The following is a 144,179-nucleotide window of genomic DNA, read 5'->3' as shown; positions in this document are numbered from 1 at the left end:
TCCTCTTCTGACATAATGACATCACTCCCTGAAAAACCACAGGCAGCGATGAACATTACCGCAGGTAAATCGCGGCTATACCGGGGGTATACCGCACATCATTTGCTACCTGCGGTATACCCCCGGAATTTCGCGATTACATTACAGTGAATGGAGTGAAATACCGGGGGTATTCCGTAGGTACCTGCGGAAAAGAAGTGACATGCACATTTTCTCAAGAAATTTTCTCAAGAAAATGTTCACAAAGAATTTTCTTGAGAAAAAAACGCAGTGTGCGCACAGCTATTTTTTTCCCATAGGTTTTGTTGGGAAATGTCTGCAGAAAGATTTCAAACATTTCTCAGGAAATTTCCGCAGCAAAACCGCAGGTAAATCCGCGGGTAAAACAGCCTACTGCGCACATAGCTATAAAGTGTGAATATCAAAAAAGCCTTAAACAGTGAACACATACAGTTAAAAACATTTAAAAAAACACATATGGACCACCAGAATATCAATACAAAAGCAACTAAGTCAATACTTAGCTGGGTTATAGAAATATCCATTCAAGTAGATAATACATAAATTTCAATAGTATGACCAAACAATTCTGTTATATTTATTGACAGAAGTTGGAGATTAATCCACAAAAGACTGTTAGAGCTTGTAATAGCAATCTGACGTTACATAGGTAAACGGACTAAGCCCTCAGACCCCATAAAGTTTATCATTCAAATGAGTCAATCCTAGAAAACATTGCTTTGTAGGATACATAAAGGGATATTACTAAAAGTCCGGAGGAACAAAATAGAATATCTCCCCAATGTGAGTGAATACCAAAAGATGTCACTCATAATAGAGGAAACCCCCGTCAATACTTAGTGCTTCTAGTGGTCCAGGCCCCACGCGTATCGTCACGTAGTGACTTCCTCAAGGGTAAAATAAAGAAGTGAGAGGTTCAATGGAAGGCGGCTATTTAAATCTATACTGATGGGAAGACGCTCATCACCTGAGCAGTAATAGTACATCACCTGTATGTTGATAATTGACCGCCGCGTTACTCAGAAGCTGTGGAGCTATGTTGCCATCTTCAAATAGTTGCTCATGCCCATATTAGATTGGCAGTTCAGCTACTGCGCATATTCTAAGCAACATCACTATACTCGCATTGATGCATACCGCGCATGCATGCGCGCTTTGCGTACTTATCCTATTCCCAGAACCAAATTGCATTTGTAGCGTACCACATGTGCTCATCATGTGGTCGCACATCACGTACATGACCTAATCTCGGAATCAAACCAGGTAGGTCTCGTAACGCATGCGCTCATCATAAAACGGTACTTTTAACAAAATGGGGATGTAAGCAAGGTTATTAGCAAACACATAACATGTATATGCATAACGCGCATATATATTGCAATATATAACCAGATTGAGCTCACATGGAACATAAACTCCGTGTGCCTATTAAGGTATAAATACAGTAAAAGAAGGCTAATAGAATAGGTAAAGTAGATGGCATAGATATGTAAGGGGTGGACGGATCCCTTACAAGGAGGCGCAGTTTTCCCCACTGAAGACACCCCACGCTGGGGTTGTTAAAAACTTTTAATTGTGTTTTACTGTGTTTATGGGTTTTCCCCCCCTAGAGCCCTAGAAAAAGTGCAGGAGAGAGGAGGAGCCGGCAGCTTAGGGGGGAGGGTGAGAGGTTAGTGAGGCAGTTGATTCCGGGACAGGGGAGAAGGAGCAACGGGGGCAGAGGGTGGGAGCTATGGTGGCAGCTAGCAAAAGAAAGGAGAAGGAAAGTGTCCTAGTCGGTGAAACAGAGTTGTGTGGGTCAAATCTGCGGTAGCCGGAGCGGGAGCCCAGGTGAAGAAAACTAGAGTAGCCGGGCAAGGTCCCCTGAGAAGAGAAGACAGGAACAGTTTTTCCCCGGCAGGAATTGTGATTGAGTGTTACAAGATTCGTGCATTGAGCCTGTTTTGAAACTATGTGCAATAAAATGCCGTTTGGTTCAACTGATGCCCGCCTGCAGAATCTTCCTGCGTCTGTCAGCGTGCTCCCTTCATCCACACTCTGCCCCACAAAACAATCCCCTGTCCCAATAGTGACGGCGGGGCCGGAGGTTAGTCTGTCACCTAAAGGGGCCACGACTACAACCCCCAAGGCACCCCCGGCACCCCGTTACAGATATAGCATGGATATAGGTGAGGTTATATATATCCCTAAAATGATAATACTACGATAAACAAGTATGACCCCATTATGATTTGACAAATGGTGTGAGACCTAAATATATCAGAAAAATAACACCTAATATACGTAAAAAATGGGAGGTTTGTAAGAATTAATCTACTCAAGATTATGTAAGTAGCACCAAAACTTGGAAGAGATATAAACTTATTAAAAGGATGAAGACCCTTACCTAAGGCAATGAACAAATGCCCAGACCTTAACATCAGAGGTATAATCCACATGTTTTAAATAAACCATAAACTCATACAATGATCCCATCACGGGGATCTAGCTTTTACTGTGAGGCAAAATGGTCATTAATACACATAACAATACAAAGTATGTTTGTGGGTGTCAACAAAGATGGAATTAGGGAGATTCCAAGATGGTCGCCGTGAAGGGAGGCTGCATGTGATAGAGCTCTGCAGTGGCTGCTCCCAATCCTTCACATCAGACCACCATCCTGCCTTATTGAACGCCTGGGAGAGAAGAAAAAGGGAGTACATCACTCCAAAAAACCCTTGAACTGATTATTACCTTGCCCGGAGGCCCGCGAAGACCAGAGGAGTGGTGAGGCCTTGGCGGCCGGGGAGTCGGAGGCCTGTGGTCGCAGGGAGGGCCTTCCCCCACAACTTTGGCCAGGTTGGTGGAGCAGGTCCGGAGACCTCTGTTGGAGGTGAGGGGAGTGTAGAGGAGGAGGGGGTCCCTGAGAACGGCTGCCAGGAGGCACTACCGGCAAGAAGAACTCAGAGGTGGAGGGTAGAAGAGAGCCCTGGTCCCAGCTTATTAAAAGAAGCAGCAAAATCAAAAGGGGTTACCTGTGAGCTGGCCTCCCCAGAAGTAGCAAAATAGCAAACACACACCCCCCTCCCCGGAGTGGTGGTTCACAGGCCTTATTTTGATTTTTACATGACTGACATAACTGAGGCTTTGGATCTGGTCTGGGTGGCCCCTATCCTTGGGGATATATACGGCTGAAGCTTGGCACGCCTTAAGCAGGGACAGATCAAAAAGACCATACTTAACCTGGGTAAATAAGGCTAATCATATTATTCTCCAACTATTCCTGGAGAGACAAAATGTATTCCTCAATACCAGCTGCCCCGAGTCTGCATAGCTGTAATGAGCACAGGCACTTCTACATTAATACAAGTCTGCCATCTAGTGTACCTTTTTGGCATTTCCCGATCAGAGCTGAACTGTATCTGCCTCAGGCAAGGTCATTTCACACATACCAGAATATATTGATGTAACTTTTCTGTTCACCACCTTTCGATATCAATAGCTGCCACTGGGTGATACTGAGTACCCGATTTTATCCATCTAGTTTTTGGAAGTGTTTGGCTTCGACCCATACTGGGACTAGGTGATATAGACATTTCCTCTGATCATGATTGAACCTCAATCTGTCCTTGATGAATACACCTGGAGAATCATCTTCCAAACTGCTTTCCTTACTCACTTAACTATGTAAAATATACTGTCCTTCTCGACCAGACCCCCTCATTAACCTCTTGAAGATCATGTCACAAATCTTATCCACCCTCTTTATCCAAATGGAGAAATTTGTCAATTCAGGTAGTGCCAAAGCCACCAAAACCAGAGACCTGAATGCGAAATCTACTGCTGACACATCAGACTCAATGGTCACACTCTCCAAGGAATCAGTACAAAATATTGCGGACACCATCACCAACCAACTTATGCCTAAAATTGATGCTATATGAAGTGAAAGCTGCACATCAAATTCAGAGAAATATGAACAAGCATAACTGCTTTATGATACATAAGGAATGAAAATACAACTAGCCATATGAAAAATGGAAAAAAAAATTAAATGTGACATTGCATAACTACTGAGGATTATTTGAAAAAAAAAGAGATATTTAGCTAATGTATTGATCAATTCATTACTGCCCCATAACCAACTTCACGGTAATCTCTTATTTATGGGTCACTAACCAAATGTTACGTCTATATGCGGTTAAAACCTGCTTGTGTGCATGGGTATCTAACCAAATGTTACCTCTATGTGCGGTTGAAACCTGCTGTGAATGGAAAGCAAGGGTAATCTTCAAAATGTTAAACTACCAAGACAAAATGACGCTCTTCCGCATGTTCCGGACTCAACAGGAAGTGAAATTCGAAGGACATTCCCTCCTTATCTCCTTATCCTTATAATATTTCTCCTCCATAGTGGCTGCAAAACGCCAGGCCTTTGCTCTGGTATGCAAGATTTTCCATGACAAGAATTAACATTTTGCTTTATTATACCCAGCACGCCTCAGAGTAGAAATCCGTGGGTAGATGCTCTTCTTCACGGATCCGGAGGACGCCCTGACAGCAATACGTGGTACCTCTTGGGCCTCTACTCTGGACACTTGATCCATTACATGATTGAGGTTCTTCATCTATATTATCTGACATTTTATGGTTTGGGAAACCAATAAAGGATTCTCAGGCTGAGATGTGATGCCTTAATAACATCTCCCCTGCTGAATATTCAAACTGTTACATTACTGAGGTTTTATCTCTTTCTACTTTTGTTTTTGTGACACTATTGCACAGTTTTCACAGTTTATTCTATACTGATAGATGTGATATACACTTGACTATTTTCATAGGTGAGCTTTTCCAATGTCTTTCTTACTTGAATGGGGTTGGGTTTTTTCTTTTTTTTTTTCTTTTTTTCCCCATTGCAAACACCAAGATTTCAATGGAGGGTTATCTGGTTGAGATATAATGTTGTAGTGATATATTTTCTATATTTGTTGTTACTGTTGGGACGCTTGGGGGGTGGGTGGGGGGTTTCGTCTTCCCCAGGAACAAATAATTCCTCATATCCTTGGAGTTCTGGGTTTGCTTGCTGGGACAGATCTAGATCTAATCATTTTTTACTCGTAGAAATTTTTGGATGGCCTAGATGTGGTGTAGGATAACATGGCTACGTCTACTACTACAGTTTCCCATATTAATATTGATTGTCTTAACTTGCTTTCCTGGAATGTAGCAGGTCTCAACACTCCAGTAAAGCGCAGAAAAGTAATAGATCATATTACCCGCATTCGTCCACATATTATATTTTTATGGGAAATGCACTGGCTTCGTGGAAAACATCCCACACTCCGTAACAAATATTATCCGGAATGCATTGAAGCCTCTTTCTCGAAGAAGAAATGGGGGGTAGCTGTTTTATTTCACAAAGATCGCAACTATTCAATTCAAGACGTGGTAAGAGATACTGCTGGTCGCTATTTGTTACTTAGGGTCCTTGTTGAGCAGAAAGAATACTGTCTTATTAATTTATAGGCACCCAACTCGCCCAGTCCTTCTTTCTTTTCCAAATTGGTAGAACTCATACATGGTTGGCATCCCTCAAATATTTTAATGGGAGGAGACTTTAATAGCTTACATGATGTAATATTGGATAGATCTACTCCGTCACCCACCTCTCGCTTGGCTACAGGTTTAGTCCCATTCATGCTGGATCAATTAGACTTGATAGACTCCTGGAGATGTTGTCACTCCATGGATAGGGAATACACTTTTTACTCTAGAGTTCATGACACCCATTCACACATTGACTACTGGCTCTTTTCTTCCTCCTTACTACCTGTATTAAAAACAATGGAAATTCTTCCTAGGGCCATTTCAGACCATTCTCCTCTATTACTCACCATAGATTTACCTACGAATAGGAAGGTCTCAATTCGTTGGCGGTTCCCTTCTCTTAAAATCATCTGATTAGTATAAGTAAGAAGTCTGACAGGCTGGTGGGAGACATACATGGAAGACAATCTAGAACACCTTGACAATTCTAACCTATTTTGGGCAACAGCTAAAACTATGCTCAGAGGATATATCATTTCATATGTCTCTTCCAAAAAAAAGAAATTGGCACTTTCCTTGAAACCTCTTCTAGATAAACTAACTCAAACCTACAGAAATCTTCAACTCAACAGTACTCCTTCTGCTAGAGAGGCTTATCTCACTGCAAATCGAACTCTAGATACATTATTACATAAGAAAGCTCATAACCAATTAGCATATCAATGAAACCGTTTTTTTAGACGGGGTAACTAACCGGGACTTCTGTTGGCATCCTTGACGAAACCATTTCGAACCGCTACAAAAATCCCCAACATTAAACACCCTGACGGCTCCATTCTCAGACATCCAGCTCAGATATGCGCAGTTTTCAAAGACTTCTATGCTGATCTCTATTGCCCCTCTACTGATTCCGAAACTGATGGCTATAACTTTATTAGGAAAATTGATCCATCTAAATTATCCTCTATTCAGAGGGAGGTTTTAAACAAACCAATCTCAATGGACTACTCCTTGTACCACACCTCACTCCTCTCTTTAATCATATCATCAATTCCAGCTCTATGCCAGACCGCTTCAATGAGGCATGCTTTTCATTACTTCTCAAACCAGGAAAAGACCCATTACTCCCTGCCTCCTATCGTCCCATCTCCCTTTTAAATGTAGATTTTAAAATACTCACCAAAATTATGGCCAATCGCTTACAATCCATACTCCCATCCATTCTCACCACATCTCAAATGGTCTTTGTGCATAAACGATCACTTATAACATTAGAACGACACTAGCTGCAATTAAACATAGTCGTCAAACTAAAGCCAAACAAAACATATTAGTCAGTTTAGATGCCAACAAGGCATTTGACCGAGTGTCATGGGCCCATCTCATTCGATTTTTAAAGTATAGACTATTTGGATTTTCCTTCTTTAACTTTATTAGAACGCTTTATGCCAACTCCCACTCTTTGATATGGCTCTCTGGAGTCCAGTCAACCCGTTTCTCAATTCCCAGAGGCACGAGGCAGGGTTGCCCCCCTATCACCTTTATTATTCAATATTGCCCTTGACCCACTGCTCAGATATCTGGAGATGATCTCTTCTTTTGAGGGGATTGGGATCGGACACCATACACTTAAAACCCTGGCTTTTGCAGAGTATATCTTCCTCATGATAGCTAACCCCAAAAATTCCATTCCTCTGGATGCATTCCATGAATTTGGGAGGGTCTCAGGGTTCTGTATTAACTTTTCAAAATCGCAGGCTTTAGAGATCTTCTCTAAAGCTCGCCAACGGTGGCCAGTCTCTTTTCCCTTTCAGTGGGGGCAAACCTCCTTGAAATATTTAAGTAGCTTTTTGCCATCCAATCCACACAGTTTATACCAACTTAACATCATACCCCTAATCTCTACAATTAAAGAAATTAATTAATGGAAGTCATTTAAACTATCTTTTGCAGGCAGAGCATACCTGATTAAAATGATCTCCTTCCCCAAAATTTTATTCCTCTTACAAACATTACCCATTTTATTATCCAAAATCTATCAAACCCCACATTTCTTGGTCAGACTCATCTCCGGGGCTGGGTAAATGGACATCACAACTCCCTAACTATACATTATCAGATATACTAAAAGCCACCCTACGCCTAAATTCCATACTACCATATGATAGCTACACTACAATGGCTCTTATGATATTTCACGGAGCCTACATATCACCCGAAGTTAAGTCCAAGATGTCTTCCGGGGGGGAACCCTTCATGCCCCAAATTCTCTTGCTCTCCAGCAGACAAATACCACTGTCTATGGGACTGCCCGAAAATCTGAGAGGTCTGGGAACTTCTTCATGACTACCTCAAAACTACGCTTAATATTCTTTTTACACTATCAAATGAATGGGCAATATTTAATATACTGCCACAAAATCAGCTCAGTGAACCTTCTGCTCGACAACGACGTATTTTAATTATCTGGGCCGCAGCTACCCGAAAAAGTATCCTCCATTTATGGGCACAAAATACGGTCCCCACTTTAACTTTTATATCCAGAAAGATTAATTACTTATTTCAAATGGAGTGGATTGAATCTCTATTACATAAAGACAAAAGAACAGAACTTTCTTTTTCACATGGTCACACTATATCGATACACAACCACTCTCGGTACGCCAATCGATACACGAATGCTTCCAATTTACTGACTGGTATACGAGACAACTCATTGCAGGTACCACACCGGTTAGGCTTAGCTAAGAGGATACTACAAATATGTTTTGTGCCTGGGGAAAGGGAAAAAGGGAGGGGGGGTAGTGTTTGTGGGAGTTCTAGATTTATTAGGTTAGTTAAGAAAACACTGTCTCATAATTTGCATCATCGAAGCTGCATCTGATAGTTCCGAAATTGCATCTAATTTTACACACTGTACATGTATAATGATTTATTTTCAATAAAGGTGGTTTATAAAAAAAAAATAAAAAAAGAAGGAATTAGACTTTACCATCAAAAACTATGTTATCTATACTCACAATGGCCCCATGAAGGGGATTTGTTATTCACAGTAGGACAGAATGATACATATCAAAAAAATGCAAAAGGAAACCAAAAACACAGAAAATTATAAAAGAAAAGGCAAACTACATATATAGCAATCTTGTGTATAACTCTTGACTGTCATCTTGACCTAGAAGCCTAAACAATAAAGAAAGAAGGGGGTTCAAATGTTTTTATAGAAGCCCATGAATAATAATTCCTCATTTATACCATGGGGCTCCAAACTCCGAAGATTATAGATCCATTTTTATTCACAACACAAAAGGGTCTTACCAATATCCTCCCCCCCTTATACTTGGAATGACGGAATCTACCACGATAACCCTTTGGCTGGAAGGTCGCCCCAGGTGGAAACCAAGAAATGGGCCACAACAGAGCTCAAGGATTTACCTTTAACCCAGTCAGCTTTCGCAGTATATATATTTGAAATATGTTGTTTCAATCCCTTTCTGAGCTCTTGTGTGGTCAGCCCAACATAAATTTTTCATCAGCCACACACAAGAACATAAACGAGATTTCATGACCTACAATTGTAATAGGATAAGTTCTTGATTTCATGGGGAAAAACCGAGAAAGACAAAATGTCTGAGGCAACCATAAAAGGGCAGACCGAACATGATCCACAAGGATAACTACCTCGTATTCTATGACCCCTGTTCAGTCTAATAGTTGGACGCTTAAAGTAACTACTCGTTAGTATATCCTTCAAACTGTTTTCTTTTCTTGCAACAATTTTGGGGCGTTCCGAGATGAAATTTCGTAACCTCTGGTCACACTGCAGGATACCCTAATTTTGCCTAAGAATATTATAAAGGTCCTTCCACTGATTATTAAACGTCGTAATGAGGTTAGTGGTATTTAAACTCTGGATCTCGGGACCATAAGTTTCCCTCGGTTGGTCAACTTGGCCTGATTATATGCCCCTGAAATAATTTTTTGAGGATATTCTCTACGTCTAAGAATAGAGATCAAGTCTTGTGCATGATGTTTAAAATCTTGTTCCTTGCTACAATTCCTTTTGATTCTTTAGAATTGGCTCTTTGGTATGCCATTCAAAATATGTCTCGGATGAAAGCTACGGTAATGAAGAATGCTATTGGTAGCCGTAGGTTTTCAAAATAGCGTAGTGGTGACAGAATTATTGTCCAAGTGACTATTCAGATCGAGAAAATCCAGATGGTGATATGAAATCTTCAGTGTCAACTTGATATTCCAGACATTCTGATTCAAGATGGAGATGAAATGCACACAGTCCTCATAGGATCCTGTCCATAAAAATAGAATGTCATCAATGAATCTGACCCATTTCAATACATTCCTCGAGAAGAGTTCCTGCTTGTAGACACATCTCTTCCCACCACCCCAAAAAGACATTTGCATATGAGGGCACGCACCTCACCCCCATAGCGGTACTTGACACCTGTCTGTAGTGGGTGTGATCACAGACAAAGTGACTCTTATCCAAGACCACTCTCAGGAGGCCCAAAAGGAAATAATCGTTTTTCCTATCCCTCTGAGACTGAAGGTTAAGAAAATATGCCTCAGTCCCCAATGCCCAAATCATGTGAGATGCTCGTATATAGGGACTCCACATCAAGTGACACCAAAAAGGTGCCGTCTGGAATGTGTAATGCTTCCAGTACTTGAATCAAATCTGTAGAGTCCGGAATATACAAAGGCAACGACTGTGCAAGGGGCTGTAAGGAAAAATCCAGATAGATACACTTTTTTTTCAAACAAACCCCCAATCCCAGAGACAATGGGCCTACCTGGTGGCTTGGTCAGGTTTTTGTGTACTTTAGGTAGTAGATAGAATGTAGGGGTGGTGAGATTTTTTTGTAGTCATGAAGTCCTTCTCTTTTTTGAAGATAACATGATGTTCAAGCGCAGAGTCCAGTAGATCATCCAACTTAAGCTGGAGTCAAACATAGCGACGCAGCAGCGATCACGACGGGCGACCTGACCTTATCAGGATCGCTGCTGCGTCGTTATATGGTCGCTGGTGAGCTGTGAAAAAGGCAGATCTCACCAGCGACCAGTGACCAGCTCCCAACAAGCAGCGACACGTGGAAGCGATGCTGCGCTTGGTAACTAAGGTAAATATCGGGTAACCAAGGAAAGCACTTCTCTTGGTTACCCGATATTTACCTTAGTTACTAGCGTCCGCCGCTCTCACGCTGCTAGTGCCGGCTCCCTGTTCCCTGCACTCCTAGCCAAAATACACATCGGGTTAATTACCCGATGTGTACTCCAGCTATGTGTGCAGGGAGCAGGGAGCCGGCACTGGCAGCGTGAGAACACACCGCTTAGCGCTTGCTCCCTGCACTCCTAGCCAGAGTACACATCGGGTTAATTACCCGATGTGTAATCCGACTAGGAGTGCAGGGAGCCAGTGCTAAACAGTGTGCTCTCACGCTGCCAGTGCCGGCTCACTGCTCACGTAGCTGGAGTACACATCGGGTAATTAACCCAATGTGTAATCCGGCTACATGTGCAGGAAACAGGGAGCCGGCACTGGCAGCGTGAGAGCGGCGGACGCTGGTAACGAAGGTAAATATCGGGTAACCAAGGAAAGGTCTTCCCTTGGTTACCCGATGTTTACCTTGGTTACAGCTTACCGCAGGCTGCCAGAAGCCGGCTCCTGCTCCCTGCTTGCTTCAGTTCGTCGCTCTCTCGCTGTCACACACAGCGATGTGTGCTTCACAGCGGGAGAGCAACGAGCAAAAAATGAAGCAGGACATTCAGCAACGACCGGCGACCTCACAGCAGGGGCCAGGTCGTTGCTGGATGTCACACACAGTGACAGCGATGGGACGTCGCTGCTACGTCACAGAAAATGGTGACGTAGCAGCGACGTCGTTGTCGTCGTCGCTGTGTGTGGCACCACCTTTAGACTTAAAGAAGGGAGCAGGATTAGATGGTAGAATATGATAACAGGTATTGCTTAATTGTCTTTTTGCCTCTTTCTGGCACATATCCACAGGCCAAATAACAATATTCCCCCCTTTATCTGCTTCTTTGATAATGAACAAATCATTTTTACATACACTGTGTGCAGAATTATTAGGCAAATGAGTATTTTGATCACATGATACTTTTTATACATGTTGTCCTACTCCAAGCTGTATAGGCTTGAGAGCCAACTACCAATTAAGTAAATCAGGTGATGTGTATCTCTCTAATGAGGAGGGCTGTGGTGTAATGACATAAACACCCCTATATAAGATGTGCTTAATTATTAGGCAACTTCCTTTCCTTTGGCAAAATGGGTTAGAACAGAGATTTAACGGGCTCTGAAAAGTCCAAAATTGTGAGATGTCTTGCAGCAGTCTTGAAATTGCCAAATTTTTGAAGCGTGATCACTGAACAATCAAGCGTATCATGGCAAATAGCCAACAGGGTCGCAAGACGTGTGTTGGGCAAAAAAGGCGCAAAATAACTGCCCATGAATTGAGGAAAATCAAGCGTGAAGCTGCCAACATGCCATTTGCACCAGTTTGGCCATATTTCAGAGCTGCAACGTTACTGGAGTATCAAAAAGCACAAGGTGTGCCATACTCAAGGACATGGCCAAGGAAAGGAAGGCTGAAAAACGACCACTTTTGAACAAGAAACATAAGATAAAACGTCAAGACTGGGCCAAGAAATATCTTAAGACTGATTTTTCAACGGTTTTATAAACTGATAAAATGAGAGTGACTCTTGATGGGCCAGATGGATGGGCCAGAGGCTGGATCAGTAAAGGGCAGAGAGCTCCACTTTGATTCAGATGCCAGCAAGGTGGAGGTGGGGTACTGGTATGGGCTGGTATCAAAGATGAACTTGTGGGACCTTTTCAGGTTGAGGATGGAGTGAATCTCAACTCCCAGACCTACTGCCAGTTTCTGGAAGACAACTTCTTCAAGCAGTGGTACAGGAAGACGTCGGTATCATTTAAGAAAAACATGATTTTCATGCAGAACAATGCTCCATCACATGCTCTGATCTGAATCCCATAGAGAACCTGTGGTCCCTCATAAAATGAAAGTGTGATGCCGTGGCAAAACCAGGTAGTCACATATAGGCCCCCGCATAACACCATCCCTCACTTAGGTGATACACAACCGACCTGAAACCCTAGTCACCCCCACTTAGGGAAAGATAGACACACCAGTGGGCGGGACCAGGTGGTTGGACACTCCCACCTAGGGGTCTAGACAGCTCGGGGCGGGAAAACAAACAGTGTAAGCTCAGAGTTCAAGTTGAGAGGAGTGGAGCTGGGGCTAGGTGTAGTCCCAGCAGGAGGAGAAGTTCAAGTTGAACGGTGTCAGGTTTGGAGCCCTGGTGCCTTTGGCTAGGTGGCAGACGGTGGTGCCTGTCAGCAGGAGACGGGAAGACGGCTCGGGAGAACCGAGGTGGACCGGGACTGGGTTGCAGCCCGCTGGTACCGACACGGGGAACTGATCCGGAAACCGTAGCACAGAGGGGGTACTCGGACCCTGAGGCCAGTACCAAAACCAGCGGCCTAGCTAATTAACCGATTGAGGCCAGGATTATAGGTCCTGTCCCACCCAAAGTCCCTAAGAGAAGACAACAGCCCACCGATAGGGATAGGAGGCCACCGCCAGGGCACATAGATCCCACATGCCAGCGTCTGCGGGCATGGCTCCTTAGGCCACATTCTGCCGGGAGCAGACTCTTGAGTTCCAGACCAGGCAGTCCACAATACACAAAACAAGTGCAGAGGAAAAAGGACAGTGACCACCAGCCTGGGTTGGGGACCTGAATGCAACTGGCCACGGCGGCCGGCCACCAGCACCTTGGTTTACCAAAAGACTCGTGTGATTCATTTACTGTGAGTAACCAAACTTTCCCCCGCACGTCCGGGCGCGCCAGCCCTTGCCGTTGCTACACCCTGCACAAAGACATTGGGTCCCGGGGCAACCATCCCTACCTGCGGAGGGGTTAACATCCAGCTGCCAATACATCTTTCCCGGGTGCCCCATAACAGCAGCGGTGGTGTACCACCTCACCACACACCGTGGGTGGCGCCACGAACTTAATACAGCCTAGCCCGTACATCTACGTCTCCAATTTTATTCGGTGTGTCCACGAGACCCCCGGGTCCAGAGACCCTCGAGCCACCCCCCAGAAGGTCTGGATCTGAGCAGCGGCAGCTGCTGGCACGGGGGTGGCACATAAGATCTATAGGGAGGGAAAACAGTACACCTCTCAAAACAGTGTCTGGGAGGCTTTGGTGGCTGCTGCACGCAATGTTGATCGTAAACAAATCAAGCAACTGACAGAATCTATGGATGGTAGGCTGTTGAGTATCATCATAAAGAAAGATGGCTACATTGGTCACTAATTTTTTGGGGTTTTGTTTTTGCATGTCAGAAGAGTTTATTTCTAAATTTTGTGCAGTTATAATGGTTTACCTGGAGGAAATAAACAAGTGAGATGGGAATATATTTGGTTTTTATTAAGTTGCTTAATAATTCAGCACAGTAATAGTTACCTGCCCAAACAGATATCCTCCTAAGATAGCCAAATCTAAAAAAAATCCACTCAAACTTCCAAAAATATTAAGCTTTGATATTTCTGAGTCTTTTGGGTTGATTGAGAACATAGTAGTTGATCAATAATAAAAAAAATCCTCAAAAATGCAACTTGCCTAATCATTTTGCACACAGTGTAGATTCTGAATTACCTTACGCTCTGATGGTGTGAGGTTATCACCAGTTGTTCTCAAGCCCAATGAATAGATATCCTTACAGGTCTTCTCATAGAAAATATCTATAACCGGAAATAAAGCAAATGAGGGTATGGCCTGAGACGGCAATCTACGAGTGACGGCGGGTCTCCCAGATGACAATGCTTGATTTTCTTTCAACAACCCAATCAAATCGCGAAAGGCCCCTTGTTCATCCATAGGCATACTCTCTACCAGAGAGGGTTGACTATAAAGTAATTTGAAAGCAAGTTGTCTACAAAACAGATACAGATCTTTTGTAATTATAAATTTTAGAGATGAGCCACCCCCCTAGTATTTGAGTTTGGTTCGTCGAACGGCAGGTGTGTTCGTGGAACGTTCGATGAACATTCGTCGAACACCTTCGAACCCCATTGAAAACAATGGCAGACAAACACATACAAACACATAAAAAACACCTTCTAAAGGTCCAGTCACACTAAGCAACTTACCAGCGATCCCAACAACGATAGGGATCGCTGGTAAGTTGCTAGGAGGTTGCTGGTGAGATGTCACACTGCGACGCTCCAGCGATCCCACCAGCAACCTGACCTGGCAGGGATCGCTGGAGCGTGGCTACACGAGTTGCTGGTGAGCTCACCAGCAACCAGTGACCAGCCCCCAGTCTCCTAGTTACAGCACACATCAGGTTAATTAACCCGATGTGTGCTGCAGCTAAATGTGCACAGAGCAGGGAGCAGCGCACACTGCTTAGTGCTGGCTCCTTGCTCTCCTAGTTACAGCACACATCGGGTTAATTGCCTGATGTGTGCTGCAGCTACATGTGCACAGAGCAGGAGCCGGCAGCACAGGCAGTGAGAGCGGAGGAGGCTGGTATCAAAGGTAAATATCGGGTAACCAAGGACAGGGCTTCTTGGTTACCCGATGTTTACATTAGTTACCAGCCTCAGCAGAAGCTGGCTCCCTGCTCACTGCACATTAGTTGTTGCTGTCTCGCTGTCACACACAGCGATATGTGCTTCACAGCAGGACAGCAACAACTAAAAAATGGCCCAGGACATTCAGCAACAACCAACGACCTCACAGCAGGGGCCAGGTTGTTGCTGGATGTCACACACAGCAACATCGCTAGCAACGTCACAAAAGTTGTTCGTTACCAGCGATGTTGCTAGCGATGTTGCTTAGTGTGACGGGGCCTTAAGGGTATGTGCGCACGTTGCTTTTTACCTGCTTTTTACCTGCTTTTTTGCTGCTTTTTCTTCTGCGCTGTTTAATGCCAAAATGGATGTGTTCTTCTATTCAAGCAAAGTCTATGGGAATTTGGGTTTCTTGTTCACACTATGTTGTTCAAAATGCTGCCTTTTTGTGGCAGAACTTTGGTCAAAAACTCAGCTTTTCAAAGAAGCAACATGTCAATTGTTTTTGCCATTTGGGTTTTGCACTGCAAAGCTGAGTTTTTGACCAAAGTTCTGCCACAAAAAGGCAGCATTTTGAACAACATAGTGTGAACAAGAAACCCAAATTCCCATAGACTTTGCTTGAATAGAAGAACACATCCATTTTGGCACTAAAAAGCGCAGAAGAAAAAGCAGCAAAAAAGCAGGTAAAAAGCAGGTAAAAAGCAACGTGCGCACATACCCTAAGGAGTCCAAAAGGTGATAAACAACTCACAAGGCACCACAAACACATGGAAAAGTGAGAAGTGCATATACTCATGCTGAAAGAAAAGATCTGGACGAGTAAAAGGAGGAGGAGACACAGATATAGGAGTATCTGCAAGTGAACATCGATGCCATGACTGTGCAACCTGAGCCTTGCTCATTTTGGGCTTCCAATCTGGAAAAATGGCCTGAGCTCGCCACTTACATCTTGGGGATCTTGTCGTGTCCCGCAACCAGCGTTCTCTTGGAACGTGTATTCAGTGCTGCTGGAGGTGTGCTGACAGATAAGCGCACGTGTCTGTCCAGTGACAATGTGGACAGACTAACGTTCATCAAGATGGCTAGAATAAAGGCTTGTAGATTTTTGAATGTGCTTCATGCAAATAACCATTTTAAGTTTGCAACTGTGGGACAATTGATGTCACTTAAGTGGTGTCTGTGGCCCAATTTTTGGAAAAAATGGAGAGTCTTGTTGGAGTCCCCTTGCTGTGTTTTACATGATTCTAGAATGGCATGACATGCCTAAGAGGTTGACTTTCATAATCTAAAAGCTGTTGGCTACAGAAATTCTGCCTTTCCGCCCAGTGGATATAGAGGATTTTCGAGACCTTATGTCCATTGCAGTGCCCCAAGAGTAGATGCCCAGTCACCACTACTTCTCCAAGAAAGGTGTGCCTGCGCTACATCAGCATGTCGCACACAACATCACCGCTTCCTTGAGAAACTCTGTGTGTGACAGGGTGCATTTCACCACAGATACTTGGAACAGTAAGCATAGACAGGGGCGTTACATGTCGCTGACTGGGCACTGGGTAACTATGGTGAGAGATGGAGAAGGGTCTGCTGTACAAGTCTTGCCGTCCCCACGAGTTGTGCGTCAATCCTCTGTATGTAGAAGTTCCTCCACTGCTTCTGCCTCCTCAACCTCGTCTCGGTCCTCCACCTCTGCCCAAATCTTGTCTGGCCACCCGCGTTGTAACTGTGCACAAGGAATCCCGCACACCTCCTTACTATGCTGGCAGCAGAGCTCAACGGCATCAGGAAGTCGACTCTTTACTTTGAAATGTATGCGAAATGTGAGTCACACTGCAGCCAGGGAAGGCCATGTGTGACAATGCTGCAAACCTGGGTGCGGCCCTTTGCCGGGGCAATGTGACACACGTGCCTTGTATGACCCACGTGTTGAACCTGGTTGTCCAGCAATTTTTAAACCACTATCCCGGCCTACATGGGCTTCTGCAGAGGGCACGTTTACTATGTGTTCATTTCCGCCGTTCACGCCCCACAGCTCAATGACTTGCATCGCTCCAGAAGTCTTTCAGCCTGCCGGTTCACCATCTGAAATGCGATGTGCACTGCTGACACGCAGGAATTTGAATCTGCACATGTTGCAGCGACTGTGGCAGCACCACTGAGCCCTGCTGCAATACGTTATGACGTATAGCCTTGGCCAACAAAATCCAGAGGTGGGGCAGATCATGGCCAGATGCTGGTGGAAAGGGGAACAGGCGTGTTGGAAAGGGAAGAAAAAGTTTGTGTTCGTGGGGTTGGTGGTAAAGCAACAGTAACATCTGCTGAAGAAACACCATCTGTTACGGGGAGACTGGCCGTTTATGATGAGGTGGTATATATCTGTCGCGGGCGGAGGAGAGGATGCTGCGCTCTCCCACTGCTCGGGTCCGGCTGCTGCTGCTGCTTGGTGGTGGCTCGAGCGGTGGGCCGGATCCCGGGGACTCGAGCGGCGTTCCTCGCCCGTGAGTGAAAAGGGGATTTGATTGTGGGGATTTGATATTGTCCGTGACGCCAACCACGGTTGTGGTGATTTTGGTGACACCACCGTTGCTCTGGACGGGGATCCCGGGAGCGATGACAGGGAGCAGCTTGGATGTTGGTTCTCCCCTCCATGGGTAGGGGGGTTGGTTGTCCCGGGGCCCGGTGAGGGGGGTAGGTATGGATGGCAGGCGGGCTACGGGGCCTGGCGAGGCGCAGGGTCGCGGGGGCAGCGCTGTGCCGCACGGCACGGTGGTACTCACTCAGCCAATGATGTACACAAAGTCTCCGGTAAAACAAACGGCTGGAAGGACGGGTCCCACAAACGGCTGCGGTGTTTCTCCTCCTGGCAGGTTGATGGTAACTGCTTTTTCCTGCACCTGTGTAGTGTGTACGGTTCCAATGGGTTCCCACCGGTAACCCGCTCCCCAGCTTGGATATGTGCTGAAGGAGCCCCTTTTTCCCGCAGGCTCTGGCCCTGGGAACTTTAGCCTTGGCGGCGACTGTGTTTCCCTCTAACGGTTGGACTGTTGCCTTCTATCGGGACTTGGCTGCTGGGAAAACCAGGAGGTTCCCTTCGCTAACGGATTTGACAAATTGCACGGCGACTCCTAGCCTTGTCGGGGTCCGTAAGCCCCTGCCGGATGGTGCTGGCTTCTCTTTGCGTACCTGTCCGGTACCGCCGGGACACCGCCCGTCCACGGTCCTTACTGCTGGCTCCAATAGGCCTCTCCTGCAGACGGTCACCACCGTTTGCCAACCTTGCTGTTCCGTCCGGGCCACACACCCGGACCAACTTCAGACTCCTTAACTGCCACTTCACTCCTTCCACTTCAAACTCTAAAACTCAACTCCCTCCTTTTCCAGCCTCCAGGACTGTGAACTCCTTGGTGGGCGGGACCAACCGACTGGCCCGCCCCCTGGTGTGGACATCAGCCCCTGGAGGGAGGCAACAAGGATTTTGTTTGACTTAGGTGTGCCTGACCGGGGTGTGGGGTGTGTTGGTGTAGTACCTGTGACGTCCTGGCTTGTCCAGGGCGCCACATATCCCAATCGCCAGTGGGGGTCCACCATGCTCCCAGATGGAAAAGGAGATGCTGGCAACCCGAAGATTAGGTGGAGGATACAGAGCTGGGAGGCTCTGAAACTAATAGTAGCCTGACCCGAGTTAGACGACACTCGGATCAGGAGACTGTGAACCCCATTAGCGTCACAGGGTCCACACACCCAGCCCAGGAACTCCCTGTTAACAACACAGGGGCTATTGGGTACGCAGTCCGTGTGCGTAGGGGGCACACCTGTGGACAGCAGGTGCAGCAGCAGCAGCCGCCCAGTTAATGCCACTGGGCTGCACTAGTAGGACTGGTAGGACAGGTGCTGGCTGTAACCGTGCCGTGTTACCAAGTGCGGTGGCATCCAGCACCGACGCCCTATCCCTGCCTACCTCTGTCCTAAAGCCGCAATGGGTTCAACACATGGTGGTGTGCTCTGTCTAAGCATAATAGAAATATCAAAAAACTGACCCGCACATCCAACTGTGAACAGGTGCTAACTGAAAAAACATAGTAACTATAAATGCATACAGTCACACACTGAAAAAGCCAAAAATGTACAAGGGAAAATATGGCACTGCATTACTGCAAAAGAGAGATATTTAGTTTATGTATTGGCCAATGCATGTAAGCCCAGAAACCAACGGCAAGGTATATCTCTAATCCGGGAACCTAACTTAAATGCCACTATCTAGGTTAAAAACATCCGTATCTGGGCAAAATGCCACAATTTGGACTACAAACCTCCATGTATGGGCAGCTACGCTCCTGCTACATTGGTTATGAACTCAGCCAGGTCTTCTATTAATGAGCATAATAGAAGACTGCGCACCTCCAAGTTGTCTCCAGCCCCTTTTATAACCTGGGTCCGCCCCAACCAAGGGTGGACCACAATGCACCTCAAGGAGCCAATAGCAGAGTGCCACGTCTTCAGTGACATATCTAGCGGTCTATCCAAAACCACCACTTCACTGATGACCTCATGGTAGCCATGCCCCAAACACCTCACCAGTCATCGTCTGACGAACAATGATGAGGTGCCAAGTCATAGGGTCGGGCCTCTGCGAGCCAGTCCAGAGTGGCCACATCATCAGGACACCTGATGCCCTCTGGCCTATCAGGGCCTGCCACCTCACGGACATGGCCAGTGAGGTCCTTACCGGACCTAGCCTCTGATGCACTAAGTGCCTGAGCATGCTCAGTAGCCTGAACAACAATCTCAGAAAACAGACTATCAGCTTGAGCATGCTCAGTAGGCACAACACAGGACTTAGACACGACACAGAGTCCAAGTACCTGTGCAAAGAGGCTTTTCACACTAAGTGTGGGAGCATGCTCAGTAGCCCGAACTGAGGACTAAGCCAAAGGAATGGCACAGTCAGGCTGAGCATGCTCATTAGGCGAAACACTGGACTTAGGCTGTGGCTGGGGTAAATCGGCACACGCATGCGCACTAGCCGCCTCTCCACACTTAGATGTGGAGGAGGAAGCAGCCAGCTGGACGACCCGAGGCACGGCCAAAAATGGCAGCCGACGCTTAGGCGCAACTGGAACCGCAGCAGGCTGCTTGCGGCTACGGCGGCACTGATTCATAACACCATCTTCCAGCCATAAGATGTCCACTTCTTCCCGTGGATAATCTGATATGATCCCTTTATTACGGACACGACCATCGCTACCAAATGTAGATGAGGCACCAAAACAGCAGGTGCTTGAATGGATCTCAAGGGCTCCATCAAGTGGCCTCTCCTCCCCCTCAACTTCAATATCCAAAATACTCCATTCCTCTGTGGTGTGACTCCAATCACACTTGCTTCCTACCAACTCTCACGTCTCCACCCGCCCTGCTGAGTATGGGGTAACAGAGATGGTTGAGTCTGCAGAGCTGTTTCAGTCACAATATAGCCTGGGAATCAAAGTCTGCTCCAAAACTGCAGTGACTCCAGACAAGGAAATGATGTGCACTGATGCCCAGAAGCTTTGCGAGTCGGATCCAGGCCCAGATGAAGAAGGTTCTGAGCATTATGTAGACTCTCAATCCCAAACTGTAACTCCTCTTGGTGGAGACAATTGGGAACATACTGATGAGACTCTGAGGCTCTGAGGAGTCAGGACGAGGGGACTGAGAACACGCAGGGTGATGATGAGGTTGGAGACCCCACTTACTGTCAACCCACAGTCAGCCAGTCGATGAGGTCAGCAGAGGAGGTGGAGGAGGATGCTACTGACGACGAGGTTAGGTTGCGCCTTCCTGGACAGAGACGGAGTACTTGAAGCACGTCAACAAGTGCATCTTCAGCCACAACTCTGCCTCTGAGCATAAGTCGTGGTTGCTCTGCAGGTCGCATGGCTGTAAGCCTTGCCTAGTCTGGGCTTTTTTTGACATCGTAAAGGATCACCCAAGTCATGTCATCTGTAAGATTTGTCACCAATCTTTAAGTAATGGCCAAAAACTCACTAGTTTGAGTACTTCATCCATGAACCATCACATGGATATGAAGTGATAGGGTGAGGGTGTATTGATGACTTTTATCCACTGTGAATGAAGATGCTTATTTGTCCTTCATTGTATGCATTGTTGCTAACCACCCACAAGGGGCCGCTGTTTTGCATCTGCCTTTGACTATTTGGTCACTATAGCAACAGCAAATCGGTCTTCGGCTGTGGACTTGGAGACCGAAGGAGGTGCTGTATGTGAGCTGATTGAAAAGCGAAAGGTGTGTGTAACAGAAAGGAGCCGCCGCAGAAACACTTAGGTGGATTGTGAGGAGACTCAAGTTGGAATTTGGTGAGGAGGACCGTAACACGTGTGAGCAGCATCTTGTGCCGGAGACCGCCATTTTTCAGGTGCTGGCTATACTGATTACCGTGAGAGGATCATCAAGTCTGTATATATGGCAGCTGAACACCACAGTACCCGGGTACGGTAGGCTGGGCCCAGGACTGCATGCACGCAACACTTTGTTTTGGTAACATAACACATATCTGTTCTGCTTAGGCTGACTATATAGACAATAAGACTTAACGGCTCTGCTCTGTCAGTTTGTCAGTTACAGTTAAAATCTTAAAGGGACAGCGACACATGTTTGCATTGACTGTTACTTTACAAGATTTCCCGGACTGTGTTGCTGAGCTGTGTGGTTTGCTTTACCACTTTTATCATCTGCCTTATCTGTGAGGCTTCAGCAAACAAGGGTATTCAGGGGGTTAATGGGTTTTGTCTATGTTTAGGTAGATAAGTTGTAAGCCCTTGTGCTGCGCCACTGGTAGGTTGTGTACACACACACACACACACACACAAAATTACTCCTTCTACCCAGAGGGATTACCAGGTATTAGGCGACTGTTTAGACAGTCCCTTGGTTAGGCAAAGGTTGGTGAGAAGGCGGTATAAATCGCCATTACGAGTGGCGCAGAATAGAGGTGTAGGCTTTTGGACTTGTCAATAGATTGTTCTATTCTTTCTGTTTTATGCATGGTTGTTATTGTTTGTCTTGGTAAAGTTAAACAATCATTTATCAACCCAACTGCCTAGAGTCCTTTTCCTGGTGCATGGTTTTGCTGTATACTGGGGAGCCCACCCTGTACACGACTTTAAATGAAGCATAAGTCGCAGTGGGAAGGTCACTGTGCTACAATGCAGCCTAGCAGGGCGGGGCAACCACCGTCTGCCCCATCAAGTGCATCTGCACGCTCTTCATCCTCTGTGACTGTGAGGACAGCAGTCACACATGCTTTTGGATGCAGACCTTCCACCTCTTTACCCGCAACAGGCAGTGTGATTGGCGGGTCATCAGTTGTTTTGGAAGTGGAAACAGCTGCTGGTGTTGAGCTCTCTCAGACATCGAGAACACCACCTTTGGATGAAGGCAACACTATATCTATGCCTGCACCTTCCTCACAGATTGGCTGGACTACCTGCAGTTAAAAATTGGCTAGTAGAAATGGAGAGGTGGTGTAGCTTATCTGACAGCAGTGGTAGGTCACTGACTATCACAGACACTGATACTATGCCCCAAAGAATTGCCTGGACTACCTGCAGTTAAAAATTGTCTAGCAGAAATGGAGAGGTGGTGTAGCTTTCTTGACAGCAGTGGTAGGTCACTGACTATCACAGACACTGATACTATGCCCCAAAGAATTGCCTGAGCTGATTTAGACAGACGCTGTGAAAAACCCTTGCACAGCGCGGGCACAGACATGCCTAGCAAAAATGGCTATGAACTGCTCTAATCTAGCCCTGAAAAGGGCTGAAATTACTAGTAGTCCCTAATCCCTAAACAGATGTGTAGATTGCACTGTATAAGTGTATAGCGCCCACAGCAGCAGCAGCAGTGGGAGCGGTGACTGACACACACCCGCAGCACTGAGATAATGGCGGCGATGGGGAAAATGGCCGGGTCTTATAGGGCAAGGACATGTGACATGCACAGGCAATGAAACATGCCCTTGCTTGTCTGGCAAAAATCCACTTTGCTGTGTGTGTGTCTGTGATTGGCTGACAGCCTGGCCCACCCCACTGTACGCGCGGTTAGGAAAAAAAATGGCGATCGCCATTCTTTCAGCACTCAGCAGCACTGATCTAAACCCCGTGACCCCCCGCACACTATGCACTGAATTTTGATAATATCATTATTAACAGTGACTGACAGTATTACAGTGAAAAGCCAGCTAGTAACTAGCTACGCTTTTGGTGATCGAAACGTTATCAAATGGTAACTCGAACGGTTGAATGTGAAGCAAATTGTTTGAGTTCGTCGAACAACTCGAACATCACCCAAAACAACTCAAATTTGAAATTGGCGAACGGTTTGATTCGAACATCACTCATCTCTAATAAATTTATCAAGGGGGTTTGCCAGAGAGAATGAGAGGCCCCTAGCCAATACTGAGGTTTCCGTATCTGAAAGTACATAGGTTGAAAAGTTAATGACTGCCAAATAACCTGTTGAATTGATGTTACTTATCATTTCCGGTTCTGCCTGGTTGTCCTCCTGTATGATGGAGACCAATTCCAGTTCCTTCTGCCCCTCCTCTTGGCATTGGCGTTGGTGGTATTTACGTCGCCCCCTCCTGATGGTCTTTCTGGATCGCTTGACCCCGACGATAAAAAATCCCTTGAAGAATCATTAGTAACTGTCAATGTCTCCAGGGGGTCACGTGATATACCCCTCCAATTGCCATGATGAGACCATCTGAAGACCCTATTTGTCTCAAATTCTTTTTTGCCTCTGAGTAATTTATGTTTCCTTTTAATGATTATGTCCTTTTCAAAGGTGTCTATGACCCCCTTGAGTTTCAGCTGGAATTGTGTTACCATAGTAGTTTGATTAAGAGATCTCATTTTATGTGCAAAAGTTTTAATTTTACCCTTGGTTTTGGTCAAAAGGGACCAATCGTGTTCCAGAAGCATGTTTATCAACACACCTGAACATTCCAATAAACCCTTCTCCCACCTAGATTTAAATTCATGTTTTGCCTCCCACGCTGGAAAAATTTGTATCCTTAATCCACCTGGGACAAGGTTCAATTTCTTATATTCATCCATACTTCTTATGTTACAATATGTCTTTGTAAGACATTTATGTAAGTTGGTCAAATCAGATGTAATCCTATTAAACTCAGTATCTTGAGCTATCGTAGTAGTTTCAGTATTTTAAAAAGCCACAAAGCATCATCCAGGGGGGTGAGGCTGACACTTGTGAACCTCCTTAGATGCAAGCTTTTCATCAAATGCTTGGGCATACTACTTCATCCACTGAGGTGGCTGCCCCTTCAAGCATTTCTTCAGTAATGGAAGAAGAGGCTGCAAGTATGCTAACTAGTGCAGTTGTGGCGCCCTGGACTAGGTACAGGTACAACAACACAACACCCCCCACCCCGAGATAGGCACATCAGTCAGACACAAATCCTTGTTGCCTCCCTCCAGGGGCTGATGTCCACACCAGGTGGGGTGGAGCCAGGCGGTTGGCCCCACCCACTGAGGAGTTCACAGTCCTGGAGGCGGGAAAGAAAGTTAGTTGAGTTAGGGAAGTGGAAGTGAGAGGAGTGAAGTGGTAGTAGAGGAGCAAACTGACCGTGTCCGGGTACGTGGCCCGGGCACCGAGAGCAAGGTTGGCAGACGGTGGTGGCCGTCTGCAGGAGAGGCAGATCAACGCGGAACTGTAGGACCGGGGATGGGCGGTGGCCCACCGGTACCGAACCGGGGAGCGAAGTGAAGCCAGCACAAACCGGCAGGGCCTGCGGACCCCGACCAGGCTTGGAGTCACCGTTAAACAGGTCAAATCCGTTAGTGACCGGAACCCCAGGGGTTTCCAAACAGCCAAGACCCGATTGAAGGCAACCGTCCAAACAGCGGAAGGGAAATACAGCTACCGCCACAGCTAGAGTTCCCAGGGCCAGAGCTTGCGGGCAAAAGAGCTTCTCCGGCCCATATACACGCTGGGGAGCGGGTTACCGGTGGGAAGCCATCGGGACCGAAGATACACAACAGGTGCAGGGAAAGGCAGTCACCACCAAGCGTCCGGGAGAAACCACAGCAGCCGGCTGCGGGACCCGTCCATCCAGCCGTTTGTTTTACCAGAGACTTGCATCCATTTGTGGCTGAGTGAGTACTACCGTGCCGTCCGGCACCGCGCTGCGCAGTCCAAGTGCCCCCCCTGCACCTTGCCAACCCTGCTTTCCAGTCACCTCACCGGGCCCCGGGACCACCAACCCCCTACCCACGGAGGGGGGAAACAACATCCCAGCAGCTCCCTGCCATCGCTCCCGGGATCCCCGTCAACAGCAGCGGTGGTGTCCAACCTCACCACAACCCGTGGGTGGCGTCACGGACCAAATCCCCAAACCAAATCGCCCCTTTCACTCACGGGTGAGGAGCGCCGCTCGAGTCCCCGGATCCGGCCCACCGCTCGAGCCACCAAGCAGCAGCGCCGGACCCGAGCGCCAGCGAGAGCGCAGCAGCGTCGGCTCCCTCCCCGCCCGTGACACAGTAACAAAAGAGTCTGCGGAAACCCAGTTCAGTACCATGACAACCAAAGAGTCCATCTCACAAAATGCTCCCTACCACTGTTTGTATAGAGATTGAAGAAGAACAAATGCCTTTATGTTCAAGTTTCATTTCAGAACATGTGTATGAAGAACCATCTTGCAGCCAGAGTGCAGAGTCTCATTCTCCAGCGGAGACATTACAAAATAAATCAATTGGAAAGACCCAGCAAGGTGGCCAGATGTCCTTATGAAATGAATGAAGAATTGAAGCAGATGGCACAATCTCTGCCTAAAGATGTTGATGACCATTCCTTTTCGGAGTTTCTTCTATATGCCTAGTCATCTAATGGCCGTGAAAAATGTATAAGGGACTGGCTAAGATGGAGCCGAAGTAGGCAGGTAATGTATTGTGTAACGTGCATGGTGTTTTCTGCTGAACGGAGAATCAAAACTGGCAGCATCCTTTGTTGGCAAGATGGTTTTAATCCTTTGGTTTACAAATGGCATCATCTGTACATCAAGTTACCAGAGCATAAACATAGTGCACAGCACAGGAAGCACTACTGGAGTTTGTGAACACTCCAAAAGGCTCTAGGTGGCCATGGCGTTGACTTCGACATGCAAAGAGGTTTAGCAAAGGAAGCAGAGAAGCTTGTGGCTCTTCTAGAAATACTTTTGGATGTGACACTGCATTTAGATTTAAGCAACATGGCTATCAAGGGAACATTGCAGAGAATTGGAGATTACATAATGGCAATTTTCTGGGAACCTTGGAACGCTTGTCACAATATGACAGTGTACTAAAAGAGCATCGAGAGAAGGTCAAGGCAAGTCAAGAAAAGGGAAAAAATCCAGCTCATTATCTATCTTGGGGAACACAAAATGAATTTAGAAATATTTGTGGAAAACATGTCCTGCATGTCATATTTTCAGAACGGAAAGAAGCTATTAATTTTTCTGTTATTTGTGATGCTACTCCAGATGACTTGCACACTGAACAGAAGTTATAGTTTTAAGGTATGTCTCCAGTGATCCCCGAACAGGAATTTGGCAAGTGCAAGAAAGGTTTTTGGAATGTTTTGATTTTTTTTTAGAAGACTGCAGAACAAATTGCAGATATGATTATATCAAGACTGAATGAGCATGCCATTGACCTCAAAGACTGTAGAGGCCAGGGATATGATAATGGAGCAAACACGTCAGGTAGGATTAAAGGTTAAGGGCCAAAATTCTGGAGAAATTTCCAAGAGCTCTCTTTTTGTCGTTGTGCTGCCCATTCTTTAAACCTGTATATACCTGTATAGCTGTTCATGCTGCTGCGAGCTGTCCTGAAATGAAGACCTTTTTTTGGAAGTGTAAACTGGCTATACATTCTGTTTAGCAATAGCCCTGAGAGATGGATCACCTTACTTGATGTAGTTGGAAGGTCTTTGCATGGTCTAAGTGACACCCGGTGGAGCTCAAGAATAAAGGCTGTACGTCCAGTTGCTGAAAAACTGCCAAGCATTTTGAAGGCTCTTGATAAAGTTCTTTCTTCTGGAAAACTTCCAAATGATGGACATTCAGAAGCTGAAGGTCTCTCTAACTATTTTTCGTCTTTTAGCGCAGTGGTTTTAGCAACATTTTGGGTAAAAGTTCTCACCAGTTTTGATGAGAGAAACCAAATACTACAATCTACATCTGTCTCCTTGGAAGTTGGGACTGCCATCATTAAAGGTCTCTCTGAAAAGATGAAATGACACCGGGAAAAGTGGCCCACTCTGCTTTCTGAAGCTAGTTTGGTAGCAGATGGCATGGGAATTCCAAAGGACCTATTGAACGCTCAACAATTGCGCCAAAGAAAGTGAAAGCATCATGAATCTGCAAATCCTGAAGAGCACATCAAAGCTAATGTCTTTTTTGTGGCAATTGGACACTATCATTTCTGATCTTCACCAGCGCTTCAGATCAATGGAAGACATCTGCAAGTTGCTTACTCCACTTCTTAAGATGAGGAAAGTTAGTGAAGAAAACCTGGTGGCATCCGCTGAAGAATTGATCTCTGCATACCCTGAAGATCTCACATCATCGTTACTCTCAGCTGCAATATCTTCGGAAGGTTTATGATGCTACATTTCCAGAAAACATGGGTCCACTGCATTTGCTAAAACGCCATCTACAAATTCGAGCTTCAAGGAATATTTGGAGAGGTGTGTATTGCGCTCAGAATTTTTATCACCCTACCACTGTCAGTAGCAGAAGGAGAGAGGGCATTTAGCAAACTCTCACTGATCAAGAACTATCTGCATTCTACAATGACGGAACGATTGAACAGCCTATTCCAGTGATGGCGAACCTATGGCACGCGTGCCAGACTGGGCACGCAGAGCCCTTTCTGCTGGCACGTGCGCTGTCACCTGATCCTGCCGCTTTGATCTGCTGGCGCAGTCGCGCTTTCTGTTCAAAGTTGTGTTGGAGCTCAGACACTCCTCCTCTCCTAGGCCGCAGGCCTGTTGCCTAGGAGACGTTGGAGCATCAGTAAGCGGCGCCGGCGTGACGTCTTGTGGCCGCGTGGGAGCTGAGGACCCAGCGGTGCGCAGCGGAGGAGCGGGTGCTGGAAGGTGAGTTGTGTTTTTTTTTTTTAACTTGTGTGCGGCTGTGTCAAGGTGAGGGGAGACAGTGCCAGCACGGGGGAGACAGTGCCAGCACGGGGGAAACATGGCCAGCATGGGGGAAACATGGCCAGCACGGGGAAAACATGGCCAGCACGGGGGAAACATGGCCCGCACGGGGGAAACATGGCAAGGATGGGGAGAAACATGGCAAGGATGGGGGGAAACATGGCAAGGATGGGGGGAAACATGCCAGTATGGGGAAAACATGCATGCTAGGATGGGGGAAACATGCATGGCAGGATGGGGAAAAAAATGCATGGCAGGATGGGGAAAAAAATGCATGGCAGGATGGGGAAAAAAAATGCATGGCAGGATGGGGAAAACATACATGCTAGGATGAGGGAAACATGCATAGCAGGATGGGGAAAACATGCATGCCAGGATGGGGAAAACATACATGTCAGGATGGGAGAAACATGCATAGCAGGATGGGGAAAACATGCCAGGATAAGGTTAATTTACCAGGAAGGGGAACATTTACCAGAAAGGGGAACATGCAAGTAAGGGGGACATTTACCAGGATTGGGGAACATTTACCAGGATGGGGGAACATTTACCAGGAATGGGTAAATTTACCAGGATGAGATACAGGCTGGAATGGGGGAACATTTACCAGGATGAGGAATATTTACCAGGATGGAGAATATGCTGGGATGGTGTACATTTACCAGGATGGGGCCATGATGGGAACAAATATTTCAGAATGTGAGAAATATATATCAGGAGGATGGGGGACATGTTTATCAAGAAGTGGCCCAGGAAGGGGGACATAACTACACAATGAAAGGGGAGGGGAGACACTCGTATGTCTTTATGGGATTTCGAGATGTTCATACTTTGAAATGTAGATGTGGATTACAAGGTGACATCTGATTGCATTCCATGCTAAAATCTCTGTCTAATATGCTGCAATTCTTTTCCAGAAAGATCAATCCAACTGCTGTATCTGGAAAGGGCAGTGGGAGAGGCTCAGCTTTAATGTGTGGTAAGCACGAATGAGCAGGATGCCCCCTGCTGAAGAGAAGAGAAGACTGCAAAGGTAAGGTTAAAATCAATTATTTACATACTAGGATTGGTTGGCACTTCGGGGAAAAAATTGGGTTTAGGTCTACAGTTTGGGCACTCGGCCTGTAAAAGGTTCACCATGACTGACCTAGTCCTTCTATCACTTGAACATGAGCTTGCCAGACGCCTAAATTTTAAAGTCCTGATAAAGGATTTCGCTAACCAGACGGTAAGACGACAGCCTATTCCACAAATGTAAATTTACACTTCAAATTTTCTACAATGTAGCAAGTTTTTTACATTAGTGTATCATAGCTCTGTGCCCTAATAACATTGGAGATCTTTAAAAGATCAGTTAGTAAATGTTTCAGTTGTGGGACCTGCACCTGACTGATCTCAGTGATGTACAATCAGTACCTCACATGGGAATACTCATTTACTATTCGGGCTCAGTTCTTAAAACGGTGTGCGCTATTGTTTGTTGTTGTTAGATTTATGAGAATACTCCTTTTAATATTAGAGGTCAGTTCTTAACAGTGTGCCCTTTGTTCTTAGTTAAGAAAATACGTTTCTATTATGGTTCAGCTACTTAGATTGTGTGAAATACTGTTTGTTTGTTTTTTCCTACCTCACAAAATGATCTTATAATAATTTGTATTAATTGACTAGCTGTTCCCAGCCATCTAATGCTCGACACACCCATTCCTATGTAATTAACACTACTGGTGATTAATTAAACTAAAGTTAATAATGATAATATTCGGTAGCATTGAAGTAGTTGAATTACATGTAAAGGAAGTTGATAATTCTCAACTGGCAATGAAAACGTGACGTGAAAAATGCTGGGAGTTGCACACTCACACACCTGAAGCTGAGCTGATTCAGCCAATGACAAAGGCCGCCTAATGCTAAATTTAAACTCCCAGCATTTTTCACGTCACGTTTCGTTGTCAGTTGACAATTATCAACTTCCTTTACAAGTAATTTAACCACTTCAATGCTACTGAATGTTCTCATTAATAATTTTAGTTTAATTAATCACCAGCAGCGTTAATTACATAGGAATGGGCGTGCTGAGCGTTAACTGGCTGGGAACAGCTGGTATACATATATATATATATATATACACAGTATGTGTGCTTACTGATCACACCTTAGCATTATGCGGCCTTTGTCTGTCATTGGCTGAATCAGCTCAGTTTGAGATGTGTGGTGTGCAATGTACACAACAGGATTTGTGTCTAAGCTTACAGGACCTGTGATGATGTCACGTGGAGGGGAGGAGTCAGGGGTCACATGATCAGCTCCTCAATGTATGCAGGACTCTGCTGTGCTGGTTACAGGATTTGTGTCTGTGCTTACAGGACCTGTGATGATGCCACATGGAGGGGAGGAGTCAGGGGTCACATGATCAGCTCCTCAATGTATGCAGGACTCTGCTGTGCTGGTTACAGGATTTGTCTCTGTGCTTACAGGACCTGTGATGATGTCACATGGAGGGGAGGGATTGGCAAATAACCACGAGTAATCACATCGGCTTTTATATATATAGATTATACGTGTTCTCTGTTTATTTTTTTGTTAGTTTGTTCTGTTTATTTTGTTACTGGCACTATAATTTTCACTTTACAGAATTGACCAAAAGATTTAACTAAATAACTCATGAAACATGCATGTACCATATTTTTTGGATTATAATACGCACTTTTCATCCCAAAAATTTGGGAGGAAAATGAGGGGTACGTCTTAAAATCCAAATATAGCTTACCGGGAGGTGAATTGGCGGAGGGGCTGTCTGTGCGGCTTTGTGTGCGGGTGGCTGGTGGGTGCGTGAGGGCAGCTTTGCCTCTCTGTCCCAGCGGCCGGCTGCCTCTCTGTGTGGGTGGGCGGGCGGCCTGATGGCTGCCACTCTGTGCGGCCGGGTGGCTCTGCGGACTGCAGTGGCTGTGCGACGGGTGTCCTAGTCTGTCCGCGGTTCCGGATTCAAATGATGGCGCTGGGAGTCAGCGCGTGCACAGATACAATTCTTGGGTGTGAGCACCATCTTCGCACATGCCACTCCGGGCGCCATTTCTTTGAAGCCCAGACCGCAGAGAGACTGGGACACTCACCACACCAGCCTGCTCAACCACACAACCACCACAGCTTCCGCTGCCACCATTGACCCGCCGCTGCCACCACTGACCCGCCACCACCGCTGCCACCACTGACCTGCTGCTGCCACCACTGATCCACCGCTGCCACCACTGACTTGCCGCTGCTGCCAGCACAGCCTCTGCCTCCTGTGATCCCGCTCCACCACCGCTGCCGCCCCCTTCCGATGAGACAATACCAGAGTATAAGACAGACCCCATTTTTTTTTTTACCTTTTTTATCTCTAAATTTGGGGTGCGTCTTATAATCCAGTGCGTCGTATAAAACGAAAAATACGGTAGTTAGTGAAATGTTTATTGGGAATGTGTTGTGTAGCTTTTAAAATGGCCAATCCTTTTGTTTGTTTTAATGTTTTGTTTATTGAACCAATATTAACAAAATGTAAGCACATAACAAAGAGCATAGACATCACTAGCATCACAGTTAAACTAAATTGCCTTAAATCGCATTAAACCGCCTTCCAGGCGCAATGTCGTCTGTGGGATAGAATCTCAGATCGATTAGAAGTCCTTATATCAGGCGAATATTGGAAGGCGAGCCAGATCATGCCCTGCTCTCATAACATTATAAAAAGGAGGAACAGTTTTATCCTTTTTCTTATTGAAAGGAGAGAAAGTAAAGGAGAAAACACAGAGAAACAAGAAAATAGAAAAGGGGGGGGAATCCCTGAGGATTCTGAAAAAAGCCTTTCAGCTCCTACAGCTCAGTTTTAGGAAGGGAGATAGAGGGTCTAAGAGATTTGAGAAAGGGAGAATAGATAGGGGGGAATGGGGAAGGAAGAGGGTGTTGGTCTAGGGTCCATTCATCATATGTCTATAGTAATCAGGACTAGGTTATCAGCTCACTCGGTCCCCTAATGGGGGGGAGGAGACAACCTGGGTTTCTTTATGGCGTCTCCTGCGCAACCGCCATCAAAAAAGAAGGTTTGGATTTGTAGTCCTTCCAGGCCTTCCAAACTTGCCCAAAGAAGAACAATTGTTGTCGTAAGAGGGCAGAGAGCTCCTCCGCATAGTATAATTGGTCAATTTTCTGTAACAGCTGCGAGATGGTGGGTATCATAGTCGTGCGCCACAATTGAGCAATCAGCAGTTTGCAGGCTGAGCTCACAAAAGACACCAGTTTCGAGTTAGCCTTATCATTAGGCCACAATGGGAAATTTAGTAGCAGATGCATGGGTTCTGGGCCCCCCTGCTTGTTTGTAAGGTCAGAAATCAGCTGGATTGCCATCTTCCAGAATATCTGGAGGCGAGGGCACGTCCACCAAATGTGCAGATACGTTCCTCTATCCCCCTCACATCTCCAGCAGAGATCCGAAGAGGCAGACTGCCAAGTTGCGGCCGTGTCCGGGACTATGTACCATCTCGCAACTACTTTGAAGGAACTCTCTTGAACCCTCACACAACATGACGGTCCATGCGAGGCACCGTAAATTTGGCTCGTTTGAGCGTCAGTAAATGTGGTGTTCAGATCTTTTTCCCACTTCAATATGTAAGCTCTTTTTACTACCAATTCCTTTGTAAGTAGAGTGTTATATAAGCGAGATAAGACTTTTTTAGGAGACCTTGTTTGCGAGCAATATGATTCAAATGTGGTTAAGGGTCTAGTGAGGTTGGACTGTGACAGTAATGGTTGAATTGTGCGTTTTATTGTCATATAATGAAGAAATGTGAGTTTAGAAAGAAGGGGGATCTCACCCATCTCCTGCCTCGAGACCAAAGAACCGTCTTTTAGGAGATCTATAGCTGGGATCTTTGCATTACTTAGATATGGAGGTTTCGCGGTGTTGGCGAGATTCAGGCTGGAGTCTAGTATATCGGAGATTAGGGTGAGTGGTGAAAGAGGAGGGGCCAGGAGCTCTATGTTACGATTCCAATTGTCCAGAAGTGTTCTAGTCAGTTCGTTGGTACAGAATCTTTTATTTCCCTGACAGGGGGGGCGAGTAAAAGAGCTCGTAGGGAGGAGGGGGCCAGGTGTTCCTCTATTGTCGTCCACAACTTATTCGGAGGGCATCTGACCCAGTCTACTGCTCTAGAGAGGACAGCAGCTTTATAATATATGGATATGTTGGGGAGTCCCATTCCCCCTTTGTCCTTTGGGAGACTTAGGGGCACTTTGCACACTGCGACATCGCAGGTGCGATGTCGGTGGGGTCAAATTGAAAATGACGCACTTCCGGCATCGCATGCGACATCGCAGTGTGTAAAGGCTGGATGATACGATTAACGAGCGCAAAAGCGTCGTAATCGTATCATCGGTATAGCGTCGGCGTAATTCATAATTACGCCGACGCAATGGTCCGATGTTGTTCCTCGCTCCTGCGGCAGCACACATCGCTGTGTGTGAAGTCGCAGGAGCGAGGAACGTCTCCTACCGGCCTCACTGCGGCTTCCGTAGGATATGCGGAAGGAAGGAGGTGGGCAGGATGTTTACATCCTGCTCATCTCCGCCCCTCCGCTCCGATTGGCCGCCTGCCGTGTGACGTCACAATGACGCCGCACGACCCGCCCCCTTAACAAGGAGGCGGGTCGCCGGCCACAGGGACGTCGCACGGCAGGTGAGTGTGTGTGTGAAGCTGGCGTAGCGATAATTTTCGCTACGCCAGCTATCACCACATATCGCTGCTGCGACGGGGGCGGGGACTATCACACTCGGCATCGCAGCATCGGCCTGCGATGTCGTAGTGTGCAAACCCCGCCTTAGAGTGTGAAAATTGATTCTTGGTTTGTGCTTGTTCCAGATGTAATTGGAAATTAAAGAATTACATTGAGAAAGGAAAGATTTGGGGACTGGTATAGGTAACATTTGAAAGAGGTATATGAATTTTGGGAGTACGATGCTTTTGATTAGATTTTTCCGGCCAATCCAAGAGATGAAAGGCGCTTTCCATGAGGCTATTTGCGTGGTGAGTTTGGGAAGGAGAGATTTATAAATTTAGGTCAAAGAGTGATTTGGGGGCCTTCCCTATTTTGATGCCGAGATAGGTAATATGGCTTTTTGGCCATCTGAATGGGAACGACTTCTGGAGACATTTGATGACATTGCTCGGGATGTTTAGACTCAGTGCTTCAGATTTGGAGAGATTGATTTTAAAGTTGGACCATTGGCTGTATTCTTCTAGTGTGTTCATGAAGGCAGGGAGGCCTCTTTCGGGTCTGGACATTACTACCAACAAGTCATCAGCAAAGGCGGCGGACTTGTGGTGAATCCCCTGTAGGTTAATCCCCTCAATTCCCTGGTTTTGTTGGATGGAGCATATCAATGGCTCCATTACCATGGCAAAGAGTAGGGGGGACAAGGGGCAACCCTGCCTGGTTCCATTCTTGATGTCAAAGGGGTCAGTCAGCGTGTTATTTATTTTGATTCTGGCTGTGGGGGATGTGTACATCTGTAGTATTGCATGTATGACAATCTGAGGAAAATGAAAAGCCTCCAACGTGCCCCGCAAGAAGGTCCAGTCCACCCTATCGAATGCCTTCTCGGCATCCGTTCCCAAAAGCACAAGGGGCAAGCTCCGAGTCCTAGCATATTGCATTAGATGAAGTAAGCGTAGCGCGTTATCCTTCCCTTCTCTTCCCCGTATAAATCCGGATTGCTCCGGAGATATAAGGTCAGGAAGGATTTCCGCAACCCGGTTAGCGATTAAGCTTGCGTAGATTTTTAGGTCCACATTCAAAAGCGAGATGGGCCTATAACTTCCACAGCTTTCCGGATCCTTCCCTTCCTTATGTATTAATGATATGTGGGCTTCCAGAGCTTGTTTGGGAATAGGATCACCCAGGAGTAGAGCATTGCATGTTGCCAGGAGGTGGTCCCCCAAGATATCAAAGAACTTTTTATAATATATGGTTGGTAGGCCATCTGGGCCTGGTGCTCTTCCCATGGGGCATCTGGACAAGGTGGACTGAACCTCAGCACGAGAAAATGGTTTTGTCAGGGATTCTTGTTGTGCTTTGGAGAGTGTCGGGAGGTTTAGATTGGCTAGGTAGTTATGTATGCCGCGTTTTCTCTTATCGGTTTCTGTTGTTGACTCTTCTGGCCGGGATTGATATAAACTCTTATAGAATTGTAAAAATTCATTTGAGATTTGTGAATAATCCTGAATGCGGTGTCCCTGTGGTGTTTTGAGTGTATGTATAAACGTGCGAGCCTGTCTTGTTTTTATTAGTGACATCATAAGTTTGGAGGCTTTGTCCCCATGTACAAATATGCGGTTTTTCCAGCTCAGGTGTAACTTGGCCGATTGTTTGTTGAGTATGTCTCTCAGTGCCACCCGTTTGGCTGTCAATAATTCTAAAGTCTGTTGGGACAGAGATTTTTTGTGTTGGGTTTCCAATATAGTTATATCTTCATACAGATTTTGTAGGATTAGTTTCCTCTGTTTATTAAAGTGTGAGGAAATGGAAATCAGTTCTCCCCTTATGACCGCTTTATGTGCTTCCCACAAAAGTGGTGCTTTGATGTCTTGTGTCTTATTCTCCGCAAAATAGTTGCGGAGACGATCAGAAATACGTTTCCTGTTGTCTTCTGAGGAGAGAACTGACTCATTTAACCTCCATGTGCGGTGAATCAGATATGCCCTCTGTAGTGTGAAACTTGCCGTGACATAACCATGATCAGAGTGTGGCGTAGATTGGATTGTTGTGTCAGTGACGTTAGGTAGTAGAAACCTGGGTAAAAAAATGTAATCTATCCTGTGATATGATTTATGGGGGTGAGAAAAGAAGGTAAAATCTTTGGTTGTTGGATGTTGTAGTCGCCAGACATCAGTCAAGGATAGAGAGAGGAGAGCAGTTTTGACTCGAGAAAGGTCCCTGAGTGATATGTGGCTCTTTTTTGAGGTTGAGTCTAATTTTGGTTCCAGAGCTACATTAAAGTCTCCACAGAGTATTGGAATGCCTTCCGAAAAGGTCTTGAATTTTTTGAGTGTGGAAAGCAACCATCTCACCTGTTTGACATTTGGAGCATAAATATTTCCCATAGTTACCATTGAACCCGCTAATAGGCCTTTAACAAAAATGAACCGGCCCTCCGGATCAATTACTTCGTGTTGGGGTAAAAAGGGTATGTCTTTGGCGAATGCTATCGACACCCCTTTAGTCCGTTTATTTGGAGAGGGAGCATGAAACCACGTATTATAGTATGCTTTTTCAAAGCTTGGAATTTTGCCTTTGCAGAAGTGTGTTTCTTGTAGAAAGATTATGTCAATATGTTTCTTGTGGAAATTAGATAAAGTTTGTGCCCTTGGTATGGGGGAATTCAACCCATGAGCGTTAAAACTTGTCACATTAAATACCTTATGTTGTGTCTGCATAGTGACGATTGCAGGTGGATGACTCTTTTTCCGGTGGGATAAATGGACCAGACCCACAACCGTGCTGGGAAAGAAGGGAGCAGAAGAGATGGGGGATGGAGAAAAGATCAGATAAAGAACAAAATGTTAAAGTCAACAATAACAACATTTTCAACATCTAGATAAGAATAGATACGTATCAAGAGGGAGCAGAAAGTATAGAACCCCTAAATTGACTTCATGCTTTTAACATGCATAAACAATGATTGGCAATAATAGGCTTGAGCCTAGGTCTTCTCATGGGGCTTGCTTTCTGAGTTCGTCTGAAGCTTCTGTGCCGCATTGCGTCTAAGCCTTTGGGCCTTCGGGATGACGCTGTGCCAGGGTGACGGCTCTGGAAGTTGCTGTAGCGCAGTTGCTGAACTATGGATTTCTAATTCAGGATACTTCTCCAAAGTAATCCCCAGATCTTCGCAGATTTGCCTAATTTCGCCTGATGTTTTGCCTTGATAGTGTTTCCCTTTTGCTGTTATTGCAATGCCAAATGGATATAGCCAGCGGTATGGGAATTGACGTTGGCGTAGCTCTTCTGTGAAGGGTTTCAGTATTCGCCTCTTGGTCAGGGTGGTGGCAGCTAGGTCTTGGAAAATCCTGATTTCGGAGTCTTCATATTTTACGGTGCCAGCTTCCCTTGCTTTTTTGAGGATGAGCTCCTTAATACGGTAGTCCATGAAACGGCAGATGACATCTCTTGATGGTTCCCCCTGTCTGGGACGGGGTCTCAAAGATCTATGGGCTCTGACCAGTTCTATCGGTGGTACAGGGTCAGTGTCTATCAGGTCGGAGAAGATGCTTAGAAGAGCTGGGGTCAGGGCTTCGTTTACTACCGTTTCTGGGAGACCTTTTATTCTGAGATTGTTCCGCCTCTCCCTATTTTCATGATCCTCCAGAATAGTATGGATTTGGTTGACACTATCTTCTTGTTGGTGAAGACAAGAGATGATGGCGTTGGATGTTGTGGTGATCGTGGCCTGGGAAGCTTCCAGTGTTTCCACTCTGTGGCCTATCTGGCCAATATCCTGTTTGATGTGAGAGAGCTCCTTCACTACCGGTTCCAAGGCTTTGTTGAGAATCTGTTTGATAAAGGACCTGGAGATTGGGAGGCTTTTGCTAGAATCCATGTCCTCTGCGTCACTGGCGTCATCCTCCATTTCTTGTGTGGTATTAGCAGATGAGTTTTGAAGACATTCAGCCCCCGCCTCTGCTGGCAGGAGATGCTTTTTGAGGAACTTATCAACATCTGCTTGGGTCGTGGTCACCCCTGGTTTAGGCAGGGCACTGGCCATTTTATTACCGAATTTGACCATGTCGAAGTCAGCTCTTATGGTATTATGTTATATCGAGTATAATGGGGGTCCAGTCTCTCCGCTCCCTCTGAACAGCGTGGGGTGCACCGCTTTACACCCTGTGGGGGGGGGGGGGTCAGATGGACTGTGTTTTGTTTTTTTTTAATGTAGGACCACTTGAATGTCCTCTGTACCCTCTTTTCTGTGTTTTCCCGTCAGCAGCCCCTGGGTCCAGGAAAATATATGGCTCCGGGTCTGGGAATATTGCTCCAGAGCCCTTCTTGTGACCCTTAATGCAAAAGTCTCGTCCCTGGCAGACCCTCAGGTAGTAGAGAAAGGAGTGGGGTGTCTCTTGATATGTTGTGGATGCAGCCCTTATGCTGTGAAGGGGGGGGGGGGATCTCGGCCCAGGACTCCCCCGGGTTCCCCTATCCAGTTCCTGAGTGCGGCTTCACCACGGGCCCAGGCCTGGCAGCCTTCTGACTCCCAGGCAGGCGTGCGACGTTCTGCTGTGGGAGCGGGGGGGGGGGGGAGAAGGAGGACGCCGTCCCGGTGAACGAGGGTCGTGGTGGGGTATATCCCGGACTCTCCTGGGTCTCCCTGGGTGGGCGCGTGGGCGCGAGAGGACGTCCGGAGGTGTGGAGATATTCACTTACCGCCCGAACTCCTCTCTGGTCCCCGCAGGGTTTCTCAGAGCGTCACCTTCAGCCGTCGCGAGAAGTCCGGTCGGGGCTTCAGATCTCCCAGCGGCCTCCGGAAGGCCCGACGCGTCTCACCGCCCTCCCCGCTCCGGCTCTTTCTGTCTGATGGCCGGGCAGACGGCTGTCTCCTCTCCACTTCCTGTTGGCCACCTGGTCCGTGGCCTGCGGCTGTGCGTTTGTCGCGCCTGCCTCTGGTCCGCGGGATCAGGAAGGGGAGTTCTGGACTCCAAGATGGCGACGGTCCCCCTCCTTCTTTCTCTGACTGCCGGACTTGCTGGCTTGTGAGGTCGATTCTGGGGGGTGGGGGTAACGGCTGAGTTCGGTCCCAGTTAGTTCTGCCTGGGCCCCCTGCCGCCGTCTGGGTCGCCTCTGCGCAAGCACACCTCGTCACCGGGAGTGTTATTGCTTAGGCCCTGCGGCCTGCTGCGTGGTTCCCGACCTCAGCCTCGAGGGGCCTCCACAGGGTCCCAGTGCTGATGTAGCTATCTAATTTAGGATCACCTTCTGTCCACCCAGTCTCCGTGGCATAGGTGGAGGGTCTTGGACTGACTATTGACGGCTGGAGGGCTGGATGCTATCAGATGGTCAGGAGCTCCCTCATGCACGTCTGCTGCTGACCGCGGCCATTTTGGACTCTTCAAAATGGCCAATCCTTTTAATCATAGTTTAAAGTTTTGGAAGAATTTACTTTAAAGTTTGTCATCTCTTATATCAGACGTCCCCGACCTTTCTGACCTTGAGAGACACATTCTGCTCTGACAGAGGGTCATAAGCCACATCCAGTTCCCCCTCACAATAGTAACACCAAAGCCCCCCATTACCAGTATGTCAGCCAAACCTTTTCAGCATAAATCACACCACGGCACTGTATGAAGAACCAGTGGTTCCCCCAATACGCCCATTCAGATCTGCTGTTCTGTGTGGGAGCTTTGCAAAACTTCCCATCTGGAGCCCTGCTCTTCATATGTTTGCTAGACCTGGTGCAAATGCAACAAGCTGACAGACTGCTGCAAGCCACACATCATGGGCCACATTCCTGTCTTTTATCATAAAGTAATAAACAGAAACTGCTTTTAAAATTGACTGACATGTCCAGAAGAGATTGCCACTCGGCAGTCACCTCATTATCATAACACGTAAGATTACAATGAAAGATAATGGAATCCATAATTCACAGTAGGTGGTGTCACAGCTCACCTCTTCCCCCTTCCTGCACAATGACCTCTCTATGTTAATAAATATGACAACATGTATAGAAAACTCTTCTATGGAAATACTCCCCTATAATTTCTTGTAATATATATGCATGCAGACGTCCAATGTTCATATCTTCAAACAGGCAAGAGCAGCTTCTATAAATGTACAGAAAACACAATACAATAATGTGCAATCAGAAATACAGATTATAAAAAAATTATCACAATCTGGTTTCAATTAGTTTAAAAAAAAAAATGCATGTGACACATTCCCTTAAAGAAAAAAAAATATATACCAAAAAAAAATAAAAAATATACCAAAAAAGTTAGCTTTAAAAAAAAAAAAAAAAAGTTATGGTAGTGTAGGGGCCTGCCAAAAGAGTCTACCTTGTTGTGGTTAAAAATGAAGTAAACCAATTCTGTAGTGGCCGCGCTCCCCGTAGTAATGATTTTAAAAAACGTTTGTCCTCGAATGGAATTTATTACTCAAACATCATTTTGAAAATGATATGGTGGACGTAAAAATAAAAAAGTTTAGACGGGATACAGTTAAAATGAAACCACTAGAAAAAGAACTATTTGAAAAACCATTAGAGAAACCAAGTGGGGAAAATGAGAAAGCAAAAAATAAGAATAAGGAGCAGATAATTTTAAAAAAACCTGAAAAATTAAACATCACTTCAAAACCCCGCAAAAACATAGAATTTACAGATAGATCTACTATAAAATATGGAAGTAATAAAGAAGGAGCTATATCAAAAACTAAAAATAAAATATTACCAAATACTTCCACCCCACAAGACCAGACAACAGGTAAGAAAACACAGAAAAAGGAGACTAAGGTATTGATAGAAAATTGTCCCCCTCTGGAACCAAATATTATTATAAAAAAAAACATCCCGTTACAACCATCACAAGATTCAGTTTTTTCCCCATTGGAGATATCAGAACTTGTAGACGAACAAAATCAAACTGAAATAGATTTAAAGATACTTGAATTAACAATACATGAAGAGACAGAACCATCATTAATATTCACCACAGTATTACAAGCACCTTCGCCATCACCTTCATCAATAACATCAAATATTTATTTTTTAGAAATAGGTCCAACAAGACCAAGTACATCGGAGATAGTGATTCTACCCCCTGTAATCAGCTGCTCCCAGTTAGCTCAGAACCTGAGCCCAGTACAAAGGAATCATATAACAAATTATTTTGTACCATTAGTAGACCAAAGAGCAAAAAAAAGAAAAATAGGGCAAGGGGATCGAGAGGAAAAGGGTACACAATAAAAAAGAAAGAAAGGAAAAATCAAAGAAAGAAAAATACAAATCAGGAAATTGAACTTGGAGAATACCAACAATAAAAATATTTAATTTATCCTCATATATTTTATCTGAATCAGAAACAGAAATTTTAAGTAAAGGTTTAAATTTCTGTCCGACACAGGACGCAAATGCGTTTGATCTTTTTTTCGATCCAAACGCCTTTACACGAAAATTAACCCTCAAACGTCATTTTTTATTGGAAGAAAAAAAGATACCGAATATGAATAATATAAAAACAGTGAATGATATGGAATCTTCTAAAATTATTTTTAATAATTATATACATAAAGAGGTACAGCCAAAATCAGGGTTTTACCCCACACAAAATAGAGGACATAATATAGAGACGTTTTTTGCATTGGTTCAGGAGTAATTCAGACTTATGGAAGGAAACAAGGAAAATAAAGGTGATAAATTAATGAAGGATATAAGAAATAGTAATTGTAAGAAAATAAATAAAAATACACGTGTTTTTAATAAAGGAAGAAATTTGAACAATATTTCTAAGCAAGAGAAAGAGGCTCTGGAGGTTTTAAAAAATAACACAAATATTGTGATACGCCAAGCAGATAAAGAAGGCGGGGTGGTGGTCCAAAATAGAAAAGACTATATAGAAGAAGCGCATAGGATCCTCTCAGATGCTAAATATTACTTAAGACTAGATAATGATCCAGCACAAATATATATAAAAGAATATAAATCACTTCACAATCAATGAAGCTTTTATGGAAAATATTCTAAATAGAAAAGAAAAACATTTTTTGATGATTCCTACACCAACAATGGCATTGTTTTACCATCTGCCAAAAGTACATAAAGATCCCGTTAACCCTCCAGGAAGACCAATAATATCTGGAATTGGCTCCTTAACTACAAATTTATCTCACTATATAGACCTTTTTCTACAGGACATTGTTAAATCCTTACCATCATATCTAAAAGATTCCACACAATTAATCAATGATCTCAGAACTATTGAATGGCAAGAACATTTTTATTTTATTACCATGGATGTTAATGCATTATATTCCAATATAGATCATGATCGAGGGATTAATGCGGTAGATTATTATCTCACAAAGATGGGGCTTGCAATTAAACAAAAGAATTTTTTGTTGAATGGTTTAGGGTTTATTTTAAGACATAATGTATTTGGTTTTGAAGGGTCACTATACCTACAACGGCATGGGACCGCGATGGAGACTCGGGTCGCACCAAGTTTCGCAAATCTTTTTATGGGGCGATTTGAGTCCTCATCAATTTTAAGTAAGCTGGAAAATATAAAGAAAATAGTTTTTTATAGGCGTTTTATAGATGATCTGATAATTATCTGGAATGGTACAAAAGCAGAAGCAATAGAAATGATAAATACATTGAATAAAAACGATTGGGGTATTTAATTTACCTCAGAAATAAATAATGAAAAAATAGTGTTTTTAGATTTGGAAATTAGCCATAAGGGGACTGGTATCATCACAAAAACGCATTTTAAGAAAGTTGATTCCAACGGATTTTTGGATTTCAGAAGTGCCCATTATAAAAAATGGAAAGAAAACATTCCATACAGTCAGTTTTTTCGCATCAGGAAAAACTGTACTGAAGATAAAGACTATGAAACCCAGGCTGACATTTTAAAGAAAAGATTTAAGGAAAATAAATATCCCAAAAGATTGGTTCATGCCGCATATGAAAAAAACAGAGGAAAAAAACAGGAGGATTTTTTGAGTAAGAAAGAAGGGGAAAAAAATGAGGTGATGTGTAAAAAAACAAATGACAGAGAAGGAGGCAGGTGGAAATTTAATTTTATTACGACCTATAATAGAGGGAATAAGATGATACGTATGATTCTGAAAAAATATTGGTATATTCTAAAACGAAATCTGATTTTGGGAAAATATTTGCCTGAGGAACCAAATATAACATTTAGGAGTGGGAAAACGATAAAACACTTAATAGCCCCAAGTAGATTAAGAGAAAATAAAAAAAAAATCAGCAAGGATAGAAAAAAATGAAGATCAGTTGATTGGAGTTTTTAGATGTAGTTCTAGGAAATGTCATACGTGTGGAATTATAAACCATGGAGCAAAACAGATTACAAGTAAAAGTACAGGCGAATTAATTAAAATAAAACAAAATCTGAGTTGCAATAGCGATTATATTATTTATGTTATCGACTGTAGCTGTGGGCTACAGTATGTGGGACGCACGACACAGACGTTACGTGCTCGTATGAACGGGCACAGAAATAGAGCAAAAAATGGGTTTTTAAAACATAGTTTATCAAGACATATACTACTTAAGCATGATAAGAATTTTAATATAAGGGTGACACCTCTAGAACAGATACCTACGGAAACGATCAATAGAAATTCTTTGCTCAATCGCAAAGAAACATATTGGATTTACCGCCTTCAAACATTGCATCCTAATGGCCTTAATGATATTGTGGAAAGGATATAGTATACATCCCTGTCTAAATATAATGAAAAAGAGGGAAAAAAAAGGGAAAAAAAAAAAAAACATTTTAAATTTGTTTTTTTAAAGAATTTTTATCTAATAATTTTTTTTTTTTGTACTACCTTTTATTTGATAAATCTTATTGATAGTAATTTTATTGATAAATGCTTACAGTGTTTTTAGTTTTATGATTTATTAAGTGATTTGTTGTTTGTGGATTTGTTTTTAATGAACCACTAGAGTTGAAGTGAACTAAGAAACTGATTATACAGCTGTGGTTATATCCACACCCTTATTTGAATACCAGGTAAATTGTATTTATTTTTTTATCTATAAAGTAGAGTGAGATGCATTTTTATTTAGATACCTGAGGAAGGCGGTTGTTCCCGCCGAAACGCGTTGTATCCGTTTTTTATTTCCGTATGTTTGAGTAATAAATTCCATTTGAGGACAAGAGTTTTTTAAAATCATTACTACGGGGAGTGTAGTACTACAGAATTGGTTTACTTCATTTTTAACTTTTTCACCTGTGGGAATCCGAGGCAGGACCAAACACAGGATCAATTCAAGGCAAGCAGCAGACCCGGATAAGGAGACTTTGGAAAAATCATATATGCCTGAAGTTTTGTGGCAAAAGGTGAGTGCATAAAACTTCAGTAAAAAAAGGGCACCAGAGAGCCGCTTTGATAACGCGCTGAGATTGGCGCAGTTAAGTAAAGCATATAAATAGCCTGCAATAAACCAAGCTGACCACAAGATGGCCCTTTAATAATGTACACTAAAATACAATCTTGGTAAATGGTTTCTAATTGTTTTAGTAAACAAATCTGTGCTCACAGATCTTGATTATTGAATTATATACTTCTGCCCTCAAGTGGTAATATAGGGGAGTAAAAATGCATGGAAGGCAGTGTATTACTGTAGAGTACATCATGTTCTGTGTTACATAAATATCTTTATAGAAGTCCTTTCAATTATAACAAAATCATACAACTGACATGAAATTATGAGACTTTTTTTCAAATTCATCAATAGCAATTCAAATCATTTATTTATACTGACTTGTGAACAGCCTGTGGAGCTGTTCACATGTCAGATTTAGTCTCGGACCGAGTGGTCCATGCAAAATTGCGAAGACATATCAGATATTAATCTAAATGCCGGATGCCATCCATGTGCTTTCTGTTTTTCATTGACCGATAAGAGAAGGTGAGGAAACTTTTTTTTTTCTTATCAATGATCAATAGAAATGGCAGGTGTCAGACTCCCATAATTCATACACTGAACCAATCTTAAGTATAGGTAATTAATATGTTAGGTTGATTTTGTTTGTTAAATTTATTACCTATTTTAAAAACATGTTTATATATATTATACTGCTTAGCTATTTTACAGATAGGTCATCATCACTATAAAAGTTGTGGACAACCTTTTGATCATCTCTGATCATTCACAGACGATGCAGAATTGACACATTTCTACAACTGATTCATTTATCTGACAAACAGTTACAGAAATCCATTCACATGTATATTAACAGACATTTCACCCAACCCCAGAGTGGAGAGGTGAAGGCTGAAGGTTGATGGAATAATCATAATGTCTATGGGGAGTTAAGACCTCTGCCTTTTTTCACAAAAAAAATCTTCAAAGTTATGATAATTAGGAGGGCAGAGAAGAGAGATCCCCAAGCATGGAGAGAGAGTCTTAAAGGACCTTGCAAGGCAGCTGACAGCACAATTAGGCTGGAGCCACACGGGGCACTAGTGTGATGCTCGCATGACACTCGGCTTGCGCTGGAAGCACAGCAGGAGCCGAGTGTAATGCTAGTATCCCTGCGACTGCCGTCCGACTGTGCGAGCGAACCACAGCTACAAGGGGCGGGCCAGCACTGCGGTGGGGCGGGCTGGCTCTGAGGAGGGGTGGGCTGGCTCTGAGGAGGGGTGGGAGGGATTTATCTCCCTCTCTTCTCCGTTGCTGGCTATTGCGATTCCCGCTCTGCACGCGTGGTACACCGGTGTACCGCGAGTACAGTGTGATTTTTCTCTCGCCCCATTGACTTGAATGGATGTGACAGAAAAGAGTCTCGCATTACAATCGCAGCATGCTGCGATTGTTTTCTCGGTCCGATTAGGGCTGAGGAAATAATCGCTCATGTGTGCTGACACACAGGCTAAAATTGGTCCGAGTGGAATGCGATGTTTTATTGCACTCCACTCGCAGCGATTTTCTCACCGTGTGGCTTAGGCCTTAGTTCCCCACTGAAACACCTATCCAGTGGAACAAACTATTACTAGCGCATGTAGATGCAACCAGGGAAGGGCCAGAAGAACCGGGTTCATGGATTTGGATAACACACAGAAGGAAATCTTCTCAGAATACAAAGCTTCAATTTGCAGCGTGACCGACAGTGTGATATATCGGATGTGCTCAAACAAGAGTTATCCGTCAATGGAGGCAAAATTCAGGGGGAGATCAATCTGCTGCATAGGGAGCTGGAGTTGATGAATCAGGTCATGATGGATAAGTTGCCAGAGGATTTGGAGTCTAAATGAGCTGCTGCAGAAAGTGACCTCTCACCCCACACCTGGGTGACTTCAATCGACATCTTTGGAGAGCAATCTTTTTCCCCTAGAGTAATCTCTTCGACTAAAGGCCGCTTTACATGCTACGACATCGCTAAAGCAATGTCGTTGGGGTCACGGACTTTGTGACGCACATCCGGCCGCATTAGCCATGTCGTTGGGTATGACACCTATGAGCGATTTTGAATCGTTGCAAAAACGTTCAAAATCGCTAATCGGTGACATGCCCCCCTATTCCCAATTATCGTTGCTGCTGCACGTACGATGTTGTTCGTTGTTCCTGCGGCAGCACACATCGCTATGTGTGACACCGCAGGAATGAGGAACCTAACCTAACCTGCGGCCACCGGCAATGAGGAAGGAAGGAGGTAGGCGGGATGTTACGTCCCGCTCATCTCCGCCCCTCCGCTTCTATTGGGTAGCCGCTTAGTGACGTCGCTGTGACGTCGCACGAACCACCCCCTTAGAAAGGAGGCGGTTCGCTGGTCACAGCGACGTCACTAGGCAGGTAAGTAGTGTGACGGGTCCGCACGATTTTGTGCGCCACGGGCAGCGATTTGCCCATGACGCACAAACAATGGGGTCGGGTACGCACGCTAGCGAGATCGCAGCGTGTAAACCGGCCTTAACCCTAAGTGCTGGAGTTTCGCAGCCTCAATGGGCACGGAGCAACAGAATGTCCTTTGCCTCCACAATACATAGACGTGTTCTTTCTTAACTTATGCTGACGCTCTTGCACAGAGAATTTGGAGCGCTCAACCACTCAGTAACGGGAAATATGGTCTCTGGCAGCAGGTAGTATTGGAAGGTTGGTGCAAGCCTGGGTAATCCTCCACCACGAGGAGATACTTGTGCCTGTTCCAGAGCTCACTCATAAAAATGGAGATCTATCCTCATAGCCAAGTGTATAAGGGCATCCATGGAGGAAGAGAGGTCTCGACCTGCCAGCTCATCCTTAGTACGACTACAGAGCCCCTGTCAGAAAGTCACCACCAGGGCTTCTTCAATCCATGCCAACTCTGCGGCCAGGGTACGAAAACATAATGTACACTGAGCCACAGTATCTGTGCTCTGTTTCAAATTCAGAAGTTACGAGGCGGCTGAGGAGGTGCAACTAGGATCCTCGAACCTTCATGCTCTCAAATGGGATTCATCCAGGTGAGGGCTTGTCCGGATAGCCGAGAGGCCATGAACGACACCTTTACTTGGCTCGAAAAAAAGATGATAGTGGAAGGTGCAGTGAATCTGGCATTGAATGATAAAACTTGGGATCTCCACTGTAATGAGACGGGAGGGGAAGATGGAGCTTGGCAGCACCTACAGAAGCTGAGGCTCCAATGCAGAAGTTGTCAGTCCTGGGGAAGGATGCTCTGTCACAGTTGAGGTGCAGGACAGGGTAGATAATGAGGTGGACAAGCTCTGCAGGTAAGTTGACACCACACCGATTGCATGGATAAGCTGGCCTTGGCGTTCGCATTGGGCACATACTTTCCCATACAGGATTTGTACATAGCACTTAGGGTCACTGGGTCCCATCTTATCAGCGGAGTGCATGGTCTGAGCTTACTGTGACGGCTGGTAGAAGTAGACCCACTACACCACTGGCCGAGCTTACATTGGAGGGGCGTCATTAAGCTACTACCTCGTATTCACTAGTGCCTCAGATGGTGGTGACAGCCTGGGCAGCAGGTAGTCACCAGGTGCCAGTCATAGAGCAGTCCCTGGACATGCAACAGCAGACTGGTGAGTCAAGACAGGAATGCAAGATACAGACGCCACATGCAGAGGCGTAGTTGAACAGTCCGAGGTTTGGGCAGGCAGCACACAGTGAGGATACAGAGCCGAGGTCAGTAGCGGACAGTTCAAATAAAAACGAGAGAACAAGCCAGGTCAGGAAACTGGTAAGACAATACAAGTAAAGACTTAAGGCCCCGTCACACACAGAAATAAATCTTTGGCAGATCTGTGGTTGCAGTGAAATCATGGACATATTGTTCCATTTGTACACAGCCACAAACCTGCAACTGATTGTCAACAATTTCACTGCAACCACAGATCTGCCGCAGATTTACCTCTGTGTGTGACAGGGCCTTTAGATGGAACACTAGAGACTAAATGTAACTCAGAACCAAGCTCAGAGACCATATGGAGGGAAATGCTGCCTGATATACCCCTTGCTGGAAGGGGATAGGACAGGGAATCTAAACCCTAGAGAACACAGCAGGGTTACATTACTGCAGATTTCGGCTGTGTCTCCTTATAGCGAGGTGGAGACAGCAGGAGGGTGCAGCAGGACTAGGGGTGCTGCACACAGGGTTTTCTGTGTGCAGGCTTGATTCTGAAAATAACAGTGCAGTGAGTAGGCCGGTGCTACGAACGTGTGTAGATTACCGGCATGACACTGATTTCTTCCTCAAAACAACCACATGTATAAAAAACCAATGGTAACAAGCACTTAAATACAAGACTAAAATAAAGGCTCCAATATAACAGAGAGATGGAGTGCAAGTCACATGGGAGGTAAAAGGCTAACAGTTTTCTTCTACAATAAAGTTTGTTGTACAAAAAAAGTTTTTCTGCTTTTGATTTTATTTAACAAAGAATGTTTTGCTATCCATGTTCAATAAAGACACTATTATGCATAAATGAAGGACCAAAAAAGAAAAGTGTCCTTAATGATCATGGATCCTATAAATATTCTTTGTTACAAAAAATACAAAAAATAAAAGAGGAAAACTATTCTGTACAACAACCTTACCATAGAAGAGCACTTCTAAACTTTTACATCCCATGTGATTTACTCTCCCTCCTTATTTTCTGTTGGTGCCTTTGTAGCGCCCCAGAAGTCATCAGGAGCTACAAGGTGCTGCATCCTGTCAAAGATGCAGGGCCTACTCCCAGGGACCCAGAAGACCAGTGCCGGTAACAGCAAAACACATTGTAATCCCTGTTTTTCCCTTCCCAAAGACTGGTGACAGACTAGGGTTGGACCCAATCCAGAAAAATGGTTAGGAACATAGAAATCTCATGCCCACTGTGCATTATTTTATTCAAAGTAAACTGACCTGCAGTGCGTGTTTCACATCTGAAACATGTCAATTTCTCTTGCAGATACGTTGAGTTTTATGTGCAGATTTTCCATATAAAATTGCATGCAATGTGAAAAGTCCAAAGGGGAAAACACATGCATTTTTAGTGTGTTTCTGCTGTGGATTGCACTAAAAACACATGTAATTCACACATGACTATCAAACTTTTGTCAAAGCCAAAAATTAGGAAAAATTAAAAACAAAAGCATCTTTATTTACAAGACACCTAAAAGACACAAAAAACGCAGCGTCAAAAATGTGAAAAAAATGCATGTTAAAAAAAGCCATGAAAAAACATAAGTAACTTAACTTAGCTAATAGATGCAGAAATTCTGCAAACTCAAAGACTCTCCAAATACTCATCATGGGAACTTAGCCTAAGGCTATGTGTCCACGGTAGAATGTTGCTGCGGATTTTTCTGCATGAAAATCCGCGACTTTCGCGGCAAATCCGCACCTTTTTTTGCCGCGGATTTGCCGCGGATTTACTGCGGAATTGCCGCGGATTTTGATGCGGATTTTTTTTTTTTCACAATTTTGAAGCCAAAATCCGGATCAAAATCCGCAACAATAATTGACATGCTGCATATTTTTCCGGATCAAAATCCACGGAAAAATCCGCAGCATGGACACAGCATTTCCAAAATGCCATTGAAATGGCTTGGAAGTGCCGCTGCTGCAGATTTTCGGAAAATACGTGGCTTTTCCGCGAGAAATCCGCGGCAAAATCCGCGCATTTTCCGCAGCGTGGACACATAGCCTTACAGTCTATGGACCTGATCACATACTATATCTGTGTACGCTTGCAGACCGAATAGTCAGCACAAAATCCACTGAATCACAGATTTGTCAGACTTTGATCCGAGCCTTGAAACAATATACTATAGGTCGGTGCAAAAAGACAGCATCCATATACCACCCTTCTGTTTTCCCATTTTATGGACCGTGTAACCTCTGCACACATTGACCAAACCAAATTTTAATTTCTCACCAGTGTCACGTTATGTGGTAATAACTATGGAATTTCTCAATATATTCCAGTGATTCTGAGATTGTTTTTCTTGTGACATGTTGTAGTTCATGAAAGTGTTACATTTTGGTAGATATGATTTGAGTTTATTTATGAAAATATCAAAAATTTCGCAATTTCAAACTTTGAATTTTTATGCCTTTACCCCTTAACAACAGCTGATAGGCCTTTTAATAGTAGTTGTTCAGGGGCTTTATTCCTCAGCGCTAAGAATTAAGTAAACGGAGCGACGTGTGAAATTTTCATGGGTGTCAGCTATACATAACAGCTGACACACGTGGGCATCAGCCCTAACCGGTTTTGGAACCGAATGGATTTGATTATCCCCTTAAACACCGCTGTCAATCGTGACAGCGGTATTTGAGAGATTAAATGGGGGCTAAAAGACCTCCTATGGCAGGATCGCCCTCCACCACGATGATAATCGCAGGTGCCGATCATTACCATGGTACCCTGGGGTCGTCTAATGACTCAGTCACTGACATACAGTGCCTACAAGTAGTATTCAACCCCCTGCAGATTTAGCAGGTTTGATAAGATGCAAATAAGTTAGAGCCTGCAAACTTCAAACAAGAGCAGGATTTATTAACAGATGGATAAATCTTACAAACCAACAAGTTATGTTGCTCAGTTAAATTTTAATAAATTTTCAACATAAGTGTGGGTCAATTATTATTCAACCCCTAGGTTTAATATTTTGTGGAATAACCCTTGTTTGCAATTACAGCTAATAATCGTCTTTTATAAGACCTGATCAGGCCGGCACAGGTCTCTGGAGTTATCTTGGCCCACTCCTCCATGCAGATCTTCTCCAAGTTATCTAGGTTCTTTGGGTGTCTCATGTGGACTTTAATCTTGAGCTCCTTCCACAAGTTTTCAATTGGGTTAAGGTCAGGAGACTGACTAGGCCACTGCAACACCTTGATTTTTTCCCTCTTGAACCAGGCCTTGGTTTTCTTGGCTGTGTGCTTTGGGTCGTTGTCTTGTTGGAAGATGAAATGACGACCCATCTTAAGATCCTTGATGGAGGAGCGGAGGTTCTTGGCCAAAATCTCCAGGTAGGCCGTGCTATCCATCTTCCCATGGATGCGGACCAGATGGCCAGGCCCCTTTGCTGAGAAACAGCTCCACAGCATGATGCTGCCACCACCATGCTTGACTGTAGGGATGGTATTCTTGGGGGTCGTATGCAGTGCCATCCAGTTTCCAAACGTCACGTGTGTGGTTGGCACCAAAGATCTCGATCTTGGTCTCATCAGACCAGAGAACCTTGAACCAGTCTGTCTCAGAGTCCTCCAAGTGATCATGAGCAAACTGTAGATGAGCCTTGACATGACGCTTTGAAAGTAAAGGTACCTTACGGGCTCATCTGGAACGGAGACCATTGTGGTGGAGTACGTTACTTATGGTATTGACTGAAACCAATGTCCCCACTGCCATGAGATCTTCCCGGAGCTCCTTCCTTGTTGTCCTTGAGTTAGCCTTGACTCTTCGGACAAGCCTGGCCTCGGCACGGGAGGAAACTTTCAAAGGCTGTCCAGGCCGTGGAAGGCTAACAGTAGTTCCATAAGCCTTCCACTTCCGGATGATGCTCCCAACAGTGGAGACAGGTAGGCCCAACTCCTTGGAAAGGGTTTTGTACCCCTTGCCAGCCTTGTGACCCTCCATGATCTTGTCTCTGATGGCCTTGGAATGCTCCTTTTGTCTTTCCCATGTTGACCAAGTATGAGTGCTGTTCACAAATTTGGGGAGGGTCTTAATTAGTCAGAAAAGGCTGGAAAAAGAGATAATTAATCCAAACATGTGAAGCTCATTGTTCTTTGTGCCTGAAATACTTCTTAATACTTTAGGGGAACCAAACAGAATTCTGGTGGTTTGAGGGGTTGAATAATAAATGACCCTCTGAATAAACTTTTCACAATTTAAAAAAAAAAATAAAAAAAGAAATAACATTCTTTTTTGCTGCAGTGCATTTCACACTTCCAGGGTGATCTACAGTCCAAATGTCACAATGCCAAGTTAATTCCGAATGTGTAAACCTGCTAAATCTGCAGGGGGTTGAATACTACTTGTAGGCACTCTATCTCATGTACAGTAGCACATAAAGGTCCAGTCACACTAAGCAACTTACCAGCGATCCCAACAACGATAGGGATCGCTGGTAAGTTGCTAGGAGGTTGCTGGTGAGATGTCACACTGTGACGCTCCAGCGATCCCACCAGCAACCAGTGACCAGCCCCTAGCGCCGCGTGGAAGATGCTGCGCTTGGTAACTAAGGTAAATATCGGGTAACCAACCCGATATTTACCTTGGTTACCAGCGCACGGAGCTACACGTGCAGAGAGCAGGGAGCAGCGCACACTGAGCGCTGGCTCCCTGCTCTCCTAGTTACAGCACACATCGGGTTAATTACCCGATGTGTGCTGCAGCTACATGTGCACAGAGCAGGGAGCAGCGCACACTGCTTAGCGCTGGCTCCCTGCTCTCCTAGCTACAGCACACATCGGGTTAATTACCCGATGTGTACTGCAGCTAAATGTGCACAGAGCAGGGAGCAGCGCACACTGCTTAGCGCTGGCTCCCTGCTCTCCTAGCTACAGCACACATCGGGTTAATTAACCCGATGTGTCCTGCAGCTACATGTGCACAGAGCAGGAGCCGGCACTGACAGTGAGAGCGGCGGAGGCTGGTAACAAAGGTAAATATCGGGTAACCAAGGACAGGGCTTCTTGGTTACCCGATGTTTACTGTGGTTACCAGCCTCCGCAGATGCCGGCTCCTGCTGCCTGCACATTTAGTTATTGCTGTCTCGCTGTCACACACAGCGATCTGTGCTTCACAGCGGGACAGCAACAACTAAAAAATGGTCCAGGACATTCAGCAACAACCAACGACCTCACAGCAGGGGCCAGGTTGTTGCTGGATCTCACACACAGCAACATCACTAGCAACATCGCTGCTACGTCACAAAAGTTGTTCGTTAGCAGCGATGTTGCTAGCGATGTTGCTTAGTGTGACGGGGCCTTAAGGGGCACTTTGCACACTGCGACATCACAGGTGCGATGTCGGTGGGGTCAAATTGAAAGTGACGCACATCCGGCATCGCATGCGACATTGCAGTGTGTAAAGCCTGGATGATACGATTAACGAGCGCAAAAGCGTCGTAATCGTATCATCGGTACAGCGTCGGCGTAATTCATAATTACGCCGACGCGATGGTCCGATGTTGTTCCTCGCTCCTGCGGCAGCACACATCGCTGTGTGTGAAGCCGCAGGAGCGAGGAACATCTCCTACCGGCGTCACTGCGGCTTCCGTAGGATATGCGGAAGGAAGGAGGTGGGCAGGATGTTTACTGCTCATCTCCGCCCCTCCGCTCCGATTGGCCGCCTGCCGTGTGACGTCGCAGTGACGCCGCACGACCCGCCCCCTTAACAAGGAGGCGGGTCGCCGGCCACAGGGACGTCGCACGGCAGGTGAGTGTGTGTGTGAAGCTGGGGTAGCGATAACTTTCGCTACGCCAGCTATCACCACATATCGCTGCTGCGACGGGGGCGGGGACTATCGCACTCGGCATCGCAGCATCGGCCTGCGATGTCGTAGTGTGCAAAGCCCGCCTAAGATCAGTGATTAGAGTTAAAAAAAAAAAATCATGTCCCACAGTGAGATAAAGGGGGCTTTACATGCAGCGATATCCTTAGCAATGTCGCTGGTGAAAGCACCCGCCCCCGTCGGTTGTGCATCACGGGCAAATCGCTGCCGTGGCGCACAACATCGCTCGGACCCGTCACACGGATTTACCTGCCTAGCAACGTCGCTGTGGCCGGCGAACCGCCTCCTTTCTAAGGGTGCGGTTCGTGTGGCGTCACAGCGACGTCACACGGCAGGCGTCCAATAAAAGCGGAGAGGCATAGAAGCAGCCGAAAGAAAGTGACGCCCACCTCGTTGCCGGAGGACACAGGTAAGATGTTGTTCCTCGTTCCTGGGGTGTTACACGTAGCGATGTGTGCTGCCTCAAGAACGACGAACAACCTGCGTCCTGCAACAGCAACGATATTTGGGATTAGAATGACGTGTCAACGATCAACGGATTAGGTTTCACATGCAACAACGTCGCTAACGAGGCCAGATGTGTGTCACGAATTCCATGACCCCAACGACATCTCGTTAGCGATGTCATTGCCTGTAAAGCCCCCTTAAGTGAAAAATGAGAAAAAGTTAAATAAAGGGTGTAAAAAAAAAGTAAACAAAAAAAGCACACAAATCACGAAAAGCTGTTTCACCACTAAAACACGGCTTTGTGTTCGAACAAAAATAAAGAAACGTACAAATAATTGTCATCGCTGGGTGCAAAACTACCCAATCTATAAAAATGTGACATTACTTATTCTGTATGGAAAATACATTAAAAAAAAAATTACACTAACACACAAAAAAAGTGAATAAAAAGCAATCACAAAGTCTTATGTAAAATAAAAATGGTAGAAATGAAAACACCAAATCATCCCACAAAAATGGCTCATTTGGATAAAAAAAAAAAAAAAAAAGTTACAGCTTTCAGAATATGGCGATGCAAAAGTAAATTTGTAAAATATATTTTTTAGTATGTAACAGTAGCAAAGCATAAAAAAGATATAAATATAGTGTCACTGTAACTGTACTGACTCGATGATTTCCAGAAGCAGAAGCTGGGTGTAATATATGGGGGGGCTACAATGTATGAGCACTAAACTGGCATATTTGTAATTTTCCAGAGTGTGGCATGGATACTACAAAATAATCACCCAGCCATGTATAAATTAGTCGAGAGGTGCAATTTCTACAATGGGGTACTTTTGAAGGGGTTTTCTGCTGTTCTGGCATTTTAAGGGCTCTGCAAATGCTGACCGCAATCTATATTAGCAAATCTGTGTTCTAAAAGCCATATAACGCTCTTTCCTGCTCAGCCCTACCGTGTGGCCAAACAGTCGTTTCTGATGACATATAGGGCATCACCGGGTTCAGGAGAAATTGTGCAATAAATTGTGTGGTCCATTTCCACCTTTTAATCCTTGCGTAACTGATGAATTTTTCAGACAATAAAAAAATTTACATTTTTACCACTAAAAAGTTATATTTCCACATCCCAATGTTATAAAATTCTGTGAGGCACCTGTGGATTCAAAACACTCACTATACTCTTAGATGAATTCCTGAAGCAGTGACATTTCCAATATGGGGTCACTTGTGGGGTTTCTGCTGATCTGGCACATCAGAGGCTCGGTTAGTGAAGGCCACAATCTATTCAAACGGAATCTGCGTTTTATATAACAAGTTGCACTTCTTCACATCCGATCCCCATAATTTACTCAAATAATAGTACACAACATATGGGGTACCAACACATTAGATAAAAATTGCATAACAAATGGTCCTGTCCATTTTCTCCGGTTACCATTTGTGTGAATTAAAATTTTGAGGCTAAAGTAAAATTTTAGCAGAAAAACCTTACGTTTTTCGTTTTCACGGCTACCTAATATGATTCTGTGTAAGTTGTGGGTTAAAAATACTCACCACATAAATTAGTTTGCCAAATGGGGTCACATGGGTGTTTCTACATTTGTGGCACCTCAGGGGCTTTGCAAATGCAACATGTTGTCCAAATTTGCGTTCCAAAAATCAAATAGCGCAGTTTATTTTCTGAGCCCTGCCATGTGCCCAAACATTAGTTTATGACCATGTATGGAGTATCACTGTGTTCAGGAGAAATTGCATCACAAATACAAATTTTAGGCTAAAATAATATAGCGGAAAATAAAAGTAACCATTATTTTCAAATCAACATTTTAAAAAGTGACATTTAATTTCCAAAATGGGGTCACTTCTGGGGGTTCCTGATGTTTTGGTACCTTTGGGGCTCTGCAAATGCGACATGGTGCATGCAATCTATTTCAGTTAAATTTGCTTTCCAAAGTTCAAATATTGCTCCTTCCGTTCCCAACCCTCCAGTTTGTCCAAAGAGAACTTTTTCACTACAATGTAGGGTATCACCGCGCTAGGAAAATGGATAACAAACTGTGGGGCTCCACTTTTTGGTGTTACCTCTTGTAAAAGTGAAAATTTCGGTGCTAAAGCAACATTTTTGGGAAAAACAAAATGAACATTTTCAATAAGACAAACCTAATGTTATCAAATTCTGTGAAGTACCTGTGGGTTCAAATGCTCACTATACCCCTGGATAAAATCCTCGAGGGATCTACTTTCAAAAATAAGGTCATCTGCGAGGGGTTTCTGCTGTTTAGGTAATTTAAAAGGCCCTGCAAATGTGACATGGTGCTTGCAATCTATTTCAGCCAAATTTGTATTCCAAATGGTTCTCCTACCTTTCTGAGCCTGGCCATTTGTCCAAACAGAGGTTTCTGACCACATGGGGGTATCAGTGCGCTCAGAAGGAACTGGGTAACAAATTTTGGGGTCCATTTTGTTATTTCTTGTAAAAGTGAATAAAATTGGGGCTAAAATAACATTTCTAGGTAAAATGTTCTTTTTTTTCAATTCCAGCTTGGATGTGGTTTTGTATACTTTGAGAGGTGCAGTTTTTAGAATAGTGTCACGTTTGGGTATTTTCTGTCACATAGGTCTTTCAAATTCATTTCAAAAGTAATAAGGTCCCTAAATAATGGTTTCGTAACTTTTGTTGGAAAAATGAGAAATTGCTGATAAACTTTGAACCCTTCTAATTTCCTAACAGAAAAAAATATCTTTCAAAGATGGTTCTGATGTAATTATACTTGTAGGAAATGTTATTTATTAACTTTTGTGTGGGATAAACCCACACAAGGCCATAAAAACTCAAGGTTTGAAAAGCCAATCTCAGAATCACTGAGATGCGTTGAAGCGTTCCAGAGCAATTACAGTCATAAATGGTGATGAGCGAATAGTAACTATTCGTGTTCAAATTATTTGTAACTAATCCCAAAGTACAATTCTGGTATTTGTAAATGAGGGTTGGGGGGGTGGCTTTTTTAAAGTAAAATATTTTCAAAGGAGTTTTTTCTCTTTACATCTACTGGATTAGTAATAGGTGTGTCTGATAGATGCCTCTCCATTATTAACCTCTGATGTTGATGTCAGTTGTTAATTCACAGCTGACACCAACCTCACTAGTATTAACCCGATTGCCACCACACCAGGGCAATCAGGAAGAGCTGGGCAAAGAGCCATAATTGGCACATCTAAGGGATGTGTCACTTATACGGCAGCTGCAGGCTGCTATTTTTAGGCTGGGAAAGGCCTAATAACTTGGCCCTTCTCACCCTGATAATACCAGCTGTCTGCTATATTTTGGCTGGTTATGAAAATTGGGGGGACTCCATGTGTTTTTAAATGATTTATATAATTATTTATTTTGCTAAGTACAAGATATGTAGCGATCTAGTGAAAAAAACCCAAAACATTAATTTCAATATAATCCGTTTTATCCCAGTACGTGTCACACGGATACCACCCGTGTGTTATCCGTATTTCATCCGTGCTGCCGAAAAAAAACGAACACGGCTCCATTTGGATGACACAAACATGCATGTGGTTCACAGGAACACACGTGAAAACCCCGGTGTGAAGATACCCATTGAATTTAATTAGTATGTGTGTAAACATGTCTCTGGTACGTCTGAAAACAGACATACTGGAGACATGGACATGTGAAGGAGGCCTTAACAATGACTACAGATTTGTCAGTTTAGACCAAGAAACCCCTGTAAGGATCGGGCTTCTTTCAGCACCAGTCCAAGCAATTGACAGGTCTCTCTCATGTTTGTAGATAAAGATCTATCAATCACTAGATGGAGGCAGGAAGAAGCCAGGAAAGGGTAGTACTGACCTAGTCTTGGCTCCCCATTTTCCAGCCAGGGTATGGATTCATGCTGCTGGGATTTCGAGCGGCATGAATCGAATAACCGGTTCCTTTAATGTCATGCTCCGACTACCTGGAAAGAACTGGTAAATACTGCACGTTCCGCCAGTTATTTAGGCAATGAACACTACAAATAGCAATTTTGCATACTTAATAGATAAACATAAAAACAAAACCTCACTTTATTAGGAAAACACACCGTTAATTATTATTATTATTATTTATTTATAGAGCACCATTAATTCCATGGTGCTGTACATGAGAAGGGGGTTACATACAAAATACGTATACAAGTTACAGTAGACAGACTAGTACAGAGGGAAGAGGGCCCTGCCCTTGCGGGCTTACATTCTATAGGATTAATGTGCAATCTTTTCATTAATTGTAAATTTCTATAGTACTAACCACAAGAAGACAAAAATGGGCCCCTGTACGAGAATATTTAGGCCCTTTACAGTCCTATAGTCCATAAAATTTTTAAATCGATGGCCGGACCATATAACAAGCTTTTCTCTCCCATTCACCTTTTGTGTCTCCCCTATTTCCTCATAGACTGTAAGCTTACGAGCAGGGCCCTCACTCCTCCTGGTATCTTAATTTTTGTTTTGTTTTTTTTTTTGTATTGTCTCAAATTGTCTGTACATGTCCCCTCTGAATTGTAAAGCGCTGCAGAATATGTTGGCGCTATAGAAATAAAACTTTATTATTATTAATAGTACATAATTCAAGCCATTTTAGTGGCAGTGGCACAAATGGCCCCCCCTTGCCTCTTGGGCCCCTGGTGCAGCACTTTACAATGAAGATTTTCTTTGTGGGTTATCCGCCCAGCAGTGACTGGCACACACTTATCAGCAGCCATATACTATAGTGCCTATACTGTGTAGTAGGAGCAGAGTGATTTTCTCGCAGCTGTGCCTTAGTAGTTCCTCCCATATATTCCCCATGTGCAGAAGCTTCCATTTTCACACTCCCAGCCCTGGGATGGCGGCTCTTGCAGCGTCGTGCACATATGCACGTATATTATGGCCGCCAAGTTCCTCAATCCACAGTGAGGCAATTAATAAGCAGCATGTATACACATTCATAGCTTCCATCCCCCACCCGCGCGAACAGCAGCGTCCTCCCCTCCCGCCCTCTACAATCTCGCGTTATCACTGCACCCAAAATGGCCACAATGTGACACAGCTGTGAGAAGAATCGTCTGCCGGATCATAACACCCTGCGAGGCGACACCAGCACGAGCAATGGTGAGTGGAAGTGAAGAGTCACCTCACAGCAGGGCTTCCCGCGCTTTTTTCTAGTGAGGTCGCTGAGGCAAGGCAGTGCCTGCACATATCTATACACCCGTGTAATTATGGCATGGCGACATGCTCTGAGGTGGATAGCGCGCTCCTATTCAGCCTGGCAGAGAAAGGGTTAAGTGGATCATCCACGCTTCTCATTGGCTGGGGACACGGGTTGGCTTTAGAAAAACGAAACCCCTCCGTCCTCAGTGTTTTTACCTCACACACAAGACATTGTATAAATGGCGGCGGTGTAAGTTAGATTTCTCTAAAACCTACCTAAGTATACCCCATAAAGGAGGCTAAATGGAGCCCATAGACCACCCACATCTCAGTATTTCACAACCAGATTACAATGGCGGCTTGTGCTGGGTAGTCACTACATACAGTACATAAGACAAAAAAATAGCACACTTAACCCCTTCACCCCTCATGCAAGTGTTCGTTCTTCCACGAGTTGTACATTTGAAGCACATCTTTCTTTCTACCCCATGTTGTACTGGAAAACAAGAAAAAAAAATTGCAATTCCAAAATGTTTTTTGTTTTATTTACCATAGTCACTATATGGTAAAGTGACCTGACCGTATGATTCCCCACATCAGTACGGGTTCATAGATATCTCAGATGTATCAGTTTACTTTTATCTAGTGGGAAAAAAAAAATCAGAAATTTGCCCTCAGCCCCACCCCGAAAATAAGAAAAAAATAAGAATTTACCCTTAGGGTATGTGCGCACTAGGCGTTTTTTTCACGCTGCGTTTTTATGTGCGTTTTTGTCTCAAAAAACGCACCCGCGGCTAAAAAAAACACGGCAAAAACGCATGCGTTTTTGCCGCGATTTGGTGCGTTTTTTGCTGCGTTTTTGCTCACTGCGTTTTTAATCAGTGCACAATGCCATTAAAGATTGTTGATGAAAAAAAAAAAAAAAAAGGTCTGATGTCATTTCCTTCTTCAAAATGTTCATTGTATGCAGGAGAGCAGACAGCTGCAGAACTAGTGTATGCAGGAGAGCAGACAGCAGCTGGAGAACTACAAGGCTCAGCATCCTCCATTCACTAGTGTATGCAGTTTTTTGCCAAAAAAGAAAAAAAAATGACATGGGCTTCGCCATATTTTTGTATGCTAGCCGGGTACAGCAGGCAGGTACGGGCTGCCCCCAACCCCCAGCTGCCTATTTGTACCCGGCTGGGAACTAAAAATATAGAGAAGCCCTTTTTTTTTAATTATTTCATGAATTTCATGAAATAATTAAAAAAAAAAAATGACGTGGGCTTCGCCTAATTTTTGAGTCCAGCCGGGTACAACTAGGCAGCTGGGGATTGGAATCCACAGTGCAGGGTGCCCAAGATCTCTGGGCACCCCCACTGCGAATTGCAGTCCGCAGCCACCCCAGAAAATGGCGCTTTCATAGAAGCGCCATCTTCTGGCGCTGTATCCAACTCTTCCAGCTGCCCTGATGCCGGGTGGCTAGCTAGGTAATAATGGAGTTAGGGCTAGCTGTATATTATCAGCTAGCCCTAAGCCCGAAATTCATGGTGTCACGCCAATATTAGACATGGCCACCATGAATTTCTAGTAATGATAAAAAAAAAAAAAAAACAACACACAGAAAAATTTTTTTATTAGAAATAAAACACAACACAATTAGTGACTCCATCTTTATTGAAATAAAGAACCCCCCTCCGCAGTAATCCTGGGTCAGGGTCCCGCGCCGTCCAATCCGGATCCAATATCATCTGATCGGTTTGCTGAAAGGCAGAGCGATCAGATGATGTGTCAGGATCAAGTGCCTGAATCACATCACACATCAGCTGATTGTATAAAAGCCGGTTATACAATCAGCTGATGCATCAGTAGAAAAAAAAAAAAATAATACTCACTTATGTGCTGTGCTGATTACCGGCAGCTCCTAGAGCGATCGATTGGACAGGAGTCTGATCCCGTCCGATCGCTGCAGGAGCTGCCGGTAATCAGCTGATGAAGTCCCCTGACGGCAGGATCAGCTGATAGCCGGCCGGGCGCGAAAAAGCCGGCGAGACTACGATCAGCTGATGCGTCAGGTGACTGCATCAGGTGATCCACCGCCAGGTCCTGCAAGCAAGGTCCTGCCACGGGGAGACTGCACACAGCCAGAGCGGCGGGACCGGGACAGGAGCGGACATGGCACCGGGACCCTGCAGACAGGTGAGTATATATGACATTTTTTTTTTCTACTGTTCACTTTGGTTTTCGCCGCTGCCTCCACCTCCCGTCCAGACATGGCGCCGCACGGAGCTGACATGCACAGGACGGGAGGTGGACGCAGCGGTGACGGTACCGGGAGGATTCATGCTTCTGTGTTTACCAACAGAAGGAATCCTCTTCCTGTACACGTCACTGTAGTACCCACCCCTTGCGTTTATAGCTGCGTTTTTAGTCATAGAAACGCAGCTATATTTGCAATGTGCCTTTTTCATTGCGTTTTTGAACATCTCATTGAACTCAATGGGTGAAAAACGCAGAAATAATTGACATGCTGCGTTTTTGTGGTCACCACAAAAACGCAGCTAAAAAAAAACGCTGTGTGCGGACAGCACTTATGAAAACCCATTGACATTGCTGGGGAAGCAATGTCACTGCGTTTTCAGCACAAAAACGCGGTAAAAAACGCCGCTAAAAACGCGGCAAAAACGCCTAGTGCGCACAAGGCCTTAGTCGCCATTTTCCGAGACATGTAAAGTTTTGATTTGTCGGGATCTGGGGCTGTGTGAGGGCTTACTTGACGGCTTCCATTTTGGGGTAGATGACTTGATGCCTGTTATTGGAATGTTCCAGCGACCGAAAATAATTCTTTGGTTCTGATTTTCTTTCTTGCTACGCCATTTATTGATCAGATTAATTTTTTATATTCTCATAGATTGGACACTTGAACGCAGTGATACCAAATATGTGTATTTTTTTATTTTTTAATTCACTTTTGTTTCGTTTGTTTTTTTGGTATTTATATTTTTTAAGCTTTTTTCCAGCTTTTACAATATTTCATAGTCCTTTTTAAGGCATTTTAAGCTGTTATCACCTGATCGCTTGTGGTGTACAGGGCAGTGCATCAGCACCGATCAGTATAGAAAAATCACAATCTCTTATGAATGCAGGCTCACAGCCGATGTTCATCGGGTCATCGCGATGACAGTCACTGGGGTCATCATCTGACCCCCAGCTGTTATGACAACCCATTGGCACCCCGCAGTCACATGACTGAGGCATCAATGTTCAGGATTAGTGACCTGTCAGCGACATTTAACCCGCGGCTGTTAGAGGTACTTGATGGCTGATTAAATCAGCCATTAAGAGAACCTGTCACAAGATTTCACTAGTAATCTCTTTTATATACAGCATTCTAGAATACTGTATATAAGTGCCCAGGCCACTGTGTAGAACATAAACAAGACTTATTATACTCACCCAGAGGGCAATCCGGTCTGAAGGGTGTCGCTGCTCTCTGGTCGATTCCCCCCCCCTTTCTGCGGCGATCTCAGTCCTCCTTCTTCTGAGGCCCGTGTGCATGATGTGTCCTACGCCATCCACACTAGCTGGCACTGAGGTCCTTCGCAGGGCATATCAAAGTATTGTAGAACTCATACACGGGCAGTCTTTAACCTTTCCTCGCGCCTGCGCATCACAGTACATTGATCTGCACTCAGCAGGGCAGATCAAAGTGCACCTGCGCAAGACTGCAATACCGGTCTGTGTGGATAACATATGACACGACATCCACAGTCTGTTGGGTAGGAGGAGGAGGACGACGACCGCCGCATAGTGGAGGCGCCGGACTGAAGAGCAGCGACACCCATGAGACCAAACCACCCCCTAGGTGAGTATAATAAAAGTTTTTTTATGTTCTACAGAGCGGCCTGGGTTCTTATATACAGTATTTTGAAGTGCTGTATACAAAAGCCTACTGGTGGTAGCCACAGCTTATAGTCACCAAATCTGGTGACAGGTTCCCATTAAGTGCCGTGAAAAATGTGGGCTCACATGCTGAGCCCACATCAAAGACATGGACACAGCCGATGACTAACTTCTTCATGACCGATGATGTCTAAGTGCACCTGTCATCTGATACACTGCCCAATCTATGGGCAGCATGTAAGGATAGTCCTGGGAGTGGATCTACTGGACCGTGCACCGGACTCCCCTGCGACGCTGCCTCGAACGAACCCCTATACAGGGACTGTCGGGCGTAACCGCAGAGGGCCTAGATGCACGGAAGCCGGAATCAGCAAGAGTCACCGGATAGATACATGATCCAATCTGAACCAGGTACAGGTTAACGGGATCAGGCAGAAGTCCAGAACCGAAGGCTGGTACAGGTCCCAGGGATTAGGCTGGAGTCCCGAATCGGAGACTGGTGCAGGTCACAGAGATTAGGCTGAAGTCCAGGAGCGGAGACTGGTTCAGGTTAATGGGATCAGGCTGAGGTCCAGAGGTGGAGGTTGGAGCAGGTTAACGGGATCGGGCTGGAGTGTGTGCTCAGAACTGTACTCAGGATCTGCAAGCAGAGACAGAGTTACACCAAGCACAGGCATAGCGGGACTTGAACAACTAGTACAAGAGACAAGCTACAGGGACGTGTTGAACAAGCACTGGCCATGGCGAATAGGAAGTCTTAAATACCCAAGGTTACTTATTAGTGATATTCCGGACAGCTGTGCTGGCCCTTTAAGTCTAAGTGAGCACACACGCGCGCCCCGTAGTGTGCATGTGTGAGGGCCGAGACCACAAGAGGAGAGGCAGGGGGCTGCAGTGAGTGAGTGGCGCGGAGCCGGGACCGACAGGGAAAAGGTATGGATGGGGTAGCAGGAGAGCGGGCTCGGCAGGGAGTGGGGATCCCAGGGGTTAGAGCGTCGGGTGGTGGGCGGCGTGGTCGGACCGGGAGCGTGACAGGCAGCAAGTATCAGTCGCTGTTGTATTATCACAATCAGGTATGTTTGACTCTAAAATGCTATGGTGTTTCAGAGAAAAATCTACAGTGGGGAGAAGAAGTATTTAGTCAGTCACCAATTCTGCAAGTTCTCCCACTTAAAAAGATGAGAGAGGCCTGTCATTGACATCGTAGGGGACCACAACTATGAGAGACACAATGACAAAATAAATCCAGAAAATTTGGCAAGATTTTTTTTTGCAAATTATGATGGAAAATAAGTATTTGGTCAATAACAAAAGTTTATTTCAATATTTTGTTATATATCCTTTGTTGGCTGTGACAAGGTCAAACGTTTTCTGTAAGTCTTCATAAGGTTGTCACACACTGTTGGTGGTATGCTGGCCCATTCCTGCATGCAGATCTCCTCTACAGTCATGGACAAAAGTTTTGAGAATGACACCAAAATTATAGTTTCACATGATCTGTTGCCCTCTGGTTTTTAATTGTTTGTCTGATGTTTACATCACATACAGAAATATAATTGCAATCATATTATGAATACCAAAAGGTTATATTGACAGTTAAGGGGGCTTTACACGTTAGCGATATCGCTAGCAATTTCTAGCAATAGCGAGCGTGTAAGTACCCGCCCCCGTCGCACATGCGATTGTTTGTGATCGCTGCCGTAGCGAACATTATCGCTACACAGCGTCACACATACTTACCTGGTCGGCGGCGTCGCTGTGACTGCCGAACAATCCCTCCTTCAAGGGGGAGGGACGTTCGGCATCACAGCGACGTCACCGCAACGTCACTAAGCGGCCAGCCAATGAAAGCGGAGGGGCGGAGCTGAGCGTGATGTAAACATCCCGCCCACCTCTTCCTTCTGCATTGCGGCCGGCGGCAGGTAAGGAGACGGTCCTCACTCATGCGGTGTCACACATAGCGATGTATGCTGCCGCATGAGCGATGAACCACAACGCTAAACAACCATTACCGATTTTTGAGTTTGGGACAACCTCTCCATGGTGAACGATTTTCACTATTTTTGAGGTCGTCTAAGGTTGCTGGTAAGTATTACACGCTGCGATATCGTTAATGACGCCGGATGTGCGTCACTAACAACTTGACCCCGACGACAAAACATTAACGATATCGTAGCGTGTAAAGCCCCCTTTAGAATGAGTTAATGCAGTAAGTCAATATTTGCAGTGTTTACCCTTCTTCTTCAGGACCTCTGCAATTCTCCCTGGCATGCTCTCAATCAACTTCTGGAGCAAATCCTGACTGATAGCTGTCCATTCTTGCATAAGCAATGGTTGCATTTTGCCAGAATTTGTTGGTTTTTGTTTGTCCACCCGTCTCTTGATGATTGCCCACAAGTTCTCAATGGGATTAAGATCCGGGGAGTTTCCAGGCCATGGACGCAAAATCTCTGTTTTGTTCCATGAGCCATTTAGTGATCACCTTTGCTTTATGGCAAGGTGCTCCATCATGCTGGAAAAGGCATTGTTGGGCACCAAACTGCTCTTGGACAGTTGGGAGAAGTTGCTCTTTGAGGACATTCTGGTACCATTCTTTCTTCATGGCTGTGTTTTTAGGCAAAACTGTGAGTGAGCCGATTCCCTTGGCTGAGAAGCAACCCCACACATGAATCGTTTCAGGATGCTTAACAGTTGGCATGAGACAAGACTGGTGGTAGCGCTCACCTCTTCTTCTATTAATAAGCTGTTTTCCAGATGTCCCAAACAATCGAAAAGGGGATTCATCTGAAAAAAAAACTTTACCCCAGTCCTCAGCAGTCCACTCCCAGTACCTTTTGCAGAATATCAGTCGGTCCCTGATGTATTTATCTGGAGAGAAGTGGCTTCTTTGCTGCCCTCCTTGAAACCAGGCCTTGCTCAAAGAGTCTCCGCCTCACAGTGCGTGCAGAAGCACTCACACCAGCCTACTGCCATTGCTGAGCTAGCTCGGCACTGCTGGTAGTCCGATCCCGCAGCTGAAACAGTTTTAAGATACGGTCCTGGCATTTGCTGGTCCTTCTTGGGTGCCCAGGAGCCTTTTTGGCAACAATGGTAGCTCTCTCCTTGAAGTTCTTGATGATGCGATAGATTGTTGACTGAGGTGCAATCTTTGTAGCTGCGATACTCTTCCCTGTTAGGCCATTTTCGTGCAGAGCAATGATGGCTGCACGTGTTTCTTTAGAGATAACCATGGTTAACTGAAGAGAAACAATGATACCAAGCACCAGCCTCCTTTTAAAGTGTCCAGTGGTGTCATTCTTTCTTAATCATGACTGATTGATCGCCAGCCCTGTCCTCATCAACACCCACACCTGTGGTAATGGAACAATCACTAAAACAATGTTAGCTGCTCCTTTTAAGGCAGGAATGCAATGATGTTGAAATGTGTTTTGGGGGTTAAAGTTCATTTTCTTAGCCAATATTGACTTTGCAAGTAATTGCTGTTAAGCTGATCACTCTTTATGACATTCTGGAGTATATGCAAATTGCCATTAGAAAAAACTTAAGCAGTAGACTTTTTTAAAAATTAATATTTGTAGCATTCTCAAAACTTTTGGCCATGACTGTAGATTAGTGATGTTTTGGGCCTGTCGCTGGGCAACATGGATTTTCAACTGCCTCCAAAGGTTTTCAATGAGGTTGATATCTGGAGACTGGCTAGGCCGCTCCAGGACCTTCATATGCTTCTTACGAAGCCACCACTTTGTTGCCCTGGCAGTGTGCTTGGGATCATTATCATGCTGAAAGACGCAGCCACGTTTCATCTTCAATGCCCTTACTGATGGAAGGAGGTTTGCACGCAAAATCTCACTATACATGGCTCCATTCATTCTTTCATGTACACAGATTAGTCGTCCTGGTCCCTTTGCAGAGTAACAGCCCCAAAGCATGATGTTGCCACCCCCATGCTTCACAGTAGGTATGGTGTTCTTTGGATGCAACTCAGCATTCTGTCTCTTCCAAACGCGACGAGTTTTGTTTCTACCAAACAGTTCTACTTTGGTTTCATTAAACCATATGGACCTTCTCCCAATACGCTTCTGAATAATCCAAATGCTCTCTAGCAAACTTCAGACGGGCCCAGACATGTACTGGCTTAAGCAGGGGAACACATCTGGCACTGCAGGATCTGAGTCCCTGGCGGCGTAGTGTGTTACTGGTTGTGTGTATTACGGTGGTCCCAGTTCTATGCAGGTTATTCACTAGGTCCCTCTGTGTTCTAGGATTTTTGCTCACCGTTCTTGTGATTGCTTTGACCCCACAGGGTGAGATCTTGCATGGAGCCCCAGATCAAGGGAGATTATCAGTGATCTTGTATGTCTTCCATTTTCTTATTATTGCTCCCACAGTTGATTTCATGACACCAAGCTGCTTGCCTATTGCAGATTATGTCTTCCCAGCCTGGTGCATTGCTACAATTTTGTTTCTGGTGTCCTCCGACAGCTCTTTGGTCTTCACCATAGTGGATTTTGGAGTGTGAATGTTTGAGGTTGTGGATGGGTGTCTTTTATACTGATAAGAAGTTCAAACAGGTAGGAGCCTCATAAAGAAGAAGTTACAGGTCTGTGAGAGCCAGAAATCTTGCATGTTTGAGATGACTAAATACTTATTTTCTGTCATAATTTGCAAAAGAAAATCTTGCCAAATCAGAGAAGGTGATTTTCTGGATTTTGTTTTTTTCTCATTTTGTCTCTCATAGTTGTGGTCACCTATGATGTCAATTACAGGCCTCTTACATCTTTTTAAGTGGGAGAACTTGCACAATTGGTGGCTGACTAAATACTTTTTTCCCTCACTGTACTTCAAAAGCCTCCAGGGACCGAGACACTGTAGACAAGTTGGTCCCTGGCGGCTTCTCCCTGCGTGCTGCCCTGGGCCATGTGGTCTTGTGTCAACTGGATGGGTGCTGCCGACTTTGTGGATACATTGTAAGTGTGTAAGAGTATATTTTTTTACAAGTTTTAGAATACGATCTCCATCTTAGACTATGTGCTCACGCTGTGTTTTTGCTGCATTTTTTCATGTGTTTTTTTCTTTGAGATTTTAATCCATACAGCAAGGAAAAACGCATCATAGCAAAGTCTATGAGAATCCTGACTTGCTGTGCACATGTTGCAGATTTTGGTGCAGAAAAAATCTACAGCATGTCAATTCTTTCTGCATTTTTTCCTGCGGATATAATTCACTGCAGTGTTCGAGCTCGATCACGCCAATGGATTAAATCTGTCAGTGCTGTACCCGCAGCACTGACCCTTCGCATCACGCACCATGCATCTGGCATGGTGTGAGGCTCTCCGTAGCTCAGTACCCAGAGTCGTCATGGTGATGACCCAGGGTTGCCATAGCAGCAATTGGGTCCCTGTGATTTGAATTACAGGGACCCGACTGTCAGGGACAGGTAAGCGATCCCTCTCCCTGCCTTCTGAATGCTGCAATCACATTGATCGCAGAATTCAGGGGGTTAAACTACTGGGAGCAGTGCGGGCATTGGCCCGGGCAGTGAGAGCCCGGATGTAACATCAGCCGGAGAACTGGCGGTGATCGTGGGAGTACAGCGCCCGAACCCCCGCATTCACCATTACTTGAAAAATCAGGAGTAAAGGCAAACCCTCCCCCCAAAAAAATTGCTAAAAAAATGTGTTTTGGTTTTTTTGTTGTGTTTTTCCTGCCAAAATATGCACTTTTGTGTGCATAAAATCTATCCAAATCTTCTACGTTGGCACATACCATTAAGCAGTTTTTACAGCATATCATTTTTTTTTACTTGACCTTTGAAAAATGCATCACAAAATTTCCATAAAACCTTGAGATAAAAAGAAGTCCTTTGTGACGTTCCAAGACAATCCCTGAGGAGAGCTGCTATGTACGGAGCTCACAGTGCAATTAGACTAACGGCATGCCTGGCAGACAGTCTGTCTATGGGGAAAATCCGTCTCTTTCTTCACAGTGGTTGTTGGGGGACATAAGAATCTGGCATGTGCAATTTCAAAATGTCGATCCTTTTGTTCTTTAAGGGGAACCTGTAAGGTCCTCTATGCTCTCCAACCCACAGCATTGATACCTGTATACCCAAATTCCCTCACTAACCAGCCCTGTATAATGCTATTCACTAATATGAAGTCTCGATTTTCCTATGCTAATTAGGCCTGCAACTAGTCGCAGGGGTGTTAGTTCCCAAGACTACTTGGCCCTTCTTTCCATGTTATCACGTCCCTGTGGGTGCAATAACATGATATTTATTTGCCGGCATCTCCACCAGCAACTGGAAATCTTGCACATGGGTGCAGCTTATTTCGGCCTTGTCAGTTCACCTTTGAAGCTGGGTACATTAGGTGCTCTGTGCATGACCAGAAGTTTAGAAGACATGTATATGAGCAGTTTTCTGAACTTCCGTAGTGCACCTAATGAAGCCGGAAAGCATCCACCCTGTTTCTGAAGCGACTGACACGACCAAATGAGCCGTACGCATGTGTGATGCCCTGGACTAGCCAGGTAGTCACAGACATAACAACACAGACACCCCCTCCCCTGGACAGTTCACACCAGTCAAACAAAAACCCTTGTTGCCTCCCTCCAGGGTCTGATGTCCACACCAGGTGGGGCAGAGCCAGGCGGTTGGCCCCACCCACCGAGGAGTTCACAGGCCTGGAGGCGGGAAAAGTGACAGTTTTCAGTTGGAGTTGAAAGTGAGAGGACAGAAACTGCTAGTGTCTGGGTCGGAGCCCAGGCACTGTCAGCAAGGTTGGCAGACGGTGGTGGCCGTCTGCAGGAGTTAGTGGATCTCTGCGGAACTGTAGGACCGGGGTCGGGCGGTGGCCCGCCGGTACAGAGCCGGGGAGCGGAGTGAAGCTAAGCACACAGGCAGGGCCATCGGACCCCGACTAGGCTTGGAGCCGCCGACAACGGTCAAATCAGAGTGTGACCAGAACCCCAGGGGTTTCCTAACAACCAAGACCCGACAGAAGGCAACAGTCTACACCGTGAGGATACACAGCCACCGCCATAGGCTGTCGTTGTCATTGCCGGAATCGTTGGGAGGAATGCTGTGCGACGGTGTCCACACGACCGCCTTGATCAAACAATATATCGCTGAACGATATAGCGTAGTTTGTGAGATGGGTACGTGTGACCGCTACAAAACGACCTATGAGCGACCTCGGCAAATCGTAGCAACGATCTGGGCGTGTCACATCGCTAACGAGATTGCTAGCGATATCGTGTGTAATGCGGCCTTTAGGCTCCCAGTTTTGGACTCCACATTTTAAAGTGAATATTCAAAAGTTAGTCAGTTCAAAGGCAGGCAACTAGATTATTGCAAGGAATGGAAGGCCTCCCATATGATGAGAGGTTGATAAAGTTGAATTTGTTTAGCTTAGACATAAGACATCTCAAAGAAGATCTCATTTATATGTATAAATAAATGTGTGGTTTTTAGAGGACTGGCACATCACTTATTCCTTCTAAAGACAAAAAACAATACCAAGGACCAGGGGGCACACACTGCAAGTAGATAGGCAATTCCAGAAGCTAAATAGGAAAGGGTTCTTTACAGTTAGAGTAGTCAGATTGTGAAATACCTTACCACAAGATGTATTAATGGCTGACACTATAACAACTTTAAGGGTACGCTCACACGAGCGTATAACTCGCATGAGTATCGGACCGCATCACCCGGCGCGGCTAGCTTCTCTGCTGACAGGAGCGGCTCAGCTGCATGTATTTCTATGCGGCTGACATGCTCCTGTCCGGAGAGTGTGCGGCCGCACCGAGTGATGCGGTCCGATACTCATGCGAGTTATACGCTCGTGTGAGCGTACCCTTAAAAGAAGCTCTGGATGATTTCCTCAGGACACACAACATTGTCAGTTATAAATGATTTAGTAACAAAATGTAGAATTGGTGGACGAAGGGTGAACTAGATAAACCTAGGTCTTTTTTAAACCTATGTAACAGTGTACTATGTATGATGTTGGAGATAGCAGACATACAGTCCCTGGTATTTTCAATTAACATGGGGTGGTATCAGGAGAAGAGTTGTATAAGGCTATGTTCACAAATTGCATCTTTTACTGCATTTTTGAGGTCAAATTTTATGAGATTTCTATTTTACTGTCTACACAGTGCATCTTTTGTTGGCTGCATCTCGACTGCGTTTTTGAAGATGCAGCATGTCAATTCTTTTTGCTTTTTTGGCAGAGTTTTGGGGCCTTTCCAGTCAATAGATTTGAATAAAAAAAAATGCTTTGGGCAAATATGGCAAAAACGCATACTTTTTTTATGCGTTTTTGCTGCGGGTGTGTTTTTTTGGGGGGCAAAAATTGCATGTTTGTGGTTAAGAAAAGATGCCGTGTGCGAACATAGCCTAATTGTGTGTCAATAAACCGAAGGGGTCATCAGCAAACATGTTAGCAACCCTTGCACACACTGCTATTTCAAGAGATAGTTCTTGACAGAGAAGGAAAGAAGGTTGTGGTCAGAGAGCGTCAGAGGCAAGTTAGTGATGCAGTGAGCAGAGTCGGGAGAAGACCAGGTCCAGAGTATTTCTGTCTTGTGTAGGAGAGTTAGTAAACTGTGAAAGGCTGAAAGAGGAGATTAGAGATGGGGAGTTGGGATCATCACTTGAGATGTTAAAATCCCCATGGTAAGAGTAGGAATGTCACAGGATCGAAAGTGTGGAAGCCAGGTGACAAAGTGAACCAACGTAAGGTGCCTGGAGGGCGATACACAACCGCCACTTGCGGAAGAAGGTTTTGAAGAATCTAATGCTGTGGACTTCAAAGGATGGAAAAATAAGTAAGCATACTAGGTGGATAATCTGAAAAGCACATACTGATGAAAGGAGCAGACCAACATCTCCACCTCTCCACCTAGTCTATTCTCGGGTCGGGCGGTATGTGAAAATTGCAGGCCACCAAACAAGAGAGCACAAGAGATGGTGGTGTCAGACTGCTAGATCCAGGTTTCAGTGTGAGCCAGAAGGTAAAAGAAATTAGAAAGGAAGAAGTCTTGAATATAGGGGAGATTGTTACACGCTGACCATGCGTTTCAGAGGGCACAGTTAAGAGACAGGAGAAGGCACCAATTGAATGTTAATCAGATTGCTAGAGTTTCTATGTGTAGCAGGAAGAGAGTAATAGTGGAAGAAGGCCCATGGTTGGTGGAGATGTCGCCAGCAACTAGGAGAAAAAAGAGCTAGAGCAAGTGGTTCAGTGATTTGTGTGAGCATTTGTATGCTGTATGGTAGGGGATGGTTTGGAGTGTTTTAGAAATGTCATTAGAGCCTCAGCGTTGTACATGGAGAAGACAGGCTGATGTGGGGAGAGTATACAGAATGTGAAAAAAAGCAGCAGCTAAAACATATATAAAGCAAATTGATATGATCAACTGACAAGACCCATGTTTGTTTAAATATCTGACTTAACTTACCTGTCTCCAACTGTCATGTTTAACTGCCGTGACACTGAAAATATTGCACTTAGAAATATATTGCCCCCATGAATGAAACTATTATTGTAATTCCTAAACAGGATAAAGATCCCAGCTTGCCGGAATCATATTGCCCAATATCCCTGCTACCTGTGAATTTCAAAATTCTTGCAAAGGCCTTGGCTAAGCAACTTGCTCGGATAATCACATCTCTTGCATACCCTGACCAAACGGGCTTTATGCCAAATAAATCTACCACCATTAACATTCGATGGCTCTATTTAAATCTTAACTTGCCTACAAAAGGGGACCAGTTTAAAGTAGTGGTCTGTTAGATGCCGCTAAGGCGTTTAATAGCGTAGAATGGAAATACTTATGGATGGTACTGGCCGATATGGGCTTCAGTGAGAAATTTATTACATGGGTGAAATTATTACCGTATATGCGGCGCCCAGGGCCTGGGTAAAAGTCAATGGTTTGCTATCAGAGGGATTGTCACTGGCTAGAGGGACTAGGCAGAGATGTCCGCTGTCCCCGATGCTGTTTGCCATTGCTATTGAACTCCAGCCCTGAGAGCATCAAGAGGAGTAAAAGGCTGCTCACATGGTAATTTGACAGAAAAGGTCACACTCTATGCAGACGATATGTTTCTGTTCCAAAATGATTGGCCGAATTCCATCAAAGAAGTAATATCCGTCATTGATTGTTTTAGCACCCTGTCGGGATTAACAATTAATTGGGATATGTCCTCTCTAATGACATTAGGACCCGCCCCTCCTGCTCCTTAGGGTCTAGTAGGACAGTTGAAGCTATCTTCCTCATTTACGTATTTAGATATCTGGATTAGTGACAGACTATGAGAAACTCAACATCACTCCTCTTTTGCATAGGTTTCAGCAGAAAACTAAAGTCTAGTGTTAACATCTGCTTTCGGTGATCGGCAGAGCTAATTTAGCAAAAATGATTCTTATGCTAAAGGCACTATACTTATTACATAACGCACCAGTGTGGCTGCCTCAACGTATCTTTCATAACATTAATAGTACCTTCAGAGGTATAATTTGAAAAAGGGAATAGCGCAGATAAAATTACAGACTTTGCGGAAGCCTAAAATGAGAGGAGGATTAGCGGTTCCGGATCTGTTTCTTTACTACCTGGCAGTGCAGTTGCAGCACTTTAAGAACTGGGAGGGTGAAAGGGTGGGAACATCGCCGTGAATAGTGGCAATGGTATGTCATGCACTAGGAAAAAGAGATCTGCCTGCGGAATTAGATTCGGGAGGATTCCTAAGAATATCCACTGTCACATATACCTTAAGGGAGATGGGGAAAACGTGGGAGATGGTAAAGGGCATAATGAATCAGTCACTAAATAATAATAATGGTCAGTCACTAAATATTCCCTTATTTGGGGGAACCTGAACCTCCCGTTGCTTAATAAGTTGCATGGGTCTGAGTTATGACAGCGGAAGGGGATCAAGAAGGTTCAGTAACTTTTCGATGAGGGGGCGTCAAGATGTTTGAGCGGCTCAGGAGTGAATTTGATATCCAGAATAACAGGTTTTTCCAATACCTACAACTTAGGCATACTTGTGAAGCACAGTCTGAATCTGTGAGGTTGTCAATGGTGGACCAGATGCCTCTACTAAATATTTCAATGGTGGCTGGGGACGCCAAAGGGGCAATCTCCTGGTACCAATATTTTATATATATGCCTGGGCTGTGGTAGCCCGCTCCCTGGCGTTTAGCTGCCGGAAGAGCCCTCGATTGCCCGCAGGCGCTGGCCCGTCGGATGTTTGGCCCTTGGCGGTGGCTCTCACACGGTATCGGTGGGCTTTTGCCTTCTTTCGGAACTTTGGGTGAGGATGAACCCGTGAGGTCCAGACTGCAATCAGTGAATTTGCCTAAACTCAGTGGCTTCTAAGCTAGGACGGGGTCTGAGTACCCGGTTACTGGTGCTCCGGCTAACAGTTGACTCCCCGGTTCAGGTCCGGCAGGCTCCAACCCTGGCCCGGTCCCTACGGTTCCGCCGGTCGTTATACCGGTACTCCTGCAGGCGGCCACCACAGTCTGCCTGCCTGACGTTTTGGGGGTCCCAGGCTCCAACCCGGGTCCCTGACAGCTTTACTCCTTCCTCACTCAACACTCTCTCCAAAACAACTCCTCTTGTCTTTCCTGCCTCAGGACAGTAGTCTCCTCAGTGGGCGTGCCTTTCCACCTGACTCCGCCCACCTGGTGTGCCCTACTGGCCCTGAGGGAGGCATCAGGTCTCCCTTTCGGGTGACGGGTGTGTCCTCAAAAGGGATGGGGGTGTGTGTTGTTACCTGTGACCATATATAGTATCTATCTATCTGTCTGTATGTCTGTCTGTGTGTGTATGTATAATATATATATATACAGATAGATAATATATATGGTCACAGGTAACAACACACACCCCCATCCCTTGTGAGGACACACCCGTCACCCGAAAGGGAGACCTGATGCCTCCCTCAGGGCCAGTAGGGCACACCAGGTGGGCGGAGTCAGGTGGAAAGGCACGCCCACCGAGGAGACTACTGTCCTGAGGCAGGAAAGACAAGAGGAGTTGTTTTGGAGAGAGTGTTGAGTGAGGAAGGAGTAAAGCTGTCAGGGACCCGGGTTGGAGCCTGGGACCCCCAAAACGTCAGGCAGGCAGACTGTGGTGGCCGCCTGCAGGAGTACCGGTATAACGACCGGCGGAACCGTAGGGACCGGGCCAGGGTTGGAGCCCGCCGGACCTGAACCGGGGAGTCAACTGTTAGCCGGAGCACCAGTAACCGGGTACTCAGACCCCGTCCTAGCTTAGAAGCCACTGAGTTTAGGCAAATTCACTGATTGCAGTCTGGACCTCACGGGTTCATCCTCACCCAAAGTTCCGAAAGAAGGCAAAAGCCCACCGATACCGTGTGAGAGCCACCGCCAAGGGCCAAACATCCGACGGGCCAGCTCCTGCGGGCAACCGAGGGCTCTTCCGGCAGCTAAACGCCAGGGAGCGGGCTACCACAGCCCAGGCAGGGGAGCCAAAAGCTGAGAAACAGAAGGTGCAAGGGAAAGGGACCACCATCAGCCTCACAAGGGACACAAGCAGCCGGCTGCGGGACCCGACCATCCCCGAACTTTGGTTTACCAGTGACTCTGAGTGTGATTTCATAGTGAGTACACCAGTGCCATCCAGGCACCGCACCTTGCACCACGACTCCATCGCCCGTCCCACCGGGCCCTGGGACACACTGCCCCTACCCACGGAAGGGATAACATCTAGGCTGCGCCCCCAACACCGATCCCGAGAGTCCACCCCCCCACCCCCCTTCACTCTCGCCGCAGCGGTGGTGCATCCCGTCACCACGACCCGTGGGTGGCGTCACGACTCATCCAACGACGATGCGGCCTCCGGCTGCGAACCTCGTCCTACACCACCACCCCCACTGCCTCCCCTTAACAGAGAGACGTGGCCCCTGGTCCGGAGGCGCTCGAGCCACCGACAACCCGAGCCCGGACCTCGAGCGTCTTGGCCCGGCAGGGAGCAGCCGAGCCCTCCCAGGGTGGTACATATGTATGTATTTCCAAGATGCCAAAGGCAAGGCGGAGACCTGTGGCCTTTGGGAAAAATGGCAGAGGGATGAAGGGAATATTTTTATGGAGGTATGGGAAGAGGTAGTGCAAAATACTCCACTATTATCAGTGAGTCACAGAGGCTCTCGCAACTATTTCTAATTCACAAGGTATATAGGGCCTCAATGTTTCTATTTAATATAAGGGCTAGTCCTGACTCATGTTGCTGGAAGTGTGGAACCACGGACGCAGATATATCCACCTTATGTGGAATTGTCCGCGCCTGAGAATATATTGGATGGATGTGCTTGATCAAGTGGACTCGGTATATGACTGTCAGATTGACCGAGGGCCTTTGACATGTGTTCTTGGATACACTGCAGAACTCCCTATTCAGGAAAGTCATAAGACAGCTATCGCGCGCATACTATACCAAGCACGGAAGGTCATAGCAGTATTTTGGAAGAACAGTAAGGCCCCAGACAATAGTGAGTTGATTGACAAAGTAAATAACACACTAAAGGGCGCTTTTCACGCAGCGACAGCTCGTGAAAGCACCCGCCCCCATCGTTTGTGCGCCACAGGCAAATCGCTGCCCATGGCGCACTAGATCGCTTGTACCCGTCACACATACTTACCTTCTTAGCGACGTCGCTGTGGCCGGCGAACAGCCTCTTTTCTAAGGGGGCGGTTTGTGCGGCGTCACAGCGACGTCACATGGCAGGCGTCCAATAGAAGCAGAGGGGCGGAGAGCAGCTGCATGAAAGACATGCCCACCTCGTTGCCGGAGGACGCAGCTACGGTGCTGTTCATTGTTCCTGGGGTGTCACACGTAGCGATGTGTGCTGCCTCAGGAACGACTGACAACCTGCGTCCAAAAGCAGCAACGATATTTTGGAAATGGATGACGTGTCAACAATCAACGATTTGGTAAGTATTTTGCAAAGTTAACGGTCGCTCGTACGTGTCACACGCAACGAGGCCTCTAATGAGGCTGGATGTGCGTCACGAATTCCGTGACCTCAACGACATCTCGTTAGCGATGTCATTGCGTGTAACGGGGCCTTTAGACTCAAGAAATAGGTACACCAGAAGAGGAGGACGTATAGGAAATTTGAAGACTTGTGGACCCCATGGCTGGATACCCCTAATCGTGCTCCGACGCTGACATGGACTAGAGCCTTGCTAGCGGGCTTGTTTTAGCTTGTATTTATGGAATGGGATAGGTAAGACTATGTGGACGGACCTTATACGCGCCAGACAGATAAGCTAAATGTTGCTGTTGGTTGCTGATCTACTCCTCAATATATACGAATATTTATGAACAAGTTAATATATTTGAATGCTGAGCCGGATTTGGGGATTTACTAGGAGTAGGGGTGGGGGGGTGTTAAGGGGATTGTTTTACATACTTTTATATATGAGTATTTGTTTTCTGTACCAAACATGTTTAATAAAAAAGTATCTGATTAAAGAAAAGAAATATATTGCACATGTGCCCCCCTTCCCCCAAGCCAGATATGTGAGTACGTTCTGTTAGGTCTCGCACATGAGCCTAGCACTCAGAGAGTGCTATACAATGTTTTATGGGATAGCACTCTGTCCAATGTTAAGCGGGCTTTACACGCTACGACATTGCTAATGCGAAGTCGTTGGGGTCACGGAATTTGTGACGCGCATCTGGCCGCATTAGTGATGCCGTTGCGTGTGACACCTATGAGCGATTTTGCATCGTCGCAAAAACGTGCAAAATCACTCATCGGTGACATGGGGGTCCATTCTCGAATATCGCTGGAGCTGCAGGTACGAAGTAGTTCGTCGCTCCTGCGGCAGCACACATCGCTCCGTGTGACGCCGCAGGAACGAGGAACCTCTCCTTACCTGCCGCCGGCCCCAATGCGGAAGGAAGGAGGTGGGCGGCATGTTACGTCCCGCTCATCTCCGCGCCTCCGTTTCTATTGGGCGGCCGCTCAGTGATGTCGCTGTGACGCTGCATGGACCGCCCCCTTAGAAAGGAGGCGGTTTGCCGATCACAGCGACGTCGCAGGGAAGTTAAGTATGTGTGACGGGTCCGGCCGATGCTGTGCGACACAGACAGCGATTTGCCCGTGTCGCACAACCGATGGGTGTAAAGTAGCCTTTAGTCTGTATTGCATTCCTAATCAGCGTATTTGTTCTCATTCTAATTGGCAGTGTAAATCGGATGGCACGCACCCATTCCAGTCTGAGTTCATAGAAATCATTGGACTGCACTTGGATGACATCAATTTCCACGGACTTGCAGAATGGAGAAGATAAATTTTGTGCTCGATCTTCTCCTGCAGTGTGCTACAATTCTCTCATGCAAGAAAATCAAATCACATTTAACTGATACTCGGATCAAACTCTGATCAGATTGGAGTGTCTTGTCATTTTATTCTATCATTTCTCTTGCATGAGAGAATATATTTGGCAGTGTGAGCGCAGACCTTACAGAAAGAATTTGCTGTAGATAACAGTGGACAAAATCTGCACTGAGTATACATCAATTGTGTGACCTTCACTCTAGGATCTGTTAGAAAATGTGAAGTCTGTACAGGAGAATGACACAAATACTATTTGGGGCAGTTCCTTTGTGTCTTGTCAGTGATGCATAATGCTGTTTAGAGTCTAATTTGTCCTACTTTTTACTGTTTTGCAGTAAATTATATGCTTTCTTTAAACTTTTACTAAAATGATACCCACATTTTCAGGAGAGTCAAGAGCCCTCTGCTGAGAAACAAACTGCAGATACAGTTCCTTCTACTCCACAGTCTGTAAGAGGGGTCAAACTTGAAACCAAGCGACCAAGAGAAGCAGGCAGAAAGCGGAGCCTCTTGCCCTCAAGTAAGTATATTGAACTTCAGCAAATTGTTTCATCAACAATCTAATTTATTTTATTATGCATTGCTCATAAAGCACCTTCATATTCCTTAGCGCTTTACAGAAATCATCATCACTGTCCACATTGGGACCCCCAATCTAAATTCCCTATCAGTATGTCTTTGGAGTGTGGGAGGAAACCAGAGGAAACCCACCCAAACACGGGGAGGACATATAAACTCCTTGCAGGTCCTTGGACCCCAGTGCTTCACAGCAACAGTGCGAATTACTGAGCTACCAAACGCTATGATAATGAAAGGAGTTTTACTACAAAACATATTTATTCGTAGAATAAGGGCGGCGTCACACGCTACGATATATCGGGTGATATGTCGTCGGGGTCACGGATTCCGTGACGCACATCCGGCATCGTTAGACATATCATAGTGTGTGACAGCTACGAATGACTGTGAAGGAGCAAAAATACTCACCTTATCATTCTTAATTGACACATCGTTCATTTTCAAAATGTCGGTCTTCCTTCTGTGCTCCGGTTGTTCATCGTTCCCGAGGCAGCACACATCCCTCCGTGTGACACCCCGGGAACGATGAACACAGCTTACCTGCATCCCGCCGGCAATGCGGAAGGAAAGAGTTGTGGGCGGGATGTTACGTCCCGCTCATCTCTGCCCCTCCGCTTCTATTGGCCTGCCGCTGTGTGACGTCGCTGTGATGCCGAACGTCCCTCCCCCTTCAGGACGTGGATGTTCACTGCCCACAGCGACGTCGCCCGGGAGGTAAGTACGTGTGACGGGGGTTAACGACTTTGTGCGCCACGGGCAACTAATTGCCCGTGATGCACAAACGACGGGGGCAGGTACGATCGCTCGTGCGATCGCACGATAGATCGTCCCGTGTAACGCTGGCCTAAGTGCTAAATGTCTGCTAGGGCTCCACTACTGGGAGCCCACTTATCACAAGGACAATAATTCTGATCCCCCATTTTTTTCCCACACTGTAGGCAGGGCTGAATGGAGCTACATCCTTCCATGCTTTTTTCATATGAGGGACTGACTAATAGTCGGTGGGGGCTGTAACAGCAATAGTAAGCATTTCTGTGCCAGCTCCAGCCTATATCAGCAGCTTGCCTTGTCAGCTCCAAGACCTGGCGTTTCCAAGGGTTTATCTTGCACTACACAAGAAGTCTGAGATGAGTTCTGTACTCCAGTCACAATCAAACCCACATCAGTGTGTTAGCCGATAATATTTCCCATGTGTGTGAATCAGATACTGTATCCTGATATAGTTGGCAATCACAGAAATATGTCAAATAATATGCCAAATAAATGTGTCAGTCATAGTTACTACTATCACGGTGTATCATTAAGCATATCATTAGCATTAAGCATAACAGCTATAATACAAAGCTTTGCGTAATTGTTTGTCTTCTGCAGGTCCGTCCCCCATATATATCACTTTGTCAGCCATAGATAACCATTATAATAGTCTGTCACTGTTATATTCTGGCATTGTGCAAGCTGTAGGTGTCTCCATACTGACCTTTATGCCTTATGTTTGGAAACATGATAGCAAATTATTTGTTACATAAGATGTATCTTATTATGTTGTGCGTCTTTTAGGCCTAAGCCAGACGGCATGAAAATCGGAACGAGTGGAATGCGATAAAACATCACATTCCACTCGGACCAATATTAACCTATGTGCCAGCACCCATGAACAATTATTTTCTTAGCCCTAATCGGACTGAGAAACAGTCGCAGCATGCTGCGGGTGCAATGTGATCCTTGTTTCTCTCGCACCCATTCAAGTCTATGGGGCGAGAGAAAAATCGCACTGCACTCGCAGTACACCGGTGTACTGCAAGTGCAGGGCTAGAATGGCAATAGCCGGCAACGGAGGAGAGATGGAGATAAATCCCTCCCTTCACTTCCGCAGCGCCTGCCCGCCCCTCCGCAGAGCCGTCCTGTCCCTCCTCAGAGCCGGCCCGCCCCCCGTATCTGTGGTCCGATCGCATGATCAGACCTCAGTCGCAGTGACACTCACATGATACTCGGCACCTGCTGTGCTGCCAGCGTGAGCCGAGTGTCATGCGAGGATCGCAGTAGTTTCTGTTTGGCTCCGGCCTAAAGGGCACTTTACACGCTGAGATATCGATATCGCTAGCGAGTGTACCTGCCCCCGTCAGTTGTGCGACACGGGCAAATCGCTTCCTGTGGCGCACAACATTGCTTACACCCGTCACACGGACTTACCTTCCCTGAGACGTCGCCGTGGCCGGCGAACCGCCTCCTTTCTAAGCGACGTCATACGGCAGCCGTCCAATAGAAGCAGAGGGGCGGAGATGAGCGGGCGGATTATCCCGCCCACCTCCTTCCTTCCTCATTGCCGGTGGACGCAGGTAAGGAGATGTTCGTCGATCCTGCGGTGTCACACATAGCGATGTGTGATGCCGTAGGAACGACGAACAACCAGCGGCATGCACCACCAACGATATTATGAAAAGGAGCGACGTGTCAACGATCAACGATTTTTGACGTTTTTGCGATCGTTGATCATCGCTCTTAGCTGTGACACTCTGCAATGTCGCTAACGACGCCGGATGTGCGGCACAAACACCGTGACCCCAACTATATATCGTTAGCGATGTCGCAGCGTGTAAAGCACCCTTAAGTCTGGAAAATGCAGTAACTGCTAAGCCTCCTTCCTCCCAGATTTACAAGAGGACCTTTCCTTCCTTAAAGGGAACCTGTCATCAGAAATTTCGCCCAAAAGCTAAAAGATTCCCCCTCTGCAGCTCCTGGGCTGCATTCTAGGAAGGTCCCTGTTATTATTGTGCCCCATGTGAGACCAAAATAAAGCCTTTATAAAGTTCTACCTTTTTGTATGCAGCTTCTGTAAATCTGACACGGGGGCGGGCTCTCTGCCGTCCGTTATTCTGCCCCCTGGTCCTGTATGCCGCCCCCATCGCTCCTTTCCATATCTGATGCACCGCCCACTGCTCCAGCCATCCCCGCGCATGCCCAGTGCCAGTCTCACGGGACTGAGCAGTGTGACCGCTGGTGACGTGTGCGCAGGCAAGTGATGATGGGCGGGACTGTGACTGTTATCAGCAAGTACCCGCCCATAATCTCGTGAGCGCGCAAACCTCACCAGCGATCACACTGAGCTCAGAGTAGATGCTAGACTGTATGGGCTGCTTCCAGGGATGACGTCCCTTTGTCATGTGATAGGGGCGTGTTCAAAATACTATCACATGACAAAGGGACGTCATCCCTGGAAGCAGCCCATACAGTCTAGCATCTACACTGAGCTCAGTGTGACCGCTGGAGAGGTTTGCGCGCTCACGAGATTATGGGCGGGTACTTGCTGATAACAGTCACAGTCCCGCCCATAATCACTTGCCTGCGCACACGTCACCAGCGGTCACACTGCTCAGTCCCGTGAGACTGGCACTGGGCATGCGCGGGGATGGCTGGAGCAGTGGGCGGTGCATCAGATATGGAAAGGAGCGATGGGGGCGGCATACAGGACCAGGGGGCAGAATAACGGACGGCAGAGAGCCCGCCCCCGTGACAGATTTACAGAAGCTGCATACAAAAAGGTAGAACTTTATAAAGTCTTTATTTTGGTCTCACATGGGGCACAATAATAACAGGGACCTTCCTAGAATGCAGCCCAGGAGCTGCAGAGGGGGAATCTTTTAGCTTTTGGGCGAAATTTCTGATGACAGGTTCCCTTTAATTGGTCGTCACAATAGGGCTCCTTCCAGGTATGTTATTTGAACTTGCCCCCTATCACATGATAGGGGCGTGTTCTAAATGCAGCCTGACATTTCCAGACGGAATAAGCATTATTTTTCTAAGTACTCGTGGGCATGGAGTTCTTTATAACTGAAGCGGGGGTCTAGAGGGGAGACCCCAGATGGAGGAGGTGCGGGGGGGACAACGCCCCCCTTCCCCATCCTTGCATGATTATAGTGGACCGAGCCGGTCACGCCCACTAACCTGGAAGGAGCCCATACATTCTAGGCTCAATCGTTTTTCCTTTGCCCTGTTGGTCACTTCAGAGTCAGTGATTGTCCAGCTCCTTGCATTTGTTGGTGGAAGAATGCACAATGCAGGAGGCAAAACCTTGCTACCGGGTTTGTCCAGTGAAAATATGTTATCGCCTATCTAAAAGAAAGCAGATAACTTAGATTGATGACGGTCTGATCCCACACCGATCGGCAGATTGGGGAACATTTTTTCCAGTTAGAATGGAGAGGCAGTCTACATGTCTAAGACCCACTTCATTAATTTTCAGCGGGACTGCTGGAAAAATCTGAAGCAGCACTGAACATCCTCATAAGGAATTAATGGTACTGAGGTCGGTATGTGCACTGCCGCTTGTTTGTAAATGTGGATAGGAGTGTCAGGTTTTGCCAATCTTCGCAGGTCCCAGCAATCAGACTCCATCAGTCTATAAGTTATCAACTGTATTGTGATTATCTTAACTGGACACTACATTTAAGTATGATTTTTTTACTTTCTACCGTGATGTGGTATTTTCTGGCAGTGAGTTCTTGTGCTAAACACCCCATTTTAAATATTGTATTGTCTGTAGTGTGAAATAATTATTTTTTTATCTTATGCAGAAAAGGGTCACAAATGTTCTACATATGGCTGTAACCGTACATTCCTCCACATGCAGGATCTGATTCATCATGTGTCCATTCACTATAAACCTACTCAGTCTATGCAAGGTAAGACATAGGACTTTTGTCCACACCATGTAAATGCATATTTTTAACTGCTTCTACAGACCTACGTCTATGACAAATGTTCAACTTGCCTTTTGGCTATCAAGTTAAGGTTATTACATGGACACAATGCAACATTTTCTACTTTTAAAAGGGTAGGCCACTACCTCAACAACCCTTCTTAAGTGGCAAAATGTCAATTATAAAATAAAAAATATATACTCATCTCTAAGACCACCACAGTTTATAAACTGAACTGCTTTGGTACAGTAGGGGATAATGTTTTTTTTTATTTTACTATGAACAATTTAGCATATAAGTAGGAGTTGTCCGGTAGTGGACTTGTGAGTAAAATCAGCCTTAAAAACTCCATGACCACCTTGGCTATCAGAGTTGTTGTAACTAATGAGCAGGATAGGTAAAGGACTAGCCTATCTCTACACACTCTTGACTCTCTGCCCAGAAAAGTGGCTTATGAAGTTGTGCAATGAGAGAACAGCCATGATTTTATTCACATTTGCCCGACTACTAGTGATCAAGAGGTATTTCAGGAAATAATAGCTTCAATCTAAACCAGCAGCCTAGACTTGCGTGATCTGCAGCAGATGTGCTACATTCTGACCTAGAAACCACATGTGCTAAGGAATCTAGGCTATGTGCGCACTAGGCATTTTTTACTGCGTTTGTGCGTGTTTTTCGGTGTGTTTTTGTTCAGAAAACTGCATGACTTTGCTTCACCAGCAAAGTCTGAGTTTTCATTTTTGCTGTCTGCACACAGCTTTTTTTTTAAGCTGTGTTTTTGTGGTGCCCACAAAAATGCAGTATGTCAATGCTTCCTGCGTTTTTCACCCATTTAGTTCAATGAGATGTTCAAAAACGCAATGAAAAACGCAAATTGCAAATATAGCTGCGTTTCTATGACTAAAAACGCAGCTATAAACGCAAGGGGTGGGTAGTACACTCAACGTGTAGAGGAAGAGGCTTGTACTCACCCAGCATTTCTTGGGTTGGTACCAGTACCGCCACCCCTGGTTCCACCTCCCGTCTGGCGCCACATCCACTCCCAGCTCCTCACCCCTGCTCCAGCTGTCTGCAGACTCCCGGGACACGTCCGATCGCTCCAGGACCTGCCGGTGATCAGCTGATGCGGTCACCTTACGGCATCAGCTGATGCTGTCAGGTGACTGCGTCAGCTGATTACCGGCCGGTCCTGGAGCGATCGGACGGTAGTCTGCACAGAAGTGTGTAGTTTTTTTTTTCTTCTGATGCATCAGCTGATTGTTTAAAAGCCATTTATACAATCAGCTGATGTGTCATGTGATTCAGGTGACACATCATCTGATCGCTTTGCCTTCCAGCAAACCGATCAGATGATATTAGATCCGGATGGGACATTGCGGGACCCTCGACCCAGGACTATGACGGAGGGGGGTTCTTTAGTTCAATAAAGATAGTCATTAATTGTGTTGTGTTTTATTTCTAATAAAAAAAAATTCTGTGTGTTGTGTTTTTTTTATCTTTACTAGAAATTCATGGTGGCCATGTGTAATATTGGCGTGACACCATGAATTTCGGGCTTAGGGCCAATTGATAATACACAGCTAGCCCTAACCCCATTATTACCTAGCGAGCCACCTGGCACCAGGGCCACTGGTAGAGTTGGATACAGCGCCAGAAGATGGCGCTTCTATGAAAGCGCCATTTTCTGGACGGCTGCAGACTGCAATTCGCAGCGGGGGTGCCCAGAAAGCTTGGGCACCCTGCGCTGCGGATTCCAATCACCAGCTGCCTAGTTGTACCTGGCTGGACACAAAAATTGGACGATAACTAAAAATATAGGGAAGCCTTTTTTTAATTATCAGCCGCGTACAAATAGCCACCTGGGGGTTGGGGGCAACCGTACCTGTCTGCTGTACCTGGCTAACACACAAAAATATGGCGAAGCCCACTTCATTTTTTTATTTATTTTTTTTACATTTTTGGATGGAGGATACTGAGCCTTGTAGTTCTGCAGCTGCTGTCTGCTCTCCTGCATACACTAGTGGATGAAGTATACTGAGCCTTCTAGTTCTGCTTCCCCTGCCTCTCCCTCCAGCATACAGTCCTGGATGGAGCATGCTGAGCCTTGTAGTTCTGCAGCTGTCTGCTCTCCTGCATACACTAGTGAAGGAGAACAGATTGAAGAAGGAAATTACATTAGGTCTTTTTTTTTTTTTTTTTCTCTCCACCAATTTTTAATGGCATTGTTCATTGATAAAAAAGCATAAATGCGCAGTGAACAAAAATGCCGCAAAACACGGTAAAAACGCATGCATTTTTGGATGCGTTTTTTTGCCGTGGATGCGTTTTTTTCAGCCAGAAACGCAGCGTTTTTGATGCCACAAAAAATGGTTAGGTGTGCACATACAACTGAACCATTTAGCTGCTTTAGGGTATCAGACACCATCTTCACAGAATCTAATTGATTATGTATGTGGCATCTTTATGCCAGCTTGGCCTGTGTTTAAAGGGATTGTCCAGTCTTTTGATAAGTCTGCAGTCACTCCTTTCAGAGTGCGCACCACACACTGTCAGGATTTTCCAATGAGAATGAGCGGTCACATGACAGCAATTGTGTGATTTACAATCATGTGGTCACATGCTGCCTATATGTGCACGGCTTCACTAAATACAATTGATATGTGCGAGGCCAAGCAAGTCTACTTAGAATGGGGCTGGAAATGTGCAGCGACCGCTCTAGGCATCAATACCGGAAAAAGCCCGAGAACAAGCGGTGTGCGCAGTACGGATTCAGACGTCAAAAGACTGGGCAACCCCTTTTAGAGTTTCCATTTCTATCCCTGAGTCATTGTTTTATTCCAGACGAGAGAGAGAAATTCATACAGCATAACTTCTTGTTTATGAAGCTGTCACAAAGGTGATATTTAATAATTATGTTTATTTCTATAGCGCCAATGTATTCTGCAGTATGTATGTGTGTTTATGTACATATATATACACAGTATATATGTGACTTTACTTACCTTCCTAAACACAGATGATTATTTGTCTACTATAAACCCACTGGGTCCATAATTCTCACGGTTATATATTTCTAAAGCTAGTTCACTTGCTATCAAATATTACGGAATGAGAACTGCTTCAAGCCAATCTTCTTTTTCCTTTATGTCAGAAAGACATATAAGTGTTCAGTGGTATTGAGAGAGGTGCGTTGTTGTTTTCCTCAGTAAATATATCATGGAGACCATAATATTAGAAAAATCTTTTCACAATTATGTTTTTCTTCATACAGATAAAAAGTTCCTTTGCTCTATGAGTGGATGCGGAGAAAAACTAGATAGCATGCAAGACCTTATGAGCCATCTGAAAGTACATTACAAGCCTAACCGCTACTTTAAGTAAGTTAATGGATTCAAGGTCGTTTTTTTCTTGGGATATTTGCTATAGCAAAACCTTGTATATGTGGTTATTAAACTTTAATATAAGGGTTTGCATTGTCTGATACTTTCATGAATTCTCATGTTACTAGCATTGCACTTCGTTCAAAAAAGTTGGATATTGGAAAGTTCCACATTGGTATAATATTGTACGATCTTATTCTATCAAAATGAACTTCATTGTACATAGCAAATAATGAAATATAGAGCTCCGTGACCTGCAAGCTGTCTCTCACAGCCCCAATTATGTAAAGGTGACTTGTGCTTGTATATTTGCATCCTATGTTGTAATTCTGTATGGATAGAAGTAGATTGCATAACCTATAATGTAATACAGTTTGTTTTTTTTCTGAAAAATTGTCCATTGCAAAACATTTTTTTTCCTCAAAAATTAGCTCTTGTATGAACATAAATGAATAATGTATTATAAAACTGTTACATTTCATTTTGAGGAAGATGCTGACTGCTTTTTATAGCCACACTAGCTTTAGTACCCGGTCGCTGCCCGGGATAGTAACTGTGTCTCTGTGTCTGTGTGTGTGTCTGTCTCTGTGTGTGTGTGTCTCTGTGTGTGTGTGTCTCTGTGTGTGTGTGTCTCTGTGTGTGTGTGTGTCTCTGTGTGTCTCTGTGTCTGTCTGTGTGTGTGTGTGTGTGTGTGTGTGTGTGTGTGTGTGTGTGTGTGTGTGTGTCGGTCTCTATCCATGTCTGTCTGTGTCTATATCTCTGTCTATCTCTGTTTGTCTCTCTCTCTGTGTCTGTCTGTCTCTCTCTCTCTCTCTCTCTCTCTCTCTGTGTCTGTCTCTCTGTCTGTCTCTGTCTGTCTGTCTGTCTGTCTCTCTTTCTGTCTGTCTCTGTCTGTCTCCCTGTCTCTCTCTCTCTCTCTGTATCTCTTTCCCCCTCTGTCTCTTCATGTTTTTATCTCTTTCCCTGTCCGTCTATGTCTCTCTGCCTCTCTCTTTGACTGTTTGTCTCTCTCTCTCTTTCTCTCGCTCTGTCTCTTTCTCTGTCTGCCTCTTTCCCTGTCTCTCTTTCTGTCTCTCTCTATCCGTCTCTCCATCAACATCTTATTACCTCACACATAAGCTTCTTATAATAACAATTTATTTTGTTCCTATAGCAACCACTCACAACTGTTATTAATAACCTATAGCTCGCAGCTCCATTGACTTTAATGGAGGCAGGTTTTTGGAGAGTAACTGTAAAGCGTGGGATTAAATTTTCCCATCAAAACATAGTCTATGATATTCCCTGAGTCACATGGGGTATTTGTGCAAAATTTCATGATTGTAAAAGTGACAGTGCGGATTCCTTTAGCAGCCATACATACATACATACATACATACATACATACATACATACATACATACATACATACATACATACACGCACACATACATACACTCATCTTTATATATTAGATGTCCAGGTGTAATTTGCTTGATGGTATTGATTTGGCTGTAGTGGTGCTGATTACCACTTTATTTATGTGGGTGCATTTAGGTTCTGTGTTTAATTCTCAGCTGTTTTTTTATCTTTAACAGATGTGAAAACTGTATGCAGCATTTCCGTACTCACCGATCCCTATTTAAACACCTCCATGTGTGTTCTGACAACGCTGCACGTTCCGTGTCACAAAGTACCAAATCCTTTCCCACTTCTTCTGATTCTGATTCAGCAACCCCAGCAGGACCAGCAATTCGTCAAACAAGTGTCATCCAGTGTATTAAAAAGGACACTACTCTCCCAATGGCTGATGATATTCCTACAACATCTATGGCGACAGCAGCTTCAACTTCTACTCTTCCTGGTGGACATCTTCCCCCAATGAGCAATTTGGCATCTAAAGCTTCTAACTCCTTTTCTACTTTCAACTCAAACCTATTTGGTGGAAGGGTGTCGGGCACATCCCAAACCGGGGCTGCCAGTTCATATCTTCCCTACATGAATCCATCACCCTACAACTCTCCGCAGATCTCCATGTCTCAAAAACTTAAACCGTTCCTGGGGAACCAAAGCTTGCCTGCTTCTAATGCCATGTGGAAAAAGACCCAAGGTCAGGCAGAAAATTTCTGATAGTTTTAATGTAATAGTGAAATGTGAATTATTTTTTTTTGCTTTACGTAGTATGAAAGTTGATTATGGCAGCTATAAAAGGTATCCAGGTTACATTCATGGACTCGTACATTTTCTTATGTGTTGATTTTTTTTACACATGGGCATTAGTTAATTATGCCCAGCGAGGCATAATGTCTTATGTTAATATTAACTAAAACATGGAATATTTTTTTTTTTTTTAATGTGTAAACTACATTATATTTTACTGTTGTCTCCATTTCACACTGTTGGTTCCTTTTACTGTATTTTAGAGTTGTAGGGCTATTTAATTGTTGTATTAATGCTAGTTCTGAATGCAATTGATGGCAGGTTGGTAAGGAATCGGAAGCAGAACAAAATCTTTAGAATTAATTGAAGGCTCAATATAAATATTCCCTGCTGATTCTCTGATTTCTAGATGACTTCTTATTGTTTTGAGGCATGTATTTTGCAATATGCCTGTTGTCATTAAAGGGGTATTCCCATCTCGAGATCTTATCTCCCTCCTCAATCCCTCTCCATTTGTCAGTGTTCTTCAATCATAACAGTCTTTAAGGGGTATTCGCATTTTCAAGATCTTATCCCAATATGTAATAGGTGTAATAAGAATATTAGCAAATACCTCCAATTAGTAATGTAGTATAGTTCTGCTGATTAGCTATGTCTCTTGCCTCATGTGCAGGGCATTGCAGCTTATGTATCCATGGTTAGACCTACTCATATACAGTGACAGATAGTTCCTACTAAGCTACACAATGCACTGCACATGAGGTAAGCAGGAGAACTAGACTACCTCTAATTGGAGGTTTTTGATAATATTATTATTACGCCTACTACATATTGTAATAACTTGAATATATTTTGTGCATGTTTTGTTATCAAATTTAGTGATCTGTAACTCCTATGGTATAATTTAGTTGAGGTGTTTTTATGCTTACCTCATTATTTTACAGGCAGCTCTCATGTCTGAACCAACTGGGAACACATAACCAAATCATCAAAATTATCTATATACACAGAAGTGAAAAAATTGTTGTGCCACACCACCCTAGCGGTGGCCATATACCTTAGCCGTTTTCCAAACCTATGTATAGTTGACAGCTATTCCTCCTCAAACGCATACAATATGGAGAAAGGGGATTAAGCGTATGTGCCAACAGCGGTGGGTCCTGACCTGCGAGTCTGCTCCGCAGGAGACCACAGCTGACTGCTCACGATGAGGGTCCCATGCTTGCGGCTCAAAAAGCTGCACCACAGGTCAGTTTTTGCTGTAGGCCATACACGCAGTGGTCATGGGAATTTTAGAAATCTTATCCACTGTGCTTGTACTGTACAATGCAGCACTTTGGACGCAGTAAAAACACACTGCATCCAAAACGCTGCAAACCCTGATCGTGGGCACACAGCCTAACTGTTCTCCCATGTGAACAAATTATTTAAAACTCCAACATACCCAATCTTTCCCAATATCTGTGGTTTCAGCCACTATATTTCAGAGTGCCTCAATAATTTTGGTTGCTGAATGTCTTAATGCAATTTTGATAAAAACCGTTTGCAAGGGGGGCTCTGCACTGCAGTTATGGTGCTCAAATATTTCAAAGTGCTTTAATTCCAAATCATGCATCATTAAACTGAGCACATCTGAACTCACACTTATGTGTTTCGTAATTAAACTGGTCTTTAGGAGGAAAACTGTCAAATATCAAAAAAAGCAAAAGGAGACAATAGTCAGAACCTCAGAGATCTACCAATATATAGTAACTGTTATTTGCTTATAAAATGAGAATAAAAATTCCTTAGTAAATGCATAATCAACTTAAATGTTCTTATTTAAAAGGGTTTTCCAGATTATAGAAACCTTTTTTCGTATACCTAAGGATTTCTGATCTAATGGAGAGGTTCCCTATTCAGGATCATCATCTTTTGACCAGACTGCAATTTAGATAAGAGTATCTTTCTGTGTCTCTTAGGGTGGTGTCACACACAGCGACGACGACAACAACGTCGCTGCTACGTCACCATTTTCTGTGACGTTGCAGTGACGTCCCATCGCTGTGTGTGACATCCAGCAACGACCTGGCCCCTGCTGTGAGGTCGTTGCTGAATGTCCAGCTTCATTTTTTGGTCGTCGCTCTCCCGCTGTGACGCACACATCGCTGTGTGTGACAGCGAGAGAGCGACGAAATGAAGCGAGCAGGAGCCGGCATCTGGCAGCTGCGGTAAGCTGTAACTAGGGTAAACATCGGGTAACCAAGGGAAGACCTTTCCCTGGTTACCCGATATTTATCTTCGTTACCAGCGTCCGCCGCTCTCGCTGCCAGTGCCGGCTCCTGCTCTGTGCACATGTAGCTGCAGTACACATCGGGTAATTAACCCTATGTGTCCTGTAGCTAGGAGAGCAAGGAGCCAGCGCTAAGCAGTGTGCGCGGCTCCCTGCTCTCTGCACATGTAGCTGCAGTACACATCGGGTAATTAACCCGATGTGTACTGTAGCTAGGAGTGCAGGGAGCCAGCGCTAAGCAGTGTGCGCGGCTCTCTGCACATGTAGCACAGCGACGCGTGTCGTTATGATCGCTGCTGCTTCTGCTGTGTTTGACAGCTAAGCAGCGATCATAACAGCGACTTACAAGGTTGCTGTTGCGTCACAGAAAATGGTGACGTAACAGCGACGTCGCTGTCGCTATGTGTGAACCCAGCTTTAAGGCCACTTCACACATAGCAAGATCGCTAATGACATTGTTGCTACGTCACAGTTTCTGTGACGAAACAACGACTTCACCAGCGATCTCGTTATGTTTAACACGTACCAATGATTCGCCCCCTGCTGAGAGATCGTTGGTCGTTGCTGAATGTCCTGGGCCATTTTTGGCTCGTTGGAGTCCTGCTGGGCAGGATGGATCTGTATGTTTGACACCTACCAACGATCTCGTTAACGACCTAGATGAGAACTTAAAGTGTGACACGTAGGCGTGTAGTTGCGTCACCTTTTCCGCGACCCCTCTGCACCGATTGGTTGGCGCTGAGAACAGTACTACATTCTGATTGGGTATCGCTTCATGCTTTGTTTCTTCTTGAGCCTTGCTTTGAGGATAGAACCTGCGACTACACCCAGATTAATTCGTACTTTGTTCCCGATTGCTTGCTTGGTTTTCGTATCGAAGCTGAAGTCGCAGGTTCTATCCTCAAAGCAAGGCTCAAAAAGGGACAAAGGATGAAGCGATACAAAGTTGCCTTCTAGGCCGGCCACGTAATCAGAACGTAGTATTGGCCACCAATCGGAGTGGAGGGGTGTGGAAAAGGCGACGCATATGCACGCCTACGTGGCTTACAGCGTCAAACACTACGCCCCTATTCGAGGTCGGAATAGTTACATAGCTGCTGTGTGACAGGGGCCCGATGACCAACGAGATCGTTATACAGGTCGCTGCATCGTTACTAAAGTCGTTGGGAAAATGACTGTGTGACATCTCGCCAGCGATCTCACCAACAACTTAACGATCCGGAAACTGTGACGTAGTAACGATCTCGTTATGTGTGACTGGACCTTTAGGGTGCTTTCACACATCCTGCATTTTGCCAGATCCGGCACACTCCAGTACAGTGCAATACAGTACAATGGCATCGCGGCAACCTCTGGTCACATGCTCCGGTCACATGACAGCATGTGACCAGAGGTTGCCACAATGCCATTGTACTGTATTGCACTGTACTGGAGTGTGCCAGATCCGGCAAAGTGGTGAAATGCCGGATGTGTGAAACCACCCTTAAAGGGAACTTGTCATCTTGGAAAATGCAATCTACGTGCAGATATAGGGTTACTCTGCAAGTTAATATTGTTACAATGCTGACCAGCCCCACTGCACTGAAAATGCAGCTACCAGGAGAATATGAACTTATTTCATCAGTAATAGGGGTAATAGGCAGAGAGCAGCTACAGTCCTCACTCACAGCATCTCTCTGTACTTTAAGGCTATGTGCTCACGGGGAAAGTGTCCTGCGGTTATATCCGCAGGAGCTCCCAGAAAACCGCAGCACAACTTTGTCTGTTTCCATGCTGCGGTTTTATTGCGGAATGTCCTGTGGATATGCTGCGGGCATTCTGCATTGAGGATATAGTACCATGACTTCAGCACTGCATCCTCAATGCAGAACAAGTGCTGAGTGATCTCAGGACGTTCATACTCACCTCCATCACGCAGCACCTCGCTTTCCGACGGCCGGGTCACTCTGTCAGCGTCTGCAGGAGAAGGTGGGCGGGCCTGAACTAGCTCCGGCTGTCACATGACCGGAGCTCGTGCAGGACCTGCCCACCTCCTGCTTCCTGTACCTGGATCCACCGCGCTGCTGTACACCGGACGGAGAAAGTGACTCGGGTGTCTGCTATCAAGGCAGGTAAGTATATGGGACCCTGCGGGGAAATCCGCAGGAATAATTGACATGCTGCTGATTTTTCCGCAGGGAAATCCGCATTATTTCCGCTACGGAAAAATCTGCAGCGTGGGCACAGCAGTTCCCAAATGCCATAGAAATGGCTGGGGAGTAGCTATGCTGCAGATTTTTGAAAAATCCGCGGAATTTCCGCAAAAAATCCGCGGCAAATTCCACGCATTTTCCTCAGCGTGGGCACATAGCCTAAAGGGAACCAAACATCAGGATTTTCATGTATAAGGTGCAGCCAGTGCAGTACTGGCACTATCAGGCACAGTGTGTACATACGATCACGGGGTAGCTCGGGTGTATAGGTAGTGAAATCCAACTTTATAAAGTTTGAAAATTCATGCACTTTTGATTGACGTGTGCACCTCTCCTAATGTCCGGGCGGTTATGCACGTGTATTACCCCCCCCTCCCCCTCCCACCCCGGCCGCCTGTTCTTACCTCCCTCTGGCCGTATGTAAATTTCTAATCTTCAGTTACACGGCTTCGGATTTAACGCCTGCGCATAGCGCTCATCTCCAGCGCCATGTTTCTGAAGCCCACAGTATTATGGTGCATGAGAGGGCGGCACATGCGCCCTCGCTTCTTCAGATCTGTTGTGACCGCAAGAGCGCGCGCACTCACAACAGGACTGGAGCACAGCTGATCTTACCCTGATTAGCTGCAGCAGACGTCTGCTACGATATCGTCTGCTGCAGCTAATCGGTAAGATCAGCTGTTTTCCAGTCCTGTTGTGAGTGCGCGCGCTCCCGCGGTCTCAACAGATCTGAAGAAGCGAGGGCGCATGCGCTGCCCTCTCATGCACCATAATACTGTGGGCTTCAGAAACATGGCGCCGGAGATGAGCGCTATGCGCAGGCGTTAAATCCGACGCCGTGAACTGAAGATTAGAAATTTACATACGGCCAGAGGGAGGGAGGAACAGGCGGCGGGGGGGCGGGGTTGCATGTGCATAACCCGCCCGGACATTAGCAGTAGAGGTGCGCACGTCAATCAGAAAGTGCACGAATTTTCAAACTTTAGGTTGTGAAATTCAACTTTCTAAACACCCGAGCTGCCCCCTGATGGTATGTACACACTGAGCCTGATAGAGCCAGTACTGCACTGGCTGCACCTCATATAGGAAAATGCTGATGTTTGGTTCCCTTTAAGCACGATCTATTGACCGCTCATGCTGCACCTCTGTGCAGTGTGATCAGGCAATGAAAGTGCCAGGCTTCCCATAGGAAATATGTTCATTGTCACCCACTAACTGTACTCTCAGCTACGTAGCAAGGTAGCATTTTAACGCTATTTACCGCCATATTAACTCTTTATTTGCAGGGAAATAGCGTTTTCCGAGGTGAAACGTTCCTTTTTAGGAACTGTGCAGTCCAGTCTTTGTCAGCTCGCAGGAACAAGCCCTGTTGAATTTTTCATGTTTCCTTTAGGGGGACTTTAGGAAAATGTAATACTTTTATATGGTTTCCCCACAGATTGCAACTTGAGGGGGGTCCAAGAAGAAGGATACCTTATTGTTATAAGCGTTATCTGGGACTTTCTGGGACCTTTGTATTTTCCTTCTTATGAGGCTAAGAACCATCAAGTAGGTAGTTGCTAACTATACCTGTCTTGCCTTCCCATTGCTGGTCACGGACCGCTCCTGTCAGCGATCATGCTGTCTCATTTGACCCCCACCTCAACAGAGCAACTTTTTTAGTCTGCTTTGTTGACATGGCGTCACTTCAGGAAGGCAGCTGTCAATCAGCATAACATTGGCAGAGCAGAAGAAAGGAAGCTGCTCAGTCAATTGACTTTCAGTGGAATCCGCAGAATTGCTGGCAGGAACAGTCCGTGACTGGCGCCGGGCAAAATAGGCATATAGTTAGCAACCACTTGTCTGTACGTTTGTACCTCCATAAGAAAAAAATACAAAAGTAGAGGATTACCCCTTTTTAAGCAGGGAATGTCCAAGCTAGAGAGAGGTTTTTTTTATAACCCCTTTGCAACCTATGACGCATATTTTTGTATTTTTGTCATAGGTCAATAAGGAATGTATGACATGGGCTCAGGAGCTGAGCCTGTTGTCATAATGGCAGATGACAGGTGTGTTACACAGTTGGCATCTGCCTGTAACTACATCGAACGGGGACAAATAAGAAGTTCTAGTACTTGGTGCAAGGGGTGGAACAAGCAAAAGCCTAAAAATGATGAAGGGTAACCAAGTCATTAAAGAGTTAAGGGGAGACTATCATTACAATATTATGTTTACTGTTACAACTGCTACTATTCTCATTGTCTGTGTTTTTGAGGAAATAAAAGGTATAAGCTTAATTGGCAACAGCTTATCAGTATGAAAAGAAATATTATTATTGCCACCAAAGTTTTTCTCAAAAGGAATCTGTCACTAGGTTTTTGCTACCACATCTGAGAGCAGCATAATGTAGAGAGACCCTGATTCCAGCGATGTGTCACTTACTGAGCTGTTCACTTTCATTTTGATAAAATCAGCGTTTTCTCTGCTGCAGATCTAGCAGTTATACAGAGCTCATGAATATGCCTGACGACCTGGCAGCACGCCAAGTAGTCCTCTAATGATAATCTCTTGCTGATTAACCAGTGATTTTATCAGTACTACACTAAGCTACACTAAGCAGCCCAGTAAGTGAAACACCCCTGGAATCAGGATCTCTGCACCTACGTTTGATGCTCTCAGATCGGTTGCTAAAAACCTGGTGATCAATTCCCTTTTAAAAACACTTGTTGTTCCATCCCGTACTATATATGTGATGACAATAGGCTTTGTGAGCCGACTTATCTAAGTGCCTGCACAAACCACGTACATTCTCTATATGTGCCTCAACCACAAACGACAACCCATGTGTGCTACATTGACGAAAAAAATAAGGTATAGCTCTTGACATGTAAATATTGTGCAAAATTAGTAAAGTGTAAGACTGTGCCCATGAGACAATGTACCCGCAGATATATCCGCAGGTACGGCCGCAGGTTTCCCGCAGCAGCTCTCTGGAATCCTCCGCGATCCATAGCTGCAGGATTCCAGCGAAATATCTGCGGTAAACCTGAGGACATTCATGCGACTTACCTGAGGAAGTCCCGGCCTCTATCTCCATAGTAGAGAGGCGGGACATCCGCAGGTATTTCCGCAGGTATAATAGACATGCAGTTATGTGCGGCTGCGGGACATCAGCAGCATATTCCGCAGCCGCACATACCACAGCATTGATACAGCACTCCCCAAATCCCATAGGATAACATGGGGAGTGTCTGTACTTGCTTAAACCTGTGGATTTATCTGGAAAATCCTGATAAATCTGCGGGTTTTCCTCAGCAAAATCCGCGGGGTACAGAGTCCCATGGGCACATAGCCTAAAAAAAAAAAAAAAACAACAAAAAAACTGTATATATTTGATAATGCCATATGTAACAACCAAGGAAGAAGATGGCGTAAAAAACCCCAGTTGTGCTCAGTTAGACGAGACGTTTTTTTCTTCTGTCACAGCTGTGTTCTGTGGCTGAGGGAAGAGATCAGGTATGTTTGTTCATGATGTTGCTTCTCTGACAGTTAGGACACGTCTGGAGCAGAGTTTCTTCAGGTTGCAACCCATCCAGACACGTTACTGGGATGGATTGAAGCTTGAAATGTGTGATGGCAGCAATTTTTATCACATTCTCGGAGAACTTTAATTGGGACTGCAAACACCCTTTAAGGATAATATGGCCTATGCTAGGATTTGTCAGTTTTTTAATCATGTTCTTGTATTTGTTTTGTGACAGTTACAGTAGTATGTCTTTTGCTGTTTTTGTAATGTCTTGGAAATTTGAATAATAAAAGAATGGAACAAATTCAAAAGTGGAACCCATGTCTTTCATGGGTTAAACCAGTACCAATAGAAAACCTTTGACATATGATGTGCATTGACAAAAATATATGTAAGGCGATCCTTTTTCCCTGCTCGCTGTTGGCCTTATTACACAGTCAACTGTTTTAAAGCATTAAACGGAATCTGTCACCAAGTTTTTGCTTTCCCATCTGAGAACAGCAGATCCTGAATCCAGCGATGTGTCACTTGTGTGGCTGCTTGCTGTCATTTTGATAAAATCTGTTTTCTTTGCTGTAGACTCTAGCAATTATTTGAATGTGCAGCTTTATATACCTGTACACAAAAATGATTGTCGGCTTTTTGTCCATGTAAAGCAGGGGTGGGCAATTAATTTTCCCATGGGGCCACATGAGACATTTGGATGGTTTTAGAGGGCCAGACTAATATAATGACCTCAGTTTTATCCAATACTGTATATATACTATCCCTTCATAAACAAACAAACTTTTCAAATGACACACACGCGCGCCGTACTGACGGCATCAGGGCGCGCGTGTGTCACAGAGAAAGGTGTCTGGCAGGGAACATAGGACAGATTCCTGCGTTTCGCTGCCTACACTGTGCGGACCTGCAGGACCGCTCCCTGCCCGGCACGATGCATGTGATGAGGGCGTTCTGGCCAGGGCCCCATGGAGCTTGGATCTCCAGACAACAGGTCAGAAGATTGTCCTCATCACTGACTGGCGAGCAAGGGCAGGCACCATTCTCTGTGACACGCGTGCGCGCCTTGATGTCGTCAGTACGGCGCGCGTGTGTCATTTGAAAAGTTCCCACCCGGCAGGAGAAGTGGCACCACACCTCCAACTCTGACCTAAGACAGGCAGGCCGGTCACAGACAGTAGGCGGGCCGGATGTGGCCCGCGGGCCGCCCCTTGCCCAGGTCTGATGTAAAGTGTACATAGAAAACTGGCAAACCGGGGTTATACAGAGCTCATGAAATTGCTTTACTACCTGGCAGCAGGCCAAGTAGTCCTCTAATGATAATTTTCCTGCTGATTAAACACGGATTTTGTCAAAACTACACTAAGCAGATGAGTAAGTGACACATCACTGTAATCAGGGCCTGTGTCTCTACATTATGCTGCTGTCGGATTAGGTGGCAAAAACCTGGTGAAAGATTCCCTTTAAGATCCATCTTGATTGGGTACACAATGTCGTGGTAGGATGGCTTTTATGCCCTTTTAATCAAAATAGTGTCAAGTAAGTATGCTATGTTATTTACTGTTTCAATTTATTTACTTACTGCAGGGTATTTACTCATTTGTTTTTTTCATCCTAGGTTTTGTCTGAGTTATAGTGTAGTATACAAACCTACTAGATATGGCTTACTTTCTTTTATATAGACAAACATTTTCATTTTATACATACATTTTTAGCATGATGCAGTCCATTCTCTATTTATGGCATTTTAATACAACGATATGTACAACAAAAACATGTATAATAAATTTAAATACATTGGCACAATTTCTTTTATGGGGAACAATGAGTGATAAATTTGTCATTGTTTGGTGAATCTCTGAATGCGCTCCAACAGAGGGGTTGGCGTATTAGTGGCTCATTGACACGTCAGTAGAGGCACTTAGTAATAGTATTAAGGGCCCACTAGTTACTATTATACCATTTGGGACTATATGTCTATATTGTCGGATCACATACCGTTTGGCCCTTCTTTATACTACTACTAGAGATGGGCGGACCCACAGATACCTGGGATTAGTGGGTTTAAATGGATTTAAAAAAAACCAAAACACCGTTCCAACCCAGAATTGATCCCGGAAAGCTGTCTATGGGGACACGAATTTGGCACTTTAAAATGGTGGTGGATGGGATAGGGGCATTAGAGCAATCGCGTTTTACTTACCAGTCTCCCGCGCAGCTGTAATGCTGTTTACGGGGCCACTCATTAACCTCATACATATGCACTCCTTCCCCCTCCCAACAGCAGTCCCAATGTCTCTGGTTGCAGTCAGACCTCACCCCCACCCTGTGTGACGGCGTGTCTGACTGCAACCAATCATTGTTGCTGTGTAAGTCCCTATCATGGTGTAAAACTGAATAGATAAATTGGCGTTTGATCCCCCCATATTGTGATACCCTGCACAGATAAAGCATACGGCTACAGGCTGCAGCCCCAGTCGTATGCTTATCTTGGCTGTGTATCAAAATAAGAGGAACCGTATGTGGATTTTTTTTAAAATGATTTAAATAAATAATTTTAAAAACCGGACTGCGGTTCCTCCCAATTTTGATACCCAGACATGATAATGCCAACAGCTCGGGGCTGGTATTAACAGGCTAGGGAGGTCCATGGTTATTGGGCCGCCTCCAGCCTAAAGATAGCAGTCACCCAGAATTGTCACATCAATTAGATGCGACCATCCTGGAAATTTACCTGACTCATCCCGAATGTCCTGGTGCAGTGGCAATTGGGGTAATAAGGGGTTAATGACAGCTCACAGCTGCCACTAAGCTCTAGATTAGTAATGTGAGGCGTCTATGAGATCCCCCCCATTAATCTGTAAGTGAAAATAAATAAAATACAAACACCGAAAAAATTCTTTATTTGAAATAAAATACAAAAAAAAAATTCTCTCTCCAATTTATTAACCCCCAAAACACCCAATTCTAATGTAATCCACATGAGGTTCCATGATGATTCCAGCTCCGCTACATACGTACTGAAGTGACAGCGCGTCTCGGAAAATAGCGTCACAAGCCCGCCAAATTTTTATTATTTATTTTGCAAGTGTCTGAATTTTTTTTCATCACTTAAAGAAAAATTTGGTTTTGTCCTAGTCGTACTGAATTTATTTTTTTGGCTGTTTTTCACTGCATTTTGTGAAATGAATGGGGTCATTTAACAACTCATGCCTAAAAAGCAAGCCCTCATACAGCTATGTTGATGGAAAAATAAAAAAAGTTAAGGCTCTTGGAAGAAAGGGAGGAAAAAATTAAGTATAGAGATGAAACATTTCGCAATCCTTAAAGAAAATTAACCACCAAGATTTTGCGATCTATGAACTAAAGACAATGCCACACTGACACTAAGATGCTGAATTCAAGCATATGTGTTGTAGAAAGATCGGATGCTTGGTTGCAGAAATAGCTTTAATTAAAGTTGCAGAAATGTCCTGCACTTTGATTGACGGATGCAATGGGGTTGGGCCTTTGTGGGTCAAGTTCTCTGTGTTTATCCTCAGGCATCTTTAAAATAGCGCCAGAGTCCGCACATGTGCCTACCGCAATCTCCGTCACCATTTTATTGAAGACCCTGCAGTGGAAACTACGAGAGGCATTGGCGCGTGCACAGCTTTTTTTTTTTTTTTTTTTTTTACATCTACGCACGCGCCCCTGCCACTCAGTCTCCAGCGCCATATTAATGACAGAATTACTGTGGCAATGCGCACATACTGCCTAGAACAGCAATGGCTGCACGATATTCAAATAAAGAAAAGAGGGCCAGTCAGAGGACACCGCAGGAGGAATAAATGCCGAGGATCCGACCCACAAAGGCCCGCTCGTTGCACCTGTCATTCAAAGTGCAGTGCATTTCTGCAACTTAATAATATTTCATCAATAAAGCATCCGATCTTTCTCCAACAGGTATGCCTGGATTCAGCATCTTAGTACAAGTATGACACTGCAAGGAATTCGACTCCAGGTTTTTGTGGGCCCCGAGCGAAAAAGTCACAGTGGGCCCCATCCAAACGCAGACACGCACATACACATACATGCATATGTACATATACATATTTAAAGAGAAATTCTGAAAAACACGTATAAACAGACAAATCTATACACAGTTATATACACATCATACACACAGATACATTAGAGGTATTATTAATATGGGGAAGCCGGCAGCAGCCTCACTCACCTCCCCCGCTTGTCTCCCGCCCAGCTACTCCAGGGCATGTGGCTGTGCTGCACCGATTGGTGGCTGTCACTAACAGACATGGCCGCACACAGACACTGCTGTATATACATTATAGGAGGGGCTGGGGACATACACATTAGTGGAGGGCATACACATTACTGAGGAGGGGAGCATACAGCAATGGGGGGGGATACAGCTCTGAGGGGTATACAGCACTGGGGTGGAGGGGGACATACAGCTCTGGGGGGGTATACAGCACTAGAGTGGAAAGGATATAGGGCTCTGGGGGGTATACCGCACTGGGGTGGAAGGGACATAGACCTCTTGGGGGGTATACAGCACTGGGGTGGAGGGGGACATACAGCTCTGGGGGGGGTATACAGCACTAGAGTGGAGAGGATATAGAGCTCTGGGGGTATACAGCACAGGGGTGGAAGGGACATAGACCTCTTGGGGGGTATACAGCACTGGGGTGGAGGGGACATACAGCTCTGGGGGGTATAGAAGTATGCAGCCCCCACATTCCTCCATATAACACAATGCATCCGTATTGCTCCACATAATTTAATGCAGCCTCATATTTCTCCATATAATGCACCCACATATTCCTCCATAGTGTTATATAGCCCCCATAGTCCTCCATATAGAATAATGCACCAAATATTCATCCATATAATATAATGCACCCCACATTGCTCCACATAATATAATGCAGCCACCATGTAGCAGCCTCCATAGAGCAGCCCCCACGTAGCAGCACCATGCAGCAACCCCCACTTAGCAGCCCCCATGTAGCAGCACTGTGCAGCCCCATGTAGCAGCACTATGCAGCCCCATGTAGCAGCACTATGCAGCCCCATGTAGCAGCACTATGCAGCCCCATGTAGCAGCACTATGCAGCCCCATGTAGCAATATTATGCAGCCCCATTTGGCCGCACTATGCAGCCCCGTGTGGCCGCACTATGCCGCCCCATGTAGCAGCATTATGCAACCCCATAGTCGTCTGGCCACTGTGATCAATACATACTCACTTCCTCCTCGTTCCCCCGCTGCTCCGGTCTCCTTAGCGTGTCCACTGTTCTGCCGCTCTGACAGCTCAGAACACAGGCACACACAGTAATGACATCATCACGCTCCGCTGTTCTGAGCTGTCAGAGGCACAGCGCAGACAGATGCTGCAGGAGAATGATGAGAGAGGCAGCGCGCCTCTCCCTCTGTCATCATTGCTTTCAATTGTATCGATGCCAATACAATTGAAAGTGCGATCCTCAGCGGGGCACCATAGCGGCCGCGTGGCCTGCTGCCATTGGCAGTACGGCACCCTGCCATCTTCGAGTGGGCACCCTCGGCGGTCCAGGGCCCCGGCACTCCCAGGTGTGCCGGGTGCTGATGCCGGCCCTGGAAGTATTGCACAATCGGTTGCCACCATTTATCAAATACAATTTTAGGAGTCGCCGAAATATGTTACTGTCTGACAATCAAAAAAAGTCACATACTCTCTTTAAGATTATTATTATTATTATTATTTATTATTATAGCGCCATTTATTCCATAGCGCTTTACAAGTGAAAGAGGGTATACGTACAACAATCATTAACAGTACAAGACAGACTGGTATAGGAGGAGAAAGAACCCTGCCCGTGAGGGCTCACAGTCTACAGGAGGAGAGAGAACCCTGCTCGCGAGGGCTCACAGTCTACAGGGAATGGGTGATGGTACAATAGGTGAGGACAGAGCTGGTTGCGCAGTGGTGTACTGGTCTGAGGGCTATTGTAGGTTGTAGGCTTGTTGGAAGAGGTGGGTCTTGAGGTTCCTCTTGAAGCTTTCCACGGTAGGGGAGAGTCTGATGTGTTAAGGTAGAGCGTTCCAGAGTATGGGGGATAGACTAAGGCTTAAGCCTGCTTTACACGTTGCAATTTCGCATACGATATCGTATGTGATTTGCACCGCCCCCATCATATGTGCGAAATGTTCAATTTGGTGAACGTGCCGCACAAACGATTAACCCCCGTCACATGTACTTACCTTCCATACGATGTCGATGTGGGCGGCGAACGTCCACTTCCTGGAGTGAGAGGGACGTTTGGCGTCACATCGACATCACGCGGCAGCCGGCCAATAGAAGCGGAGGGGCGGAGCTGAACGGCACGTAAACATCCCGACCACCTCCTTCCTTCCGCATTGTGGGCCAGGAGCCGCAGGACGCAGGTAAGATCTGTTCATCATTCCCGGGGTGTCACACACTGCGATATGTGCTGCCCCGGGTACGATGAACAATCTGACGTTCAATTCTAGAGACAGGTACGATGTGTATGCGATCAACGTTTTACCGTTGAATCGCACGTACCTGTCACACACTGCAATGTACTTACGATGCCGGATGTGCGTCACTTACGACGTGACCCCGCCGACACATTGTAAGATACATTGCAGCCCGACACATTGTAAGATACATTGCAGCGTGTAAAGCAGGCTTAAGGCTATGGATTCTTTAAAGCATACGAGGATAAAACTTGTAATACAGTGTTTACAATAAAAGATAAAGCGAAAAACAAATATGCAAAACAGTTACAAAGTGAAAAGGAAGAAATAAAAAAATGACTTTGCAACACAAGCAGCAGAGGTCGACGCACACATGTGAACGCCTTCTTATTGTGGCACCCATCTTTTATACGCATGATCCTTGGCTCATGCTTCCACGACAGCCTAGATTACTGTATATTATTACAATTGCTGGTCTGTGACAGGACCGTGAGCTAATTTAGGGGCAAATACCTTTGCATTTTAAAAGGTTTGTGTCTACAACCACCCCCCCCCTCCATATAGTACATAGGAAATATCCAGTCTGGCTACAATGACCATCTGCCCACACTTTGAAGCTTAGCTCAATAGCCCGAGGTCTCATGATTGACACCTGTCAGTATTCTTCCAGGAGGCCCCTTTATGGTTCTGAGTTCCTGCAGAAAGAGTAGGCAGAGGTTATGTCCTTTGTGTAGAGACAGTCATGTGGATGGAGACTTAACTAGTTATTTTACTGAAGTTATAGTTTCCTTTACACCTCCCTGTTATGGCCAAAAAAAAATCATCCTTGGTCTTATCAGGTCATAACATGTTTTCCCAAGCTTGCTGACAATGCATAGTGTACACAGGAGCCTGCCAGTCAGGGGTGTGGGGTTATACATAGATCAGCTCTTAGCCCTACCAGATATACATCAGTCACAACACGTATTCTATGAGCACTACACCTAGCCATCCAGTAAGTGACACATCCCTGGAATCAGACTTTCTCGCCCTATGTTATGTTACTATCAGATTATATAGAAAAAACCTGCTTACTGACTCCCTTTAACATGAGGAATATGATTGACTAATTTTGAACACAACCACATACATCCCCAATTATAAGAGGATGTTCACACTTCCACAACTACAGTATTTTAGTTTTATGTGTATTTTCCTCATCAGAATGATCTTTTTGTTTCTCAGTAGATTTGCACAGATTAAGGATGTTGTTAAAGGTGAAAAAAGTTCTGAAGATTCTTGGTATAATGTTTTATTACATGACAAAAACCTGGCATTTTAACAGAGATGTGTAGACTTTTTAGATCCACCGGACATAGTAAGCAAATGTCCATTGAAACCAATGACCACTTTCTTGTAAGCGTGTTAAAAATCCCTTTGGTGCCATAGATTTCTAATTGCTCTATGGTTTTGGCTAACCACCATTTACAGGTTTCGATATGATCTTTAGTCACATCTGTATGATATTTCAAAATATAGTTGGGTGGATTTTCCCTTCGAACTAAGTGTTATGGGGTTGGCGGCTTAGGAGAAGGATGGTTCAAACAATCCCAGGTGCAAACCCAGAGTCCACCGTGCTGTGGATGGAATATAGCTGCTAAGAGCCCAGAGAGTTGGACAGACTTCAGAATATTTAGGTTCAAAATAATAAGGCGCAAATGGTCAGTGTTATTGAGACCAACACGAGCGAACAGAAAAGCAAATGCAGCGGAGCCACTATATGCTAATCAGTACAGTGGCACCTGCCACAAATAATAAAGTGCAGTGCAGCAATACGCTTAACCAGCACTGCTACACAGTACAGGAGAGGCAGCTTAATAGATAGCCATGGTAACCTTAATGCTATCGCTGCCAGTATATATGTGGAGTGCAGCGGAAGCCAACCACGCTTGACCAGCGCGATTGCCCACTTGCTATTACTCAGTAGCGGTTAATAAAAAGTGGTGAGACCTGCTTAACCAATTCTATTGTCGCAAGACTATTAAATGCAAGATTCAAGCGACCTGCCTAACAACCTTTCACCACAAAGGCAATTAAAGACTGAGCGCCGTCCACCGTCAGCGGCGTCCCTTTCTCAACTAAGCGACACCTCCTCAGCTCACAGTCAAATTGGCGCAGCCGACGTCACTCCAGCAGTAAACAGTCAATCCCATACTGCCACGTCAAGTGTGATGTTCCAATCAGCACAGCCAGCGTCACAGCAGCCAACTATAGCCAGTCCGGAGAAGACACATCATGCGCAGTAGCTCACTTTTCAGACTTAAGGCCCTGTCACACACAGAGATAAATCTTTGGCAGATCTGTGGTTGCAGTGAAATCATGGACATATTGTTCCATTTGTACACAGCCACAAACCTGGCACTGATTGTCCACAATTTCACTGCAACCACAGATCTGCTGCAGATTTATCTCTGTGTGTGACAGGGCCTTTAGTCTTTGGCGAGCACAACTTAGCCCGAGCATGCGCAGCAACTAACTTTTCGGACTTAAGGGTACTTTACACGCTGCGATCTCGCTAGCGAGCATACCCGCCCCCGTCGGTTGTGCGATACGGGCAAATCGCTGCCCGTGGCGCACAACCTCACTTACACCCGTCACACGGACTTACCTTCCCTGTGACGTCACTCTGGCCGGCGAACCGCCTCCTTTCTAACGGGGCGGTTCGTGCGGCGTCACGGTGACGTCACACAGCAGGCGTCCAATAGAAGTGGAGGGGCGGAGATGAGCGGGACGTAACATCCCGCCCACCTCCTTCCTACCGCATTGCCAGTGGACGCAGGTACGGAGATGTTCGTTGTCCTGTGGTGTCACACACAGCGATGTGTGGTGCTGCAGGAACGACGAACAAGATCGTACCTGTGGCAGCAGCGATATTAAGGAAAGGAGCAATTTGTCAACGTGCATCGATTTTGAACGATTTTGCGATCGTTGATCGTCGCTCCGTGGTGTCACTCGCTGCGATGTCGCTAAAGGCGCCAGATGTGCGTCACTAACGACGTGACCCCTACGATATATCGGTAGCGAGATCGCAACATGTAAAGCACCCTTTAGTCTCTGGCAACTGCATGTAAAGCAGCGAAAGATTGGGCCAGGCGCTGCGAACAGCGCTGAGGAGGGACTGCACCTACAGAATGGGTCTCGGGGAGCGGAGATACAGGGGGCAGCCTACCCTGACCCGAGAGGGAGGACGCCTTCGGCGGACAGCCGTAACACTGAGCATATACACTGGCTAGTAAGCAGGAATTGGACCACTTATCCTGCCAATCTAAATGCTGGAAATAATAAATTTGACGCAAGTCACTAACTAAAAGACACAAACATCAAAATGTGCTACATCGACTTTAGAATTCAACATAACTTAGAGAATGAAATCTTTGCCTGCTTATTCACAGATGTAGGTTCATACCAATATGTGCCCTACTGTCAGGTTTTCTTGATCTATTATGGTAAACCAGTCTCTTTGGAGACCACATCCACCTCGGTGCTTTTTAAATTAGGTAAGTGATAAAAAAAAAAAAAGCTATACCAAAAACTAGCATAATTCCTTTCAAAATTGTATTACAGTTGGGCATTATCAGACATTTTTCCACTGTAATTAAACTATGCCAAGTAGAGCGACAACTATAATTATTGCTACAGTGTAGTGTATTGCTACATAAATGTAGAGATAGCAGCATGAAAAACAATACAACCCTTTTATCATATTTTCATGTTTATCACACGTCATTATTCTATGATACTTAAAGCCAGATTTGGAAAAGTATTATTTTTTTGTAATATGCTTTTAATTTATAATTGTTAATTTATTTTTTTTTTGGGGGGGGTTAAGCATGGAGCAGCCACCATGTCCGAGCTTTAGCATTTAGAGGTATGCTTTACAGTAGCCGTAGACCAAAGGCAAGAATAGCGTTGAGCTTGGAATGTATAGACTGCTTTCAGGTTAGTGGGCGTGACTGGCTTGGTTGGTGGGGGTGGCGATGTTTCCTCCCATCCACTATAATTATGCATGGGAGGCTTGCCCCCCCCTTCTGCACTCTCCATCCGCCTGGGGGTCTTATATACAGACTCCCACTTCTATTGTAAACATCTTCATGACCACGTGGACTTAAAATAATAATTATTCCATCTGAAAACATCAGGCTGCATTTTGAACCCGCCCCTATCACGTGATAGAAATGATGTCATACCTGATAGGAGCTCATACAGTCTAGCATTAACCACAGCAATAGACAGCATTTATCTGATTGACATCTATTGGAAAATAGGCATGTACTGTGACATGTAAAGGTGTCTAGACAGGTAGAGGAAGAAGGGGAGCCATGACCATTATCTACTGTGAATGATGGATCCCATGTACCTATTGTAAATACAGGAGTTACCTGCTGTCTTCTTGACAATGATTTGACTACGGAAAGGGATGTCTACAGAACTGGAAGCCTTGCATCAAAAGATGTTAGGATTTTTTAAAATGTTTTAATATAAAAGTTGAAACAATAGGTCATGTTCTGATTATGTATTCTCTTTAATCTGACTGTACTATTGTGATCCTACATTGGACCACTGATACTTTTTGTTTTGATTTTATGTTTATCAGTTTGATATTATGACTTTTAGTGCCTGCCTTTATTTTAGTCTTAAATTCCATTTTCTATTACTGTGTTACTGTCTATTTTCCCACCGATCATTTCAATTTTATTCTGTGCATTTTTTTTATATTTATTTGGACTGTAGGGATTCTAGAGGTTGAGTTAATGACATTGCTTGCAAGGTCCTACAAGCGGAAAGATTTGACCAGAATTGTATACCTTTTCTTAATCCGGCGTTACACGCTACGATTTATCTGCCGATATTTCGTCAGGGTCACTGTTTCCGTGACGCACATTCGGCATCGTTCAAAATGTCGTTGCGTGTGACACCTACGAGCGACTCTGAACGATCGCAAATAGGTTGAAAATCGTGGATCGTTGACACGTCGTTCATTTTCATAATATTGTTCATCATTTGGATCGCAGCAGACATATTGGTACATGTGACACCCTGCCAACGACAAACAACATACAAACGACCGTCTTGCTCAAACAATAAATCGCTGATCGCTGTTGCGTCTTTGGTGAGATGTGTACGTGTGACCGCAAATAAACGACCTATGTGCGATCTCGGCAAATCGTATCCACGATCTGGGCGTGTCACATCGTTTCCGAAATCGGCAGATAAATCGTAGCGTCTAACGGGGCCTTTATGTTGGAAAATTTGTCATTGAACCACAATGACTGCAAAACCCGTAGAAACAATGCGAATAAAGACTGTAGATCAAACTGGCCAAAGTATTGTAGTCCACTTTTGATACAACATAATTTACATATTTTGTGTTTCCTTCTAGGTCATACTAGCAACAGTCGTATTATATGGGAGCATACACGAGACAACTACAGGTGTATGCAGTGTGGCTTTTCAACTGCAACCAGAGACCAAATGGATAAACACATTGAGTTGTTTCATAAGAACCCTGCCTCAAGTAGACTGGATGAAATAGGTTGGTAACTGCTTTGAATGGTTACTTGAATGTCACTTTTCATTTTAGGGTAGAAAACCATGCACATACAGTCATAACATTAAGTATGGTGCACCATACAATAGACTCAGGGGCTGAGCATGAGTATTTAACTTTTAAATCAAATACCTGTCTTAAAACAATTAACTTGATGTGTAAATAAATACTTTTTTACCATAGACCATAGGCAGAGATGAGACTAATTCGGCCCTACCCCTGGCCGACTTTTCCCAGTACCTCCAAAGTTGATTGAGAGGTCTCTCCCAATGTATACACATGGAAGAGACCCATCAATCACCTGGAGCAGTGTGAATCCCCGGACAGTTCCCTTTATGCTACTTAGTCAGATCTTCAAGCTCTATTTTCTCTGAAACACCAACCATGCAGCCATGTTTTGACTTATCGTGCTCGTGTTTTGAGGGCAGTGCAGCTGAGTTTAGTTGTATTGCATTACAAAATCTTATATCAGTTTTCCTCCTTTCATAACACGTAACCTCTGCTGTATCTCTCTTCCCGTCACACTGTCTGTCTGGAGATCTGTCCGTAATCAAACATATGTCTTTTGTGCTCAGGCTACTTTCAATTGCTCTGTAGTGAGATCAGAGCAGCACATCATTACACACTGATGAGCAAAAGGGTAAAGGCTACTTTACACACTGCGATATCGGTCCCGATATCGCTAGTGTGGGTATCCGCCCCCATCTGTTGCGCGACACGGGCATATCGCTGCCTGTGCCGCACAACATCGCCCAGAGCCGTCACACATACTTACCTGTCCGGCGACGTCGCTGTGACCGGCGAACCGCCTCCTTTCTAAGGGGGCGGTCCGTGCGGCGTCACAGCGACGTCACTGAAACGTCACTGAACCGCCGCCCAATCGCAGCGGAGGGGCGGAGATGAGCGGGACGTAACATCCCGCCCACCTCCTTCCTTCCGCATAGCGGCCGGGAGGCAGGTAAGGGGAGCTTCCTCGCTCCTGCGGCGTCACACGCAGCGATGTGTGATGCCGCAGGAACGACGAACAACCTCGTTACTGCTGAAGTAACGATAATTGAGAATGGACCCCCGTGTCGCCGATTAGCGATTTTGCACTGTTTTGCAACGATGCAAAATCGCTTATCGATGTCACACGCAACGGCATCGCTAATGCGGCCGGATGTGCGTCACAAAATCCGTGACCCCAACGACTCCGCATTAGCGATGTCGCAGTGTGTAAAGCCCGCTTTAGACTATATTGAACTTTTGACTTTCAGGCTCCAGATCTCACCATCCACTACAGGTTTGAGCGAAAGACTACTTTCATTTTATAGACAATCATCTTGGCTCTCTGATACATACATTTGACTTGCAACTATTTAGCATAAGATTAGTTATGCAAATTCTTGTCATGTCACTGCATTGTTACTGTTTTGTTCCTAAAAATCTAAATTTACATTTTTATTTTTTTGTTAGCATTTTGTAAATCCATCTTTTGCTTTCAACACTGCCTGAATCCTTCTGGGCATGCTCTAGATCAGATTCAACCATGTCTAAGCTGGAATCTAACCTCATGTCTCTCCATCACGTTCACAATGGTGGTGCATACTGGTCAAATCCCTTTGGTGTGTACACAGCTTTTTCCTTCAAATCTACCCAGAAGTGTTTGATTGGGTTGAGGTCTGGGGACTTATGGGGCCAATACAGCACCTCTACTATCCAATGCTTTTGGCTGTGAATCAACCCAATATCATCAGGCTTCCTCCACCAAACTTAACAGTTCCTTCAATTTCTCAATCCGTTAGGCCCTTTTTCCTTCCAGACCCATTTGCACCTAGTCTACTGACTTTTATTTTGTCGCTCCAAATCACCCATTTCCAATCTTCTACTTTTCTATTTTTGTACTTTTTTGCAAACTTGTGCCAACATTCTTCACCTTTTTTTGGGCCACCGTGATTCCAGACTTGTGTAACATGTGTCTCACGGTGCTTGCATAGACATCTTGGATCTCACTATTACGAAGCATTACAAGTCACCTCCACTGACGTGTTTATCGCACCAGAACTAATAGACCTTGCGATGAACAGACTTGTTGATGCTGATATTTTGCCACGTCCACATCTTGGCTTTTGAATGGATGGATGGATTTCATTTTGTATTCTTCCAACTGTCAGGGCACTTTCATGATGCAGTTTCACAATTTTCTTGGCTGAGTGATTGGTATTGATGAGCTGGATGATGCCGTTTCTCTTTTCTTGGGAAATTGTCTTCATGGCTGCTCCTCGATTCAAACCAGTGACCTTTCACTTGGGAATCAACCTAACAGCACACTGAGCTATTAGGGAATGTGAGAACAGGTGGTAGTTGTAGTATCCAAGAAGAAAAAAAAAATCCAAACAGGAGTAGTGTTGAGCGAGTAGTTAACTATTCATACTCGCTCTGCTGTTAGCGAGTACTGTCTGCTAGTCGTATATTCGTTACTAGTAGCAGGCACAATTTAAGTCAAAGGGAAATAGCCAGTAGCGAAAAGTACAGCTTTCGTGTTACTCGCTAGTAATTGAGTATTTCCCATTGACTTACATTGCGCCCGCTACTCGTAACGAATATTCAGGTAGCGGACAGTACTCGCTAACAGCTTAGCGACTTTGAATAGTTAACTACTCGCTCAACACTAACCAGGAGTAAAACTGTAACAATGCAGTGACATGACAAGAATCTGCATAACTAATCATATGCTAAATGGTTTCAAATAGGGCTCAGCGGACCCAGACTCAAAAAGTCCGGAACTGCTTTGTTTCAAAGTTGCCCTGGTGACGGACCCGGGCCTGGGATTACGGGTGTTTGATCCAGATCCGGCACTGGAAAAAAATTAAAAAATATAGGAAAAATAAGAATGAACAAGTGCTTCCTACTTGCCCAGGCTCCAGCCCGGCTGTACGCTGCTCCTGGCGCTGCTGTACGCTGCTGTACGCTGCTCCTGTGACCTCCCTGGTCCACTCACTTCATATGCATGGCTTTCCCCGCCCATCGGCCGGCTTGGCCTTTGTGATTGGTTGCAGTCAAATGTACCCCCAGCCTGTGTGACGGCGTCTGCCTGCAGTCATCGCTCATTGCGACTCATTCATTCTCTGGAGATTACAGTGGGCAGTCTTGTTCTATGTCGCTCGGTGTGAGATTCATATGTAGCAGAGCTGGAATCGTTGTGGAATATCGTGTGGATTACGTCAGACCTGCAGGATGTTGGGGGTTAATAAAGTGGTGAAAAGGCTGTTTTTTTGTATTTTATGACAAATAAAGGATTTTTTCGGTGTTTGTTTACTTTCATTTACAGATTACTGATACGGGTGTCATAGACGTCTGCCATCGTTAATCTAGGGTTTAGTAGCAGCTGTGTGCTTTTATTAACCTCTTATTACCCCGACTGCCACTGCACCAGGGCATTCAGAGAAAGAGCCAGTAAAAGAAAGAGCCAGTAAAACGCCGGGCTTGTCACATCTAATGGATGCGGCAATTCCGGGCGGCTGGAGGCTGATATTTTAGGCTGCGTCTCTCCAGCCTGAGAATACCAGCCCCCAGCTCTGGGGCTTTATCTTGGCTGGGTATTAAAATTGTGGGGAACCACACATCATGTTTTGTTTGTTTGTTTTTTAACCCCTTAGTGACGGAGCTAATTTTCACCTTAATGACCAGACCAAATTTTGCAATTCTGACCAGTGTCACTTTATGAGGTTATAACTCTAGAACGCTTCAACGGATCCTGGTGATTTTGAGATTGTTTTTTCGTCACATATTGGACTTCATGTTAGTACCAAATTTAGGACAATATTTTTTGCGTTTATTTATGAAAAAAATTGAATATTGGCAAAAATTTTGAAAATTTTGCAATTTTCAACTTTTGAATTTTTATACCGTTAAACCAGAGATTTCTGTGACACAAAATAGTTAATAAATAACATTTCCCACTTATCTACTTTACATCAGACCAATTTTGGAAACAAAATTTTTTTTTGTTAGGAAGTTAGAGGGGTTCAAAGTTTATCAGCGATTTCTCATTTTTACATCAAAATTTACAAAACCATTCTTTTAGGGACCACATCACATTTGAAGTGACTTTGAGAGGCCTAGATGATAGAAAATACCCAAAAGTGACACCATTCTAAAAACTGCACCCCCCAAAGTACTCAAAACCACGTTCAAGAAGTTTATTAACCCTTCAGGTGCTTCACATGAACAAAAGCAATGTGGAATCAAAAAAAAACAAAAATTAAATTTTACCTAAAAATGTTGCTCTAACCCAAATTTATTCACTTTTAGAAGAAATAACACAACAAAATGGACCGCAAAACTTGTTCCCCACTTTCTTATGAGCACGCCGATACCCCACATGTGGTCAGAAACCTCTGTTTGGACAAATGGGAGGGCTCGGAACAGAAGGAGCAATATTTGAATTTTGGAAAGCAAATTTGGCTGAAATAGATTGCGGGCACCATGTTGCATTTACAGGTCCGCTAAGGTACCTAAACAGAAGAAACCCCTCACAAGTGACACCATTTTGGAAACTAGACCCCTCAAGGATTCTATCTAGGGGTATAGTGAGCATTTTAGATCCACAGGTACTTCACAGATTTTGTTAACGTTACGTTGTCATATTGAAAATTTTAATAATTTTCTCAAAAATGTTGCTTTAGCATCAATTTTCTCACTTTTTCAAGAGGTAATTCCAAAAATTTGACCTCAAGGTTTGTTAACCACTTTTTTATGAGCGCGGTGATACCTCACATGTGGTCTGAAACCTTTGTTTGGACAAATGGGAGGGCTTGGAACGAAAGGGGCAATATTTGAATTTTGGAAAGGAAATTTGGCTGAAAAAGATTGCGGGCACCATGTCACATTTGGAGGACCCCTAAGGTACCTAAACAGCAGAAACCCCGCACAAGTGACCCCATTTTGGAAACTAGGCCCCTCAAGGAATTTATCTAGATGTTTGGTGAGTACCCTGAACCCCCAGGTGCTTCACAGAATTTTATAACGTTGAGCCATGAAAAAAAAAAAAATAAAATTTTACCACAAAATTGTTATTTCAACCAGGTAGCTTTTTTTTTTACAAGAGTAAAAGGAAAATATTCAGCATAACATTTATTGTGCAATTTCTCCTGAGTTTGGCGATACCTTATATGTGGTGGAAATCAACTGTTTGGGTGCATGGCAGGGCTCGGAAGGGAAGGAGTGCCATTTGACTGCAAAATTGGCTGGAATCAATAGCGGACGCCAGGTTGCATTTGGAGAGCCCCTGAGGTGCCTAAACAGTGGCTGTCCCCCACAAGTGACTCCATTCTGGAAACAAGACACCTCAAGGCTTTTATCTAGGTGTATAGTGAGCAGTTTGAATCCACGAATACTTCACAGATTTTGATAAGCTTAGGTTGCCATATTGAAAATTTTCATTTTTTTCACAAAAATGTTGCTTCAGCATCAAATTTCTCACTTTTTCAAGAGACAACAACAAACCGTGGACCCCACAGGTTGTTATCCAATGTCTTATGAGCACAGGGATACCCCACATGTGGCCAAAAACCTCTGTTTGGATAAATGGGAGGGCTTGGAATGGAAGGAGCACCATTTGAATTCTGGAAAAGTTGAGAGAAATTGCGGGCACCATGTCACATTTGCAGGGCCCCTTGGGTACCTATACATCAGAAACCCCCCACAAGTGACCTCATTTTGGAAACTGGATTTTATTCAGGAGTATAGTAGCATTTTGAATCCACAGGTACTTCACAAAAATGTTGCTGTAGCAACAAATGTCTCACTTTTAGGCTATGTGGCCATGATCCAGCGACACGGCGTCTAGTACACAGTGTCAGCCTCCTGCAGAGATGTGAGTGTTGTCCACGGGAGAACGCAGCTGCCCATGCCCACGATTTGGGTTCAGGCCGCTGTGGAGCTCTATGCTACCTGCAGAGAACACTCATCTCCGCAGCATAAATTGACATGCTGAGGCTCGGGAAGCTGCCGCCACAGGTCGGTTTATGCTGCGGAGAAGAGAAGTACATTGGGCAAGCACATTGGGCATGGGATTTCTAAAAATCCTTCCACTGTGCTTCTACTGCACAATGCAGCGTTATGGACGCAGGGAAAACACTCTGCGCCCAAAACGCTGCAAATCCCGATTGTGGGCGCACAGCCTAAAATGCTACAATGGATGAATGGATAGATGTCAAACAAATATAACGTCCCACCCCCTGCATATTCTAAGCTGGCGCCCTTTAGTGCCTTTCATGTGGCACTAAAGGGTGCCTAGCCTTGTATTTAGCCCCCCAAAAAATTAATAATTAAAATAAACGACGTGGGGTCCCCCCTATTTTTGATAGCCAGCTAGGGTAAAGCAGACAGCTGTAGCCTGCAAACCACAGCTGACAGCTTCACCTTGGCTGGTGATCAATTTGGAGGGCTCCCCAGGCGTTTTTAAAAAAAAAAAAAAAAAAAAACGTGGGGTCCCCCCAAATTAGATCACCAGCCAAGGTGAAGCAGACAGCTGGGGTCTGGTATTCTCAGGGTGGGAAGAGCCATGGTTATTGGACTCTTCCCAGCCTAAAAATAGCAGGCCGCAGCCGCCCCAGAAGTGGCGCATCCATTAGATGCGCCAATCCTGGCGCTTCGCTCCAGCTCATCCCGCGCCCTGGTGCGGTGGCAGACGGGGTAATATATGGGGTTGATACCAGCTGTAATGTCACCTGGCATCAAGCCCTGGGGTTAGTGATGTCACGGCATCTGAACAGATACCCGACATCACTAACCCAGTCAAGAAATAGAAAAAAATAAAGACAAAAAAAAAATTTATTTGAAAAAAAACTCCCCGAAACATTCCTCTTTTACCAATTTATTGTAAATAAATAAATTTCGGTCGCTGTAATCCATTTTTGAGGTCCCACGCCGTCTCTGGATCTTCTAGAATATGGGGGGCACGTTCAGGGAACGTATCCCCCATTTTCTGGAAGAGCAAGCTCTCCATGAGCAGTGTGGGTGCAGTAATCTGAGAATACTGCACTCACACTGCCCCAGTCCAACCTAGGGCAGAGTGACCTGCAGTAACCTCATTCTAGAATATGAGGGGCACGCTCACAGAACGTACCCCCCATTTTCTAGAACAGCAGGCTCTCCATGTGAGGAGTGTGTCTGCAGATTACTGCACTCACCCTCCCCCGGTCCACAGTGGAGCAGCCTACTGCAGCAGCGACGTCAGCGTCCCTGTTTGCAGGGATCCAGCTGACAGCCGCTGTCTGCGCATGCGCCGCCAGCATTCAAGAGAAGGAGGCGGCGTGATCGCGGGGCCGGAGCACCAGCAGCCAGGTAACATATGACCGGGGGCTGGGGGGGGGGGTGACGGGGGGTGTCGGGGGGACCTGGGGACAACTTTCTGCCGCATGTGACGTGTCACATGCGGCAGAAAGAGTAGGATGAATGCGGCCGCCATTTTCCACGCTCCGGAGGGGGGAGGGGGGAGGGGGGGAGGCGGCTCTGGAGAACCGGAGGGGGCTCCGGGGACCAGAGATCTCCGGTGTACCGGAGGAGGGGTCAGGGGGAGGACATTTCCCTCCGATCTGAAATGTTTGATCATTTCAGATCGGAGGGAAATGAATGCAGAGCCGGCGGCGGCGGCAGTTTTCAGCGCGCGTCGGCGCCATCTTGGATTTTCCGGAGGGGGGGTAGGGGTGGTGGGGGGACTCTCCGGTACCGGGGGCTTTGGGGGCACTAGAGGATTATATTTATTTCTCATCTGACATGTTTGATCACGTCAGATGAGAAATAAATCAATTTTACCGGCCATTTTTTTTTTTTTAATGTTGTCGCCGGTATACGGTGTATACCGGCGATCGCATTAACGGGGTCCAAAAAAAACACCCCGATTCATAATCTGGGGGGTCTCAGCTACCCCCGGTAGCTGAAACCCCCGAGATTTTTCGTCACTGGGGGGCGCTACAAGCTTTTTCCGGCCTGACGTCTCAAGACGTCGGAACAGAATAAGTACCCTGTTTTTCCGACGTCTTGAGACGTTAGGCCGTCGCTATGGGGTTAATTACTTAAATGAAAAAAAGCCACATGTGATTCCTCGTCTTTTGATAAACAGTCAAGATAAGCGCAGGGCTGGGGCTGTAGCCGTGGCCTTTATCTGTGCTGGGTATCAGAATACCGGGGGGACCATGCACCAATTGTTTTATTTATTTATTTTTATACCACGATACTAACAGTAGATGCTAGAATGTATGGGCTCCTTCCAGGTATGACGTCATTTCAACACACCCCCTATCACATGATAGGGGTGTGTTCATAATGCCATCCAATGTTTCCAGACAGAATAAACATTCTTTTCCTAACTCCACGTGTGCATGGAGCTGTTTATAATAGAAGCAGGGTTCTGGGGGTGAGACCCCCAGATAGGGGAGATGCAGGGGGAGGCGAAGCTCCCCCGTGCATGGTTGTGGGAGAAGAGAGGAAACATCACCACGCCAACTAACCAAGCCAGTCACACCCACTAACTTGGATGGAGCCCATACATTCTAGGCTCACGGTAGATGGTAGAGTGTATGAGCTCCTTTACACTGATTTCCCCGCCCCCCGCTGGCCTGGCACCTGTGATTGGATGCAGTCAGCTGACACCCAGGGTGGGGGCGTTTCTGACGGCGCGTCTGACTGTAATCAGCAGCCCAGGCAGTGAATGCAAGGCCTGGGAGCAGCGTACAGTCATGCTGGAGCCTTGGTAAGTCCACCGCGTGCGCTCCCATTCCTCTATCCTTTCTTCCACCATTTTTAATCTCCAGATTCTGATCTCTATAGACTTATATGAGGGCTGAATTCCGTACGGGATACAGATTTTTTTTTTTTTTTAGAAAGAGCAGGTGCGGTCCCGTTTTTTTGCAAGTCCGCCCTGCTCTAGTTGCAAGTCATATTTATGTATGAGATAGCCAAGATGATTGTCTATAAAATTGAAGGTAGCCTCATGCTCAAAGCTGTGGTGGATGGTGAGATATATATAGAGCCTGAAAGTCAAAAGTTGAAGTCATTGTTACCCTTTTGCTCATGAGTATATCTCAAACAAGAGGAGCCCAGAACAGGCAGATTAATCCTGTGTGATACCTAATGACAAGCCTTGATCTCACTGCAAAGAGATTGCAAGTTGCCTGAACACAACAAACAAGTGTGATTACTGACACCTCTCCAGACAGGCAGTGTGGGGCAGGAGCAGTATAGCAATGCTGACTACTAGGAAAGGAAGAGAACCAAAAAGGGTTTTTCATTGACAAAGTTCATGACGCAGGTAAAATCAGCTGCACTGCCCCTCCCCCAACACTGACTCATGCAGGAGGTTAGACCAGGAGTTGGGAGCTGTATCAGTACATCTCGCACTCAGACATCTGTTCCAATTTATGGCGGGGGGGGGGGGGGGGGGAGTTCTTTTTCTATTGCGTTCCTGCCTGCTTGTGATTGGTCAGTATCATTTAAGGGAGAGAAGTGCACACCCCAGTGAAAAGTCTGATGACACCCATTTGAACATAATGAAATTAGGGTGCAAATACTTTAATATCTCTATAACGGGCAAGCAAAATAAATATATATTCTTCATTGACTAAATAATTAATTCACTATATTCACTAATGAACTCTTGTTTTCTGTTTCCAGATTATGATGTGGATCTTCTGTCTTTCCACTCCAAGCTCCCTGCAGAAATGGAATCTGACCTCTTACCGTAGTTTTGAAATAAAGATACTAGAATCCTGAATACAGCCACTCTCACAAGTTTATTCTATAGTGCTCTAGTTTTTTTTTCTATTCTGCTTTTTTTGTTTGTTTGTTTTTTTATTGAAAACCTGCAGGGTGAAACAAAACAGCAAAATTGGATACACATTGGATACTTTACTTAAAATGCACTACTCTTGGATCAACGTGTTGACTCTTACCTTTTCAGTGCATGTATATTGGGAAACCATGTTTATACTGCACAGTGCTACAAAATAATCATCAAGATCGGTAGTTAAGCGTATGTTGGCTTGTTTTGTTTTGTATGCAACAATAGATTCTAGGTGTAGAGGGTTTTTATTCTGAAACAAAAATGAATAGCGTAATTTCTAACTAAAATCATTTACCAATATTAGTAGGAAATTTCACAATACATACTAATGTTTCATAATTAATGCGGATGTACGTGTTTTGTTTGCAATTATTTGGATTTTTGCAAATATATGGAAATCCTCCTTGTATTGTAAATTAACTCCTATCATACTTTTTAATCAGTTTTTGTCCAGTTAAAAAGGATTTTCAGCCAAAACTTGAATGTCATAAATCAGGCCATTTAGATGTTAGGTGAAGTTCATAAATTAGGTTTCTTTTATTTTGCTAACAAAGATATTGGCAGTTTTCTATTATGGTGTTGCTGTAATTTTTGCTAACAGGATCAGGATCCAATGCCAAATTTATATTTGTAGTCACTTTCTATTTCCCTTTTAAACCAAGATTTTACCACCTCTATGGCTGCAAGAACATGACATTAGAGTTCAGTAGAAAGATAATTTCTTAATATAATATCAGACATTGAGAAATTCTGTTATATTAAGAAAACTATTACAATCATCTTTTTAAAGCTGTAAATGAATACCAAATAAATGCATTTAAGTTTCCCGCCACTCGTGTGTAATTATGTGTATTGGTGTACATTGAATCGTGACATATCATAAACATAGAGCTTTTGGGATTCAGTTAAAAAGTATCAGTAAGTGCATCACTAACTAATAATAATAATTTTTTGTTATTATAGCGCTATTTATTCCATGACGCTTTACAAGTGAAAAGGGTTATAAATAATAAAAACAAGTACAATAATCATGAATAAGACACAGACTGATACAGGAGGAGAGAGGACCCTGCAAGCGAGGGCTGACAGTCTACAGGGGACAGGTGAGGATACAGTAGGGGAGGGTAGATCTGGACGCGCAGCAGTATAGTGAACTGATGGTTATTGCATCTGTAGGCTTATTGGAAGAGGTAGGTCTTCAGGTTCCTCTTGAAGGTTTCTATGGTAGGTGACAGTCTGATATGTTGTGGTAGAGGGTTTCAGAGTATGGAGGAGGCAAAAGAGAAATCTTATTTGTGATTGTGGGAAGAGGAGATAAGAGAGGAGTAGAGAAGATTTTGTGAGGATTGGGGGTTGCGTGCAGGTAGGTACCAGGAGACTAGGTTTCAGAGGTATGGAGGAAACGGGTTGCGTATGGCTTTGTATGTCATCGTTAGGGTTTTAAACAGGAGTTTTTGGCAATGGGAAGCCAGTGAAGGGATTGGCAGAATGGAGAGGATGGGCAATAGTGAGGGGAAAGGTGTATTAATTGGGCAGCAGAGTTTAGGGTAGATTGGAGGGGGTGCAAAAGTGCTAGAAGGGAGGCCACTTAGCAGGAGGTTGTCGTAGTCGAGGCAGGAGATGATGAAGGTCATACACTAGTGTTTTTCCAGAAACTTTGTTAAGGAATCCAGGAAATATTTTTGGGTTGAAGTCGGCAGAAGGTGGAAAGGGCTTTGATATGTGGCTTGAAGGAGAAAGCAGAGTCAAGAGACAGTGAGCTTGCTTGACTGGGGAGAGTGGCAGCCATTGACTTTGATGAATAGGTCTGTTGTGGGGTTGAGTGACATGGGGGAAAAATGATAAATTCGGTTTTGTGTACATCACATTTTAAAAATCAAGAGGCTAAATAGGATGAAATAGCAGACAGATATTGTGGGATTCTGTTAGTAAGGAGGTGATATCAGGTTCAGAGAGGTAGTTCTGCGTATCATCAGCATAGAGATAATACTGAATGCCGTAGGACTCTATGAGCTGTCACAGACTAAAGGTGTAGATGGAGAAGAGGAGGGGTCCAAGAACTGAACCTTGGTGGACACCGACAAATAGGGGGCAAGATGAGGAGGTATTGTGAGAGTGGGAGTGTTACGAACCGGCGCTGCCATAGCCGTAAGCAGCCTGCTGTGGTTCCTGTTGCTCCCAGGCGCCGGCTGCCATTGCCTCGGGTCGTCCAGTTGGCTGCTCCTTCCACCATGTCTAAGTGTGGAGAGGCAGCTAGTGCGCATGCTCGCGCCGATTTACCCCAGCCAGAGTCTAAGCCCGGTGTTTTGCCTAGTGAGCATGCTCAGCTTGATTGTGTCATTTCTGAGACTAAGTACTCAGTTCAGGCTACTGAGCATGCTCCCACAATTAATCCTAACAGCCTCTTTGCACAGGTACTTGGACTTCGTGCTGTGTCTAAGTTCTGGGATGTGCCTACTGAGCATGCTCAGGCAGATAGTCTGATTTCTGAGTCTGGTGTCCAGGCTACTGAGCATGCTCAGGCACTTAGTGCATCAGAGGCTAGGTCCAGTAAGGACCTCACTGAGCATGTCCGTGAGGTGGCAGGCCCTGATAGGGCAGAGGGTGTCAGGTGTCCTGATGACGTGGCCACTCCAGACTGGCTCGCAGAGGCCCGCCCCTATGATCTGGCACCTCACCATTGGTCATCAGACGATGACTGGTGAAGTGTTTGGGGCGTGGCTGCCATGAGGTCATCAGTGACGTAGCGGTTCCGGATAGGCCGCTGGTGACGTCGCTGATGATATGGCACTCTGCTATTGGACCTTGGTGGTTCCAACCTGGGTTTGGGGCGGATCTAGGTTATAAAAGTGGCTGGAGACAACATGGAGGTGCGCAGTCTTCACTTAGAATTCATGGTGGCTTAAGCCTTGTTGGAAGCGGTAGGTGGGGCTAGGCGCACGGTGCCTGTCACGCCAAGATTCGTGGCTCATCACATGAGGGTCAGGCGCCGTGCTTCCTTGCTACCGGTCCTGTTGTGTAATAGCAGTCCAGTGGCGTTAACTGGGCTGCGGCTGCTGTGTCACCTGTCCAGTTGTGCCTCCTACACGCCCGGACAGCATACCCCAGGACCCCTGTGGAGTTAACAGGGTGTTCCAGGATTGGGTGTGTGAACCTATTATCCTCCTTGGCTTCCCAATCAACGCTACTGGTGTGATCCCTTGGCCTGACGTGTCCTCTACACACGTGGCCATTCGCGTAGTGACCAGAAACGCTAATCGAAGGACCGCTCGGCCTGTCGTGTCTGACACACGTGGCCGACAGAGCGCTGTCACAGCGGTCTTCTCGGTCAACACTACCTGGTCACCCTCCGGCCTGATGTGTTCCCTGCACATGTGGTCGGGGTTGCGCCAATTCCACCAAAACGCAAACTGGGTTGTCGTCTGGTCTGACGTGTTTCTACACACGTGACCGGTTCCCAGGTCTCCTGGGTTATCTCTGAGTCATCAGTCCTACAGTCTAACCCACAGGGTGCCAGCAGCCCCATTGCCATCTGGAGCATGGTGGGCCCCGACTGGCGATTGGGATATATACCCCCTGGTCCTAATCTGCCGGTTCCCCCGTAACAGTAAGGTCTGGCTGGCATGGCGGAGATAGAGCAGCTACGTCAGTTCATACTGCAGCTTGAGGCCAGAGTGAGGTCTCTGGAGCAGTCTGCTCTTGCTGCTGATATGGATGATGTGGTGGCTCAAGCGGCTGCAATGGTGTCGGCCACCAAGCCCACTCCAATCCTCCCTCACCTCTCGCTGCCCAACAAGTTTTCAGGGGACAGCAAGGCATGTAGGGGATTCGTGAACCAGTGCTCAATCCATCTGCAGTTGCTGGCTGCACGGTTCCCTACAGAGAGGTCGAAGGTGGGGTTTATCATCTCCTTGCTCTATGATAGAGCACTGGAGTGGGCTACACCATTGTGGGAGAGGAATGACCCTGTAGTTCAGGACTCTGAGGAGTTTTTGGAGTCTTTGATGCAAGTGTTCCTGGGGCCTCAGGTCACTCACGACTCGGCCTACAGCTACTGACTTTGGAGCAGGGGCGTACCTCGTCGAGTCAATATGCTGTGAGTTTCAGGACACTTGCCGCAGAACTGGGGTGGACAGAGAGGAGTCTCATTCCAATGTTCTGAAGGGGATTAGCCTAGCACGTGAAGGATGTGATAGCGTCGCGCGAGGTACCAACTACCCTTGGTGTGATCCCTTGGCCTGAAGTGTCCTCTACACACGTGGCCATTCGCGTAGTGACCAGAAACGCTAATCGAAGGACCGCTCGGCCTGTCGTGTCTGACACACATGGCCGAAAGGGCGCTGTCACAGCGGTTTTCTCGGTCAGCGCTACCTGGTCACCATCCGGCCTGACGTGTTCCCTGCACACGTAGTCGGGGTTGCGCCAATTCCACCGAAACGCTAACGGGGTTGTCGTCTGGTCTGACGTGTCTCTACACACGTGACCGGTTCCCAGGTCTCATGGGTTACCTCTAAGTCATCAGTCCTACAGTTTCCGTCTAACCCACGGAGTGCCAGCAGCTCTATTGCCATCTGGAGCATGGTGGGCCCCGACTGGCGATTGGGATATATACCCCCTGGTCCTAATCTGACGGTTCCCCCATAACAGGGAGATGCTGAATGTCTGGTCGGCTAGGTATGAAAAGATTCAAGATAGGGCCAAATCTGTGATGCCAAGGCATAAGAGGATCTGTAATAGGAGGGAATGGTCCATTGTGTCAAAGGCAGAGGATGGGTCCAGGAGAAGGACACAGGTCAAAGAGGGAATAGGAAGAGAGGTGGGAGGACAGTTCAAGATGGACATGCTGTTCCAGTAGTTTTGAGGCATAAGGGAGAAGTTATCTGGGGCGATAGCTGGACAGAGAGATTGGGTTTTAAGCATGAAGGGAAGACAACAGTTGTTAGTGATAGATTGAAGAGATGGGTAAGGGTTGGAGTGGATAAACACTATGGTTAGGTTGGGGATGAGGTGGAACGAAATCGGGTCACGTGCACTAGTGGTGAGATGTAATCTGGAAAGTAGAGAGGAAAGTTTCTCTTCTGTAATAGTGGAGAAGATGGTCTTGGAGGAAGAGGGCCGGGTATTTAGGAGGCAAAGTTGTGGCGAGTGTAGGACAAAGCTATCTGATATTTACAATCTTCTCCTTGACGAATGCAGCAAAGTCGTTCCCTGAGATGAGAGGAAAGGGAGGAGGTTCCGGGGGATGGAAGAGAGAATTAAAGGTGTTGAATAGCTGTTTAGGGTTGTGGGACAGGGAAGCTATGAGAGATGAGAAGTAGATTTGCAGCAGTGAGTGTGGACTTGAAAGTGGTGAGGGACTGTTTGTATGTGATGAAGTGCTTGTTCTCTTCCATCTCCCCTCAGCAATTCTGGCAGCACATCTCAGTTCTTTAGTCAGGCTGGTGTGCCAGGGTTGCCTGTTGTTGATTGCGCAGGTTTTGGTATGTGTGAGGGGGCCACCGATTCCACAGCTGCAGATATTGTACTGTATAAAGAGGCAGCAGCATCTGCATCGTGCACTGAACATGTCTGTTAAAGGGAGAAAGGACTCAGAAAGTAAGTGTGAATCAAGGTGTTTGAGACTTCTGTGAGGGTGTGTAAGTTTGTGTGGTGGGGATTGTGGACTTGGAAAAGAGAGGGAAGAGAATGTAAGTAAATTGTGGTCAGACAGAAGGAGAGGTGAGCAGAAAAAGGAGAACAATCGAGTGTATATGCAAACAAATTGTTTATTATAGAAAAGACACACGCAAAACAGCAATTAGAGATAGATTAAAAACAACTACCACTGAATCAAGGGAGGCATACAATGTGACAAGAATGATACAATATTTTGAGTGCCAGTAGCCGTGGGAGAGGTGCACAGATGGTAATATTATATTAGAAAAGCCAAAATAAATATAGTATGGCAGTAAGGCCCAATGTTCACCATCCCAAATAGCCGTGGGAGAGGTAGAATGTCTTAAAGGGTTTCATCCTTGAAGAATCAACAATACCTCCGCGAAACGCGCGTTGGTGGCGATCCCTCTCCTCTCTGGGTATGTGCATTATGTGATTGTTTTTCTTCACTCGTTGCCAGTGGCTGTTTTTACCTGTGGGTATTTTTTCACTATACTTTTAATGTTATTGGGATTTTTTATCTTCATGCAATTCCACCTTATGTCCCTTGATACTATGACTCCCAAAGTTCTCTTGGTATACATATTTGACACCTTGGGTCATTAAAAACAAGTACTTTCTGGTACCCTATAGCCCCTGGTTATGGTGTTTATTACATGTACTTCCATACACTCCGGTTGTGGTTGGACTCTTCCCGGCACTGTAATAAAAAACTTTACTTTGCATTCTGGAACTTCTAGTTAAATAGAGTGCTGGTAGAGCCTATCCACCCCGGTGTGTTGGCTATCCTTTATCTAATTGTACTTGTTCACCTCTCCCACAACTATAGGGACACATCATAACCTGTACTCCTCTCTCTCCCACGGCTATCTGTTATCCATTCGGGCTGATTGTACCATCCAAATAATCCCTTTAAAACATTCTACCTCTTTTTTATAATAAATTTTTTTGCATATACACTCGATTGTTCTCCTTTTTCTGCATTCTATTGCGAGTGGTGCATATACGCCACCAGTACATGTGTGCTGGTGGCGCATTTACCTTATGGCTCATGTTTCGAGAAATGTTCCCGGAAGGAGAGGTGAGTTAGAGAAGTTAGATAGGGAACAGAAGCAGGTGAAGATGAGGTACAGTGTGTGGCCATAATTGTGGGTAAAGAGAACTATTGAGCAAGGCCGAAGGAGGAAGTGAGTGTTAGAAGCTTAGAGACAGCTGAGTGGGAAGTGTCAATGGAAATGTTGAAGTCACCAATGATAGTGGGGATGTCTACAGAAAGGAAATGAAGTAGCCGGGTGGTGAAGTGGTTAAAAAAGGTGGCAACCTGGGGTGTGGTATATAAGAGCCATCTGGAAGGGGAGTAGATGCAGAGTGCACCTCAAAATAATGGAGGGTAACGGAGGGTGGCAGTGGAATTGGGGTGAAGGAGAACCTATCTGACAGGAGAAAACCAACTACTCCACCATGCTTGTTGCTGGGGTGGGGTGTTAGAAAGATGGAATCCACCATAATAAAGTGAAGCTGGAGAGACTGTATCAGAGGGCGTGATCCAGGTTTCCACGATGCTGAGGAAGGAAAGTTTGTTAGTGATGAAAAGGTCATGGATGTATGAAAGTTTGTTGAAGACAAAGCAAGTATTCCATAGAACTCCTGTTAGAGGGACTGGGGAAGCGGGGGCTGGGTAAATAGTTATAAGGTTGAGGAAATTCATGGCAGATCATGGATGGGGGTTAGAAGTGACTGTAGGGATGTGGTAAGAAGGGCCAGGATTTGGAGAGATATCACCAGCAGTGAGGAGGAGCAGACAGAGTGTTAGTATGTCCAAAGACATACAGATCGGGAATTTAGATTGTGAGCCCCAATGGGGGACAGTGTTCCTGATGTATGTAAAGTGCTGCGGAATATGTTAGCGCTATATAAAAATAAAGATTTATTTATTTTTTTTTATTTTAGTAGGTGTGATCTGGAGGAGGCCATGAGATGGCTGTTTGCATGTGGAGATAGAGGATTTTATGTTGCGGGACAGATCTGATGAGAAGGTATGGTAGATGAGGAGGATGGAGTTAAAGATTCCAGTATTATAGGAGTGATAGTGAAAAGAAACAGAAACATTGTTTACAGTGACTATCCAGTTCCCTTCTCGTTCAGTTCTAGTCTAATTCATTATAGTTGCATTTAATGGTGCACAAGCAGACTAATACATTTTCATTTGGAGTGTAGGCTTTTCTTGGTTACCCGATATTTACCTTGGTTACCAGCGTCCGCAGCTTCTAGAAGCTCGGCTCCCTGCACACGTAACCAAGGTACACATCGGGTAACTATAAGCAAAGGGCTTTGCTTAGTAACCCGATGTGTACTATGGTTACGAAGCACAGCATCGTTACATGGGTCGCTGATGGCTAGAGGCTGATCTCTGATCGCTGTGGAGATCTGCCTGTTTGACAGCTCACCAGCGACCATGTAGCGACGCTCCAGCGATCCCTGCCAGGTCAGATCGCTGGTGGGATCGCTGGAGCGTTGCTAAGTGTGACAGTACCTTTAAAGTGGTTGTGGCTTACACAACTACCACAGGTGAGCCTCTCATCACCCTCCAAGACTGTATTATCTCTATTATCTCCCTAGATAAGACCCTATGTGTGCTCCTATTGTCTTTTGGTCTATTTTCTGGTTATCTTAAGCTGGGTTCATACATAGCGACAACGACATCGCTGTTACGTCACCATTTTCTGTGACATAACAGCGGCCTTGTAAGTCGCTGTTATGATCGCTGCTTAGCTGTCAAACACAGCGACGCAGCAGCGATCATAACGTCGCTACATGTGCAGAGAGCAGGGAGCCGCGCACACTGCTTAGCGCTGGCTCCTTGCTCTCCTAGCTACAGTACACATCGGGTTAATTAACCCGATGTGTACTGCAGCTACATGTCACAGTGCAGAGAGCAGGGAGCCGAGCACACCGCTTAGCGCTGGCTCCTTGCTCTCCTAGCTATAGTACACATAGGGTTAATTACCCGATGGATGTGTACTGCAGCTACATGTGCACAGAGCAGGAGCCGGCACTAGCAGCAAGAGCGGCGGACGCTGGTAACGAAGGTAAATATCGGGTAACCAGGGAAAGGTCTTCCCTTGGTTACCCGATGTTTACAGTGGTTACAGATTTCCGCAGCTGCCAGACGCCGGCTCCTGCTCCCTGCTCGCTTCATTTCGTCGCTCTCTCCTTGTCACACACAGCGATGTGTGTGCTTCACAGCGGGAGAGCGACGCCGAAAAAATGAAGCAGGACATTCAGCAACGAGCAACGACCTCACAGCAGGGGCCAGCTCGTTGCTGGATGTCATACACAGCGACAGCGACGGGACGTCGCTGCAACGTCACAGAAAATGGTGACGTAGCAGCGACGTCGTTGTCGTCGTAGCAATGTGTGACACCACCTTTAGGCCTTAAAAATTGATGCATTTTGCTAGGTTTTTCACTTGCGGAATTGTTAATACCATGCTGCTTGGTCTATGCTAATGTAAAATCAGTAGCTAAAATATCTTGTTATAACGGCAATAGTTGCCAAGTGATGAGATATAAGGATTAGTTATGGGCGGACCAGGACTGGAAAAGTCCAGATCCGCGCAGTTTCAAAGATGCCCAGGTGCCAGCCCCAGGCCCAGGATTCCGGGTGTTTGATCCGGAACTCGAGAAAAAAAAAGAGGAAATAAGAATGAAGCAAGGGCTTCATACTTACCGAGGTTCTGGCGCAGCTGTACGCTGCTCCCACGCGTCTGTCACACTACTCCTGCGGCCTCCCTTGGCCGCTCATCATTGCTCAGACATATGCACTGCATTCTCCGCCCACCGACCGTCCTGGCGTCTGTGATTAGTTGCAGTCAGATGTGCCCCCAGCCTGTGTAACAGCTTCTGCCTGCATCTAATGACAGGCGCTGTCTGCGGGTCACAATCATGATTCATGCAGCAGGAGTCCCAGGATGAGCACAGAAGGAAACATAATCTCGGGCGCAGAGATCTGCTCATCCCTCTATCCCCCCCATCCAGGGGTCTTACCACCAGACCCCCGCTTCTATTATAATCAACTCCATGCCCACGTCGACTTGGAAAATGAATGTTTATTCTAAACTTGGCTGCATTTTGAACACGCTCCCATCACGTGACAAATTATGTCATACCTGGAAGAAGCCTCTACATTCTAGCATCTGCCATTATTTTTAGTGCACGATCTAGACTCACGCAGTCCCAGAAGTGAATGTGCGAACTGGAAGCAGTGGCTCACCATGACAGAGTTTGGTGAGTATACTGCGCGCGCTCCTTTACCCTATCCCTTCCACCAACATTTTTAATTGCTTCTTATTATTCTGGTTCCCATAGACTTATATTGGTACTGGAGTCCGGACCACAACCGGATTTTAAAAAAAAAAAAATTAGCAGGGACCCGCCAGTCCTGGTTTTCCGCGAGTCCGCCTTTCTCTAATAAGGATCTAATTAGGCCTTATTCTATGACTATTTCTGCCATCTAGTGGGAAGCACTATTAAGACATAGAAAACCTTCTTATCCCAGATATAATAAAATAAAGATGCATAGTTACCCAAACTAATATTAAAACTAATACTTTATTGTTGCAGGTAAAATACAGTTATGCTAAAATTAGGCAAGGAATATATTCAATGGGGGACCCCCATACAACCAGGTGCCCAAGAAAATTTGTTACAGGAATTTTTATAAAATGTTAGTAGTCAGCAAAATAAACCAAAGTTAAACAGCAATAGTAAATCACAAAATTCTAATCATATACAGTATATAAGGGTAAACATGTCCTTAAGACATATAGCCACTTATTAGCTTACATCAAAAAACATTGACAGATAAAATTTATAAAAATAGAACTCACCGTGGGGTCTTAAGAATATGTGCTGATAGCAATATGGTACCTAATGAATGTCATATACTGATTTTATATACATATACACATATATATATATATATATATATATATATATATATATATATATACATACATATATACATATATACATATATATACATATATATACACATACATACTATGAACGTTGCTTACCGCAACCTGGGGGGTTCCACTCGCTTGCAGCGGTGTGAGGTAGCTTCAGCAACACATGTACACAGTCTCTTTTTATAAAAATTTCCAGCCGTTTATTAAAAACTTGTCATAAACGGCAAACATTAAACATAACAGGCCTCTCCTGGCTTAAGGCAAAAACATATCACAACCACATACCGTGGGCTTCCAGTCCAATACAGTCTCTATTGGAAGTGTGGCGCCTGTACACACTGGCTCCTGCCAGTCAGCGAACAACACTTGCTGTGGCTCCTTCCAAGAACCCAGAGACACTGTAGACTCCTGTCTGTCTCTCCACTCCAGGAGAGCTTTGGTCCAGTAGCCACAGCACTAACCAGCCTGGCTTGCACACTACTTCCAGTCTAATCCCAGACTGAAATCCAGAGCCCCCTGCTCTGCTCTCACACTCTGCAGAACACACACTGAGTCTCCTAAATCAGACTGGACACCCCCACAGGTGGAGGTCTGTGATTATCCAGACCTGCCCAGCACACAGGCATTATTAAAGGGAACCTGACCCTTAAATGCAGAAACAAGCCTTTGAGGAACTACAAGTCCCATGGCAACCTCTTCAGTTTAATATCGCAGCGACCTTCTCCACTGCGACATATAGCGACCATTTACCACGTTGGTGGTCGCTACCTCACATATCCCCCCCCCCTCTGTTCAAACTTGTAGGGTTGAACACTCGATACCCTACAGGGGCCTCGAGACGGGGCATCAGGGTCACCTTGCCCTACCAGTTGAGAGGGCCCACTTTGACAACCTTGAGCTCCAGTTCTCGACATACCGTCTGTCACCAAACCCTTCACAGGAAACCCACTTCTCAGACACGGTCCCTGGTCAGACCTATCTCTCCATGACCGTCTCAAACGCTCAGTGTGGTAGTGAGACACTCTCTTAGTCGTAACTACTGTGCGGCTCGACCCTGCGCTATTCAGTCCACTAGAGGGGCTACTGTTTGGGTACATCAGCCCTGAGGTTCTGCCGTAACTAGATCCTATGCATTCTCTGTGTCCAGATCGATATTGGGCTCTTCTTCTAGGACATCTTCGTCCATTGCTCTGATTGTTCACTTTCTCAATGCCAACTTTGGCTAGAGACATGTCCCAAGCGCCATTCTTTCCTTCGGACATTGTCGTAGAGGGCTTAGAGTCTTCAGAGTCTGTGCTACAGCCCGATGTATAATTAGGTCCTCTATAACCTTGGCTCCTTTTACTACAGGACCTGCTTCCTTTGCCATCTGAAGCAACACAGTCAGCAGGTGGACCGCACTTCTTTGGGCCCTGGCCCGGCGAAAGCGGTCGCAACCTCACACTAACTTGACAAAGTTTCTCTGCAATCTTCTGTCTTTGAAGATTCAATTGCTTCAGTTCTTCCAGGTATCCCAGTCTGTATTCTAGGAGAACTCGTATATTTTCAACACACTCCTTTGTTCCCACAATAACACAGGGAACCATACCGACTTCGCAGAGTATCTTGGCTTCATTATGAATATTAATTCTTACTCTCGTCACACCAGACGTATCAACCATCTCCTGCATGACTCTTCCATTTCTTCCAATCAGCTTATTGACGAGTTTTCTGGGCACTTGTGTGACCTCCTCCACAAACTCCAACAACCTTCAAGCTGTCTTGACTGCTTCTGCAGTTTTCCCATAGATTCGGAATGTTCCACTGTTTTCTTCCACTTCAATAGCTGTAATACCAGGAACCTTCCTGGCTTGCTGAATGTTACTTCTCAGCGCTCTTATTGCAAGCCCAATTAATGGTTTCTTCACAACCACCACTTCCTGAAACGCTGCGGTGAGCCGCTTCATATGCTTCAATTGTTTGGTGTCTTCTGCCATCTTTGTAGAGATGAGCCAATTTGTGCGAAGACACTGTAGGTGCATGCCACTCAGGATAGCCACCCGCTTCTTTGTGACATCACTCACAGAGCACACCACCAACCGACCAGACTCTGGGGCAAAGTACACTTTACAGGCTCCTACGGCCTTCTGAAATCTCTCATGCACCTTCTCACTGGCACAGGCTTCTCTTAAGTCTTCCGGCACATCTATCAGATAATTGAAGACTGGTCTGCTTCCTTTACTTTCAAGGACACTAGACTGTTCCTGAGGTCTCTTGCCTCCTTCTATATTCTTCACCAAAGGCTTCACCTTTTGAGTTACACCCTCCCCAGGCTCAGCCCCAGCCTCAGAGCCTTTGGGTTTCAGGCTCTTAGCTGAGTCAATCTTCTTGTCTGCGGTCTTGGTCTTACCCACCGAGTCAGTCAGGCTCTCAGCTTCTGATGAGACCTCACGTCCAGACCTTACCTCTTCTTCAGAGGCTCTTTCCACTTTTACAGCACCAGCTGTGTCTTGGGACTTAACTGCATTCCCTCCAACTTCCTCTTGGGTCTCTGCAGTGTCACCCTCTGCCCTCGCTTGGAAGTTCACAATATCCCCTTCTACCAGGCAGGGCTGTGGAGTCGGTAAGCCAAACCTTCGACTCCGACTCCGACTCCGACTCCTCAAATTCTCTTGCACCGGCTCCGGCTCCGACTCCGACTCCGACTCCGACTCCGACTCCGACTCCGACTCCGACTCCGACTCCGACTCCGACTCCGACTCCGACTCCGACTCCGACTCCGACTCCGACTCCTACATATATTGCTTATAGTTAGGTGAAAAATTTATTGTAGTACATGAATATGTGTATGTGAACATCAGACATTTAATAATTTTTATGATACAATAATCAAGATATTTGGATAGAACATAAAATATATTTATTGGAATACAACTTTAGAACACAAAAAACTGTAATAAATTGTAAATATGTAATACACTATGTAATATACAGTAGATTACATATATATCTTGTGTGTGTATATACACTGTGTATATATATATATATATATATATATATATATATATATATATATATATATTTTACATATTTACAATTTATTAGTTTTTTTGTGTTCTAAAGTTGTATTCCAATAAATATTTTATGTTCTATCCAAATATCTTGATTATTGTATCATAAAAACAATTAAATGTCTGATGTTCACATTGTACTACAATAAATTTTTCACTTAAATATAAGCATTATACTAAATGTTATTATTTAGTAAAATATTCAGCACATTCTGCATTGCACTCCTGTCCCCAATTTATTATATATTTTAGGAGTCGGAGTCGGTGCATTTTATACCGACTCCGACTCCGACTCCACCAAAATGAGCTCCGACTCCGACTCCGACTCCACGACTCCGACTCCGACTCCACAGCCCTGCTACCAGGGTGTCACACCCTTCACCACAGTACTCTCTTCCTCTTAGAGCTTTGGGGCTGTATTCACTGTTATCCACCCTAGCACTAGATAGTTCACCGGTCTGCTCACTATGACCTTTGTGGATTTTTCTTCCACCAACACTCTCTAGGATGTCATCTCTTACAGTACTTTCCAGGATTTGATATCCTATAGAGCTTACACTCAACAGACCATCAGCTTCACACTGGGAAGTCATAGGGGACACCACCAGTACCTCCTTGGTCGGCTCCTTTTCTGCGTTTTCACCCTGCTGATTTCTGTTACAATGTGTCAGTTCCAGCTCAGACTCATCTTTCTTTTGCATGATTTTGCTGTCCGACTCTACATTAGCGGTTGCTATTGGCAACGTGCCTTTCTCAACCTTCGGTGCACACTCAGATTCTGGAAGGGAATCCACACTTTGGGCAGAAATACACGACACTGTCTCTATCTGGACCATATTGTCAGAGGTTGTAGCTTGCTCCGCCCCTCTGCGCCTCTTGCGCCTTCGGCGACGGGAGGAGGATTTCCCCTCTTTGCTCATCAGTACGTCACTGTACTCATTTGTCACTTTAGTAAAGTCAGTGTCTTTACTGGAGTCATCGTCAGTCCCCTTGGTGTCCTGGACTAACAAGCCCCCACTTAACCAAGTGTTGAACCCCCTGTCTGGAGCTCTCCCGTTTTTAACGGTCACACTATCCTTTGTTACTGTAAACGTCATATCCCTAAGGGGGGCACGTCCATCTCTTTCTTTGGTCACCCCTAACTTAGTACTGTCACCTCTAGTAGGCATGGTCTTCCCCTTATTACATAATATCATACTACTAGGAACACTTTCAGCCTCCCGCTGTGATAGGGCTTCCTTTGAGCCTTTCCGGCTTTTACACAAGCAGCTGGCCATTTCCGCCATCGACCACAAGTCGTCAAAAAAATTAAAGTCCCGGCCTATTATAATGGGATGCGGTAAGTCAGGCACTACCCCAACATTAACGGGTCCTAACACCCCATCCTTCTCAACAACCACTCGGGACCGTGGATACTCTCCAATGTTCCCATGTCTGCAGCTGGCTTCCATCCTTCCAAGAATCGGGTAGTTATCGAGCGTGGCCCTCACCAGGGACACCAAGCTCACCGAGTCTACCAGCCCAGTCACACATTTGCCATCAACTTCCACAGAACACAGACGTGACTTCTCGTCAGCCGGGCAGTCTGTACCACAGAACGGACACACATAGCATGAACACCTTTGTCCTTGGCTACTGTCCATTGGTGCCACTACACCTTCGGATTTGGGATGCTCCGCCCCTTTTTGTGCCACCATCGTTCTCTGGGACCCCGCCACCTTTTGGGTAACCACCCCTTTCTGGGACTCCACCCCCTTTTGGGGTTTCTGTGGCTTCCTTGCAGTGTCTTTAGACCCCAGTTCACACAGTTCCCCTTTATCTCGCTGGGCACCCTGTGTTCGTACTGGCCCCAGAAGGGAGTTCATCAACTGGTCCACTGCTGCCACATCGGTGCGCACTGACGGCTCCTGCTGTCCACGCACAAGGAACTGGTACAGCTCCTCCATAGCATCCATTTGTGCACCCTCCATGCTGAAACAAGAAAACAAACAGCAGGGGCGCTCCAATGGGTAATACCCGGTGGTCTAAAGAGGGGGGAGGGGGTTAGAGAACCACTAACCTTTCCAGGTTGTACCGCCCGTACAACCAGGATCTCCAGCCTGTGGTGTATCACTGCTCACCAAACAGGGCCCCGCAATTCCGGGTTGGCCTGGAACCTCCAGTCACTGGTCTCTCGCCACTGCAGCACAGAACCCTGCAGACCCACTGATTCACCGCCAGCAGCTGGAGCACGCTGTCCCTGTTCGTGGACCCGCCGATCCACCGCCAGCTGCTTGAGTGCGCAGACAAAATTTTCGTGGACCCGCCGATCCACCGCCAGCTGCTTGAGTGCGCCGACACGATTTTCGTGGACCTGCCGATCCACAGCAATACGTCTTAGGCAGTTGCCCTTAGCAACCAGGCTACGTTGCCCCTAGCAACCAGACCGCATGCCCGCATTCGAGACACCATATGTGAACGTTGCTTACCGCAACCTGGGGGGTTCCACTCGCTTGCAGCGGTGTGAGGTAGCTTCAGCAACACATGTACACAGTCTCTTTTTATAAAAATTTCCAGCCGTTTATTAAAAACTTGTCATAAACGGCAAACATTAAACATAACAGGCCTCTCCTGGCTTAAGGCAAAAACATATCACAATCACATACCGTGGGCTTCCAGTCCAATACAGTCTCTATTGGAAGTGTGGCGCCTGTACACACTGGCTCCTGCCAGTCAGCGAACAACACTTGCTGTGGCTCCTTCCAAGAACCCAGAGACACTGCAGACTCCTGTCTGTCTCTCCACTCCAGGAGAGCTTTGGTACAGTAGCCACAGCACTAACCAGCCTGGCTTGCACACTACTTCCAGTCTAAACCCAGACTGAAATCCAGAGCCCCCTGCTCTGCTCTCACACTCTGCAGAACACACACTGAGTCTCTTAAATCAGACTGGACACCCCCACAGGTGGAGGTCTGTGATTATCCAGACCTGCCCAGCACACAGGCATTATTAAAGGGAACCTGACCCTTAAATGCAGAAACAAGCCTTTGAGGAACTACAAGTCCCATAGCAACCTCTTCAGTTTAATATCGCAGCGACCTTCTCCACTGCGACATATAGCGACCATTTACCACGTTGGTGGTCGCTACCTCACAATACATTATATATATATATATATATATATATATATATATATATATATATATATATATATATATATATATATATATATATATATATATATATATATATATATATATATATATATATATATATATATATAATATACACACACACAGCTCTGGTAAAAATTAAGAGACCACTGCAAAATTGTCAGTTTTTCTGATTTTCTTTTTATAGGTATATTTTTGAGTAAAATGTAAATTGTTTTTTTATTCTATAAATTAATGACATGTCCCTGAATTTCCAAGCATTACATTTTGTATTTATTTTCTGAAAATGATAAATGGTCAAAATAACTAAACAATGCATTGCTTTCATACCTCAAATAATGCAAAGAAAACATGTTCATAATTATTTAGAAACAACAATACTACTGTATTAACTCAGGAAGAGTTCGGAAATCAATATTTTGTGGAATAACCATGATTTTTAAATCACAGCTTTAATGTGTCTTGGCATGCTTTCCACCAGTCTTTCACACTGCTTTTGGGTGACCTTATGCCACTCCTGGTGCAAAAATTTAAGCAGTTCTTCTTTTGATGGCTTGTGAAGCCATCTTCCTCTTGATTACATTCCACAGGTTTTCAATGAGGTTCATGTCTGGAGATTAGACTGGCCGAGGCAGGGTTTTGATGTGGTGGTCCTTCATCAACAAATTGATTGACCTAGCTGTCTGGCATGGCGCATTGTCCTGCTGGAAAAAACAGTCCTCAGAGTTGGAGAACATTGCCTTCAGGAAGCAACCCATAACCCTGTCATGACCAGCCCAATCTTCAGACCTGAACCCAATTGAAAGCCTCTGGAATGTAATCAAGAGAAAGATGAATAGTCACAAGCCATCAAACAAAGAAGAACTGCTTAAATCTTTGCACCAGGAGTGGCATAAAGTCACCCAAAAGCAGTGTGAAAGACTAGTGGAAAGCATGCCAAGATGCGTAAAAGCTGTGATTAAAAATCATGGTTAGGCCTAAGCCACACGGCGAGAATATCGGTGCGAGTGGAGTGCGATAAAACATCGCATTCCCCTCGGACCAATTGTAGCCTGTGTGTCAGCACACATGAGCGATTATTTTCTCAGCCCTAATCGGACCGAGTAAACAATCGCAACATGCTGCGATTGTAAGCTGAGACTCTTTCTCTTGCACCCATTCAAGTGAATGGGGCGAGAGAAAAATCGCACTGCACTCGCGGTACACTGGTGTACTGCCAGTGCAGTGAGAGAATGGCAATAGCCGACTACGGAGGAGAGAGGGAGATAAATCCCTCCATCCCCTCCTCAGTGCCAGCCCGCCCCTCACAGCTGAGGTCTGCTCACATGATCGGAGCTCAGATGCAGGCACACTCGTATGACACTCGGCTCCTGCTGTGCTGCCAGCGCGAGCAGAGTCTCATGCGAGCATCGCAATAGTGCCCCGTGTGGCCCCAGCCTTATTCCACAAAATACTGATTTCTAAACTCTTTCTGAGTTTAAAACATTATTAGTATTGTTGTTTCTAAATGATTATTAGCTTGTTTTCTTTGCATTATTTGAGGTCTGAAAGCAATGCATTTACGGTATTTGTTATTTTGACAATTTCTCATTTTCAGAAAATAAATACAAACTGTATTGCTTGGAAATTCTGAGGAATGTTGTCAGTAGTTTATAGAATAAAAATACAATTTACATTTTACTCAAAAATATACCTATAAAGAGAAAAATCAGAAAAACTGACAATTTGGCAGTGTTGTCTTAATTTTTGGCAGAGCTACACCGTGTGCAGGATTATTAGGCAAGTTGTATTTTAGAAGATTTTTTTTAATATTGATCAACAACTATGTTCTCAATCAACCCAAAAGACTCATAAATATCAAACCTTAATATTTTTGGAAGCTGGAGTGGGATTTTTTTTAGATTTGGCTATCTTAGGAGGATATCTGTTTGTGCAGGTAACTATTACTGTGCAGAATTATTAGGCAACTTAATAAAAACCAAATATATTCCCATCTCACTTGTTTATTTTCACCAGGAAAACCAATATAACTGCACAAAATTTAGAAATAAACAATTCTGACATGCAAAAACAAAACCCAAAAATATTAGTGACCATTATAGCCACCTTTCTTTATGATGGCACTCAACAGCCTACCATCCATAGATTACGTCAGTTGCTTGATCTGTTTACAATCAATATTGCGTGCAGCAGCCTCCCAGACACTGTTCCGAGAGGTATAATGTTTTATCTCCCTGTCGATATCACATTTTATGAGGGACCACAGGTTCTCTATAGGGTTCAGATCAGGTGAACAAGGGAGCCATGTCATTATTTTTTCATCTTTTAGACCTTTACTGGCCAGCCACTCTGGAATAGTTGGATGCATGTGATGGGGCATTGTCCTGCATGAAAATCATGTTTTTCTTGAACGATACCGACTTCTTCCTGTACCATTCTTGTACTACTGCTTGAAAAAGTTGTCTTCCAGAAACTGGCAGTATATCTGGGAGTTGAGCTTCACTGCATCCTCAACCCGAAAAGGTCCCACAAGTTCATCTTTGATGATACCAGCCCATACCAGTACCCCACCTCCACCTTGCTGGCGTCTGAGTAGGAGTGGAGCTATCTTCCCTTTACTGATCCAACCTCTGGCCCATCCATCTGGCCCATCAAGAGTCACTCTCATTTCATCAGTCCATAAAACCTTTGAAAAATCAGTCTTAAGATATTTCTTGGCCCAGTCTTGACGTTTTATCTTATGTTTCTTGTTCAAAGGTGGTCGTTTTTCAGCCTTCCTTACCTTGGCCATGTCCTTGAGTATGGCACACCTTATGCTTTTTGATACTCCAGTAACGTTGCAGCTCTGAATTATGGCCAAACTGGTGGCAAATGGCATCTTGGCAGCTTCACGCTTGATTTTCCTCAATTCATGGGCAGTTATTTTGCACCTATTTTGCCCAACACGCTTCTTGCGACCCTGTTGGCGATTTGTCACGAAACGCTTGATTTTTCGGTGATCACACTTAAAAAGTTTGGCAATTTTAAGACTGCTGCAGCCCTCTGCAAAACATCTCACAAGTTTGGACTTTTCAGAGCCCGTCAAATCTCTCTTCTGACCCATTTTGCCAAAGGAAAGGAAGTTGCCTAATAATTAAGCACACCTTATATAGGGTGTTGATGTCATTACACCACACCCCTCCTCATTACAGAGATGCACATCACCTGATTTACTTAATTGGTAGTTGGCTCTCAAGCCTATGCAGCTTGGAGTAGGACAACATGTAATCATGTGATCAAAATACTCATTTGCCAAATAATTCTGCACACAGCATATATACAGTGGAACCTTGGTTTACGAGAACAATCCGTTCTGGGTGTGTTCTTGTTAACCAAGTTACTCGTCTAGCAAAGCAAAATTTCCAACAGGAAATAATGCAAGCTCAGACAATTCGTTCCACAACTTGTTCAATGTCCCATCCTGGTCCCCTATTGTGCCATTCCACACATGCACAAACACGCCCACACACATTATGCTCACCTTACCTTCCGTTTCATCACTGGCCTCCTGGTTCTTATAGTCCGCCAGTACAGGATTTGTATCAGGTAACCATCGCGACGATGGAGGACCTTCCGCTGCCAGAGCACTGACGTCAAAGGCAGGAATTGCTTGCCTCTGATTGGCCAGCGCACTGCCTTTGAGTAGCGGCTGACAGTGGAAGTTTCTCCATCGTCAAGATGGTTACCCGATACACATCCTGTACCAGCGGACTACAAGAACCATGAGGCCGGCGATGGAACGGAAGGTAAGGTAAGCATAATATGTGTGTGTGCATGCATGCGTGTGTGTGTGTGCAGACTGCAAGAGCAGGTCAGAGAGCGGTTAAAGTACGGAACCAGAAGTGTGTGCGGTGAGCATTTGCTCGTACAGCAAAGCTTGCTCGTAAACGGAGTTACAAATTTACAGCAAGCTTTGCTCGTATAGCGAAATGCGAAAGTATTCGGCCTCCTTGAACTTTTCAACCTTTTCCCACATTGCAAGCTTCAAATATAAAGATAAAAAAATAATAATTTTTTGGTGTAGAATCAACAACAAGTGGGACACAATTGTAAAGTAGAACAAAATTGCTTATGTTAAACTTTTGTATAAAATAATAAATTGAAAATTGTGGCGTGCAATATTATTCGGCCCCCTTAAATTATTACTTTGTAGCGCCATCTTTTGCTGTAATTACTGCTGCAAGTCGCTTGGGGTATGTCTATCAGTTTTGCACATCGAGAGACTGAAATTCTTGCACATTCTTCCTTTGCAAATAGCTCGAGCTGAGTGACTTTGGATGCAGAGCATTTGTGAACAGCAGTTTTCAGCTCTTTCCACATATTCTCGATTGGATTCAGGTCTGGACTTTGACTTGGCCATTCTAACACCTGGATATGTTTATTTGTGAACCATTCCATTGTAGATTTTGCTTTATGTTTGGCATCATTGTCTTGGAAGATAAATTTCTGTCCCAGTCTCAGGTCTTTTGCAGACTCCAACACGTTTTCTTCAAGAATGATCCTGTATTTGGTTCCATCCATCTACACGTCAATTTTAACCATCTTCCCTCTCCCTGCTGAAGAAAAGCAGGTCCAAACCATGATGCTGCCACCACAATGTTAGACAGTGGGCATGGTGTGTTCAGGGTGATGAGCTGTGTTGCTTTTACGCCAAACATATCGTTTGGCATTGTGCCCCAAAACTTCGATTTTTGGTTTCATCTGACCAGAGCACCTTCTGCCACATGTTTAGTGTGTCTCTCAGGTGGCTTGTGGCAAACTTTAAACAACACTTTTTATGGATATCTTTGAGAAATGGCTTTCTCCTTGCCACTCTTCCATAAAGGCCAGATTTGTGCAGTGTACGACTGATTGTTGTTCTATGGACAGACTCTCCTACCTCAGCTGTAGATCTCTGCAGTTCATCCAGAGTGATCATGGGCCTCTTGGCTGCATCTCTGATCAGTCTTCTCCTAGTTTGAGATGAAAGTTAGGATGGACGGCCGGGTCTTGGTAGATTTGCAGTGGTATGATACTCCTTTCATTTCAATATGATCGCTCGCATAGTGCTCTTTGGGATGTTTAAAGTTTTGGAAATCTTTTTTGTATCCAAATCCAGCTTTAAACTTCTCCACAACAGTATCACGGACCTGCCTGTTGTGTTCCTTGGTCTTCATGATGCTATCTGGGCTTTAAACAGAATACTGAGACTATCACAGAGCAGGTGCATTTATACGGATCATTCAGAGATCCTCAATGAACTTCTGGAGTGATTTTGCTGCACTGAAAGTAAAGGGGCCGAATAATATTGCACGCCCCACTTTTCAGTTTTTTACAAAAGTTTAACATAAGCAATAAATTTCGTTCAACTTCACAATTGTGTCCCATTTGTTGTTGATTCTTCAACAAAAAATCAAAATGTTTTATCTTTGTATTTGAAGTCTGAAATGTGGGAAGAGGTTGAAAAGTTCAAGGGGCCGAATACATTTGCAAGGCACTGTATTTGGTGGAAGTCTGCTGTTTAGGTGCACTGCAGGGCGCGGAAGGGAAGGAGTGCAATTTGAATTTTAGAGCGCAAAATTGTCTGGAATCATTAGTGGACGCTATTTCGTGTTTGGAGAGCAGCTGATGTGCCTAAATAGTAAAGCTTCCCCAAAAGTGACACCATTTTAGAAACTAGACCCCTTAAGAAATTTATCTAGCTGTTTGGTGAGCACCTTGAACCCCCAGGTGCTTCAGAGTCATGAAAATAAAACAAATATATTTTTACCACAGAACTGTTGCTTTAAGCCCAAATCTTTTATTTTCACTAGGGTAACAGGAGATAATGCACCATGCAATTTATTGTCTAATTTCTCCTGAGTACGCTGCTACACATATGTGGTAGAAATCTACTGTTTGAGCGCACGGCAGGGCTCAGAAGGGAAGGAGTGCCATTTGAATTTTAAAGCGCAAAATTGTCTGCAATCGTTAGTGGATGCCATGTCCCATTTAGAGAGCCCCTGATGTGCCTAAACAGTATAACCACCAAAAGTGACTCCATTTTGGAAACTAGACCCCTCAAGGAATTTATATAGATATTTGGTTAGCACCTTGAACCCCCAGAAACTACACAAAACTTTATATTGTTGATTCTTTGAAAACAAAATAAAATACATTTTTACCAAGAAACTGTTGCTTTAAAGGTAATCTGTGACCAGGATTTTCCCACCTAATCTGAGAACAGCATAACGAAGGGACAGAGATTTTGATTCTAGCGGTGTTTCACTTCATGTGCTGCTTAGTGTAGTTTTGATAAAAATCACTGTTTATATAGCAGTAGATTATCATTAGAGGACTACTTGGTGTACTGCCAGGTAGTCAAGCATATTCGTGAGTTCTATATAAATGCTAGATCTGCAGCAGTGAAAACATTGATTTTATCAAAATGACATCAAACAGCTCAGTAAGTGAGACATCGCTGGAATCGGAGTCTCTGTCTCTATATTATGCTGCTCTCAGATGAGGTAGCAAAACCTGGTGACAGATTCTGTTTAACCCCAAATCTTTTATTTTCACAAGGGTAACAGGAGAAAATGTACCACACAAGTAGTTGTGCAATTTGTCCTGAGTACCCTGATACCTTGTATTTGGTAGAAATCTACTGTTAGAGCGCATGACAGGGCTCGGAAGGGAAGACGCGCCTTTTGAATTTTAGACCGCAAAATTGTCTGGAATTGTTAGCAGACACCATCTCATGTTTGTAGAGCCCTTGGCGTCAATCGTGCCTGTATTCCCGTGATCGCCAGGACATATCGATATGTCCTAAGTTGAAAAGCACCTGAAAAATATACAGGTACCGTATTTTTCGGACTATAAGATGCACTTTTTTCCCCCCAAATGTTGAGGGAAAGTGGGGGGTGCGTCTTATAGTCTGAATGTAGGGCTGCGGGGAAGGAGGGTGCTGAGGTGGAGAGGGTCATCGGGGGCACGAGCAGACTGTAGCAGGGCCTGTTGTGACCACGTGGGCCCGCTCAGTACATATGCACACCTTCTGCCCATCTCTCAGCGCTGAAGCCGGCGCTGACAGGTGGGCGGGGGGGTGCACTCATACTAAACAGGCAGCCCACATGATCACCCTTGGCAACTACAGCCTGGAGTGATCATGTGCGGCTGTATTTCACTGCTCCCCGCACATCATCATCAGCGCGGGGGGCAGTGAATCAGTACACTCACCGTTCCCCTGCAGCACCATGATGTCCTCCTGTCTGCCGGCCACGCTGTGTGGATACTAGCGGTGCTCACAGCGATGACGTCATCCCTGTGCGCACGTGTCCACACAGCCTTGCCGGCACAGACAGGAGGACATCGCGTTGCAGCAGGGATCGTGGCCGGCTCCACAGCGCGCTGCCGGCACAGACGGGAGGAGGAGCGACGCTGCGTGGAGCGAGGAAAGGAGAATATAAATTGGGGGGGGGGTGTTTCTGTGTGTGCCACAGGATGCAGGACATATAGCAGGATGGGGGCATATGAGCAGGATGATGGCATATGAGCAGGATGATGGCATATGAGCAAGAAGATGGCATATAGCAGGATGATGGCATATGAGCAGGATGATGACATATAGCAGGATGATTGAATAGGATAACTGAAG

General features: G+C 45.3%; 1 protein-coding gene across 1 annotated transcript; it reads left to right on the top strand.

The window, feature by feature from the left end:
* The first annotated feature begins 59,547 nt into the window (after nt 1–59,547).
* Nucleotides 59,548–120,534, top strand: LOC142315319 (zinc finger protein 414-like). The gene is made up of 7 exons (XM_075352537.1): nt 59,548–59,734; nt 79,428–79,560; nt 84,191–84,298; nt 87,588–87,693; nt 89,274–89,785; nt 109,709–109,861; nt 119,534–120,534. The coding sequence occupies exons 1-7, from the start codon at nt 59,732–59,734 to the stop codon at nt 119,602–119,604; spliced, it is 1,086 nt and encodes a 361-aa protein (XP_075208652.1). The 5' UTR covers nt 59,548–59,731; the 3' UTR covers nt 119,605–120,534.
* The last annotated feature ends 23,645 nt before the right edge of the window (nt 120,535–144,179 follow it).

The sequence above is a fragment of the Anomaloglossus baeobatrachus genome, chromosome 1, assembly GCF_048569485.1.
Source record: "Anomaloglossus baeobatrachus isolate aAnoBae1 chromosome 1, aAnoBae1.hap1, whole genome shotgun sequence".
Classification (NCBI taxonomy): Eukaryota; Metazoa; Chordata; class Amphibia; order Anura; family Aromobatidae; genus Anomaloglossus; species Anomaloglossus baeobatrachus.
Note: the sequence above shows the minus strand (reverse complement) of the source record. Positions and strands in the feature narration are given on the sequence as shown.

Coding starts and splice junctions, on each gene's coding strand:
- LOC142315319 (XM_075352537.1), top strand. Junction 79,561..84,190: donor GCGGAGCCTCTTGCCCTCAA/GTAAGTATATTG, acceptor TATCTTATGCAG/AAAAGGGTCACAAATGTTCT. Junction 84,299..87,587: donor ACCTACTCAGTCTATGCAAG/GTAAGACATAGG, acceptor TTCTTCATACAG/ATAAAAAGTTCCTTTGCTCT.